The sequence below is a fragment of the Dryas octopetala genome, chromosome 2 (assembly GCF_963921425.1).
Source record: "Dryas octopetala chromosome 2, drDryOcto1.1, whole genome shotgun sequence".
In the NCBI taxonomy this organism is placed as follows: Eukaryota; Viridiplantae; Streptophyta; class Magnoliopsida; order Rosales; family Rosaceae; genus Dryas; species Dryas octopetala.
The window spans coordinates 27,338,294-27,469,648 of NC_141367.1; the positions used below are offsets into that span (position 1 = coordinate 27,338,294).

General features: G+C 36.2%; 21 protein-coding genes and 2 pseudogenes across 34 annotated transcripts in view; 13 read left to right on the plus strand and 10 right to left on the minus strand.

Moving 5' to 3' along the window:
* TPS9 (trehalose-phosphatase/synthase 9) overlaps positions 1-3,654 on the plus strand; it is a 4,879-nt gene extending 1,225 nt beyond the window's left edge. The window contains exons 3-5 of the mRNA XM_086230387.1: positions 373-2,450; positions 2,546-2,819; positions 2,921-3,654. Of these exons, the coding sequence (XP_086086513.1) occupies positions 463-2,450; positions 2,546-2,819; positions 2,921-3,244 (2,586 nt within the window). The 5' untranslated portion in view covers positions 373-462 and the 3' untranslated portion in view covers positions 3,245-3,654. The remainder of the gene's footprint in view (positions 1-372; positions 2,451-2,545; positions 2,820-2,920) is intronic.
* A 1,202-nt stretch (positions 3,655-4,856) lies between these two features.
* On the plus strand, positions 4,857-8,975 carry LOC147295008 (uncharacterized). The gene is made up of 7 exons (XM_086230388.1): positions 4,857-5,318; positions 5,442-5,522; positions 5,632-5,808; positions 6,704-6,874; positions 7,212-7,424; positions 7,504-7,592; positions 8,020-8,975. Exons 1-7 carry the CDS (start codon positions 5,234-5,236, stop codon positions 8,680-8,682), a joined length of 1,479 nt encoding a protein of 492 aa, XP_086086514.1. The 5' UTR covers positions 4,857-5,233; the 3' UTR covers positions 8,683-8,975.
* Positions 8,976-9,483: 508 nt separating this feature from the next.
* LOC147295009 (NHL domain-containing protein) lies at positions 9,484-11,373 on the minus strand. The gene is made up of 6 exons (XM_086233102.1): positions 11,244-11,373; positions 10,969-11,145; positions 10,716-10,880; positions 10,417-10,614; positions 10,230-10,333; positions 9,484-10,138 (listed from the first exon to the last, which is right to left on the minus strand). Exons 1-6 carry the CDS (start codon positions 11,305-11,307, stop codon positions 9,587-9,589), a joined length of 1,260 nt encoding a protein of 419 aa, XP_086089228.1. The 5' UTR covers positions 11,308-11,373; the 3' UTR covers positions 9,484-9,586.
* Positions 11,374-14,948: 3,575 nt separating this feature from the next.
* Positions 14,949-26,770, plus strand: LOC147295010 (AP-1 complex subunit gamma-2-like). Its single transcript, XM_086232767.1, has 18 exons — positions 14,949-15,261; positions 16,512-16,814; positions 16,982-17,123; positions 18,191-18,364; positions 18,971-19,150; positions 20,000-20,154; positions 20,991-21,081; positions 21,292-21,455; positions 22,003-22,057; positions 22,305-22,427; positions 22,538-22,633; positions 23,113-23,240; positions 23,388-23,492; positions 23,663-23,925; positions 24,491-24,739; positions 24,821-24,996; positions 25,365-25,469; positions 26,205-26,770. Exons 1-18 carry the CDS (start codon positions 15,230-15,232, stop codon positions 26,298-26,300), a joined length of 2,637 nt encoding a protein of 878 aa, XP_086088893.1. The 5' UTR covers positions 14,949-15,229; the 3' UTR covers positions 26,301-26,770.
* Positions 26,771-28,541: 1,771 nt separating this feature from the next.
* LOC147295011 (RING-H2 finger protein ATL46 pseudogene) lies at positions 28,542-30,413 on the minus strand (annotated as a pseudogene).
* Positions 30,414-34,161: 3,748 nt separating this feature from the next.
* On the minus strand, positions 34,162-34,902 carry LOC147295012 (uncharacterized). Its single transcript, XM_086233978.1, has one exon. The coding sequence runs from the start codon at positions 34,570-34,572 to the stop codon at positions 34,294-34,296; it is 279 nt and encodes a 92-aa protein (XP_086090104.1). The 5' UTR covers positions 34,573-34,902; the 3' UTR covers positions 34,162-34,293.
* A 5,352-nt stretch (positions 34,903-40,254) lies between these two features.
* LOC147295013 (Threonyl-tRNA synthetase) lies at positions 40,255-48,483 on the plus strand. The gene is made up of 20 exons (XM_086231355.1): positions 40,255-40,543; positions 40,643-40,880; positions 40,958-41,017; positions 41,206-41,295; positions 41,440-41,514; positions 41,636-41,764; positions 41,857-41,946; positions 42,736-42,824; positions 42,913-43,009; positions 43,090-43,176; positions 43,670-43,754; positions 44,296-44,390; positions 44,766-44,798; positions 44,892-44,978; positions 45,766-45,858; positions 46,240-46,332; positions 46,430-46,654; positions 47,195-47,266; positions 47,980-48,051; positions 48,206-48,483. Exons 1-20 carry the CDS (start codon positions 40,281-40,283, stop codon positions 48,299-48,301), a joined length of 2,169 nt encoding a protein of 722 aa, XP_086087481.1. The 5' UTR covers positions 40,255-40,280; the 3' UTR covers positions 48,302-48,483.
* A 1,166-nt stretch (positions 48,484-49,649) lies between these two features.
* On the minus strand, positions 49,650-51,936 carry LOC147295014 (uncharacterized). 2 transcript variants are annotated; one of them, XM_086233266.1, is made up of 7 exons: positions 51,672-51,936; positions 51,457-51,507; positions 51,140-51,382; positions 50,890-50,998; positions 50,660-50,698; positions 50,491-50,547; positions 49,650-50,373 (listed from the first exon to the last, which is right to left on the minus strand). In XM_086233266.1, the coding sequence occupies exons 1-7, from the start codon at positions 51,809-51,811 to the stop codon at positions 49,813-49,815; spliced, it is 1,200 nt and encodes a 399-aa protein (XP_086089392.1). In that variant the 5' UTR covers positions 51,812-51,936; the 3' UTR covers positions 49,650-49,812. The 2 variants fall into 2 exon arrangements, with proteins under 2 accessions (XP_086089392.1, XP_086089391.1); XM_086233265.1 differs by having other exon boundaries at positions 50,660-50,701.
* Positions 51,937-60,125: 8,189 nt separating this feature from the next.
* LOC147295015 (WAT1-related protein At3g28050-like) lies at positions 60,126-61,909 on the plus strand. 2 transcript variants are annotated; one of them, XM_086234604.1, is made up of 6 exons: positions 60,126-60,363; positions 60,449-60,511; positions 60,615-60,728; positions 60,827-61,061; positions 61,180-61,338; positions 61,423-61,909. In XM_086234604.1, exons 1-6 carry the CDS (start codon positions 60,188-60,190, stop codon positions 61,717-61,719), a joined length of 1,044 nt encoding a protein of 347 aa, XP_086090730.1. In that variant the 5' UTR covers positions 60,126-60,187; the 3' UTR covers positions 61,720-61,909. The 2 variants fall into 2 exon arrangements, with proteins under 2 accessions (XP_086090730.1, XP_086090731.1); XM_086234605.1 differs by having other exon boundaries at positions 61,180-61,331; positions 61,423-61,570.
* An 861-nt stretch (positions 61,910-62,770) lies between these two features.
* On the plus strand, positions 62,771-65,487 carry LOC147295016 (WAT1-related protein At3g28050-like). Of its 3 annotated transcripts, none has more exons than XM_086234601.1 (7): positions 62,771-63,146; positions 63,268-63,333; positions 63,474-63,587; positions 64,060-64,300; positions 64,405-64,563; positions 64,704-64,855; positions 65,274-65,448. In XM_086234601.1, the coding sequence occupies exons 1-7, from the start codon at positions 62,968-62,970 to the stop codon at positions 65,311-65,313; spliced, it is 951 nt and encodes a 316-aa protein (XP_086090727.1). In that variant the 5' UTR covers positions 62,771-62,967; the 3' UTR covers positions 65,314-65,448. The 3 variants fall into 3 exon arrangements, with proteins under 3 accessions (XP_086090727.1, XP_086090725.1, XP_086090726.1); XM_086234599.1 differs by having other exon boundaries at positions 62,778-63,146; positions 65,287-65,487; XM_086234600.1 differs by lacking the exon at positions 63,474-63,587 and having other exon boundaries at positions 62,788-63,146; positions 65,287-65,487.
* A 283-nt stretch (positions 65,488-65,770) lies between these two features.
* Positions 65,771-67,144, plus strand: LOC147295017 (WAT1-related protein At3g28050-like). Its single transcript, XM_086234606.1, has 4 exons — positions 65,771-66,027; positions 66,183-66,341; positions 66,486-66,637; positions 66,866-67,144. The coding sequence occupies exons 1-4, from the start codon at positions 65,806-65,808 to the stop codon at positions 67,023-67,025; spliced, it is 693 nt and encodes a 230-aa protein (XP_086090732.1). The 5' UTR covers positions 65,771-65,805; the 3' UTR covers positions 67,026-67,144.
* A 190-nt stretch (positions 67,145-67,334) lies between these two features.
* On the plus strand, positions 67,335-70,598 carry LOC147295018 (WAT1-related protein At3g28050-like). Of its 2 annotated transcripts, none has more exons than XM_086234602.1 (8): positions 67,335-67,666; positions 67,770-67,832; positions 67,946-68,059; positions 68,442-68,676; positions 68,767-68,925; positions 69,014-69,165; positions 69,315-69,519; positions 70,198-70,598. In XM_086234602.1, the coding sequence occupies exons 1-7, from the start codon at positions 67,479-67,481 to the stop codon at positions 69,466-69,468; spliced, it is 1,065 nt and encodes a 354-aa protein (XP_086090728.1). In that variant the 5' UTR covers positions 67,335-67,478; the 3' UTR covers positions 69,469-69,519; positions 70,198-70,598. The 2 variants fall into 2 exon arrangements, with proteins under 2 accessions (XP_086090728.1, XP_086090729.1); XM_086234603.1 differs by having other exon boundaries at positions 67,775-67,832; positions 67,959-68,059.
* Positions 70,599-70,958: 360 nt separating this feature from the next.
* Positions 70,959-74,093, plus strand: UMAMIT36 (nodulin MtN21 /EamA-like transporter family protein). 4 transcript variants are annotated; one of them, XM_086234595.1, is made up of 8 exons: positions 70,959-71,675; positions 71,867-71,932; positions 72,424-72,540; positions 72,671-72,920; positions 73,073-73,237; positions 73,350-73,501; positions 73,646-73,893; positions 74,023-74,093. In XM_086234595.1, the coding sequence occupies exons 1-7, from the start codon at positions 71,443-71,445 to the stop codon at positions 73,812-73,814; spliced, it is 1,152 nt and encodes a 383-aa protein (XP_086090721.1). In that variant the 5' UTR covers positions 70,959-71,442; the 3' UTR covers positions 73,815-73,893; positions 74,023-74,093. The 4 variants fall into 4 exon arrangements, with proteins under 4 accessions (XP_086090721.1, XP_086090720.1, XP_086090724.1 ...); XM_086234594.1 differs by having other exon boundaries at positions 74,049-74,092; XM_086234598.1 differs by lacking the exon at positions 73,073-73,237 and having other exon boundaries at positions 74,049-74,092.
* Positions 74,094-75,872: 1,779 nt separating this feature from the next.
* Positions 75,873-76,795, minus strand: MLP423 (MLP-like protein 423). Its single transcript, XM_086233387.1, has 2 exons — positions 76,518-76,795; positions 75,873-76,343 (listed from the first exon to the last, which is right to left on the minus strand). Exons 1-2 carry the CDS (start codon positions 76,702-76,704, stop codon positions 76,069-76,071), a joined length of 462 nt encoding a protein of 153 aa, XP_086089513.1. The 5' UTR covers positions 76,705-76,795; the 3' UTR covers positions 75,873-76,068.
* Positions 76,796-78,968: 2,173 nt separating this feature from the next.
* On the minus strand, positions 78,969-80,822 carry LOC147295021 (uncharacterized; annotated as a pseudogene).
* Positions 80,823-83,274: 2,452 nt separating this feature from the next.
* Positions 83,275-86,066, plus strand: LOC147295022 (Protein kinase superfamily protein). Of its 2 annotated transcripts, XM_086233619.1 has the most exons (8): positions 83,275-83,339; positions 83,447-83,563; positions 83,689-83,879; positions 83,963-84,161; positions 84,257-84,420; positions 84,547-84,651; positions 85,051-85,173; positions 85,256-86,066. In XM_086233619.1, the coding sequence occupies exons 2-8, from the start codon at positions 83,494-83,496 to the stop codon at positions 85,493-85,495; spliced, it is 1,092 nt and encodes a 363-aa protein (XP_086089745.1). In that variant the 5' UTR covers positions 83,275-83,339; positions 83,447-83,493; the 3' UTR covers positions 85,496-86,066. The 2 variants fall into 2 exon arrangements, with proteins under 2 accessions (XP_086089745.1, XP_086089744.1); XM_086233618.1 differs by having other exon boundaries at positions 83,290-83,563.
* Positions 86,067-86,431: 365 nt separating this feature from the next.
* LOC147295023 (Acyl-CoA N-acyltransferases (NAT) superfamily protein) lies at positions 86,432-87,992 on the minus strand. Its single transcript, XM_086233620.1, is given in 3 exon segments — positions 86,432-86,601; positions 87,135-87,150; positions 87,152-87,992. Coding segments are annotated over 3 exon segments (777 nt in total). The 5' UTR covers positions 87,887-87,992; the 3' UTR covers positions 86,432-86,575.
* A 1,094-nt stretch (positions 87,993-89,086) lies between these two features.
* On the minus strand, positions 89,087-91,263 carry TBL27 (TRICHOME BIREFRINGENCE-LIKE 27). Its single transcript, XM_086232285.1, has 2 exons — positions 90,671-91,263; positions 89,087-90,537 (listed from the first exon to the last, which is right to left on the minus strand). The coding sequence occupies exons 1-2, from the start codon at positions 90,930-90,932 to the stop codon at positions 89,435-89,437; spliced, it is 1,365 nt and encodes a 454-aa protein (XP_086088411.1). The 5' UTR covers positions 90,933-91,263; the 3' UTR covers positions 89,087-89,434.
* Positions 91,264-95,382: 4,119 nt separating this feature from the next.
* On the plus strand, positions 95,383-97,071 carry LOC147295025 (uncharacterized). Its single transcript, XM_086233370.1, has 5 exons — positions 95,383-95,533; positions 95,653-95,813; positions 95,892-95,972; positions 96,429-96,552; positions 96,645-97,071. Exons 1-5 carry the CDS (start codon positions 95,405-95,407, stop codon positions 96,690-96,692), a joined length of 543 nt encoding a protein of 180 aa, XP_086089496.1. The 5' UTR covers positions 95,383-95,404; the 3' UTR covers positions 96,693-97,071.
* Positions 97,072-99,908: 2,837 nt separating this feature from the next.
* Positions 99,909-105,540, plus strand: LOC147295026 (nucleobase-ascorbate transporter 6-like). 4 transcript variants are annotated; one of them, XM_086234569.1, is made up of 16 exons: positions 99,909-100,344; positions 100,891-100,945; positions 101,224-101,377; positions 101,791-101,888; positions 102,011-102,187; positions 102,282-102,382; positions 102,730-102,805; positions 102,929-102,988; positions 103,125-103,309; positions 103,626-103,722; positions 104,043-104,129; positions 104,410-104,468; positions 104,576-104,667; positions 104,740-104,817; positions 104,912-105,072; positions 105,160-105,540. In XM_086234569.1, exons 3-16 carry the CDS (start codon positions 101,266-101,268, stop codon positions 105,376-105,378), a joined length of 1,602 nt encoding a protein of 533 aa, XP_086090695.1. In that variant the 5' UTR covers positions 99,909-100,344; positions 100,891-100,945; positions 101,224-101,265; the 3' UTR covers positions 105,379-105,540. The 4 variants fall into 4 exon arrangements, with proteins under 4 accessions (XP_086090695.1, XP_086090694.1, XP_086090696.1 ...); XM_086234568.1 differs by having other exon boundaries at positions 101,234-101,377; XM_086234570.1 differs by lacking the exon at positions 100,891-100,945 and having other exon boundaries at positions 101,234-101,377.
* Positions 105,541-110,510: 4,970 nt separating this feature from the next.
* LOC147295027 (uncharacterized) lies at positions 110,511-111,570 on the plus strand. Of its 2 annotated transcripts, none has more exons than XM_086231808.1 (3): positions 110,511-110,995; positions 111,088-111,246; positions 111,429-111,548. In XM_086231808.1, the coding sequence occupies exons 1-3, from the start codon at positions 110,710-110,712 to the stop codon at positions 111,440-111,442; spliced, it is 459 nt and encodes a 152-aa protein (XP_086087934.1). In that variant the 5' UTR covers positions 110,511-110,709; the 3' UTR covers positions 111,443-111,548. The 2 variants fall into 2 exon arrangements, with proteins under 2 accessions (XP_086087934.1, XP_086087933.1); XM_086231807.1 differs by having other exon boundaries at positions 110,512-110,995; positions 111,088-111,236; positions 111,429-111,570.
* Positions 111,571-111,913: 343 nt separating this feature from the next.
* LOC147295028 (protein PLASTID REDOX INSENSITIVE 2, chloroplastic-like) lies at positions 111,914-114,397 on the minus strand. The gene is made up of 3 exons (XM_086231809.1): positions 114,162-114,397; positions 113,949-114,047; positions 111,914-112,119 (listed from the first exon to the last, which is right to left on the minus strand). The coding sequence occupies exons 1-3, from the start codon at positions 114,363-114,365 to the stop codon at positions 111,925-111,927; spliced, it is 498 nt and encodes a 165-aa protein (XP_086087935.1). The 5' UTR covers positions 114,366-114,397; the 3' UTR covers positions 111,914-111,924.
* A 7,624-nt stretch (positions 114,398-122,021) lies between these two features.
* CYCD1;1 (CYCLIN D1;1) lies at positions 122,022-125,485 on the minus strand. The gene is made up of 6 exons (XM_086231666.1): positions 125,010-125,485; positions 124,569-124,655; positions 123,962-124,060; positions 123,646-123,847; positions 123,396-123,526; positions 122,022-123,293 (listed from the first exon to the last, which is right to left on the minus strand). Exons 1-6 carry the CDS (start codon positions 125,256-125,258, stop codon positions 123,045-123,047), a joined length of 1,017 nt encoding a protein of 338 aa, XP_086087792.1. The 5' UTR covers positions 125,259-125,485; the 3' UTR covers positions 122,022-123,044.
* Positions 125,486-131,355: the final 5,870 nt, after the last annotated feature.

Genomic DNA, 131,355 nt, shown 5'->3' on the forward strand with positions numbered 1-131,355 from the left:
ATACTTTTTTCTTTTTTTTAATTTAATTTTTTTGAAGGGAAAAGAATTAAAAATGTTGTATACAAAAGCTTTTTAAAGTCACGGATGAGAGGTATTTCCTAACTTGGAATTGTAGTTGCCAAGCTTATACATGCATATTCAATATGCTTTACCTTGAATGTGGTCATGCTTCTGTTGCAACATAAAACTTGAGATTTAGTAGGTGCAAAGCATCTATGGAGTGTCTTAATTTTGATACTATGACCAAGCAGTCAGAATTGGACTGAGTTTTTTAATGATATGATCATTCTTTTATTTTCTCTCAGCTGTGGAAAATGGATTTATGCAGTGGCAGCAATTTATTGATATGATCATTCTTTTATTTTTGTGTAGGTCTGTGGACTTCTCTGTTTGTACTCCAAAATATTTTCTGGTAGTGCATTGCTCTGTATGATTTAAGTAGAAAGAGTCCTTTTACTAGTCATGGCGTCAAGATCTTGCACCAACCTTTTAGACTTGGCATCTGGAGGCCTTTTGGATTTTCCTTGTACTCCGAGAACCCTTCCACGGGTGATGACTGTTCCTGGTATTATCTCTGACGTGGATGGTTATAGCAATGATGATGGGGATTCAGATGCCACTTCATCTGGTTGTCGTGATCGGAAAATAGTCGTCGCAAATATGTTACCAGTACATGCCAAAAGAGATCCAGAAACCGGCAAGTGGTGCTTCAGTTTGGATGAGGATTCAATTCTGTTACAATTAAAGGATGGGTTTTCATCTGAAACTGAGGTTGTTTATGTGGGGTCTCTCAAGGTTGAAATAGATACCAGCGAACAAGAAGAAGTTGCACAAAAACTGCTGGAGGAATTCAATTGTGTGCCAACGTTTCTGCCCAGTGATCTCCAGAAGAAGTTTTATTTGGGGTTCTGTAAGCAGCAACTTTGGCCCCTTTTTCATTACATGCTGCCCATGTGCCCGGACCATGGTGACCGCTTTGACCGCTCACTGTGGCAGGCCTATGTATCTGCAAACAAAATATATTCAGACAAGGTGATGGAAGTTATTAATCCTGAGGATGATTCTGTTTGGATTCATGATTATCACCTTATGGTTCTCCCTACATTTTTGAGGAAGCAATACTATCGAGTAAAGCTTGGATTCTTCCTTCACAGCCCATTTCCATCATCAGAAATTTATCGAACCTTGCCAGTTCGAGATGAAATTTTGAGGGGTTTGCTGAATTGCGATCTAATTGGTTTTCATACATTTGATTATGCACGTCACTTCCTCTCATGCTGCAGTAGAATGCTGGGCCTGGACTATGAATCAAAGCGAGGATATATCGGGCTAGATTATTTTGGCCGCACTGTGTACATTAAAATTCTGCCTGTAGGTGTGCATATGGGTCGGCTTGAATCTGTGCTGAATCTTCCCTCCACTACTGCCAAAATTAAAGAGATTCAAGAACAGTTTAAGGGAAAAAAGTTGATTCTTGGCATTGATGACATGGATATATTTAAAGGCATCAGCCTGAAACTTCTAGCTGTAGAACAACTCTTACAGCAGAATCAAGAGTTGCAGGGTAAAATAGTCCTGGTTCAAATTGTGAATCCTGCAAGGGGCTCAGGGAAAGATGTTCAAGAGGCTAAGAGTGAGACATACATAACTGCCAAGAGGATCAATGAGGCTTATGGTTCACCTAATTATGAGCCAGTGATTCTGATTGATCGTCCTGTCCCTCAATACGAAAAGACAGCCTATTATGCTGTAGCAGAATGTTGTATAGTGAATGCTGTGAGGGATGGAATGAACTTGGTTCCTTACAAGTATATTGTTTGCAGGCAGGGAACTCCACACATGAATGAAGCTTTAGGCATAACAGCAGATTCTCCTCGGACAGGCATGCTTGTTGTGTCTGAATTTATTGGTTGCTCACCTTCTTTAAGTGGAGCAATCAGGGTTAACCCTTGGGATGTTGATGCTGTAGCTGATGCCTTGATCTTGGCTCTCACCATGTCTAAATCCGAGAAGCAGCTACGTCACGAGAAGCACTATCGCTATGTTAGTTCTCATGATGTGGCTTATTGGGCACGGAGCTTTGCACAGGATTTGGATAGAGCATGCCGAGATCATTATAGTAAACGGTGCTGGGGGATTGGTTTGGGCTTGAGGTTCAGAGTTGTTTCCCTGTCTCCGAATTTCAGGAAGTTGTCTTTAGACCATATTGTCTCAGCATATAAAAGAACAAGTAGAAGGGCAATATTCCTGGACTATGATGGAACTGTGATTTCCCAAACTTCCATTAATAAGTCCCCCAGCCCAGAAGTTCTCTCTATGCTGAATTCTCTCTGCAAAGATCCAAAGAACACTGTTTTCATTGTTAGTGGGAGGGGCAGGACTTCTTTGAGCGATTGGTTTGCCTCATGTGAGACACTGGGAATTGCTGCTGAACATGGGTACTTCTTAAGGTATGTTGGTAATATTTTATTGTTTTGAATGTTCAGCTAGCCATTTGATATGATTTCAATCTGAACTGTGGTATTTTGCTCTCTTCATGGTTTAGGTGGAATAGAACTTCTGAGTGGGAAACCAGTCTCCTTGGTGCCGACCTTGATTGGAAAGAAATTGTGGAGCCTGTGATGAGATTGTATACAGAGGCAACGGATGGCTCCAACATAGAAACTAAAGATAGTGCTTTGGTATGGCATCATCAAGATGCAGACCCTGACTTTGGATCCTGTCAAGCGAAGGAATTGTTGGATCATCTGGAAAATGTTCTTGCTAATGAACCAGCAGTTGTTAAGAGGGGTCAGCATATTGTTGAAGTTAAGCCACAGGTAAGGCTGCCTCCACACAGACTCTCTCCCTGTTTGCATACATACACATGCAAACACTATACTGATGTGATTTTTTCACATTAATGCCTTGTTACATACAGGGGGTAAGCAAAGGATTGGTTGCTGAGAAGGTTCTTTTGACAATGGTCAATGATGGGAAGCCACCAGATTTTGTGATGTGCATTGGGGATGATAGATCTGATGAAGACATGTTTGAAAGCATATTAAGCACCGTCTCTAGTCCATCGTTGCCTTCACCTCCTGAGATATTTGCCTGCACTGTTGGAAGAAAGCCAAGCAAGGCTAAGTACTATCTTGATGATACTAGTGACGTTGTGAAATTACTCCAAGGCCTTGCTAGTGCTTCAAGCCCGAAGCCTAGGCATCTTCCTCATATCCAGGTTTCATTTGAGAGTGCCTTTTGATCTGAACAAAGTTGCTGTCACTGTTTACATGACAGGAATCATTTGTTTTGGTTAGATCGATACTGTTGTGTGATATCCAAGATGAAACTTGGGATATTGCTGGTGCGACTTGGGTTCTTCTTAACCTCTGAACTGGTTTGCTGCACATGGAGAGAAAGCAATTTTTGTGTATTTGTCGGGATCATGGAGGACTTGACCATTCTTGTATTGTACATGGTGACATCAATATGTATTTATGGGTGCCCAGTACGAGTAAGCAGATCTACAGATGTCCATAATGGCTGTTTCTATGGTTTGGGGGCACCATTAACGTGTATAGATACAATGTTTTTGTCACAATAGATAATATGTCAGTTCGATCCATAATGATGAAACGATATATCTTCAATGCTAACCTGTTAATTTGATCATGTTCAGTATCTCTTGTTGCCTTGTTGGACCAGTTGGTTTCTGTGACCCCATCAACTTTTTCCTTTCAAGTAACGTAACGAGTATTGATACTGCTAACCAATGCATTAAGAAATTCTTGAGACATTTTTAGAGGATAAATTTGTAATGCTAATATTGACAAGCTCTCAAGACAGGAATAAGATTGCACAGCCTGTATCCTAATGGTATCTGAATCACCAACCCAATCTTCACAGCGATTAATGGTGATCAGGTGGTCCGGACCAGATAGCTATAAATTCTCAGCCACAGAAACCTGTTTATTCACTACAAATTTACAATGTAAAACTAATGTTATATATATATATATATGGGAAATTGGGAAGACATACACTGACTGAAATTGGGTGTCGCTCGCTGCTTGGTTCCTACTGCTCCCTAGGAATAGGATTATAGGAGACATGCACAAAGCTCTGTTTTATCACGTGGTATTATAGGATTGCCATTTGCCAACTTGCTCTGGGCCTGGGGTAAAGGTTGTCATTTGCGATTCTGACATGGTTGGGCCATAAAACTACAGCTCAAGCCAAGACGATTTAGGAAAGTAGAGGGTCTAAATGCACCCAGGAATTTAATCAGTACACACTGGATTTAAGAAATTTTCAGTTTTATCCTAATTTTCTTTATAATTTATAAGCATGCTTATGATCCGCATGCTTATAAGAGAAAAACTGAGGGTTAGTGTTGTAGTTGCTCTAATTAGCGGTTTTTTTATTTTTGACCAATTTGCTCTAATTAGCGGTTTCACCTTAGAAAAGTTGGTGATATGAACCCGTCAATATGCTTAGTACGGTCCAATTGTTGAAACAAATTAAATCTGATGTGGACTGACTGTCTGATAAAATACTATCCTATTGGACAAAAAAGCAGCCCATCATTAAGAATAATAGCAATTACAAATCTTCCCCCGGTGAAAAACTTAGAATATTACGTCAAGTACAAATTATAACAATAGACAAACAGCAATGATAACAAGTAACAAGAAACAACGATATTATGATAATGATAATAGCATGCTGAATTAAGCCAAAAATAAAAAACAAATAAAAAAAAGTAAGAAGGAACAGGGCGAGAATTTAGATGGAGAATAAATGTGGCATTGTTGGTTGTTGTACTAAAAACAAGTAATGTAATTTGATGACACAAATCACAGCATATGATTCCTACTCACTCTCTCACCCTCTCACCGTCTCACACTTCTCTCACTCTAACTCAGTCCCCACTGAGCCACTGAACGAGTGTTCCAGTGACCCCCTTCTTCTGCTAGTCTGCTTTTTATTTCTCTTTCCCCTGCCTTTTGCTCTCTCTTTTCATCTGTCTCTTTCGTCTTTTCACAGTCTCTTCACACTTAGACACACTACACTGGTTTTGCTCAAAACCCCCATAACCCCATAGTCATACCCATTTGAGGAGGAGCATCTCCCACCTCATATCACGCTCATTCTTGCAAAACCCAGATAGGACGTAGGGTTTCTCATAATGCTGATAGCTTGAGTCTCTCATTTCTGAGCTGTTTTGGGGGTCATTGTGAGAAAAGAGGTAATGGGTCGGAGTGTCTTGGTACTGGGACTCACCCTTTTGGTTCTTTTTGGAGGCGTCTCATCAGCTTCCACTAATGCCCCAGCAAGTGAGTGAGTCTTGAATATATATTACTATGACTATGAGCTTAGCTTCTGTATGATGATCTGATTTTGCTTTTGGAACTTCGCTGTGTTTTCATTCCAAACTGGTTTCCTTTTTGCGTTTTCAGAGATTGTCAGTGGGGTTTTCTCAAATGCTGCGTCTGTTTTCATGAAATGGCTATGGTCACTCAGAGCAACAACCAAAACAGGTCTAGATCTCTGATGCTTCCCTCATTTTATTTATTTTTTATTTTATTTTTTGAGGGTTTATGCTGTTGTCATCTTAAACGCCGGGGTTTGTGGAATTAATGTCTGCAGCGATTTCCGGCCGTCCGGTGATGAAGTTTGAGAGTGGGTTTACTGTAGAGACAGTGTTTGATGGAAGCAAGCTTGGCATTGAGCCTTACTCTGTTGAGGTGTTGCCCAGTGGGGAGCTTCTGATTTTGGACTCTGCTAATAATAACCTTTATAGAATCTCTGCCTCTCTGTCTCTATGTAAGTGGGTAATGGGTTTTATGTAAGGGTTGGTTTTGGTTGAATTTGCATTTCTTTTAATTATAAATTCTTGTTTTGAATTTGTTTTCTGTTTTAGTGTTATTCCTCTATTAACCAGTTAGGTCCAAGAAGCTTAATGGGCTTGATTTGTTCATACAAATCTACAACTTAAGCTTCCTCTTACCAGATTTGGAATATTGATTAATTATATCATCTATGCAACTGGTTGCACTTAGTTCCATCATAAAGCTATTCTCATCTTATATTGCATCAATCAACTTATATGTAATTAAAATTGGTTGCAGACGATGTATAAAACATGGGGTTCAAATTGCTTTCTTGAAAGTAGAATATTCCATTATGAAGTATGATTTGCACAATGTGCTATTGATCAAGTTAGTACAGGATTTCATTCTGATTTTTTGAGTTTTTTTTTAATTTTTATTTCAATATATCTTTGAAGTGAATTGTATTGATAGGCAAACATTTACACATAGTTCAAATGCAATTTTTCTTTTATTTTTCTGGATTTTGGAATATGGGATCCACAAAATGATTCTAGAATAGACATTACTTCTGTTGTAAGGCTTTAATATTCATGGTTGTACTTCCAGGTGCAATAGTACTAGTAAAATGTGCTGTGAATCCAAAAATATGCCACATCCAGCCATTATATCAGCTTCCATAAACTAAAAAGAGCTTGATATTTATTGGATGCGTGCTATATTTTGTTGATATCTTTAGTCTACTCCATGCTACAAGCTCTACTGAAATTCAAGCGTATTTGAAGAGTCCCCCTCATGAAAATCGACTCTTATGTTATTGATATGTATACGTTGAACTCTTCAAGTGCATCTCTCTAATATTTTCGCTCTATTTCACGGGAACACTGCAGACAGCAGACCAAAGTTGGTTGCAGGATCCCCTGAAGGATTATCTGGACATGTTGATGGAAAGCTCAGAGAGGCAAGAATGAACCACCCAAAGGGGCTTACAGTTGATGACAGTGGAAACATTTATATTGCAGACACAATGAATATGGCAATCAGGAAGATAAGTGTTACTGGTAATTGCTATATTTGTTTTTATTGTCTTCACTCTTCAGCATATCATTACACAGTGGATTTGTTTCCTTCTTCACTGTTGTTTCTTTCTGAACCTTTCCTCACATACTACTTACTAGTCTGTATAGGAACCCCCAGTATCTGTGTGTATACATACATATACATACAGTATATAAATATATTTACATATATATTAGTTTTCCCGAGAATTGTATAGCAGTTTGTTATAGCAGTACCCGTTGCCACCACCATCACCATCACCATCACCATCATCATCAACATTATATAAGTTGGAAGCAAGATATTTAATTTTGAAGCCATTTAAATTTCTACTGTTAGGGGTTACAACAATTGCAGGAGGGAAAATGGGCCGTGGGGGAGGCCATGTGGACGGACCAAGTGAAGATGCAAAATTTTCTGATGACTTTGATGTGGTTTACATTGGAAGCAGCTGCTCCTTACTTGTCATAGACAGAGGAAATCGAGCTATCAGGGAGATCCAACTCCATTTTGATGACTGTGCCTATCAATATGGAAGTGGTTTTCCCCTAGGTAAATTATTTTACCCAAATCTTTTCTTTTGGTTTGTGAATATTGCAAAATACATAGGTTCTGATTTTCATCATTGCAGGGATTGCGATGCTTGTGGGGGCTGGCTTCTTTGGTTACATGTTGGCATTGCTGCAACGTAGAGTTGGTACAATTGTCTCTTCCCAAAATGTGAGTACTCAGTTTTGCCTTCTTTTTACTTGTAATTCTTGGCATCTACACTTTGTGGGATAGATGCAGGCTTTGCATGTGGTTTGTGCTTATTATTCTTGTAGGAACTCTTTGAATTTGCTTTCACCTTTTGTTGTGTTTGGAAATATGAAAAGATCCCAGAAATGTCTGCAAAATTCCGCTTTTATAATTGTAGTAAAATAATATTGATACTTGAAAGCAAATTCGTTCTGCAAGAGGGTAGATGATTTGTTTGTTTCTGTTGGACTCACTTCTGGTTCTACAGTTGCCTTGATTGAACATTATGCACCACCGTTGTGACAAATAACAACTTCAATATGACAGTAGTTGAGAATCATAGATCAAGATTTCTGGTATCTTCTATGACAGCATGAAACATCCTTTATCTTGTCTTGTGCTTTTGAAGGATCAAGGCCCAACGAAGACAAGCATGCCACCGAGTCCATACCAGAAGCCTATGAAATCAGTCAGGCCACCTTTGATTCCAACTGAAGATGAGCAGGAGAAGCAAGAAGAAGGCTTCTTTGGATCGCTTGCCAAGCTTTTAGTCAACACCGGGGCATCTGTTATGGAAATTCTGGGAGCAATATTTCCTGGTTTCAGGAAAAAACATCTGAACTATCAATACCAAAGCCAGCAGCAGCAGCAACCACAGAAGCATTCAAATTCTTGGCCTGTGCAAGATAGTTATGTGATACCAGATGGGGATGAGCCCCCTTCCATTGAAACCCGAACCCCCACCCCACGCAAAACCTACCCGTTTATGGCCAAGGATGCTGAAACGATGCATCAGCTTCGGCAAAGTCGGGCTTTCTATAATGGATGGGATGATCTTCAGCAGCAGCAAAAACAACAGCAGCATTATCATCGCCACCGTTCATCCACCCCACAGACTTTCTATGAGCAGAGTCACGATAAAACCACTGAGATTGTGTTTGGGGCAGTCCAGGAGCAGGATGGGAAGGGTGAAGCTGTGGTCATAAAGCCGGTTGATTATGGAGATCCCATGTTTCATCATCACAGTATCAGCACCCGATTCAATTATATGGGTTATCCCCATGGCTATTGATCATATACCTAAAAGAGATGCATAGTTTTGACCTTATTTGATATTTCATATAAATCCTTCAAATTTTAGGTTATAGGTTAGTATGAACAAACGATTCCTTCTAAGTGGAGGGTTCCGCCTTTCAGTGGATCAGCTATGGTGCCATGTGAGGTCTCTCTTTCTGGTCAAAATATTAAAGGCCTTTCTTTCAGAATATTGGCCCTATGATATAGTTGCTTTGATAATTCAAAGATGTGGTCTTCTTTAATGCTTTATTGATATACAAATTTTATATCAGTTTCCGTGTTCCTGCAATCAAAATGAGATAATGAAATTGTGTATACCCAAAAAAAATGTGCCTCAAAGTCATCAAGTCATTTGACTCCATCACTGAATTGTTTTTAACCTTTTAACTGAGTTCAAGAATACCCTAGTCCTGGTGCCTCTTTGGCAAATTGTTTGCACTTTCTAATTCATCATTATGATAGTAAATTGGGAGGCTTTATAAATTAATCTTGCTTCCTTGCTAGTTGTGACCGATAAAAAATAAATTTTTTTTAAAAAAAGAATGGGAATATTTCCATTGACATTGTCACATTGGTAAAAGCCTTTAAGAAAATCATAACCCTGTTCATGATTCATGAATTATGAAGGACCCAATTCCCCAATCACTCGATAAAATCTGATCATTGAAATCAAACGGGGGGGTTTCTCCAACAATGGAGAAAATTTCAAGATAGAAACAAGAAACTCAAATGGTGACACAGAATATATCCACGTAATCACTAATATGCCATTAGCCATCAAAGAGTAATAAACTAATAACAGACAAACAGATTTAAATATTCACAAGCCTCCCTACTGCTGAAGTTAAGTTATAGATACAATAAAACATGAGAACTGTCATTCTTCAACTGGTTTCATTTCACCTCCTCTTGACTAAACCTGTATTAACTCTCAAAGCCCCCTCCACTAGAGTTATTTCTTTATCCCCCTCCACTAGAGTTGTTTCTTTAGCTCCCTCAACAAATCCCATAATATTACTCTCTAACATACCCTCTATTCTTCCATGGCGACCAGATAGCACATCACTGCTCCTTTCTTCACCATGTTCTTGCTTCAGCATTCGGCTATTCTCGCCAAACAACTCCATGCTTCCATCTAAACCCACCAAATCCTTCAACTGATCCATATACTTGGACGACTTTGTTATCTCAGAACTACTACCGTTATCAAAATAAAAATCAACCAAAGGTACAGATTCCTTGGGCGAAACTCGGGACTCCACACAGTTAATTCCAAAAGTAAGAGAAAGCTGAGAGAGGCACAACATAAACAGCCGCTTCAACAGCGACAGAGCAGGGGCGGAGCTAGCAACTGCGCTTCTGATGGCGAAGCAAAGAGTCTGTAGTTGCTTCTCCGGATTGATTTGGCAGCGCTTCCATGTCATGCTGAAGCCGAGCTGGCTGCAGCCCTCCTGTCTACCAAGTCCAGTTAGACACATTGCGTTAAAGTTTTGATCTTGGCATTCAAACCATCACAGATGCTAAATGAACCCAAATACTTACATTACGGATAATATAAGGCCGAATTACAATTCCAACAACAATTCCGAAAAAGCATGAAAATCCGAGACCCAGAATCCAAACCCAAACCGAAACTGCTCCAAGTTCTGCAAATGATAATAATGCAGTTTAAATTATACATCAGAACCACATTCCACAAATGAATTAATGTAATTTCAGGAAAGCTCACCGGACGGAGAACTCCGGGCACAGTCCTCCGGTTTGAGATTAATCAGGCGGACCAGCCTATTCCCGTGATCCGAGACGAGAAGCGCGCACATATCGGGAGCAAAAGCCAGCTCAAAATCGGGCGAAAACGTTGCGTTTTGGGCAGGGCCGTCCTCACGACCAGGCTTGTGTGAGTACCCTCCGGCAATCGTGCTCACACCTATGCAGCATAACAAAGAGTTCAGAGTTGGGTATTTACGATTATGCCACGCTCTTTAAAATTACCCTATAAGGAAACTCGAGAATGGGATTGAGACCGACCTGAGGCGCTTATTTTTCGTATGACGTTGTTGCCCTTATCGGCAACAAAGACGTTTCCTTTCTGATCCACGGCGAAGCTCCGGGGCTTCTTGAACCGGGCCGAACCCGATTCCCCGTCCGAATACCCGTCGACGCCGTTTCCGGAGAACCGTTCGATCACACTCTCTGCCATTTCAACTTAACTATTTTAGTATCTACGACTCGTCGTTAAAACTATAATGCGGTTCGAAAGTAGATGATTAGTGTTAGGTACCTTTGGATTCGGATGTGGGGAGCGATACTGTGTAGAAGGCACTACCGGAAGAATCGAGGACGAGAAGATCGGACGATCCAGGACAAGGGAGCACCGAGTAGGGGTTTATGTCGAGTTTGTTGCCGTCGATCACTGTGGTGACGGTGTACCCGTCTTCCAGAACCACATCGGCAAGGACTGGAAATTGGAGGACGAGGGAGTGAAATGTAAATAAAATATTCATGTAATTTCAGGAAAAGGAAAAAAAATGGAGGGAAAATTTACAGTAGTTTTACCTTGAAGTGAAGGCAGATTCAGGAGGAAGAAGAAGAGAACAGCAGCGGAGGAGTGTGAGGCCATGATCGCACAGGCAGTGGAAGCAAACTTTACTAAAACTGGTGGAATGAGATTATGAGAGAGTGTTAGTCACTTTTGTATAGCTTGGGCTAGCAGGCTACTCATCTGGACCGTCAGATAGTGGTCGCGAATTTTGGACGTCGGATGATCTTTATTTGTTTTGTTATATTTGACGATAGAATAACGATGACGACTTTTATACTTTTATTTTGTATATTCTCTACACAAAAACAAAAAAAAAACTCCACAATTTATGTTTTAAGATAATTAAACAAATAAAATTAGATTCCCAGCAAAAAAAAAAAAAAAACAAACAAACAAACAAAATGAGATTGAAAATATAATAATATCAGAACTTTTCTTTTAGAAATTATAATCAATTATAAAATACATATATTAATTATAGTGTCAATTTTAATTTGGTACATAAGTTTCAAAACTTGACAATTAGGTACACAATTTTTGCTATGTTAATAATTATAAACCCCCTAGTTAGAGATAAAATCTCTCATAACCTCCACCCAAAATCTAACTCTCTTATAACCCCCAATCTTACACTTAATATTTTCCTAAACCCCCTAGTCAACTAATACCCAGTCAACTTTGACTCCCCATATTTTAATTTTCCAGTTTTACCCCTTTTGTTTTATTTTCATTTTCAGCCAACTAATACTCTCTCTCTCTCTCTCGGTCTCTCCTATCTGTTGCCTCTCTCCCTTCTGCGTCTCTCTCTCTCCCCACTGCTGTCGCCGGCGCGTGCGCCGCCGTCTGGCGACGGTTGCCGGTGAGACCGGTCCCATCACACTCGCCTCTCCTTCCTCTTCCTGCCTATGCCCTCCACGTGCCGTGAAACTAAACGTCGACGCCAGATCTGCTCAAGTCCGATCGTCATCTCCGGCGGTGACTTCGCGATTCCGGCGACGTCGCAGCTGCTCTCCACTTCCAGAAGCTTCCTCTCGACGTGGTGAGTGTGATGGTGGTCTCCGATTCTCCAACTGACCACCGTGGATGGCGAATCGACTCCGAGAAGGTCCGAGACTTACCGCTGCCATTGCCGGCGATTCCGACGGCGGATTGAAGTGGTTCCGGTCCCATTCTTCTCCCCTCGACATTCTCTCTCTACTGGTATACAAATTTGTGTTCAATTGCCTCGAATTTCAAAAGCCCTAATTTGAAAACCCCAACCTCCGCTGCTGCCACTCTCGGAATTCGGCGGCTCCGACCACCCATGGTTAAGATTTTGGTATGAAAATGCTCATCTCTCTGAGTTCTTTATGTTTGTTAAATCAATTCTTTGATTTAGATAATGAGATTGAAATTCTTGTGAATCTGATTTATAAGTATATTTGTGAATTGATTTGTAAGTATGTTTGTAAACTATTTGTGAAATGTTGTGAAATCTGATTGTGAAATTGATTCACAAACATTTTTGAAATGTACAGTTTGCGAAATTGATTTTGTGAATCAATTTGTGAAATTCTTGAAATTAAACAGTTTCAGTTCGTGAAACTGTTTCACGAACTGAAACTGTTTAATCAATAAATTAAGTAAATTTGTATATACTTATAAATCAATTTGTGAAATTCAGTTCTAGCTTAATTATGTTAATCGGATAGAAATGTGGGTTTTTTAATTGATTTATAAGTATATACAAATTTACTTAATTTATTGATTAAACAGTTTCAGTTCGTGAAACAGTTTCAGTTCTTGAAACAGTTTCACTTCGTGAAACATGAGTTTTAAATGAACTTTGAATGAAATTATGGTTCTGAAATATGATGAATCAAATTTGCAGGTAGAAACAGATCGAGGCAGTGGCGACTGTCGTGTACTCGTCGCGCGTGAGGTGATCGGACGACGTTGTATTGTTGGCTACTCCTCTCATCTCAATGACTTGTTGTATTGTTGGTTTTTTTTTATAAGGTTGCTGTGTTCTTTTTAGTGAAACGGAATTCAGTAAAGGTGTAACTGTTTTAGTGAAGTGTAATTGTTTTAGTAAAGGTGTAATTATTTTTTAATTAAGGTGTAATTGCATTTTAGTCGAGGTGTAATTGTTTTATCACTTAATTCAGTTTCAGTAAGTGAATTCATAACTGAATTCTTCAATTTAGTGTAACTGAATTTCTGAAATTCAGTTTCAGTGTAATTGAATTCTTGAAATTCAGTTTTAGTGTAACTGAATTTTTGAAATTCAGTTTCAGTGTAACTGAATTTTTGAAATTCAGTTTTAGTGTAATGAAATTCAATTTCAGTGTTTGATTTTAGTTTTAGTGAAATATTCAGTTTTAGCAAAAACTTCAATTCAAAAAAAAAAAAAAACAGTTTCACAAAAATACAGTTACAGTGACGTCAGCATGCGTCAGCGCGCGTCAGCATGCATCAGAATGATAATTTAGGATTATAAGTTTTAGGGGGTTTTGAAAGAGTTTATAGATGGGTGGGGGTTTAGACAAATTTTTTTGGTGAGTAGGGTGTTTAAAATTAGGCACTAATTTTTGCTTCGCTTGACAATTAAATTCTTTTTGTCACCTCTCCCATTAGATTAGCCGTTTTATGCTTATGTGTCCACGTTAAATACGTGGTACTAGTGAGACTCATCTTTTCGATACTTTGGATTCAAGCTCACTCTTTCATGTCTATTAAATGGGTATTTCAGCTCACTCTTATATCTAAAATACTCATCTGATGGGCGGAAAAGAATAAATTGGAAATAAAAATGTCGAAAAGATATGTTCCACTAATGCCATATGACATTCAACATAGACATGTAAGCAGAAAACAACGAATTTAACAAAAGAAGCGACGAAAAATATGTAATTATCAAATGAAGTAAAAGTTATATACCTAATTGTCAAATTTTAAAAATCATATATCAAATTAAAAGTGACATTATAGTTAATGTTCAAGACAACATTAACCGAATTGAAAGAGTGAGGCCCATGTTCATAGTTAAGGCAAAAGTAAAGAGTAATTGGTGATAAAAAGCCTTTTATAAAACAAATAAAACAATGTGCATCAAACACGAGGTTTATATGGATAATTAAGTCTATTCACGGGAAAACAAGATTAGAATATAAGATATCAAAAATGAAAAAAAACCCATATATTGTACCCTATAAAGCCAAAAATGTTTCTCTTCCTATGGTTAATAGAAACGATCATGATTAACAATAATGAGGAAAACACTATTTGTAATTTACAGTTATGGCCCCAAAAAACAATTTTTATTTTATACGTTTAAATAACAATTTTTTTAATTAACAATTGAAGTTCATGAGATTTACACTTAAAGACTTATTCCTAAAAAATGGGAGAGAGACTGAGTGAGTCTACTATACCAAATGCTAATTGACAGCCTAAATAACAGTTTAATAACATAATTGTTTTTTTCTTGAAAATTTAATAACGTAATTGAATTCCAGCAAAAACGAAAAAAAGAAAAATAACATCTTACCCTCCTCACCTCACGGTCGCACACACAATTCACACCTTCAAGTCCAGCTAGACCCAAGGCTAAGGGTGACCCATACAAGTGACAACAGCGGGTAACGCAATCAATACTCGCAGAGAATTTACGTGTCCGAGTTTATATTTTTATTATTTTTGGACTATTTTTATTATTCTTCCATTTACAAAGACAAAAAGAAGGAAGGAGCATTCATCTTAAGTGGAAGAAGGAAAAGACCCTGAAACAGAAAAGAAAACTCAACAACACTCTCAGATCCGAAATCTCTCTCTCTCTCTCCCTCTATCTCTTTCCCAGATCTCTTAGATAACACATTCGGATCTCGGATTTCGAATTCGGACTATCCAATTCGCCTCCCGAATCACGGGATATCTATCCGGTGATTGATCGCCTACTGCTAGGTTTGCTTCCCATTCGGATCGGATTGAGCTTTCCCGGAGCTTCACCACGGACCCAATCATGAATCCCTTCTCCTCCGGAACGCGCCTGAGGTAATCCACGGAACCCTTGCCATTTTCATCTTATCAGATCAGTCTTTCAAATTCAAATACGAATCAATACGTACTTCAATTATATCAAATTTGGTTCATTTCATTGCTTTTCTTTCAAAGATTCCGGAAGAGTCATCGTCGTAGCGTATTTTGGGGTCCATGTAGTTGAAATTAGTGGTTTATGATTTGATTGTATCAATTTTAGTTAGTCTGGTCCATTTAGTTGGAGCTGCTTGCCTTCCAGCTTTTTTTTGGTGCCTTGCCTTATGGTGAGATGTGCGTAGGGCTTCGCTTCTCAAATAGGGTGTGGTTAGTTGCAATTAGCCAAGTAAATGGTGAAATGTGTGAACTTGCGATTTACTCGAAGTAGCTATTTGCATTGTTCTCTTGTAAAAAGAGTGACCTCCATTTGCACATTGTAAATAACACATTGTTAGAGAAATATGGTTTCTCTTAACACGGTTAGAGACTCATGATGTAGCTTGGTAGAGGGATTTCCTGGTACTCTGAGGGTTCAATTTAGTGTCACCAAATTGGGGTTGCAGTTTTGAAGGTATGCCAAGAGGTTCTACAGGGTGATCATGTGCCACTAGGGAACTGTTTGCTATTCTGAATTATTGGTTGCGATCCTAAAGCAATGTTGATAGTGTTAGCTATGCAACTGGGTGCGTGATAGATTCCAACTGATTTTCTGGAAGGGTATATGAATTGGGATTTTAGAGTTCAAACTTATTTCAGCTTCCACCTTATCTCCATTTACAAAATAGTAAATAGTAGCCCTTATTGATCCTCCTTTCATACTAGTTCATTTTTAGAAAGCTTGCAAGAAATGGAATTGACACATGAACACAACAGGCAGCTGAAGTTAATGACCTTTAGTCCATGATGGTTTAATGTTCAGGGATTTGATTTACGCTATCAAAAACTGCTCATACATTTTAGAAATTGGGATTGTCTGGTTGTATTTACCTGAGTTGAGATCAAATATTCAAATCCTGTAGAAGGAATTTTTTTTAGTATCTCACAAGCTATATAGTTGCCAAATCATAAGATTTTTTTTTTGTTTCACTTTTCGGAACCATGAATTTTGTGCAAGGAACTTCGTATGGTTTATGACTGATATACCTTTCTCGATGATAAGTTATCATAATGTTAGTATATTTTCTTTCACAGGATATGGTTGATAGACAAATAATTAAATCGATCATGTATATTATGTTATGTGGTATGTACTTACTGTTTCAATTCAGGGACATGATTCGGGCTATACGTGCTTGCAAAACTGCGGCAGAGGAACGTGCTGTTGTAAGAAAAGAGTGTGCTGCTATTCGTGCTGCCATAAATGAAAATGACCAAGACTACAGGCATCGTAACCTGGCTAAGCTCATGTTCATCCACATGCTGGGTTATCCCACACATTTTGGTCAAATGGAGTGCTTGAAGTTGATTGCATCTGCTGGTTTTCCTGAGAAGAGAATAGGGTATCTTGGCCTCATGCTGCTTCTTGATGAAAGACAAGAAGTTCTTATGTTGGTTACAAACTCGTTGAAACAGTATCCAATTCTTAGATGACTATTCACTTGAATAAGCATTGCTTTTTTCCTGTCACTTTCTTTTACCCTCTGTCTACTTTAAATAAACAATTTTGTCAATGATATAATAATCTCACAACACGAGTTTAGATCTATGTTTCCTTGTAGCAACCTTAACTTATGTGTAGAGATCTAAATCACACAAACCAGTATATTGTGGGACTTGCTCTTTGTGCTTTGGGAAATATTTGTTCAGCAGAAATGGCCCGTGATCTTGCACCAGAAGTGGAAAGATTGCTGCAATTTCGAGATCCAAATATCCGGAAGAAAGTGAGTTTTCACTAATATTTTTGTCATGGATCTTTGGCCCAATATTTGTTGCTTTCGATGAATGCATTATATCTAAGTCTCATGATACACGAAAAGATGGAATGGGGGGAGAAAGAGGACTATTCTAAGCCTTGAGGATAATTTTACCATTAAGGAAGGCAATGACAATGTTAATCTTCGATCTCTCAGTTTCTCAAACCCCCCTTTAGAAAAATGAATAATCTATGGGTACTGGCCCAAAAATAATTGCATGTGTGCCTTATTTTTTCATGACACTATCAAATCATGTCACTACTAGGTTTAAGAATCTATTGTAAAGTTCCATTTCTGTAGTGCATTCCTTGATTGAACTCAAGGCTTTAGGCCTTTTATTGTACTTGAAATGATTTTCATACATATTCTTTTGTTCACATAGCCAACAAAGAATAACAAAGAAAATTGAAATAGTACAACCCTTGCATTTAAAATCACTCCAGGCAGGTTATTTCTGTTTGAATGAGAAAACTCTATTAAGCATCAATGTTCTACGAACCTTTCTTCTTATGCAGGAAAGAAGCAAAAGTGTTTCGTGTTAGGTTATGAACTATGTTTTTTTGTTAATATGTTTATATTAGTTCTTATGGTCTACAAACACTTGAATTATCTGTTCATTATGTTTCTGCTGCAGACCAACTTTTTTGCTGCAATAGTCTGCTTTTGGAAGTAGTTTTGGCAATTTTTTTTATCCTTCTCATCGCTAATAAAATGCTTTTGTTGGAAGTTTTACTGAAATATTTATCTTCAAATTTGAATTTCTTCTTCAGAAGTAGGTTGATTCTTAATTAGTCAATTCGAGATTTGTTCTCTGCTTATCATCTTTGCTGGTGGTTTTCCTTTCATTGTTAAGAACAGAAACCAATATAAATGTTTCAATTTGACATTTGGAGTTTGTTGGGTGGATATTACCGTTGGACATCTTTTCCAAATTGTGTTCGATGATGTGGCATATATCTTTTATTTGGATACATAATTTGTCATTAATGAATCTTTCATTGTTGTAAGTTGACTGTATTCACTGTTGAATATAGGCAGCATTGTGCTCAATAAGGATTATAAAGAAAGTCCCTGAGCTGGCGGAAAATTTTATTAGTCCTGCTGCTGCCTTACTTAAAGAAAAGCATCATGGCGTTTTGATAACAGGAGTTCAACTTTGTACAGATCTTTGTAAAGTCAGTGAAGAAGCCCTTGAACATTTTAGAAAGGTAACTTGACTACAGCCTATTTTAGATCATGTCTATAGTTTTAAAAAGATACAATGGTTCTGTGCAGAAAATGGAGTTTATAGGCATTATAATTGTTGTCATTGTGCTTTAAGCTTTTCTAAACTATCAAATAGGCTATTGATGTGTTTGTGCTAACTGGATTGTGCATACTAGCATGCATACCTTGGAAAATGCACAAAATGTCCATATTGTAGACTATAGATACCGGAATACAAGGTTTCTCCACATGTTGATTCCTTGAGTAAGATAGTAAGCCGTGCTTCTGAAAGTGTGGTGTATACTGTATACATGGTTAAAATTTATAATCCATCCTTAAGCTTTACCAATGATCAGTTATCATCTTACAGAATTGAATCTACATCAATGATTTTGGTAGCAGATCTAAATTTTGTATGGTGAATTCTCGTTAAATTTAAAAATGTGCACGCTTTTAGCTGTTGTATGTAATGAACGCTCCTATATACAGTTGTTCAATATTTGAGTGTATTGTTTTAAGACATTTACGGAAAAATTAACTGATATACTATTCAATCTTTGATTGTGGTCAGTTTATGTTGTAACAATTGATCTTACTTGTTAATGCAGAAGTGCACAGAGGGTTTGGTCAAAACTCTAAAGGATGTAGTGAACAGTCCATATGCCCCTGAGTATGACATTGCTGGGATAACGGATCCTTTCCTCCATATTAGACTGCTAAAGCTTTTGCGTGTGTTGGGTCAAGGAGATGCAGATGCTAGTGATTGTATGAATGACATACTTGCCCAGGTAAGTTGCTACATAGTTTATCTTATGTCTTCTTCGCTCATATAAATAAAAAAATCTTATTTATACTTGCTATTAGTCAGTGCATACTTATATAATTTTTAGTGATTACTGCTTTAAAAATATTAAGCTTCAACCTCACCTGTAAACAATTTTCAAGCTCGCTAATTATAAGTTGCATAGACTCAGAAGTCATGATTGCTTTCAAAGTACTACTTTTGCAATAAATTTCATATTGCATTCCCGCTGTGAGAACTGTGAAAAACTATCACATGCATTTACTCCATGCTTTTGCAGTATCTTTTGCCATTAAATAAGATTATAAGATTTATTATATACCGTTTGTTTTTTATTTGTTAACTAAATAATTATTCCCACGACTCTTAACTTAATTACCTTTTTGTGTGTATTGTGTAAGTATTGATACTGGTGTCACATATTCCATGGTTGTCTAGGCAAGTGCATCACAAAGAGATGGGTAAAAAATAGCTTCGTAATCTTCTAAGTTACCTCCCTCAGGCCCCTTGTTTCATATAGTCTAACTGACCATGACTTCAAGATGATGGCTCTTTTGAGTACATTGTGTCTTTTCAAACCCCTTAAAAATTAAAGTTGTGCCTGCCTCACACATAAGTTCTCAACATGCATATAGTTTTAGTTACCTTTTTTTCACATTATTAATATTTATTCAAATTAGTTTTTCAAGTACTTCTTGTTTCTTCTATATGCACTTTGTTTATGATTATTTCTGATTATTATTCTTTGAGGCTATTTTTCAGAGGCATTTATTTTGTAATTTGACAAGTTGCTTTCTCATTTCTTTCTAAAATTGACTGTTATTTCTTTTCCTAGGTGGCGACGAAAACCGAGTCAAACAAAAATGCAGGGAATGCAATTCTATATGAATGTGTAGGAACTATCATGAGCATTGAAGATAATGGTGGCTTACGTGTGCTTGCCATCAATATCTTAGGAAGATTCTTATCGAATCGTGACAACAATATCAGGTTTGTTTATAATAATTTAACCTGGGCATGCCTTTATTGTCTGTTGAGAGATTATTTGTAAAACGGCTCCATTGAGTCCTGTATCTATTATAGAACTACCTCTTTCTACTTCTGGGATTAAGTTGAAACGTTTTACAATTTATGATGGTGTCTTGCTTAAGAGGCCATGTTGATGGGTGCTATTTTTGCTAACTCATTGCTATATTTTTATGTAAACATCTGTTTCTTTTAAGCATAGCTGTTGACTCGATTGTGTCATAGTGCATGGCCTTGGGAAATGCGAGCTAGTATATACGATAACCTTGTTATGCATATCTAGTATTGGCATTATATGCTATGCATCTGTCCTACTGTTGGATCTTGAATCCGATGAGAGGGAAATAAAAAAAAAGTCTTAGGCCTTGAATGCCTCAACCTGATAATTGCATACTAGTACTACCTGCTTAAGTGTAATTTGGCTGCAGGAATGCACTGATACGCTATCATTTTTTCATAATGCAATAAGGATAGGAGGATATTTGCATGACTAATATGATTATTTCATAATGCAAAAGTTTTCCACCATGTCAGTGGTTTTCCAACTGTGGTAATTGCTTGTATATTAACCTTTGGTGCATAGGGATTCTCAACTTGGCTTATCTAATAACCCAAAAGCCTTACTGTTTGTGGTGAAAGCAAACTGCTGACATGCAGCACAGAATTCTTTTTTTTTTGGAGAAAAATTGATAAATCAATATTGAAGCTTTGTCATCATTTTGGCCTTATTATGTTCTTAATCAGCTCTTTGCCAGTTTCCGTTAATTCATAATAATACCTCAGTCTTTTACCCCTTCCAGATATGTTGCATTAAACATGCTGATGAGGGCAATTACAGTTGATGCTCAAGCTGTGCAGAGGCATCGGGCAACTATCTTGGAATGTGTAAAGGTATATTGTTTTATCGTGTTTAATTTGATTCAGGAGTGTAAAAAAGGTCGCTGAGTTGTTCTTGCCCGATGAGAATTAAAGAAGTCCTCTTTTCCCAATAAGCTTTTATTGCAATGCCTTATTATTCGACTTTGCTTTTTGATAAGTGCAAGAACTGAGTGTACTAGTGCACAACTTGAAAATCTTATGACTTTACTTTTCTCCTTTCAGGATTCAGATGCTTCAATTCGGAAAAGGGCCCTTGAACTTGTTTATGTTCTTGTGAATGAGAGCAATGTGAAACCTCTAACAAAAGAGCTCATTGACTATTTGGAAGTAAGTGATCAAGACTTCAAGGGTGATCTTACTGCGAAAATTTGCTCCATTGTCGCTAAGTAAGTTATGCAGTTCAAGAATTTAAATTGGATTGCTTTTTTGTTTTGTTTTGTTTCTTTAAGGAATCTGAGAATCTCTACTGGATTTCCTCATATATTCTATAATTAGTAATCGAAATAAGTAATAGTGGTGATGCTAGTGTGTGCACAATAATTGATGCTGCATGGATAACTTGTCTAACCGCCAGAGATTGCAGTTGACTAACCTACAGTGGTTGTTGCCATCATAAATTATTTCTGTACTTTGGGGGCTTCAGCAGTTGCTTCTTCTTCTGAGCAAGGCAGTTTTGCATGTGGGGATGGGATCCATCTATATGTTGCGCTTACCATATATGTAACCCTTGTGTTTTGGTTGCAGTCTTCTTCTTGCCATAGATGTTTACTTGTTCTCTGACATTTAGCACAGGACCTTTATTTTATTTGGGAGGGGTGGGGTTGTGATGCTGTTCAATATGTAGGATTATTTAGCAATGAAAAATCTCAAGATTTGGTTATAATTTGTTTTAGCAACTGTTAGTTGATGAACATTTGCTCTCTGGCGCTTTAGGTTTTCCCCCGAGAAGATTTGGTACATTGATCAGATGCTCAAGGTTCTCTCTGAGGTATAAATCTAAATGAAATACTAATCAGTCTTAATTAAGTTGTATCTCTGGTGGTTTTCCATCTTGCACATTTATTTTTTGGCATGTTATATAAATCTTCCACTTGTTGAAATTTTCATTTACTTTATGGATATTTCTGCAATCCTTGACCTGGAATTTTGTGGTTATTCATTTGAGCTATCTTTCAGCCTATTAAATGGTTCAATTTATTTCAAAGAAGTACTGATCTTTATGCTGTGCTTAGTAGGCTGGAAATTTTGTAAAAGATGAAGTATGGCATGCAGTTATTGTTGTGATAAGCAATGCTTCTGATCTCCATGGTTATACAGTCAGGGCATTGTACAGAACATTCCAAACATCAATTGAACAGGTGATCATCATTATCCTTCGATAGAATTAATTCTCAATTCAAAATCCCCATCATTTTGAGTATCTAGGCTGCATGTCATTGATGTTTTTAGAGTATAATTTTCTGTCCAGGAAAGTCTTGTTCGAGTAGCAGTTTGGTGTATTGGAGAATATGGTGACATGTTGGTAAACAATGTTGGCATGCTCGATATAGAGGATCCAATAACAGTGAGTGCTCCTTTCCATGTGTTTCATTCATCTGACCTTTCTGCAGTCTCTTTCATTTATATGAAATTCCTGTGGCCATCTGCCATTTCTATTTATTGAAAAAGCTTAACACCCTGTGGTATGCATGATATATGAGCTTTTTGTGGTTTTCTTTCTTTGCATTATTCCTGTGGTCATTTTTCACTGCATTATTTCAATGGTCAAAAAAATCTGTGCATGTTGTGCAGTATTATAATTAGTTGAAATAGTGGTTCAATATCTGAAGCTATTATAAAATGAAGAACTTTTCAGCAAAGTGTTTTCTTAAAATTTTCAAGAATAGGAGATTTAAACATGTAAAGTAAAATAAGTCATTTTCTGATGTGAAGTGATGACATAGTGAAACATTTCATTCAAAAGTTTGTGTTTTGGACCTAATAGATTGTATCCTTTTATGTTATCTTTGAAAGTTTCCTGACAAATTGTTTTTCTTTTACTAGGTAACAGAGTCTGATGCTGTGGATGTTATAGAGATCGCAATTAAGCACCATACCTCAGATCTCACTACCAAAGCAATGGCTATGATTGCTCTGCTAAAGCTATCTTCACGTTTCCCGTCTTGTTCAGAGTATGCTATTTTTGTAAAAAAATTGTATTGAAGTTTATTGCATTTTTCTGCAATAAATGTCAACTTCTGTTATAAATATAAATCTTGTTATCCTCTTAGCTCTTCTTATGACACAAAGCATGATTGTCCTTTGAATGGCATATGTAGGAGGATCAAAGATATAGTTGTTCAATACAAAGGAAGCCTTGTGCTTGAATTGCAGCAAAGATCCATCGAATTGAACTCTATTATTGCGAAGCATCAGAATATTAGGTATGCAGGTTTAAGAAGTTAAAACTAATTTTGAAAAACTTGAGTTTCCCATATTCTATTCGCTCTCCCTTTTCTCCCCATGCTGTGAGAAGATTTTCATATATAAAATATATATATATATATATATATATATATATGTATCTGAATGCTGACGGATGAGTTTTGTGCAGATCTGCACTGGTTGAAAGAATGCCAGTTTTGGATGAGGCAACTTTCATGGCAAGGAGGGATGGTTCTATACCAGCTACTACTGTTTCTAGTCCTTCTGGTGCTTCAATCAATCTACCAAATGGAATTGCCAAACCTTCTGCAGCTCCTCTAGTGGATTTACTTGACCTAAGTTCAGATGATGTGCCAGCACCTAGCTCCTCTGGTGGTGATTTTCTTCAGGATCTTCTTGGTGTTGATTTGTCACCAGCTTCTAAACAACCAGGTTAGTTTTGGGAAACATTATGTCATACTTTTGTCATAAACAAGGCCAAAAAAGTTGAAATTGAAATTTTCTATTCTGTGCATGCCGTGCAGGAGCATATGTAAGCCCACTTAGATCTAACTTTCTATCTAATTTTCTAAAGTTGGGTTAGGTGTTCCCAACTTCCTATCTAGTTTGAAAATGACATAATATCCATAACTAGTCACTTTTTCCTGTTTTTTTTTTTTTTTTCTTAATACTCTTGAGTGCATTGAATGGAGAAGACTTGATTCTACCAACCTCAATGCTTCATGCTAGTCTTTAAAAGTTGATTTAGTCCTATTAATGCTCTAAGAGCAAGTTTTGTGGAATCTAGTTAAATAGTAATGCTTCAGCAACCCATCATTGAATGTAATATATAAAATTGCTTCTGTTTCTTCATGTGGTGATATCAGGAAGAATTTATATATGGATTTGAATTGTTTTTGTGTTCCATTATAGATAATTTTGCTATAGACAAGGGAAAGAAAGTACTTGCATGATTTCTCGTCTCAACCCACATATATTGTTTGTGATGTTCTTTTAGGTGTAAATCATTCTCCAACAAATGGCACCAATGCTCTACTGGATCTCTTGTCTATTGGTACACCTACACAAAGCAGCCCATCTTTGCCTGATATGTTATCCTCCACTCAAGATAACAAAACACCTGTTTCACCATTAGAGGGACTATCATCTCCATCTGTTTCAAATTCTACACAAGCCACTTCTTCAGCAGGAGCTGCTCCTGTGATTGATTTATTGGACGGCCTTGCTGCCAACCCACTAAGACTTGGTAAAATTTTAGTTACACTGAGAAGTTAATTTTGCAGATATGATTGGTTAATGTAGTGATAGCTTTCTTTTCTGTAAACAGATAACAATGGCCCAGCTTATCCATCTGTCGTGGCATTTGAGAGCAGCAACTTGAAGATAGTTTTCAACTTCTCGAAGCTGCCTGGAAATCCACAAACAACATCGATAGAGGCTACATTCACTAACTTGTCAACTAATGTCTATACAGATTTTATTTTTCAGGCAGCCGTTCCAAAGGTAACATTAATCACTATAATTTCTGTATCGTTCTTTCTTTTAAGTTTGTCTGTTCTCAGGTGGTTTAGGTGCAAGTTGAATGTCTCTTCTCAAATTTAGAGAACTTAATAACTTGAACCTTGCCTCAGTAGACGTGTTCATGCATGATAAGTGTTTGAGGACCTGAGTTGTCCTGTATAGATTCCCACACTCCTACCCACAAAATTCTTTAGTGCTGTGCCTGTGCTATTGTATTCCTCTAATGATTAGTGACTATTTAAAGTTTTCCCGGTTTTTAGTTTAAATCTTAGAGGTTCTCATGTACTAAGTTTATTGGTCGTTAACTTCAACTTGCAGTTCTCATTTTTCTCTGTGCTTGCAATTTACAGTTTCTTCAACTGCACTTAGATCCAGCTAGCAGCAATACTCTTCCCGCAAGTGGTAATGGGTCCATCACACAAACTTTGAGAGTTACCAATAGCCAACATGGGAAGGTATCTGAATGTCTATATATGTGCCTAGTTTAGGGTCTGAACTTGACTGCATGGCATAAGAAAGCAATTCATTTCCGCTAAATTTGTTTTAATCAATTTCACCTATTGAGAGTTACCTGCCAACAATTTTTCTTTCTAGTTTAGTTATGCTTTTTTCTTCTTATCTACCCCCACCCGCCCAAAAAAAAAAGTGTTATCTTGTGAGCATTTACCATTTCAATGATTTCATGGTACTTTTTGTGGCCATGCCATAGTCATGTCGGTATGTGCATTTCTCTTCTAAAGAGGATGTCTCAAGTATGAATCCTTTTTCCAAATGCTACACCTCATGGAAAAAAAAAAATTATAATGATTCTCGGTGTAGATTATTAATCCATTTAAGGCTTTTAAGTGATTTGCTAAAATAAAACATAGCTACCTCTCACTAGGGTTTGGTCTAGTTTAGATTTACTATCCAGTCTATTTTTCTTACTTCAGTGAGGATAGTTCGTATCGATGCATAAAGAATGTGTAGGAGTGATATAAATCTAATAATATATAATATTGTTAGTGTTATATTTATGTCTATCTCCTTTTTATAACCTCAACCCAACAAAAGTTTAGCCCAATGACAGATCCATTAAGAGCTGATTGTTTATTTATTTTGGCTGAACTATATCTTTGGCCGTCTTTTCTTTTTTCCCCCTCATATTTTGGTGGATGTAGTGGATGGTTACAAAATTTACATCTTTTCAGAAATCTCTTGTGATGCGCATAAGGATAGCTTACAAGATGAACAACAAAGATATGTTGGAGGAAGGACAAATCAACAATTTTCCTCAGGGTTTATGAGGTTGAGTAGTTTTCATAGATGGTAAAGATGGTGATTCACTCACAAGTCACTGTTTTTCTTCTCACTGTCCATGATGTCAGTGCAGTCATTTATTTTTATTGTTCAATTTGGGGGACTGATTTTGCTTAGAGTATGGGATTTTATCCAAGGGCTCCTCACCTCCCCTTCCCGCATTTTTCTTCCCCTTGTAGGTGGTTTTATGTACATTATTACAAATTATTCCTGTACGAAATTGTGGGAATTAAATTTTGCTTTCGATGCACAAAGAGGAGGGAGCTCGTGTCATGTTGAGATCTTGAGGCTGTTCCTACTTTTTTCAGTTTCGATTTGCTCGCTAGCCTTTGTTTGAGATTATAGTTGTTGTTGGAATCTAATTGAATGCAAATCAGATATATGGTATATCCAATTCGCTTTGATGTAACAATTTTCTTCAATGTCATTAATGTAAGCTTATTTTGTTTGTTGTTTCTTTTTCCATGTACATCCATTTGTTAAGGTAATCTTGTTATTTCATTTCCTCACAGAAGTTGTCATGAGATATAATTATTCGAAAGCCATTCTAGCTGTGTTTCTGTCTCGGTCACCTCCCAACTTTATTTTCTCTCATCTTTTTCGTTAATTAAAAAAATAGAAAATAAAATTATTACAGACCAGTAGTCCAATTGTTCATAGCACCATCTCTCTCTCTCTCTCTCTCACCATCTTTTTCGTTGTTGAGCCTTATCTTCACCAACTTATTCAGTCAAAGATATTTGGTATAGCGATTTTAATCAAAGATATTTGGTATGGCAATTTTAATAATATACTGATTTATATGGTTATTACTTTTTTATTCGTAGCCACATGCAATGGCCTTGGATTCTCCCCCCCAAATTGCCATAAATATTAAATGCATGATCTGTTCCCTGTTAAACACTTAAAACTCTCTCTCTCCCTGTATATATATATATATATATATATATATATATATTTGCTTCAGAAGATGGTATTATCTGTTATGTTTTGACTTTTTGGGTCAGCCTTGCTTGCATCTTGTGGAGTTAGTATTATTGTGATCATAAACGTACCGACTACCGATGCATCACTTGGCTTTTTGTGCTTATTTGATGGCGTTTTGCTCCTGATAGTGATTGTATATCTAATTTGCAACATCATATTATATAACCTTATACAAATAACAAATAATGATGTGGGCTACAAAATAATCACCACTAACCCCAACTTCGCATCCGATGGTCCCTCTGACATCAAGTTGTTCTAATATCGTGCATTCTATTGTAGTAATCACCAACTCAACCCATCTGATTCCTAGGTACGTTTCCAAATGTTAATTCATTTTCCATGAAAAACTTGGAATTGTACACCACTGCCCCAGAACATAATAATTTGATCTTCCATTGTCAATGGTCTTTTAGGTATTAAAAAGTTATAGAGGCTTCTAATGAGAGATGCCACATTATTAGAATCACAGATTGGAGCACACTCCTGTCTGCTTCCTCTATTTTATGACCCCACAATCCACTGGCTCTCTCCTTGTCAACGTTTCAATTCTACCACGCACCTCTCAAATCCTCTCATCACAAGAGTCCCTCAAATCCCTTTTCACGATCCCACCACCATGTCCATCCCAAAAAAAGGGATTCCATAACCAGATCAAAAGAAGAGCAAAGAAGAGAATTTTAGCAAAAAAGCAAAATTCTAGAGAAACCCAAAGCAGCCAAAAAGTAACATTTTGATATGACTTCACTGTATTCATACAACTATGCATGTTAAAAGCACCTGTTTTTCTTTTTCTCTTTTTTTTCTTTTTCTTTTTCTTTTTCTTTTTCTTTTTCTTTTTCTTTTTCTTTTTCTTTCTCCTTCGGTGTAAATGAAGAAATAAATAACATGGTTTGGTGGGATACCATACTAAAAAAAAAAACAGAATGTTTCAAATTCTTTGGGAGGTTGGGGTTACTAGTTTATTATCAACCCAACATGTGAATTGTACAGGCGAACGAAGCTGTGCATCTAATATTTAGGAACTGTGGCAAAAGCTGAGCTGGGTAGCATTAACACCCTAAGTATAAGGCTAAAGTTTGAGGTAAAGTAAAAGCATTTGCCAAAGTCACATAAGCATGGAGTTTTACTGAAAAGATAAAGCACATTGCCACTTGCCATCAAGTAATAGAACACGAGCTGCATCATGCATGCAGTAAAGGAATAATATTCTAGTAGAAAGCAAAGGCCGAAAAATCCTCTGTGGAAAAAATTAAATAGTTTCATTGATATAATGAAGAAAGTACATGTACAGTAAATAACTTCATGTACCATGAGATCTATCACTCCATGGCAAACCTACTGTAACAGAGGAAGTGGCCGTGTGGGTTTCTGAGGAACTTGAAAATTTGCCCTTCTTAGGCCATAGCCAAATTTTGGAAACAGAAAAGCTTTCACCTTTACTTCCAATGTTAATTTTCTTCCCCTCAGCATCACCATCAATGTTGGAATTCCCAATTTGCCCAACTCTCCCTTTCACAAGCCTCACACTATCACCAGATCCACCGCCACCTGCTCTTTTGGGTCTCAAAGCCACCTGCAACTCTAAATCAGCAACCACATATTGGTATGATCCCATTGAGTAACATCTCCTTGCATCCAAATTACTACTACTGGTCTCTCCCTCTGCTCTTTCTACTACTCCTCCTCCTCCTCCTCCTCCACCTCCCCCATCATTTGTATTTCTAAATTTGCCAAGTCTCACTGAAAATACCTTCTTCTCTCCAACAATCTCATGCTCTGCAGACTTTTGACCAGAAAGAACCCCACTTCCTCCATTGCCTGAAGAGCCATCTTCTTCCCTTGGATCATCAAAATCAAAGACTGGGTTTTCAATGGCAATCCCTGGAGTGTATAGGGTCCCTCTACAAAGAGGGCAAGTTGAATTAGACAGTAACCATGTGTCTATGCAATCAATGTGAAAAGCATGGCTACATATGGGGAGCAATCTCAACTGGTCCTTTTCAGAAAATTCACACAGACAAACTGGACAATCAAATGGTTCTTTCAGACCCCTTATCTCTTTATAAAGGAACACAGGGAGAGCATCTATAAAAGCTTGATCTAACCCAGAATCATGAAGATGGAAGAGTTGTTGCAATTGTCTCTGGAAAACTTCAGACCCGGACATTTCTGGGTATCTATTGGACTCAGAAACTGATGAAGATCTATGCTTTATGAGATATCTAACAAGCAAGTGAAGGATACCGGATACAAAAAATATAACAGCTAGAATAATTATGATGAAAAGAATTGCTGGGCTTATTTTATTGCCAGAGGATGATGGTGATGGGTTTGAATGTTTTTGGTAGTCACTATATGGCAGTGAAGGAGAAGAGGAAGGAGGAGAAGAAGAGGAAAGTGATCGAGATTGAAGATGGCTACTAAGAAAACCATTTCTTTGCCTGGTTTGAGCTTGATTCCAAGACATTTTAGAATAGTGGCACAATAAATTCACCATCACTTATACGACTTTCTTAAACCCAAACACACACTTTCACCTTTTTGTAAGCTCGAGAAATAAGCTTCCTTGCTTGCATTTAGATCAAACCCAACTCATAGTCTCATACTTTGAAGCAAAACAAGCAATAGGCACATTTATTCTTGCATTCTCAAGAAACCCAATTTAGTTTTAGTCAACAATGTGACAAATAAAAAGGAAATATCTTTGACCCAGATTTCCAATTTAGACAATAGCTTTCTTTATAGAAGGCTAACATTGGTACCAGAAACACCACCTCTCTATGTTTTCTTGCTTTGACATGAAACCAAGATATACTGGTGTGCAGTGCACGAATGTAAACAAAGAACTCATTTTAGAGTTTGTCCAGTTCGCAGTGTACCTACCTCAAGTTCTGGGAAATCTGCCATTAATGGAGCCCCTTTGTCATGTGCTTGACGACTGACGAGTCTTGTCTTGTTAAACAGTGTTGCAGTGAGAGAGAAAAAAAAAAGAACCCTAACAAATTATACGGGCAGTACTCATTGAGAGGGGTTTTAATTTCTTTATATTGGGTGTGGCCGAAGAAATTTTAGTACTAGGCTCGTAGGTTCCAAGGAGCAGAACCGAGGGTAAAAATGTCCATTTATGGCATGATGGCAGAGCCTAGTTTTGGGTAGTGCCAATTTTCTTGTACACAATCTTGAATTTGCCAATTTATTGTGCAAGTTTGGGCTTTGTTTGGGACCTTTGGGTTTGGTAACTTGGGTTGGTTAGCCTACCCAGATGGCTCCAATTTTGTGTCCAAAAGTAGTTGGCCCATGAACCTTTGGTTGTCTGATTTCAAGATCTTGAAATGGGCTCAAAAGCCCATTAAGCACATGCACACTTCATGTGCGGATGTTCTTGAGAGTTTTTAAATGTTGCTAAGATTTTAGAGTGAAATATCAGGCATATGCTATTGACATGGTGGCTCATTCCATCATTTTCCTTCTATCTCCAAAGTATAAGGAAGGGATAAGAACAAGCTAGCAGTTGGAGGAAAAATTATAGGGTATAACCGATATACTGTCATGTGGTATAACCAATCTAATGTGTAAGAGTATTATTTGACTATGTGTTTATATTAGTAGGGTATAATATTAATAACATCCACCCATATTATATGATTATGAGAGACACTATCCACTTAGGGTTTTCTTGTATTTTGGAGAGTTTCCAATTTTCATGGATGAAATGATCATGATGTTAATAATTATAAACCCCCTAGTTAGAGATAAAATCTCTCATAACCTCCACCCAAAATCTAACTCTCTTATAACCCCCAATCTTACACTTAATATTTTCCTAAACCCCCTAGTCAACTAATACCCAGTCAACTTTGACTCCCCATATTTTAATTTTCCAGTTTTACCCCTTTTGTTTTATTTTCATTTTCAGCCAACTAATACTCTCTCTCTCTCTCTCCTATCTGTTGCCTCTCTCCCCTCTGCGTCTCTCTCTCTCTCCCCGCTGCTGTCGCCTGCGCGTGCGCCGCCGTCTGGCGACGGTTGCCGGCGAGACCGGTCCCATCAGACTCGCATCTCCTTCCTCTTCCTCCCTATGCCCTCCACGTGCCGTTAAACTAAACGTCGACGCCAGATCGCCACGACTACGATCGGTGGTGCTCGCCGGCGATCTGCCTTTTTCGACGGAGTTGGAATGCCGGACTACCCAAGTCTTCTTCCTCTCGACGTCCTGAGCACGATGGTATGCTCGGATTCTCCATCCGATCAGCCACGGCGGCAGATCGATGCCACAAAGGCCGCGGCTTCTCCGCCGGCGATCTGCCTTTTTCGGCGGAGTTGGAATGCCAAACCACCCAAGCCTTCTTCCTCTCGACGTCCTGAGCACGATGGTGTGCTCGGATTTTCCATCTGATCAGCCACGGCGGCAGATCGAAGCCACAAAGGCCGCGGCTTCTCCGCCGGCGATCTGGCTTTTCCGGCAGCCATTTCCGTCGAGTCAGGTACTAATATTCTTCTCCTCATTGTACTCTTCAATGCTATGTGTTTGGATTGGACCAATTGCTGATGAATCAAAAAACCCCAAATCGAACCTCATTGTGTGTTGTTGTAACTGTGTATAGGGAACTTTAAGCCTACATTTATTGATTAAACAGTTTCAGTTCGTGAAACAGTTTCAGCTCGTGAAACAGTTTCAGCTCGTGAAACAGTTTCAGCTCATGAAACAGTTTCAGCTCGTGAAACATGAGTTTTAAATGAATTTTGAATGAAATTATGGTTCTGAAATATGATAAATCAAATTTGCATGTAGAAACAGATCGAGGCAGTGGCGACTGTCGTGTACTCGTCGCGCGTGAGATGATCGGACGACGTTGTATTGTTGGCTACTCCTCTCATCTCAATGGCTTATTGTATTGTTATTATTTTTTTTTTATAAGGTTGCTGTGTTCTTTTTAGTGAAACGGAATTCAGTAAAGGTGTAACTGTTTTAGTGAAGTGTAATTGTTTTAGTAAAGGTGTAATTGTTTTTTAATTAAGGTGTAATTGCATTTTAGTCGAGGTGTAATTGTTTCATCACTTAATTCAGTTTCAGTAAGTGAATTCATAACTGAATTCTTCAATTTAGTGTAACTGAATTTCTGAAATTCAGTTTCAGTGTAATTGAATTCTTGAAATTCAGTTTCAGTGTAACTGAATTTTTGAAATTCAGTTTTAGTGTAATGGAATTCAATTTCAGTGTTTGATTTTAGTTTTAGTGAAATATTGAGTTTTAGCAAAAACTTCAATTTCAAAAAAAAAAAAAAAAACAGTTTCACCAAAATACAGTTACAGTGACGTCAGCATGTGTCAGCATGCGTCAGCGCGCGTCAGAAGGGTAATTTAGGATTATAAGTTTTAGGGGGTTTTGAAAGAGTTTCTAGATGGGTGGGGGTTTAGACAAATTTTTTTGGTGAGTAGGGTGTTTAAAATTAGGCACTAATGATCATGTAGACCTCAGCCAATTGATTTTCACTTTTAACATTTTGAATTATATATATATATATATGTAGATATTAGCCCTCCCTGATCTTTGATTTCTAACTGAAACCTTTTGAAAATGAAATGATCGATCAATACATGCATATATGGCTGGAAATGAAGGTTGTGTGGTGGTAGCCGGTAGGCCATGGAATACATGTTGTTTGGTCTGACAAGTGCATATATTAGTATGATTTTTGCCAAACACTTCTTAACTGGTACATGTATACTACATACCATGAGATGGTGGCTTAAATATTGTAGAGCTTCTCCTCCTTTAAATTAAGTGACAAACATGGACTGGTTGTCCTTTGTGTACAGATGTCTCAGATCTGAATTAATGTTTGTTCATGGACAGTTTGTTTTCACTTTACATATACAAGTCACTCTTCTTTAATTTGGACGCAGTTAGATGCAAGAATCACGTACATCACATGCGCTGGAAACAAAGCAATTTTATTGCAAGCAACATTTAGGAATAATGTTCCATTGAACTTTTAACTATAAAATGTGAACAAAAAAAAAAAAAAAAAACAAAGAAGAAAGGAATTGCGAACAACTCAATTGGCCCATTTATCAGCACCTAATTAACACACTTTAAAATTTGCTTCGGTGGTATTAGAAACACTGATAGTTATCCTAATTTTATAAATCTCAACATGAAGGAATTCTGGTGGATATTTCAACCTACAGATGGGAGTCGACCCCAACTTGCCAACTACTTTAGAAGGTTCTTAATTTCATTACATATTCCATAAATATAGTATAAATGTATAAATGGATTTGTTTACTTAATTTCTCAGTGACTTGTTGACTGGGGAACAAAATTAGTCTCATAACTCATAAGTCAGAATCTCTATCTCTCTCTTTCATAAGTATATATACATAAACTATTCTCAATAGCTAGCACTACATTTTTACACATACCCAAGCATCCATTCATTCCGATTAACAACCAAAAGTGAATTATAGAAACTTCACATACAATAGCAATATTATTATTATATATATGGATTTGAGAGATTATATATCTTTTTTTTTTGTTTTTTTTCAAATGAGAGATTATATATCCAAGCCAAAAGCTCCAATTCCAAAATATTCATATATACGTGTACTTAGTGCATTATTATGCCTCAAATATTTCACATATATGCATGTGAGGTATTCATTAAAAAAGTTTGGAAGAGATTTTTCTTGCAACATTGCTCTCAAATTTTGGAAAATTCACACTTAAAAAATGTGAAGCAAAATCAATTTAATTAATACTTCACATGAATTACTGAAAACATTATTTCCTTGAATTCTAACACCCCCTTGATATATAAATATTAAAAGACCCTACTCAAAGAACCATCATAATTAACCATCATTAGAAGAAAGAAACATACATTTTAGTATATTTTTACGAGGACATAATAATATTGAAGATCGAAATGCATGCATCGATACAATTAGCTAGCTAGCTAGGCAAAGGTAGGCTAGACAATTAATTCATAGTTTGTAAATCTTGGAAAGCGCTTGCAAAACATTAACTTGCAACCTCAAATGCAATATGTAATCCGCCGTCTGAAGAAAAAGCCGGTCTGCCTCCAACCCTCTCCCTCCCGGAATCAGCATTTGCAGCTTCTTCACTTTCACTTGGACCGACGTACTCGACCTCCCACGACCACTCACCGCCCTCTGCCTCCTCCGCCGCCACTTCATCCTCATCTTCATCTTAGAAGAAGAAGACGACGACCCTTTAGGTTTCAACCCATCCAGAGATTTCATTGTAGTCCAACTCCAAAGAAATATGTAATGTATATATGGTTAATATATGTAACACAAAGCTAGCTAGCTAGGCAATACCCAAATGGCCAAAAAGCATAGGAAACTGGGTAGTCTTTGTGAATGATATTGATGAATTGGAAAATATAGAAATATAGAATGGTGTTCTAAGTTCTTAAGAGATCTAAGTTGTAGCAAGCAAACCAAAGCAAATGAGAAATGAATGGTGAAGGGATGAGAGGGCTATAAATGATGGGAAGCTAGCTAGCTGAGCTCTACTAGCTAGGGAAGGTTGTGACTTGTGAAGGAGTGTTAATGGCTAGGACGGACGGGCCAATGGGCCATGTGAGCCGAGCCATTAATGTTTTTTTTGTGCTACCTCTTTGGCATTTTGGCTTTTACACCAATCAATGAATGAAAATATTAAAAATTAAAAAATAATAATAAGTTCATAAGCTAGTCCTTTCTTCAATTTTCTCTCACTAGCACAATTTTGTTGTCGTTTTGCCATATCAGGCCATCAGGTGTGGGCCCCCGGCCCAATTTGCTTACCTTTCAAAGACCCACACACGTGTCTGACAGCTTTCTCGCACGCTCACGCCGGCCACTACTAACTCTACTGCTTAAACTTCTCGTTACCATATCCGTCCTCGTAACCCGAATCCCGACAGTTGCCCTCTCCGCACGTGCCGGGATCGGATCCTCTACGTCATCGTCACCCTTTTATTCATGAACCGGCATCCGACGACTGAAACTCCATCATGGGTTTTGATTTCACCTGGGCCCCACCACAGGAATTATAAGGTTACACGTGCGAGTGTTTAGTGTTTTCCAACTGGGTTCCACGAGAGCCTGTGACGTGATCAAAATCAAATCTTGGAGGGATGGCCCACTCGCTAATAACAACTTGGGAACGAGGTTTTAACCGTTGGATTTAGACTTTTAGTGATATGATTTATTATTCTTCATCGTACAATATTTGCTAAGTGAAAAATAAATAGCTTTTATTGTCTTGTAATGAATAATGATAATGTGTTGGCTGGCAAGAGTGGAATGGATTGGAATTGAAATTTAACAAATTTGAATGGATAATGATATCAAGTGGGGGGTTTAACTGTAACGTGGTTGGACCCAATAAGGCATATATGCTTCCTCCTCATCGATCTTCTTAATTTATTTTCCAAATTTACTATATATGCATGGTAGATGAGGAAACATAATGTTATGTGAGAAACGATATTTTTCTTCTTTAGGTGATGATGATTGAAAGTTGAATCAACCATGAATGAGAGCATAATGGTATGGGCACGATTTTGCCAACTGGTCCTATATATGTTGCTAATAATGAGACTGCAATAATTTTGCATAACATGCATATTAATAATTTTTGGAAAAAGTTTGGATCATACTATTGCAATTGGGAATTTGGAAATCTATTTTTTATTTGGTTTAATTATCGATTTACCATCCAAAATTGTAACTCATTCCCACTTTACCACCTGAAAGTTTTTTTGTCCCAGATTACCACCTGTAACTTACATCCGTGTCCCATTTTACCTTGTTCCGTCAACAATTCCGTTAATGCTGACGATCTGGCCGTTAATGCTGACGTGGCGCGCTAGATGTGCGCCACGTGTCACATCTTTTTTTTTTTTTCGCATTTTTTTATTTTTTTTTATAAACTTTGAAAATTAATTAAAAATAGCTCCGAGCTCAGAAAAATACACGAAAAATTCCTACGGACTTGTCTTGACTAGCACTAATTTACTATAAGGTTAAATTACCAATTTGCCCTCTAAAATTTTTCAAAAAAATTAGAAAGTCCAAATTTATTTCTAAAAAATTAAAATAAATTTTCCTCTATTAAATAAATTCTAGAAAAAATTCTAGAATTTTCGTAAACTCTTGGACAAATTCTCAAAAATATTTTGAAAAATTACCAAAAGCTTGTTTTAGAGAATTATTTCGAGACTTTACAGAAATTTTAGAATTTTTCTAGAATTTATTTTATAGGGAATTTTATTTTTCTCTAAGACCGAGAGGTCTTTTGGGTAGCAAGTGTTTACGAGAAAGGTATTGTTAGTTTTTAGAAGACTAACGGTGCAGACCTCATATTTTTTGGAGTTCGGGAGATTATTTTATGAATTTTTAAAGAGTCTAGAGTATTTTAATTTTCTAGAAATAAATTTGGACTTTCCAAATTTTTTGAAAATTTTTAGAGGGAAAATTGGCATTTTGACCCCATAGTAAATTAGTACTAGTTAAGACAAGTCGGTAGGAATTTTCCGTGTATTTTTCTAAGTTCGGAGCTATTTTTAATTAATTTTCAAAGTTTATAAAAATAGAAAAATCAAAAAAATCAAAAAATACAAAAAACTTGTGACACGTGGCGCACATCCAGCGCGCCACGTCAGCATTAACGGAATTGTTGACGAAACAAGGTAAAATGGGACACGGATGTAAGTTATAGGTGGTAATCTGGGACAAAAAAACTTTCAGGTGGTAAAGTGGGAATGAGTTACAATTTTGGGTGGTAAATCGATAATTAAGCCTTTTTATTTTATATGTAAAGAGTAATATTTTTTATTAGATAATTGACATGTTATGTTTAATAATGGAATTAATCAAGCTGTAATTTAAAGTGAGGGGGCCAAATTTTATAATTCAATTATATCTGAAAATCAATAAATTAATGAGGAGAAATTGAAGTACAAATGCAACCAATACAAAGAAGGATACAAATTAAGAAAATATAAATTTTAACCTGCTTGGAATTTATTATATCTTGGAAGATAAATTAATAAGAAGAACAATAATTAAGTTTCATGGTTTGTATTCCGAGAGAGCTACTGGGAACCAGAAAGCAAGGTATGTACTATTACTTATTGTTGGATAAGTCAAACCAAACCCTTCTCAACTTTTTGGAAAATGTCTAACATTATAATTACAAATTGTCTAATTGTTGGTATAGGTGATCGAAGAGGCCGGCCAATTAATTAACTTAATCTCAAACCAAACATAGATTAGAGTATATGATCTAAATTAATCTATTTGAACTTCAATCTCTTTTGTATGTCTGCTAGCTATCAATCATATATTTTACCAACAAACCTCTTATATATTCTGGCTTCACTTTGTAATGTTACAATAATTTTTTTAAAAACTAAAGTGGGTAAGGAAATAAGATAGGGGTGAGAATATAAGCACTCAAAGAAAAATTAAAAAAATTATTGTGTATTATGTAACAAGATATTGATTTAAGTGTGAATGGATAGTACCAAAGCTAAACCCTACCTAGCTAATTAACCCTATAGAAATTAAGTTGGCAATTTTAGGGTGAATCCCCATGGAATATGGATTGCATAAAAAGAAACATAGATGAAAAGACGAATTGGCAGAGAAGCTACTTACTTTAGGTATGAGCTAAAGGTTAGAGGTCCCCTACATGCGGCCTGGGAAATTTCCAGTGTTTCAAGAGGACATTGAACCCACGCCATGTGAGCTATATGATGATGACATTGCCAGATGTATCTTAATATTACATGGTGTGCATAACAGACACATACACGTACCTTCATATGCATTAATGCGCGCTGTTCATCATTCAAATTAATTTTAAAGCTAGCTTGGCATTTTGTGATCATCTATATGTATGCCCGTACATGTAGATTTTTTTTGATATGTATATATCAATTGGCTCGTGGGGTGAGTTAATGCACACAATGTGGGGTGAAGCAAATGATGGGAAGAAATCATATGTATTGTCGATCGCATAAGCTAATAATTAATTAAACATATATGCATGCTTGCTGGCAATGGGGTCTTAAAATGCAACAAAACTAACAGTTGGAAATAGATCTTTTAATTTGTTTATTTTGATATATTACTTTACTTTTAATCTAAACTGATGATAATAATGTATAATTGGTAGGCATGTTCTTTATACTTGAAATAACCATTTGATGCTGGCTCGTTTGCTCAATCGAGATGCTACAAATAAAAGTTTTGTTTAACAAGATTTTAATAACCAACGACATATGCAGGCGTGTTGTCGCCAACGCCTAATTAAGGTGAAGCATGATTAATCAACTGAAAAGCTGTTCAAGATTAAAAAGTCACAAAAAGGTAGGGGAAAAGCTGGCTTTGACTTGCTTTTGTGGAGGTTGCATGCATGGGTAGTAAAGGGCCAAGATCGGTCCGTCCAATCAACTCACCCTACATTAATCCATATGCATCTTGACCATAGCTACGTAAATATAAGCTAGGATGGAGTTAGCTGAGAGAGCACAATATATAATCCCCCTAAATCAGTACATATCAAGTAGTCTAAATTTTTGGTTCAATACTTCAAGGTGAGAAGTGTCTTAATTAATTTGAAGCATTTCATCACATAGGTTTGCCCCACCTTTTAAGTAAAAAATCAATATAGTTAAGACTAATAACCCAAATTTGACAGGGAAATCAATGAGAATTAACAACTAGATCAAACTAATTGATCAAGATTTTATTACTAAATAAAAGTGTGAATATATATGCACATAGTTCGATTAAATTGATAGTCTGACAACATGAAATTTACGTAACAAAAAATATAAATAATAGACACTGACATGTTCACCTCAAATTAGGTTACAGATCAAAATTGGAAGTGGACATATGCATACAGAGTCACATGCACAGACGCACTGAGATGGGGACTTGATCGATCCTATTCTCATATTTATAAGATAGGAGTCTTTAGCAACCATATGATGATGATTCATGAGCGGGGTGGGGTAAGAGTATAGTAGAGCTGGGCATAGCTAGTGGCTTAGAGTGGTACGTGGAGGGTTTGAAAAGAGTTAAGTTTGTCTATCTATCTCTAGCAAGCTCTAGGAAGCTATAGCTAGCTGGTGCGTGTGAGATGGTTGAAAGTTAGCCAAAAGTGTTAAAATATAACTGTAACATCATATAGTATATCAAATTATAATAAGTGTACTATTTTTTAAGAGTATCTTTTATAATTCAGAATTTTAAATATAATAATTATACTTATATTATAATTTAAATAAATAAATAATACCATATTAACATGTTACATTGGTGGGTTCTTAATTAGCTGGACCTGACGAATTGTGGTGGGAACGGAACGCACATGGTTGCACATGTCGATGATCGACTACTCCGTTGTTTGTTGTGAATGAACCCCTGAGACCCCGCCAAGTTGGTTTGCGATTTTGTTACCCCAACGGGCAATCCCCAAAGGGAGTGGGAGGTGTCCACTTCAAATTCCTGTGCACTTGTTTGTCTTCATTCCGCAACTCCTTTCCACTTTTTACTTTTTTAGTCCTCTTCATTGCACATGTCTACTTTTTCCAATTTTGTTTATACAAATTTTTCTTAGCCCTCTTCATTGCTTGGTCGTCTTATTGGACCCCCAAATTTAGACGGTGATGATATGTGGACTCTTAGTTTTGCTATTTGTTTCAAGACTGGGCTCATTAGTCAAGCCCCTTTATGGCCCATTCTTCATAGTTTTTGATCTGCATGTAGAACACTGGACTGAACTGGGCTGGGTTCAAAACCCCAGAAGAGAAAAAGGAAAACAATTTAATTGATAATTCTAACGGTTAAAAAAGGTCAAAACGCGGTCATTGGTCCATTGCTTGATGTCCACGCAGGCCTCTTTCATATAACAAAGAAAGGCCTAACCCTTGGTGGAGATAGTTTATATGCAATGCTCTAAAACCTGGACAGCTGCTCTCTCATTCTGTCTCCGCCGTAACTGCTACTATTCCTCACCTCAGCTAAACAGAAAAGCCTATCTCCGCCTCTTCTCGTCCGTACAACCACCACCACCAGCAACCGCCATGGTCGCCCATCCAAAAGACGAGGCCTACCTCCAGACCGTTATTCCGAAGCGCATCCAGCTCTTCCAGTCCATCCAGGCCCAACAACAGGCCCACCGCCAGTCCCTCCCCTCCGATGCCATAAAGTAAACCCTAAACCCTCTCAATTCGAACCTCGTCTTCTGTTTGTTGTATATGTGTGTATACATTTCTTGGAATTTGATTCTCTTCGGGGGTTTTTGTAGGATTACATTGCCGGACGGGAAGGTGAAGGAGGGGAAGAAGTGGGTGACTTCGCCATTTGACATTGCCAAGGAGATTTCAAAGAGTTTGGCTTCGAACGCTCTGATTTCTGAGGTCAATGGGGTTCTGTGGGACATGACCAGGCCTTTGGAGGGCGACTCTGAGCTTAAGCTCTTCACTTTTGAAGACGACCTTGGCCGTGATACATTTTGGCATTCGAGCGCTCACATTCTTGGACAGGTGGGTACCTGGGAGTTATTGAAATGTTTAAGGTTTTTGGTTTCGGTTGGATTGATTTAAGTTTTGATACGGTGCAGGCACTTGAGGTGGAGTATGGATGCAAGCTCTGCATTGGTCCTTGCACCACTAGAGGAGAGGTTCGATTGTTTATGTTGATTCTTGGCTATATTAACATGCTCATTTACTTTGAGTCTTTGAGTAATTTGACTGCTTTGTTTTTGCCGAGTATTGTTTGAAATGATTCCGTGATTGTTTGCATTCGATGCTATCAGTTTCCGTGATTACTCATATAGTTCCCTTATGAAACGATTGAATTCAATAACAGGGTTTCTATTATGATGCATTTTATGGCGATTTGGGCTTGAATGAAGAGCATTTCAAGCAAATTGAATCAGGGGCAGAGAAGGCAGTTAAGGTATTGGTTTTTCTCTTGTGAAAATGTCTGTTTGTTGTATGGAGGAAATTGCTCCCTGACTGATTGCAAACCCATAAGATGTTTCAACATTTTGCTCTTTCTTGTTGAGAATCCTTGACTGGTTAGTTGTTTCTTTTTTCCCAGGAGAAACAGCCTTTTGAGCGCATTGAAGTATCAAAGGAACAGGCACTTGAGATTTTTTCTGATAATAAATTCAAGGTAAGTGAAGCTGCTTAGTTTTGTGTCTTATAAGTAATTGACTGTTAACTACTTTTGTATATGCATTCATACTTTCAAAATCAATTTCAGATATGTTTCTATTTTGCACTATTTTAATCAGGTTGAAATCATCAATGATCTTCCGGCAGACAAAACTATCACCGTATATAGATGTGGCCCCTTGGTTGACTTGTGTCGTGGACCCCATATACCAAATACATCCTTTGTCAAAGCATTTGCATGTTTGAAGGTATGTGTTTCCATGGCCTTTTAAATCTGTAATTTGTAATTTTCATCTTGTTAGCATGTGTTGTGTGTGGATATTTAACATTGTAATTCCAGGCTTCTGCAGCCTACTGGAGGGGAAATAAAGATCGTGAAAGTTTACAGAGAGTTTATGGAATATCTTATCCCGATAAAAAACGTTTGCAGGTGATATTCTTTCTGTTTTGACCTTTTTGTACTTTGGTTTTTCTTATCTGCTTTCTTATTTGTATCAGCTGCTTCAGCTAAGTTTCCTAGCATTAAAATCTAGAGTTCCTTCATGCACATTGTTGCACTAATTCCTCATATTTATACCGAAGAAAAAGTATGGATAAGAATTTCATTGCTAACTGATAAAATTGAATTTCACTATAAGAACTGAATATAGCTCAGAGAGTGCACTTCAATGAAATGAAAAAGGTTTCACATGTGTAAAGAAAATAAGATGTTGCCTACTGGTTAATCAAACACCCTAGTATAGTGGTACCTGAAATACTTTGATTCTTAAACTTAAATCTGGTGGCTCTAGTACCTCATATTGAAGTACAAATATCATAATCAAAACATGTGGCGGGTCTCTCATGATATTTTATAAATTGAGAAGTTACCTTTGTAATAACTAGTCAGTAGCTCATTGGGTGTGCTTTTGAGCCATGTAAACTGAAATTAATGAAGCTTTATGAAGTTCAATGTTTTTAAGCAACACGCTTGGTATAATATTATGTGAAGCAATATTTGTCAGAGACATGAATTTCAGACCCTCTTTAACTTAAGCTTGTAAATCATAGTGCAATCTAAGCTACAATTAGTGCTACAGGTAGCTATTGGGTGAGGAATTAATATGTAGAGATCAAGTTGTGAATTTTGATAGAAAAGCAATAAAAGCTAGCCAATGCCATATCTGGACATTGGTCTTGAATTATTTCATTTTCTTACCAACATCAACTTTTTCTGCAGGCATATATCCAGCACCTGGAAGAAGCAAAAAAATATGACCACAGATTGTTGGGTACAACCCAGGAGCTTTTCTTTTGTCACCCACTTAGGTATGTATTGAGTTAATGTTTTTTCATTGCTTAAGTGATCTAGATTGTCCATGATTTCCATTTGATTATTTCTTCTTGTCAAGTTCAGCCCAGGAAGTTGGTTCTTCCTCCCTAATGGGACTCGGATTTATAACAAATTAATGGAGTTCATACGAAATCAATATAGAGAGAGAGGATACCTTGAGGTTGACAGTCAATGTTCAGTTTTCACTTCATTTATTAATAATCTTAAATAATTTGCACCTAATTTATTTTTATTTGGTAGGTTATATCACCAAACATGTACAATATGCAACTTTGGGAAACATCTGGTCATGCTGAACATTACAAGGATAATATGTTTTGTTTTGAGGTGAGTTTTGATATAACTTGATACCATTGTGTTTACTTATGTCGAAACCTTCATGCTTAAAAGTAATCTGACTGTGGGGGATCAAGGAAATGGAAAACAAATTAATGGGCAGATATAAAAATAAGGTCAATACACAGATTTGACAGGTCAATACACAGATTTGACAATGTATATTTTGTTTATTTTTTTGTGTGATATGAATGAATATCAGATATTGGCTATATACATATTGTTGTATAACAGGCTGACAGCCTATCTGGTGCCAACTAAACTTGTCTTACTATTTCTCGGGAATTTTATATAGCTGAGTCATGAAGGAAAAGTCTGTTGCTTGACCAAAACATAATATGGAAATTATGGTATGGAATTCAATGCAGATGATTGAGATCATCGTTAATTAGTTATGCTATGTAAACGAACACTTGAACAGGACTATGTTTAACTTACTGGATTTTGTATCTTTGTATCTGATGATGTCAAGTTCCCATTGCAGATTGAGAAACAGGAGTTTGGATTGAAGCCAATGAATTGCCCAGGCCACTGTTTAATGTTTCAGCATAGGGTTCGTTCATATAGAGGTATTTTTTTTTTTTTGACAAGTTTATTTTCACGTTTTATTCACTTGAATTGCTTGATAGGAAATTCATTCAGCATATAAGTTTTTATTGAGCATGATTTGGTCAAAGTTGACATTAGATCCTGATGTACAAGTGGCATTAAAACACTTTCCTTTTTGATTAGTCAAAATCTACATGATTGAGTTTGTTGTACAATTGACATTTTTTTTGGGGCTTGAGTTTCCTGTTATTGATCGACATGGTTTTGATGCATAAGCTGGTGGATGTTTCATTAATCGACATGGTTTTGATGCATAAGCTGTTGGATTTTTCATTAATCAACATGGTTTTGATGCTTAAGCTGGGACATTAGTTTGCTTATTTTTGTATTTCTAGAATCCCTCTTTTTTTTTTCAAAAATAATTTAGCTTTCAGCAAAAATCTTTGGACGGACCATACTTTGCTGCTAAGGATTTGAAATTGTTACTAATTTGTGTGTGAGCCTTTGCACCATACTTATTCTCATTGTTTTCTTTTTCCTTTTAAAACCTTGATCACAAAGAACTTCCTCTTCGACTGGCTGATTTTGGGGTATTGCATCGGAATGAGGCCAGTGGTGCACTCACTGGATTAACTCGTGTTAGGAGATTCCAGCAGGTATACTTTTAGATGTTAATGTTGCAGGTTTGAATAATTGTATTATTGGGAGCTTGCTGGTTCTATATGTGTGTGTGTGTGTGTAGATTTTTCTGGGGGGTTTTTTAATACCTTTGTTTTAGCATAACCCTAGCTGTTAATTTAGGTGTCTCATATTCATCATCAATGTACTTTACAAACATTTAGGATTATTCTGGTTTGAAATGCTATTAACTCATAAAGAGCTTATACGACTTAGCCAGTGCCCCTTGGTGCTTTCTAATGAATATTACTTTATTTATCCAAATTATATGTTTTAAGTCATTCCTTACTTTTATTCACTGGCTGGTAAACGTACAACTCTTCTGACAAATTTTAGTCCAAAATATACTACAGGATGATGCACACATCTTTTGCAGGGAGTCCCAAGTGAGTTGGACTTAATTGACATTCTGTATAACTTACTTTTTAAGGTTTTGTTTTGTTTTTAAGACTTTTATATGTATGTGCTTCATTTTTCAGGTAAAAGATGAAGTGAAGGGTGTCTTAGAATTCATCAAGTATATCTATAATATATTTGGCTTCACTTTTGATCTGAAGCTATCAACAGTAAGATTCTTTATCTATATACTTAATGAACCTCTTGACTCCTTTGCTTATGGTTGAAATGAATTAGCATCATTGCCATTTATTATTGTGTGATTAATTTGCTTTATGGCCTACAAAACCCGAGCTTGGGTTATGTAATAGTGCTTTTTTTTTTTTCCTCAAATTATTATCATCTTTTTTTACACTAGGATCTCAATATAAGATGCTTGAACCCACACTACTCACTGAGATTACTAAGCTTATTTTACTTATAATGATTTTCCCCACAGTTTTGGACTTTTTATTTTTTCTTTCTTTATGTTACAACGGATATTTGTAAACTATTATAAATTCAGAACTCTAGTGGTTCAAAATATTTAGTGAGTGGAGTTTATTTGTAATGTAGCAACCATAGTATTGCTTAACCCACATTACTCACTGAGATTACTAAGCTTATTTTACTAATAATGATTTTCCCCCCAGTTTTGGACTTTTTTTTTTCTTTCTCTATGTTACAATGGATATTTGTAAACGATTATAAATTCAGAACTCTAGTGGTTCAAAATATTTAGCGAGTGGAGTTTATTTGTAATGGTAGCAACCATAGTATTGCTTGTGGAAAAGTGACAATGCTCTTCATCACATGTTATATATGCTGCCTAGGCTGGAAGTTTGAATTTGAGTACTTTATATGAGTTAAGTCTCTGTATTTGCCTGTATCTATTTACATCTATGCATGCGTGTTTGAAGGATGATGAATTCATATTTATCGTGTTATAAAATATTTGTATTTTTGTTTGTGCTGTAGAGGCCAGAAAAATACAGTGGAGACATAGCAACATGGGATAAAGCTGAGGCTGCTCTTGCAGAAGCATTAAATGAGAATGGCAAGCCCTGGCAGGTAATTTACCCTTTATGCTGTAATTTCCCTTAGCATCTAGCTTACTCTTCTTTTGGTACCTAATGCTGTATGATCATAAAAGTTTATGTATAAATTTATACAAATTCCATTGTGCTTGAGGCAGGGTAGCTCTATTTATTATTGAACTCATCCCAAACTGGGTTCAAAACTTGATAAAACTCAGTCACCCTACTTTAAAATGGTTTAGCTTTCTACTCCACCCATTTACCATGAAATTAGATTAGAATGGCAAAATTTGTGATTGGCAGAGTGTCATTTTGGTCCATTATCTGTTTTTTTTTTTTTTAAAGCAGTACTATAGGTGCCCCTGTATTTCTTCTTTGTGTCTGGATGCTTACATTGTTAAGTCATGTTATACAGATAAATGAAGGGGATGGTGCATTTTATGGACCGAAGATTGATATCAGCTTATCTGATGCATTGAACAGAAAATTTCAGTGTGCAACATTACAGGTTAGAGGGAGTTGGGGAAAAAAAAACTTTCTTAGACCTCTTTCTGTTTTTTTTTTTTGTTGTGTAACCATATTGGAAAAAAATACTGTGGGTGCAGCTTGATTTTCAGCTTCCTGCTCGTTTCGAGCTGTATTACTCAGCAGAGGGTGAAGAAGGCAAGAGGGAGACACCTGTTATGATACACAGAGCTGTTTTAGGTTCTGTTGAGCGTATGTTTGCTGTACTGTTGGAACACTACAAAGGGAAATGGCCCTTCTGGCTTAGTCCACGTCAGGCAATTGTTTGCCCTGTCTCGGACAAATCCCTGCCTTATGCTCTACAGGTAATTTGATAGTAGGCTTTTGTGGCCTTTGTTGGCTGAGCTCTATAAATATCTATTTGCTTTTTGCTGTTCCCCTTCAGGAATTTTACATTTGATGCATATGAGTGCCATTAATAACTGATCAAGGTTGGTTTTAGTGCTTCCAAATTTCAATAAAAAAGGGTTGGTTTGGTGCTTGGTTTCATTAAAATTTTGTCAATATCGACTAATGTTCATCACTAGTATGAGTTTTTTGTTACTGTTTTTGGATATCATGAAATAATGAAGCCGGTATTATTCTTTTCTTTGTGTTTCCATGTGATTCCAATGATTTAGTGTCATTAATAAAGTACAAGACATTCACACATCACACATCACAAGGAGTGGTATTTCAGAAGTACTTGCTGGTTTGGTAGTTTAAGAAATTTGAAGTATATTGCTCATTTGAAAAATTAATGTGTTTTGTTAGTAGTTGTACAAGATGCTTAAATGTGATTCACTAATGGATAAAATATTTGAATATGAAGTCATGGGTTAAAAGCTATTGTTGCTTTTTTGTAGGTTCGGGATCAGATCCATCAGGCTGGTTATTATGTTGATGTTGACACAAGTGATAGAACCATAAATAAAAAGGTATGCATTCATAACTTTGTCCTCAGCATTAAATTTTCCATTTTTCGGGTTGACCTAGATAAACTCGTATAAATTGTTTTTCTCATGTTAGAAATTCTGATATCAGCTTAAGTTGTAGTTTAATGATGTCCAATAAGTCTACTGTCACAGGGGAGGAATTAATTTTAACAAGATAATTAACGCTCTGCAGTCAATATTGTTGCATAAATCAAATACAATATAATTACATTGGGCTGAAGAGTTTAGATATGTAATTAAGATGTAATGTAATAGGTATCTGTAATCTTACACATGTGAAATATTGACCGTTGAAGATAAGCTAATTAAGGAAACTACCACATCATTCTTATAATACTACTGCTGTGATACCATGTGGTTTTTAATAATTTGTTTTATTTATTTATTACATTGGAGGTTCGATACCTAACTTAATCTTAACTCATTACCCCATCCACTCTCACACCACTTAGGCTAACCCCAAGGGCTTAGTTTTTAATAATTTGTTGATAGAAGCCAGTGTAGGTTAGTGCCATAATATTTTAATTCATATACTAATTTTAGCGCACACCATTATACAGCTCAATACTGATACAGATTCAATCTGTTTGCAATATAGTGAGCGCAACCCAATCATTTATGCATCTAGCTTCAGCAGTGTCAATTTCTTTGCTGAACTGAAATCTTTTTTGTTTAATGACTGTTTGTTCCTGCAGGTACGAGAAGCTCAGGTGGCACAGTACAACTACATTCTAGTTGTTGGTGAGGAGGAAGTCAAAACTGGACAGGTTCTCTTCGTTTCTAATACTCTACTTTGTTTATGCTGTATTTCACCCTAGTTGCAGTTGTCTGACCACGAACATTATGTCCCTTACTTGTGTTATTTGTCATGAACTTTTGCCATTCGAGTGAGAAGTTAATCCTTGATCCTTATCGTTTCAGGTGAGCTTACGGGTCAGAGATAAGAAAGATGTCACAGTAATGGGCATCGAAAGCCTACTCAACCACTTTAAGGACGAAGTAGAAGCTTTCCATTAGGATTTTCTTTTTGAAGAATGCTCAAAGTAATCTTAGACTTCCTCCCACGCATGGGGGGATTTTGTGATCTCACTGAAAAATTAGCTGTTAATCCCTGTTTAATATTCTAGTACTACAATGTCTTGGTACTGTAATTTCCTTTTTGCAGATTCAGATTTGTTTATATGATAGCTTTCGTTTTTTTCTTTAATTGTATCATGCATGTGTGCAGTAAACCCTTCTATTTGCATTTCATGGTGACATTAATATTTGAATATTCAAGAGGATACGTATATACATATTGCAAACATATCATACTCAAGAATGTTAAGTATCCTCGTGAATGTTAGTACTTGAATATTCAAGAGGATACATATCAAACATATCATACTCTAAGTTTGGTTTTCAAGAAGATACATATCATACAAGTTGCATAAAAAATATCGTACTTGAATATTCAAGAGGATACATATCATACTCAAAAGTTGGATTTTCATCCAATGATTCAATTTAAAAAGATTAGAGTATATAAGCAAATATTATCTTTAATAATTGATTGTTTGATTTTAATTGAAGCACTAAACACCAAGGTGCTTTAATAACCGTTTGAGTGTTTAAGTAAATAATGTGTTTATAATTACACTGTTTTTTTGTAACCATAACCATCGGATTTTCTCGACACTAATATATGCACATTCTTACACATTAAAATACTTGGTGAAGTGCTTAAACACTACTCTGCGTGGTCCTCAAATAAGGTTCTTGAATGTTGTATCTTACCGATCGCGTATCTCATTTATCTATATATTAATCTAACAGCGACTCAATCTCAACATTGCACCGAACTGGATTGGTTGGCTTCTTTATAACCCAAATATTTCCATGAAATAAATGACCATCTACATAAACAACAATAAAAATTTGGTATCATCTCATCTCACTTAAGATAAGAATGGAAGGTTGTGGGCTTATAATTCTAGCGGTAAAAAGGATTAGTTATCCTTACAACGAGTTCGACTCTCACATTCCACATTATAGACAAAAATATATATAAAATAATGAGGGTGAGTTGAGGGATTAAATAACCTAGGGATGCGTTTGCTGTTTTGGTATTGTTTATTGAGACAGTTATCTCAACAATATTGTCCAGGAGAGATTTTTAATTTTTTGCCCACCTCTCTCTTTATGATGACATAAATACATATATGCATCCTCTTGCAGTTGTCGTACGTATTTTCAGCAAGCCTTTCATTGTCAAGATATGGTCATATCTAACGAAGTAATCAAACATGTCATTCATATATATAAGAGGAGGTAGCAAGAAGATCCTTGACATGCCATCCACAAGAAGCAAAGCTAATTAGCTAGCTAGGGAATATATATGGAAGGCCAACTTAAACAATATGTTAGAAATGGATCCCCATAATTGATTTCAATATATATATATATTTAATATTTAAACTAATAATTAAGAGAATATATAAAAGCTACTATGATCTAATAAGTAACCAATATGAATATATATTAATTGCTTAGTGGTGATGGAAATGGTGTTGTTGAGTACGGCCATAAGGAGGCATAGAAGTGCTGCTCTCACCAGGCACGTTGTTCTTTTGTGGCATATTATCATATTGATCTACACGGTCGTGATATTCAGTCTCCTCCTTGGCCACTTTGTGATCCATAAATTGCAGATGATGAATAAGAGGAGGTGGAGGAGGAGGGTGCTGTGGGTGCAGCTGATCAGGTGAGGGCACCACTGAGGGTAGCTTTGAGAGGAGGGCTTCAAGGCTGCTCATGGAGGGTGTTATGTTTTTCAATATCGGATTATTATTATTATTATTATTCATATTGAAATTATGGTCATGGTGATGATACATCATCAATTCATTTCCACCTTGGAAACTATGCCATGCATCATGATGATGAAGATGATCAGGTGGGGTACCATAGCAGCTGCCATGAACATGGTGATCGAGCTTGAAGGGGAAGGGTGGAGTTGATGATGGGTGTGGCAGAAGCACCCCTGGAATGCTTTCAATGTAGCTTAGCTTCTTTCGTAGCAGCACAACATAGCTCAAATCTTCAATCACCTGTACACGTACGTATATCAATCATATTATCATGTGCAACTGCAACAATTAATTAATTAAAACACCAGCTACGAATATTAATCACCAAATTCAAAAAGACAGAGAGAGAGAGAGAACCTTGTGAACAGCTCCTAACTGAACAACACCTTCTCTAACTGCTATCAGGGCTATGGTCTGCAACAGATCAATATCATATATATTTCATTAATGATTAATCCGTCAAATCAAAGAAATATTCTGTCTTTAATTAGTTTGAAATTAATATGAAGCTAGCTATTATATATACCTTTATGCCAGACTGGAACTGGGCTTCCCATGTCCTAGGCTGCTGAAGATAACCAAAAAAAAAAAAAAAAGATAAAAAATTAGAAACCTAGTTAGGAAGAAGACAGACAGATATTTTGAAACATATATCCACATATATAATATGACATTATAAAACTAGTGCAAGTATATATGTGTAGCAGGAAATTAATCACAAATTAACTTATTTTTGGCCCGGAATAGTATATATACCGAGTCTGCAGAGCTGTGCCAGGTTGATAAGAAGTTGATTTCTTGATCATCATTTGGTTCTTTGTATATCCACTTGTGAGTATGATCCGCGGCCACTTTCCCTATCAACCTGCAATTGCATCCCCACCCCCCAGAAATAGAAAAATGAATCAACTAATTAATTGCCTTAATAAATGTTTTATTGTTTGCAAATGAATTAAGTAGTTGATAATGATAATGATGAGCCGGTAAGCTTAATTAGCTAGGTTACCCTTCTCCATAGTTGTAGATCTCATGGGACATCTTGAAGAAAAGCTCTGGTTGCAGGCCATGGCCGCCATGGTACTGCTGAAATTGATCACATGATGATGAGTTGGCATACACCGAAGGCCCTGCAGCTGCTCCACAATCACTACTGCCCATCGAGTTGTTCATCGGATCATCACCTCTAGTACTTGACGACGACGCAGCAGCAGCATTGAAGTTGCAGAAACCATCTTCCCAAACCAATATCCTGCACCACCCGTGAGTTATATATATACCACAATTACGTACACTAATTAATAACAAAATCGAGATATTAGTCACCAGTTCCTTCTGTTCCCTCTGGACCTGTCATAAGCTCCATGACCTTCCCATCTGTTACATTATTATATACCAAAATGATGTTAAAAACCAAAATAAATTTCATTGGAAGAAAAACAAGTAACGAAATTAAGAACCCATTTTTGTTTTGGAAAGTAAAGTAGTTTAATTTCATGATTTTTGGTTGATTCATTAATTTGTGATGAGAAATTCCTTACTTGGGTGGTGGGTAGTTCCTAGGGAGGATTCTCCAAAAGACTGCATAAATCCACTGAGAATTGTCATGAATGCACAAGCTTCTGAGGGTGTGTTGAAGCAGATGACTCACAGCTATTGGGCTCAGCTGCTCTTCTTCCATCACACTGTTACTCACTCACACTAGCGAGCTACTTTCTTACTTACTACTAATAAATGTTTAGCCAATTAAGCTTCCTGATCTCAATCTTTAATTTCTCTCCTGATGGATCTTCCAATCTCTATATATATCTCTACTTAGCCTAGCTAGCTAGCTAGCTTCCTACCTTTTAAGAGAAGGGAAAACCCCAACATCCCTATACCTCCTTTATATAATAAGCCCACCCCAACATATATGACTCATCTCTCTCTTCTCAAGTCAATTAATAAACCATTGTTTAATTAATTGTTTTACCAAAATGATTTCGTGAGGCCCCCACCTAGTTTGCCTTCCCGGTTCCCAACGGTCTTTCTTTCAATTAATTCTTGCTAGCTTTCATTTAAAAGTTAAAACTATGCTATATACCACTGTACCGCCTTTTTTTTTTTGTGTGAATGTGGTTAAGTATTCAAACCTCCTCATCCCAATAATTATGAATTATCATGGAAACGACCAAATTAACCTTATTATATATATATATATATCTGCTCAGACTATATATATATATGTATGCATCATGATCTTTCGTGATCCACCCATATCTTTCTCTCCAGCCCCAATGTTTGTCTTACCATTCTGATCGATCATCCTAACACACTATAACTAACCATGAAATTAAACATTCTTACCCTCGATCTCCTATAACTAATCACTGTGAACAATAAAGTACTGCACCCCCCATCAATTTTAGCTTAAGCATGTTAATTAATTAAATTTGTCCAAAAATATTCTACTTAATCAACTTCGATCAATTTTTCCCGTGGAGCTGAACAAGCCTTAGAGTGAAACTGTGCTATGATTAAAGAACATTTTTGCGTAAGTAAGTTTGGCCAACATATATCAATATATATGTGATTTTGTTGTTCTGTTAAGGCATGCTAGCTAGTGTACGTATATATATATATATATATATATGTTACCGCTGGAGTAGGGTCATGTTACCATGTACGTTCAGTCAAAACTATGGGTACTGCAAAGAGGTTCGAGAAACTTTGGCACATAATGCGTACAGGGAATTAATGCAGTTTGTAGTTGATCATACTAATTCTGCCACTTCATAATGTCACTAATTTTCCAATTATAAGCCCTAAGAGCATGTGCAATGATTGAGGTTAATAGGCAATTTAATACAAGCCTATTGACCTTCTTTTTCAATTATTGACTTGACTCAAGTTTGTTTTGTTGCAATGGTTTAAGTCAATAGCTATATATTTTTTAATATTTTTCGTATATTTTCTTACATATTAAAATTTATACTATTGAAATGATCTCAATGAGATCTTTAAAATGAGCCTAACATTTAATATGTTTTAATAATTTAAATTAATACTTAAATATAAATTTCTCTATTTTAGATTATAAACTATAGAATAACCCTATTAATAAAAAACCATAATTCATATAATAAAACATTGATACATTAATTCATATAATAAAACCATAATTTATGGCAAAAAATAAAAACATTGATACACCAAGTCACATCACACAATCTCTCTCCTCCTTTCACTTTTTCCCACAGTGGATCCCTCAACTTTTTTGGTGCAATACTAAATCAATTGGCAATTGGCAAGTTAAATTTTTGAACTATCAATTACCATTTCAATTCATCTATTGCCAATTAACACCCCATTACAAACAATTTTTGTTTCAAATTGTCAATAAATGCCAATTGATCACTATTGCACATGCTCTAAGGCCCAACCTAGCTACCATTATTAATTCACAATGCACATCACAAGCAAGAAAAAGTTACTTGCTGCCAACTGATCGAGACCATGCATCCATGTCATTTATATAAAATGCTTGCTGAAATATTAATTGCATTATTATATCTATAAATTCACTGCATACTGGAACAGTACTTGTACACACAGAGACACATACATAACATAAGCTAGTGTGTACAGTGTACTTTCCTTATAGATCTCACTATCTCAGCAGTCTCAGTTACAAATTTCAGAATATATACAGATTAAAAGAAAAAAGTGTAATACTGCAACTTAAGCTTTGATCTCTCTCTCTCTCTCTCTCTCTCTCTCTCTTCTGTAATCTGTATACAACATGATGACCAAAAGGAGCTTTCAGTGTGTTCATTTCCCCACCCTGACACCAAGGAAATTTGACAGACCATTATACTGTCCCTTTGACCGTCCTTTTTTACAAGAACACATACACAATGTAGTAAATGTGTGATTTACAGGCCGGATAACCAACATTTGTCACCTTCATTGCTAGCCTTGATAGTGACACACACATTGCTACCTCCATAATTTTCTCTTTGGATTCTTAGTCCCAAGCCAACCCCATCTATGTCTCTATATGTGATGAGAGAGAGAGAGAGAGAGAGAGAGAGAGAGGGTTATAAATGGGTTCTGTTAATATTTTTGAAGTTTTGGGGTCTTATAATGCATGAATTTACTATCCCTTACACAGAGAGCTAGTGAATTAAATATATTAAATTTGGGGACAAGGTCTGATGGCAGTGATGTAAGCAAAAGGAGTGTGTTTTGGGGCAACAATTAATTGAATGAGCCTTGGATTTTATTGGTGGTGGTGATGCTTCAGCTGGTGTATGTACATATTATATATTTGGCGTTTACTTATTTTTAAATAAGTCTTCCAAGAATTGATATGAAGGGTGGAAATGAAGAAGTTGGGTATGGAAGGAAAGAAGGGCACAAGATAGTAGTGTTGGTCAAGATTGCTGGTGTTGAAAAATGTCCCATCCCTTTCTCCCATTAAGAATAGGAAGGTTATCTCTCTGCTCTTCCCATCCTTCTCAGCCTCCCCCATTTTTTATATTTAAATCCTTCAAATATGATGGTGAACCAAAAAGAATTAATTAAGAAATTTGTGGGTATAAGTATAATGTGCCTTTGTTGATATGTATAGCAATAATCAGACAATAAGAGACAGTATCTAGTAATGCACACTCCAAAGCAGGCAGGCATATATATGACCTCTCGGAGTCGATCTCTCCCTCTCCACCACACAATTTTAGCCTATTATTCTATGAGAAAGGTTGGTATAGGATCAAAGAATGATCGACATGGGAAATGGAATCAAAGTAATTTGATATTGTTTGGAATATTTGATATTGTATTATATTAGTGTTTATATATATGATGGGTAGGGCGGTAGATTGCCATTTTTGTCTTACAGAAACAGAAACACTAACTAGCCCTCAGCTGTTTTGGTTTTGTTAGAAGGGGTTGTTATTAGGTATCTGTGATGTCCAAAACTCTAAATTTCAGTGTTTCTTGGAGTGATAAAATGTCTTATCCACTTAACAAAATGATTTGTTTTCACATTGATATTATATAAAATATTGGAATCCACACTTCCTAACATGCATGTGTCACAATAAGGTGGGTTTAATTTATTTCTTTTTGTTTTCTGCAGAACCAATTAATACATGATAACTATTTGTTTCATTTAGTTAAATGCATTAATTTAGGAAAATTATATGATTAGAAAGGAGTTGTATGTATGAAACCATTGAAGCCAAGTGCGTATAAAGCAGAGAGAGGCATAAAATCCAGAGGAGAAAAAAGTCCAAGTAGGGTTGTGCATATGAGGGAAGTTGGTCAAATGCATAAAAATATATACTGCGAATTCTTTCTCCTAACATAGAAAAACGCCAAGGCATCACGTGAAGGCATTGCTAGTCACAATTTTGGCCTAGCAAAAGCTTGTGTACAGCGTACTCATCCATAACCAAAAGGAAATTAAAAGAAGAGATTAAAGAAAGATATCCCTTTCTGGGTACCTTTTGTAACCTTTCAATTGCTGTAAAATTGGGGTTGTCTTTCTTTTTTTTGGCCATGAGTCTGTTTTTCAAAGACTCAAAATATTCTTGGCTCCCACCCACACCAACTTTTACATATCATCAATGTAGCAAAAAGCCCCCCATACATAGTACCTAAATGTGGCTGTAACTCAAACCTGCAACGAAAAATGGGAAGATGCCCTTTCAATCTTGGCCGTCCATCAGACCAAAAAAACCTTGTATACAGTCGTGGTATGCAATCCCTCTCTCATATGTCAATCGTGTAACCAGTTTGGTAAGAATGAAGTTGTATACAACGATTGTATATAAGACGGACCAAAATTCAGTTGATATATATAATCTAAGGAATATATAGATATTAAGCATGCATGTACACGCACTGATAAGAAAAATGGTAGAAGAGCTTGCACATGGTAGTTTTTATGTTCAATATCCCTGTTCTTAAAGCCATGGAAAGATAACCATTTTTTGCTCAGGTACTTGGAAACAATGGAAAATGATTTTTATCATACACTCTCAAGCTTAGTCAATCTAGTGGACGACCCACATGAGAATCCACTTAATGCCCTTATTGTGAATGCAGATGTTCAACACGTACATAATTCAATCTTTGAGGCTAGTAAAGATTTTGCCAGACGCTCCCTCTTCATCAACAATATCCCTTTCACTATCATCAATATATCCATCATCATCATAAATAAAGTGGACTTGGACAACCAAGTCACAACTAGTATCATATCATATGTATATACTACTGGTCCACTTATAAGCTGTAATCAATGATATGATGTGCTCTAAGGGTTAATAATTAATTGCTTATATCATTTGTTTCATTATCCACTTTAAACATATCTATGCCATCCCATCAATTATTAATAGGTAACTAGCTCTTTGTCAATATCATGTGGGACAGGTCCCAAAAATGGGGTTGAGTTTGGAGACCAAAACACTATCTTAGAGCTTAAGTTGGAGATTAGCTGACATATATAATATGGTTTGGTTGGTGGCCGGAAACATCAAACATATGCGTGCAGAATGTTCTTTATATATATATATACTTTGTAATATGGAATTAGATATTGGCAATTAGATTATGTTAATGATTAGATGTGCATTAATTATTAGTTCTTTTACATAGAAGCTAGTAAGGTGACAGATCATGAGATACATGGCATGATTGCCCCCAGTTGAGTGGGGTTAAAGGGAGGCTTGGATGATGTTAGCTTCTTTGGCTAACAGAAGATTGAAAGGGACTAACAATCATAGAGAGATGGAATAGGCATCTAAAGCTCTGTAGTTGACGACAACATGACTAAGATATGTGGGGTTACAAGGAGATAGGGACTTGATCTAATCACACAGAAAGTGCCTCCCCATCCCCTTTTTCTTCTGAATCACCATCAAAAGTTCTCTCTCTCTCTCTCTCTCTCTCTCTCTCTCTCTCTCTCTCTCTCTCTGTAGATCTGCGCGCAGAGAGACAATTAACAAATCAAAGATAACCTTCCTAGCTATGCTACATGTGTCACATTTATTAAAAAATTATATATGTTGAGAGTAAGAATCTCGCATTGCGAAATTGAGGCTTTGCACTCATTATCAATTGATTTTAGATTATACTTAATTACATAAAAAAAAAGTACATAGGTTGAGAAATTAATGTGGTCAATGATGTGTTACAAATACAGTGTTGTTCTTTTTATTTTCTCACTTGAGATCGGTTTTACCAAGTGATTACATGTCAAAAAGCTGTTCTACTACCTTGGTCTTTTGATTGATATTGTTATTATTGACTTGGAAACTCTCTTTACAGTTGGCATGACAGATGAGGGCATGGCCATGGTGTAAGTGAGATGCTCCTTGTTCTCTACTTCAAAAAGAAGTAAGATATAATTGTTGGGGTACATTATACAGTAACAGAGGCATGGATTTTTTAGGGTAAGTAGTGTTCATACTTGGTCGGTTCGAAATGGTTAGATGTTAACAAAAGTACTTAGTCCGATTCGAAATATATTAGTCTGTAGATTTCATAATCCAAAACAGTTTCAGTTAGGATTACAATCCAATTCAATGTGGATTGAATTGAAATTTACCAAACAAAGAAGCATCATACTATACTTGCATGAGATATATACCAAGAAAAAGAAAAACATGATAAATGTTTACAATAGTTATAGTAGCTTGAGTTGAGTTGGAGTAGGTGCCTGAACTCTGAAGAGTGAAGATGCTTATCCTATTAGGCCGCTAAGTTTGTGGGCCATGGACCAAAGCAAATATGACCCCACATCCTCCCAAGTCCCAACAATCCCCATTCTAGATTGTCCAGGTTCATGGCCCCATTCTCTGGACTATAATGCTAAATGCTGGGTAGGTAACAGCCAAGCACTTGCAATTTTCTGAGACTTGAGTAAAAATTTTGAATCCCAAAATCTGTCCAACAATTATGAAGAGTTTTACAAAATTTCATTGCAAATGCATTAAACTACGATCATTCTTGTTTCACAGCAAGATAGATACTTTTTATTTTTGTTGCTACTGCATGTCTGAGCAAACAAAAAAAAAAACACAAAGTTTTCGCACTGGCTTTCATGAGAACACAAGATTTAATAAGAAAAATGGGAAGCCAGTGATATGCCACTATCAAGTATCAAAGTCTTAGTCTCTTAGAGAGAGGGAGAGAGGGACCCACCACATATTCTCTCCCTTTGAAGCTTTTCTCTTCTTTCTTTGCATGAGTCAGTGAAGGAAAAGAGGGAGGGAAGGTACAATTGGTACTAGCAGCCAATGGGTTGCACTGAGTTGTCCTTCTCCGTCCCTCTGCAAGTGCTTGCGGGTGGTAGATCAACGTGTCCTTTGCCTTTTCAAAGGACACTACCTATTACTGATAATGCAGCGCCTAGCCGGTACACCAAAGATAAGAATACCACAACTAAATCAAACAATTTAAACACTTTATTCATTCTCCTAATTCACCATCATCAACAATCTAAACATTTTATCGTCTTCTTCATTGCACAGCATGTGACTTCCACGTGTTTAGACGGATCTTTGACTTGTGGAACACTGTTATTAAAGTTGGAAAATCATTGGACCTATAATTAATAAGTTTATAGTTAGGCATAGCGAATGGATTGAATATATCGTGCATCTTATTCCTCATCTTCTTTGCCTCACAGAGAAGTTTTTTTTGGATAAAAAAGATGTCTATCTTTTACCAACTTTGCCTATATTTAAACACCTAGCCTTATGTCCTTGTCTCATTTTTATGCTAGCTGTCTATTTTCTTTTCCATTTTCTGGGTAGACAGGGACTATGTCAAGGAATTACAGATCTTAATTTTGGCAATCTTATATCAGACTAATATCAATGACAGCTGCATAAATCAGCTCCATAACAACTTTTGTGTGTGTGTGGAAGTTAATTGTACGCATGCATTAGAGTCAAATGGAGGGCCGGAGGCATAATTCATGTAGCTTTTTCTCTCCACAGGTATATGCTTCCTCCAATTGTTTTATGTGAACATTGACATCCCCATATCATCATTGATTCAATATAGTGCAAGTTATGAGCACCACCTGAAATCCAAGCATGAAAAGTGTGTAATTTAATGCCTATATATGTTATTAGCATTTGTTTGTTATGAGTTCATCTCATTCGATGTAACAAAAAATTAGACCATGATATTTATTAAGATTATAACCTTAATTAAGAAGAGCTAGAGAAGCAGTAATGAAGTGTGGTGGTTTTTCCCCGATAACCCATTAGAGAGCAGGAGTAGCAGAAATGCCCGATCGATGGAATGTCAGTCAAAGCCTCAAAGGAGTCCAGGACCACCTTCAAACAGATGGAGCTAACAACTATATGTGTATTGGTCCATTGCCGGCCTAATTAAGCTCGACTGATATGCATGCACATGGCTAGGTTCAAATTTCAATACATAAAGGACTGCCTAAGCTGCATTCCTAGCGTGATTCATATTCATATAGATCCTCGCTTGCTGCTTGTCTTTTACTGCAGTTGCGTCTGGGATGTGAAGGAATTTGGGACTACTGTATATGTGGACATATGATTGTAGCTTAATAGGAGTGCATGGGCTTGTCTCATGGGCCACTCTTGGTTTTTGGGTTTTTTGAGGGGTCTTATGGGTCGCTCTAGGCCCGATATCTCAGTTAAACTAAGGCCTTTTGGGTTTTATGCTGTGATATAGACAAGACCAAGAAATGGAAATTGGCGAAGTTATAATGTCTTTTGGGTTACATTGGGCCAGAGGAAGAGAACATGGCCCCATAAAACACTTCATATAACATCATTGAATTGATAAAAATCTGCGACATACTGTGTCACATCTCAAAGCCTTTATTGTACTATTTTCACTAGCCAATGAAAGTAACCAGTCAATGTCATTAATTAGAATCATTATTCTCAACCTCATATATTATCCTACCAAGAAAGTCAATGTCACAGTTGTCTCCACAGTGATGAAGAATAGAATTTAGCTGTTTGGGCAGGGTGATCGACAAGCATGATGAATAGAGTACACAAAAAAGAGAATGTGGGGTTCAGGATCAGTAACAGCGATCATGGTGGTGGTGGAGTGTTTGGATGTGGGCGTGAACATCTTGAGCAAAGCAGCAATGAGGAGTGGGATGAGTGACTTTGTCTTTGTGGTCTACGCAAATGCCCTCGGCTTCTTCTTCTTGCTTCCTTCTTCCTTCATCTTCTACAGGTTCACTTACTCTCATCCAATTACCCGTATACTGTTTTTTTTTTCTTTCTAATTAATAAACTTATTCAATATTTCATTTCTGCAGAAGGACTCTTCCTCCACTCAAATTCCCCATCATCTGTAAATTGTTGGTTATTAGCTTACTGAGGTTCCAAGTTTAATTATTCAGCTGTGCTTAATTCTCTACATGCATATGTTTGATTTTGCCTAATCATATGTAAATTAATTGTTTGTTGTTGGGTTGGTTCAAGTTGTGTTTGTCAGCTGCTAAAGTTTATTGGGATAGACTATGGCTCTCCAACTTTGGCCTCTGCAATGGTTGATCTCATGCCGGCTTTTACCTTCATTCTTGCTGTCATCACCAGGTGCATATCCTTTCCTCTATGCTATATAGTATATATGCATTAAATTATTTTTATTGTCCCAACATTTTTGTAATTCGTATATATGTTTGTTTAATTAGGATGGAAATTCTTGATTTGAGAATTGCCAGTAGTCAGGCCAAGTGTATAGGCACCGTGGTATCAATCTCAGGGGCACTAATTGTGACCTTATATAAAGGCATACCACTCATAAGACCCGATCCATCGCCAAAGAATAATCTGCAGCTTTTTGTATCCTCCCAAACAAACTGGCTCATTGGAGGCATTGTGCTTGCATGTCAGAGCTTTCTTCTAGCACTTATGCATATTGTAGAGGTGAAAACAAAAAACTTTATAAATCTTGTTCTGATATAAAAAAATTACCACCTCTTCATGCCCAACTTGCATCATTAATTAACTTCATGTTTGTTTTGGTTTGTTAATTTATCTCCAGACTTGGGTTATTAGGGACTACCCTGAAGTTCTGATGGTCACATTCCTTCGTAGCATCTTTATCACCATGCTATCTGCTGCAATTTCTCTGATTGCGGAGAAAGGACCGAATGCTTGGCGACTAAAGCCTGACATAGAGTTAATAGCTATTGGGTATTATGTGAGCATATATTACAGATCATTAGCTTAGTTAGCTTTGATTGATGATGAACTACTTGATGTGCTGCTTGATTTGTAAATGTAGGCAGCTTTTGAAGTAATAATAAGGAGTGGTATTCATATATGGGCACTGAGAAAGGAGGGACCTGTTTATGTTGCCATGTTTAAGCCACTTGGGATAGTCATCGCACTTGTCATTGGGGTCACATTTCTTGGGGATACTCTCTACCTCGGAAGGTTGTTGGGAGCTGGTATAATAGCAGTTGGGTTCTATACTGTGATTTGGGGACAAGCACAAGAAGATAAGAAAGCTCAAAATCATCAAATGGGAAGCTTGGGGTCATGTTCTGATTGTTCTCAAACAAAGCCTCTTTTGAATTAGCCACAACCTTTCATTTGGAAGTAGGAGACATGTCACTGTCAGTCCGTCATTCACAGTACACTAATTTGGATGGTTGTCAAAGTCTTGTAAGATGCTAGTCATTGTAACGTAGTCTTACCAAAAACTTGGTTTACACGTATATGGAATATGGATAAGGAGTTTGAACTTGTGATAAAGTTGGTTGAACTCATTCATGGTACTCTTTTCATTTACTTGGGAGTGTCCTACTTTGAATTTTAATGGATTTTAAAAATCTAACGAAATCTAGATATCTTCAATTATGATTTTTCAATTAAGATTTTAATGAATTTTCAAAGAAATTAAAGTGTCCCTAATTCAAATTTTAATGAATTCTAATTAAATTTAAATGTCTTAAAAAATTTATAAATTTTATTAAGTGATAAATTTTAATAGATTTGAATAAATTTTTTACATATAACAAATTCTACGAGAATTCTAACCAATTACTTTAAATTTTGATGAATTCTATGAATTTCAAAATTCATTAAAATCTAAGTTGAGGACACTCTATGTTTTATTGTTATTAAAAAAAAGGAAAAAAATGACTCTGAATGGTTCAATTATCTACCCCAATCGAAATTGAACCATAACTTCATTTTGAGGGAGATATGTCACCTTCCAAAAAATATGTAGGTCATGAAGAATAAATTCATCATTTGACATCTTCCAGTGGTTAAACTTTTTTCTTTGTTTTTTGTGTGTTGCTTTTAGGTTTATTCTCTTAGCGAAAAACAAAATTCTCAGTGATCAATTTAAACTTACAGAGGTGGATCCTCTCTCATTTTTCTGTCTTTCTCCTCTTCTCTCGTGTCAACATAATATTACATGCAATTGTTATTTTTTATTTAAAAAATTATTTAAAACAAGAAAGTTTTTTAATCATATTTCAACTCTGAATTAACTTGAATAATAAAAATAAGAAAAAAAAAAACAAAAACCTTGTCCCTTTGGCCTTTGCTCAGTTTTGGATTAGGATTTATGTATGTTTAATTGAGAATCCAGGACCTATACTTTTTTTATTTTTGGCCATGGATCAGGATTCAGGACCTAAACTTAAATGGAACATGATATGATGTATCCAAGGTACTTTTCTAGCGTAGCATGTTATCTATAAAAAAGTATGACCAAGACCAGTGGGGCAAATTTGACTTTATTATAAAAATCTTCTGAGCCCAGGACACATACACATGCACAAAAGTGTTTGCGCGTGAGAGAGAGAGAGAGAGAATGGAGAATTTAGTGGCGTTTGGTGGGATGGTGCTGGCGATTCTGATTCAAGCAGGAAGTATGATAGTAAACAAAGCAGCGATGACGAAAGGGAGCAACAAATACATAATGGTTGTCTATGCTAATGCTCTCTCCTCCCTCATTCTTCTCCCTTCTGCCTTCATCTTCATCTTCAACAGGTAACTCAGGCCTGCATCTTAATTAATTCCTTAACTAATTACGTACTTTCTTAATTAATCTCCCTCATATATACATGCAACCAATTAATATATGGTCTTCATATGAATTCATTGGCTGCAGATCCTCATACCGCCCTCCGCTTACATTCTCCATACTCTGCAGATTCTTCTTGCTTGCCCTCTTTGGGTTGGTAATTAATCACTAATTACCATACATACACCATACATGCAGTTCTCTACATATACACGTACACATACACTTACTTCTCAATTTCTAAAAAAAAAAAAAAAAATTAACAACTCAATTTATATACTTCATATGCACAGATGTTCAGCGCAGATATTTTCATATGTTGGTATAGACTACAGCTCTCCCACGCTCGGCACCGCCATGCTTAACCTCATCCCAGCCTTTACTTTCATACTTGCAGTCATTTTCAGGTTCTAATTATTAATTTCTCTGCTTTGAATTATATATGTAGGACCCCCACCCAGTAAGCTAGCCAATATATATGCCAATAGCAAGTGCCTAATTCTTAATTAATAATTCACGTCATTATCGTACGTACCTAACCTAATAGTCCACAACCATCCAGATGAAACAATTATTTTTCTTTAAGTTCATTTCTTATTTATAATTATAACCAGTTAGACTGGGTTTTATATAATTGTACATGAGTCGCTGAGGAGGACCATGAAGTTCAAGAAGCATGCGGGTCCCTAATCCCTACATTAGTCACGCTAAAAGCCTCTTGACGAGGTCAAGCTTTCATTACATGTATACTGAAAAACAAGTTTTGGAAAAGGACTTGCTTCAATTCAGCTTTTATCTAATTACAATTACATGCATATATTCTTCAAATGGATCGATTAAATTAATGGGTGGTTAATTTATAACTTATATATTAATTAGGATGGAAACTGTTTGCTGGAGAAGCTCAAGCAGCCAAGCCAAAGTTGTAGGAACCATAGTATCAATTACTGGGGCATTTGTTGTCACATTCTACAAAGGTCCACTATTAATCAATATCATATTAAGTACTCCTAATTCACTCAATAATCAACTTCTTTCCTCATCACAATCCAACTGGATTCTTGGAGGCTTTTTTCTTGCAGCTGACTCTTTATCCAGTTCTCTTTGGTACATTGTACAGGTAATTACTAATTAGGCCTATTTTTCAATTACCCTTTCTAGCTAGCTGCCTAGAGCTCATGAAAGTACTTAATTTAATTAATTCCAAATTAATAACCTTTGCAGGCATCTCCCCATCATAACAAGTACCCAGTTCTCTTCACAGTCTTTTTTCAATCCTTATTCTCAACCATTCAGTCTGCAGTATTTACTTTAATTGCAATTAAAGATGCAACTGCTTGGGAGCTAAGACTGGATTCTGGGCTCATTGCTATTTTATACACAGTACGTAATGTTGTTCCCTTGAAATTAATGTTCATTTTGAACTTCTAAGACAAATTTTTCATAATTAAGTAGCACTATACTGGTAGCTAGCTAGGTGCAATTAAATAAATTGATTTCTATGATGGATGATATATGTATAGGGAATTGTTGCAACCGTGCTACGTTACAGTTTATTGACTTGGTGCGTGTGGAAGGCTGGAGCTCTTTATTGTTCTATGTTCAAACCTCTAGCAATCATTTTTGGTGTCATCATGAGTCTCATCTTTTTGGGAGATCCAATCCATCTTGGAAGGTATAATTTATATTCCTTCCTCCATATTAATTTGTTTCAACTTTTTAATGCGTACTATTCATGTATTTGTTATAATAAGGTTTTTTCTTGTGGGGAATTCAAATGTTTTGAAAAAACGTTCGAACGCTCACACACATCTCACATTAATCTTGCATTTTGCATCTCGCATCAAAGAAATTTTTTGTCATAATTAACTTGTCACTGTCATTAATTTCTATGTGGAGGGTACCTCTCTCTCTGTCTCTATTAATATGATTATGCCAAAAAAGTGATTATTTAAACCTTGTGGTTAAGAGATCATCTTCATTGGTTGAATCATTGAAAGTAGTGAGAGGTACAGGTGGTTGCATGAATAAGTGTTTTGGCTTGTTATAAATTAAGAAAGAATTGTTATTAAGCAAATTAATGATAATTTTAGAAGAATTTTGCAGCTTGGTTGGTGCAGCTGTAATTGTTAGTGGATTTTATGGGGTGATGTGGGGAAAGGCCAAAGAAGAGAAGCTGGTAGAAGATGGTGAAGCTAAGACAGGGCATTGGGAATCGTTAGATCAAAATAAGGTGCCTCTGCTGCTGCAAAACAAGGGACAAGAGAAGCACAACTGCTCTAGTATCCTATGTAGATAACACCGTAGAATCGTAGACCCTGTCCTGTGTTGTTTTTGTACACAAAGCCGATGCAAATGGCCTAGTGCTTCTTAATTAATTAATAATTAAATGGCCTAGCTACAAACATGCACCATGCAAGAAACAGTTACTTTGAGATATATTAGTTATAAATTAACTCTCTTAAATTAAGTTGATTTCTTATAACAAGTAGTTTTGGAAAGTTGACTTGTTCGTACAGCAGCTAGCTAGCTTGTATTAATTACACTCAAAACATATATACATATATAGATTATTTCATCAAATGGGTGCACACATGGCTTATAAGTTAAATATAAATTATTAGGATGGAAAATGTGCACTGGAAAACCCCAAGCAGCCAAGCCAAAGTTATGGGAACCATAGTATCAAGCACAGGAGCATTGGTTGTAACATTTTACAAAGGTCAACCAATCATACTAATGTCACCCAATAATCGACTTTTTTCCTCATCACAATCAAACTGGATTCTTGGAGGCCTTTTTGTTGCAGCCGAATCTTTCTCTACTTCCCTATGGTACATTATGCAGGTAATATATACATACGTATTTATCTAGGGCCATTATTATTATTCAATTATCCTTAACTTCTAGCTAGCTAGAGCTCATGAAACTAATTAAACAACAAATAATTAAGCAAATCGATCCTATACATTAATGAATTCCAAATTAATGAACCTTTGCAGGCGTCGACCCATAAGAAGAAGTATCCAATTCTGTTCACAGTGTTTTTTCAATGCTTATTCGCGACAATTATGTCTGCAGTCTTTGCTTTAATTGCAATTAAAGATGCGACAGTTTGGAAGCTAAAACTGGATGCGGGGCTCATTGCTATTTTATACACTGTATGTAATGATAATTTTTAACTTCATTGAGCATGGAATCAATATTTTAAAGTTCTTAATTAAGATTAATTTTTCATGTATAATTTATTATTGATTTTGTATGATATTATATATATATATATATATATTTATATATATATATAGGGAATTGTTGCAATCGTGGTCCGCTACAGTTTAGTGACCTGGTGCGTGTGGAAGGCCGGAGCTCTTTATTGTTCTATGTTCGAGCCTCTCGCAATCATTTTTGGTGTGGTCATGGGTGTCATCTTTTTGGGGGATCCAGTCTATCTTGGAAGGTATATTCCTTCATATTAGTTAATTTCTTTCAGGTTTTTAGGTCATTATTAATTAACATATATGTACCAGAAATGTTATTAAACCTAGCTTAGGTGGTTTAGAGAATAAAATAATTAGTAGCAAAGTCAGTGAAAGGTACAGGGGGTGGACAAGGTGTTTTGGCTTGTTATAAAGAAAGAATGATTAATTGGGAAATTAATGATAAATTAAGAAGAATATTTTTGCAGCTTGGTTGGTGCAGTTGAAATTGTTGGTGGATTTTATGGGGTGATGTGGGGAAAGGCCAAAGAAGAGAAGGTGGTCGAAGATGGTGAGGCGATTGAGGCAGAAAATAAGGTCCCTCTGATACAAGACAAGTCACACTTGCAAAAGTACAATCCTATGTAGATGACAGTGTAGATCGTCGATTCGATCCTGTCCTAGTGTCCTGTGTTGTTTTAATTTTGTAAGACTGTTTATGGCTAATGGAAATGATCCAAGTCCTCTGTTTCTACTTTGATGAATTTTATCAATTCATATAGACCACAATTATCGACCTTATGCTTGACAAATATGGCGTGTATAGTGCGACTCGAGTATTGCATGATTAAAATGAATTATTTGTGAAGATTCCCAATTTATTATAAAACAAGTGGCGGCTGTCAGCCTGCCACGGCAATTGAGATACCAAGGGTGGCCCAATTGGAGTCTACAATCTGTATTCACTTGGAATATGGACCTTGTTCAGTTGTTTGTCTTCACTCTTCCCATTATAGAACGACTTAATTACGAGTTTGAGAGAGTGGGTGTGTGAATTCTAGTTCTAGCCTCTAGGATTGAACCAAAAAAAAAAAAAAAAGTATGGGGACAACGAAGGTTGCAGCACTACCAATAGTGGGGATGATGTTGGCTGAGTGTGCCCAAGCTGGGCTAATGATAGTAAGCAAAGCAGCCATGTCTACTGGTATGAGCAACCTCATCTTTGTCTGTTACTCCAACGCTCTTGCCTCCCTTATCCTCCTCCCTACTTCTTTAGCCTTCCACCGCAGGTAAATCACTAAATCTCTCTCTTTCTGAAATACCCATAAACAGAGGTTTACTTTCCATTATATATAAATTGAATGCCCCCCCATGATCTTATATTCTTGCTAGATCAGAGCGGCCTCCTCTCACTTTCTCTATCCTATGTTGGTTCTTCTTGCTTGGTCTACTTGGGTAAGTTACGATTTTTATCTACCCAATATAAGAAATTAAAGATTGCATTTTTTGGGGGGTTTTCTGGTTTTGTTTATGTAAATTTAGTGGGTTTGATAGATATGATTTTGCAGATGCGTTGCGCAGTTTATTGGGTATGCTGGGATTAATTATAGCTCTCCTACTCTTGGCACGGCTATGCTCAACCTCGTTCCAGCTTTTACCTTTGTACTTGCAGTTATCTTCAGGTCATGCCTTCCTCTTATTACTCACACCCTCTACGGTTACCTATTTCACTTTTGTCTTGGTGGAAACTATTTTAGCCTGTATTTCCATTATACTAAGTAAATTGATCCCCAGAGATAATCATAAAAAAAAAAACCTCAAGATATTAGGATGAGTTTTAGTATGTGAATCAGTGAATGTAATGTTCTTAGAGGTTTCTGGAGAAGAATCATTGTAAAGAGTGCAATTATCTAGTTTTCCTGTTTCCAACTAGAATTTCACTGATGATCTTTGTCCCATTCCAGATAAGAGCTATACAATGCAATTTTGAGACAATGGTAGACCATAGACTGGTAATGTTACACTGTCACTCGTTTCTAAATTCATTCAATTGGGTCATTTCAGAATGGAAAGAATTGATTGGAGAAGCTTCAGTAGTCTAGCTAAATCCTTGGGAACAATAGTTTCAATTTCAGGGGCTTTCATTGTGACTCTTTACAAGGGAACCCCACTTCTCATGGCATCCTCTACTGATATATTGTCTCATGAGCAACTTTTCTTGCAACAGTCAAACTGGGTCATTGGAGGTATGCTCCTTGGGGTTTATTGTGTGTTGGCCTCAGCATGGATTATTGTACAGGTGAAAACTGTCAAACTTAAAAACCCTCATGAAACTGTAGAATTTGGTTAAAAAATTAATACTAGTTACTATTCTTTTTCTGTGTTTCAGGCATCAGTCCTAAAGAAATACCCGGCAGAGCTAATTATGGTATTTTATTATTGCTTCTTTGTGGCTATTCAATCTGCAGTAGTCTCTTTGATTGTAGAAAGAGACCTAAGTGCTTGGGGCTTAGAACCTAAAATAAGGCTGATTGCTGTTCTATACTCGGTAATCAGATAACCTAACCCAATTGAATTGATATATCTGCTTAAACATGGACCTAAGTTGCTCAAGCTTCAAATTATATTTGTTGCAGGGAGTCTTTGGCTCAGCATTCCAGGTTGGTGTATCTACATGGTGCCTTAAGAGGACAGGGCCTGTTTTTGTAGCTATGTTCAAGCCTTTGGGGATTGTCGTTGCAGTTGCCATTGGTGTTACCTTCTTAGGAGATACTTTATACCTAGGAAGGTAGGGTTTCTATGTATCATTTTTCATATTTTCTATAACTGCCATATCTAAATGCTGTTGATTGAGGGACAGCAGTTTTGTTCCTGTTGAGAAATCCAAAAAGGACATAATTCATCATTATATTTATTTACACTTGCTGAATGATGCAGTTTGATAGGAGCAATTGTAATTGTCATTGGATTTTATTCTGTGATGTGGGGTAAAGTCAAGGAAGAGAAGATCGACGATGATGCAGGGGCTAAGAGGTTAGCATCAAACAGACAACAGGTCCCTCTATTGCAAAACAGTATTGAAGAGATCTAGAAGCTTTTTACAGTACATCGCACATAAGGTGTCTCTTGCGAAACAAAATGGGTACTCCCTGCTGCTTTTCTCTTAGATGATTCTTTTAGAATGCTACCCTTTCCATCATTCTCAAAATTTGGGATAGGTTGTTGTGGGAATTGTTTTGCTCAGGCCATGCCCATTGAGAATAAGTCACCCTAAGTAATGCAGGGAACTTGGGCCTAAAGAACCATTTGTTATAGTCTAACTCAGGTTAATCATTTGGAACTAAGGTTTCTATATTATCTTCTTTTTTCTTGGAAGACTGTAATCCTACATACATGCAAAGGCAGTTTGTTGGTGTAACTGAGCATAGTTGCAAATTTACTGCAAAGGTGCATCACCATGAGGCATGTTGTTCCCATTGATACTACTACTAACAAAATATATGATTTCTCTGTTTCATTTTAAATAATGTCCAAGACAGAGTACTCATGTCAAAAGACATTGCAAGTTGTATGTAGCCTTACACTAACTGCGTCTCATTGCATGAGGGGACATCTTTATTGCCTGCCATCAATTAACCTTTTGAGCTAGCAAAGCGTTTAAAATATGATTTGTAGGGTTCCTCTGTGTTCTCTATTGTCAATGTTTAGTTTGATAATTTTCTTTTCCAATGAGTTGCGTATAGGCATATGGACATTTTTGTTTGACATTTTTCTGCATAATATGCCTAGAAATAACAAGTTTATTTTCTATACAATGTAGGGTCGTGAAGTGAACATGGGGAGCATGATCATAGATTGATTGAGTTTGCAGGGTCAAACTCAACTCAAAGTCACCTTAAGAGCAACAGTTATGTGAAAGGCAGCACCTTGTTTGGAAGTGAAATCTGTTCTCTCTTTGGGTTCAGATCTATGATCGAACTCCTTCTTCCATAGTTGTAGCAATTAAGGTAATATGCTATTTAAGCTTTGGGGGAGGGAAATGCTGGCAAGGGACAAATTAAGTCCTTGGAAGGACATATATTCGATCCACTGTTTCATTGAAACGTTTGTTGACATCTTATGTTTAATCAAATAAAAAAAAATAGAAGATATAATCACACTTCACTATGAATATGAGTTTTTCATGAATTCAATATACTGGGTGAGTTCAATTTTGTGCAAGTGAAATATTATGCAGGCTCATTTGGATGATGAACATATTAACCTTAATACTATCAAGAAATAAAGCACCACCACTCCCCTAGATCAATCCAATTCTTAGGACTAGTGATCCTTGCTAGCTATGAACTTATAACTGCGTAATTGGGTGGACTTTTGTATAAAATAATAATTTGTTGGTTATTGGAAATGTTGAAAGGGAAATCCCAAAAGAGGATTTTCGGCTGGTGTGTGGTTGTAAATTATTCAAGAAGTCATAAACCTAGGCTAGGCATAAAGCCGCATAATATATATGACATAGTAAATAAGTAATCTATATATAGGTAGGCAGCACAAAATAAAACAATTAATTAATTAAAGGGAGTGAGGGACAAATGAATGAATGATTGAATGGTGAACATGTTCCCAAGTACTTGGGGTGAATGATGATTGAAAGAAATATATATATGTATGTGTTGTGTCACTTGTGTGTATAAGAAATTAATTAAGCTTAATATATTTGTCCCAGGTCAGCCTCCCAAGCTACCAATAATATTAATTTTCATAAGCAAATAATGATGAAAACTGAAAAGTAGTATTATAAGACTGAGTAGCTACATCTCCTTTTCAAGTAGCTTCACCGTTTCATGAAGGGTTACACTTCCTAGTTCCTCCCTCCCTCCATAAATAGTAGTTGATCCACGTTGTTAGCTAGCTTCTTGTTAATTTGTGTCCTAGATCTTATTACAAGCAGCTATAGCTAGCTTGCAAGGTTAACACATAGCATAATATTCATGCATGCAAGCTAGCTATCTATATATAATCAAGATAAAGAAAACTAGCTAGGGATATACCGATCGATCGAGTAATGATCAATCAGAACTTAGTGATGGGGATGACTAGTGTTAAAGTGTGGGAATTAGTGGTGCCATTTACAGTGATGGTGATGATGGAAGGTTGTACCATTGCACTAACCATCTGGGCCAAAACTGCTATAACAAATGGCATCAGTCCTTTTGTATTTGTTATCTACACCCACGCCCTTTCCTCTCTCATCCTCCTCCTCTATTCCTTCGTCTTTCACTCCCCCTGCGCTCACAGGTTAATTAACTCTCTCTCTCTCTCTCTCTCTCTCTCTCTCTCTCTCTCTCTCTCTCTCTCTCTCTCTCTCTCTCTCTCTCTCTCTCCATATCACACACACGTACCCTTAATTTGAAGTTAATTCCAATTGCTTTTTCATCTCACTACGTACGTATTATGTCTTCTTCTTCTTCTTCATGTTAAAAACGCAGAAGACAAGGAACACAGCTCTTCAGCTTGACTCTCTTGGTGCGATTCTTCCTCTTGGGTTTAACAGGGTTTGTATACTTGGTCTTTTCTCTCATACCTACGTACGCATAACACACATGCACTTGAACACCGCTCGATCGCAAAGGGCGAAGTAAAGGTACCATGATGTACCCACCAAATTTTGCCTCATACTCCATACCATCCATCCATGGATTCTCTAGTTGATCGACCACCACAAGCCTTTGAATATTCTGGTATAATGAATAGTGGGCCTAGTCTTTTGATTTTTTCACTTTTGTAGTTTTGTGAGTTCAAGGGCAATCTTGTAAATTAACCCAAGCCCAAGCGTCAATGCATTGGACAAATTAACTAACAACCAGACTTTGTTTCATCAGTGCTTTCTTTTTTATTAAAATCAGACTAAAAACTTGGGCACTCTGTATATATAATATGAAAAATATTTATAACGACAAAAATGCTTATCCTATTATTCATGTCATTGTATTTGTAGCATTATTACTTCCTTTTAATTCAATATTCTTTGGTTTGGGTTTGGTAGGATAACAATATCTCAGAACCTTGGATTCCTGGGCCTAAGTTTCAGCTCTCCGATTGTTGTGTGTGCCATGGGCCTTATGATCCCAGCTTTTTCCTTCTTCCTCTCTGTCATGCTCAGGTAGTTCATTTATTTTTCCATCAACTCTACATATCTTCTTTTTCTTTAATTAAATGTTTTAACTTTCATCAATAAAATAAACCTTAATTAGTAAACTAATCATAAGTCATAACAATTGGCTGCATTACAGGAGCACAAAGGTAGATTGGAGAAGCTCAAGCTTCCAAGCCAAAGTAAGTGGCACAATAATATCAGTAATGGGGGCAATAATGGTGGAACTCTACAAGGGCCCATATATACGAAAATCTTCAGTTTCTTCTTTTTCTTTACTGTTGGAGAAACTACATTTGGTCTTCTCCTCAGCACCAGAACATTGGGTTCTGGGTGGCATTTTACTTGCAGCAGCTTCTTTTTCTGTCACACTATGGAACATCATTCAGGTACGTAGTTAATCAAATTAATCTTTTTCACATGAATTGATTTCACATATTTGGTTTTTCTCATATTACTCAATCTCCTTTTTCCCTTTAATTCTTCTGTTTCATTGACTATATATGAATTGAAGTAGTTGTTCTGTTTTTATTTGGTTTAGCTGGGCACTATGAAACTATATCCGGAACTGGAAGTAATGGAAGTGGCATCTTTTTATAGCATACTTGGGACAATCCAATGTGCAATACTATCCTCATTCATAGAAAGAAACCCAAGTGCTTGGAGATTAAAACTCAACATGGACCTCCTTCTCATCATTTTAACTGTAATAATTTGATGAATTTGGCTTGCTAGCACTGTATATTATGTGTATATGATGGGACTTGACAGACTAGCTAATTATGTACATGTATTTGTGCTGTGTTGTGTTATTGTAGGCAGCTTTTGGGGGTCTAGTTCGAAGTCGGATTCACAATTGGTGCATGAAGATGAAGGGCCCATATTATGTGCCACTGTTCAAGCCATTTGGCATTGTTTTTGCCACCGTTTTTGGTGTCAGCTTATCTGCAAATAGTCTTCATTGTGGAAGGTAAAAATTAAAATATATATACATAATTCTATAGATGTTGCTTAACTTACTGTCTCCATTATTTTGCTTGAAGTTTTCTTTAGTAATTGATAGAAGTTTTTGTTTTCAATCATAATTAATAGTGGGAGTAACTAATGGTTGCAGTGTGGTAGGAGCAGTGGTAATTGGAATGGGGTATTTCATTATAATGTGGGGACAAATGAGAGAAGATGAAATACATGAAGATCCACAATGTGTTGATCAGATTCAGAGCCGGCAGGAATCTAATTCTGACTCCAAGGTCCCTCTCTTGCAAGATGAAATGAGTGTATAGGTTAATATTCTCACACATGCCACAAATTAAGCTTGAGAAGAGATTAAGAAGGCTCCAACATATATTAGCATTCTCACTAGTAAGTCTCATATCTCTAATTATTTCATATTGGATAACATGCATCGTATTGACATGATAACATTATATATTATGCATTTGTCATTTTGTCATATATTATTAACTATTTGTGTATTTTGAATATATTTAGTGTAGTTATATATACATGATGTGCAGAGCTTGGAGATGAAGTCATCAAGCTTCATGATGATCTGGGTGTAGAGGAAATTACAGATTTAGTCCAGTTATTTTATATCTAGTTCAATTTTGGTCCACAATCTTTTTTAAGTTATGTTTTGGTCCACTAATTGTTCCATTTGTTCAATAAAGGTCCAGATTTGTTTTCTCAAATTTGGCCTGCCTTTTACCCTATCAAATCTCACCCAAATTCAGCAAACATATACTTGTTTTAAAGCTATGCATTTCTTCTTTACAACCATATAAAGATCATTCAAATTGAAGTTCTAAAACTCAAGATAATTGACCCCAAAGTAGGGTACCCGAAACTGCCAATTTTTCAAACTTCACCAAATCTCAATTCTCTTAGATTCTAGTACTCCAAATTTGTTTTTATGATTAAGAAATAATGAAATATAACTTATACTTCAATTATAATTGAAGAAAACACAACCCAAAGGATTTAAAGTCACAAATCTGGACCTTTATTGAACAAATGAAACAATTAGTGGACCAAAACAGAACTTAAAAAAGATCGTGGACCAAAATTGAACTAGGTATAAAATAAGTAGACCAAATCTGTAATTTCCTCTCTGGGTGTATATATATGGAGAGAATTAAAGAGACGATTAGGTGATTTCAAATTAAGGGTGTTTGAAACGTGTATCTATGCTTTTTTTCAGATTGCATTGTTCTTTAGTTCTATTTTGTTTATCTGAAGGAGAATTCAAATTTGAAATCTCTTTCTAAATAAAGTGGGTGCATTAAGTGTGTGCGATGGTGTCTACGAATTTGTCACATGTATCGAATATGTGGTGATTGTCTAGACTGTCTAGTCTTGATAAAATGAATTTAACGCTGATGGGCTAATGAGTAATTCCCAGCCCAACAACACATGGCCCACATATATCGGATCTCATATGATCTGGACATCTTAAATGTGGATGGTATCAAACCCAATCACCAAGGTCCCACCACAACTACCCTGGCCCAACGTACAGAACATTGAAACAAGTTCCTGACATGGCCATTGACGATACTTTACCCCTATTTTTTATTTTTTGTTTGTTCTATTTATTTACCGGTTGCCAATAAATGTGATCCAACCTGGTAGCTAAGAGTGTGAGAGGGAATTAATTATTAGGTCAAATGAGGTAACTTCTGGGGGAATTGGGAAGATCTGTCATTGCTGTGCTAATTTTGAAACCTACTCATTACAAATTACCTCCAAAAACAAAACAAAATTGTAGTGTTCGAATGATTATTTTAAAATCACACTATTCATTCTTAGTCCTTTAAATTATTCAGAGAAAGCCATGAAACCTTTTATACAAATATCGTTTATCTGATTATTTCACTCATAAGGTAATAAGAAAAATAAACACATAACACCTTTTATAAATTATACAAAGAAAAACCCTAATTGTGTAACATAGCATTGCTTCCCTAATGCATGAAGTCCATGCTAAATTTATTGATTCCTTGCTTGTATCAAATACTTCTAGCTAGATAGTCTGGTAGCTGCTGAAACTATTACTCCTATGTATGGGACAAATCAGAGTAATTAAGGGATATATAGGGTAATATTTCACATATTTCCAGATTATGGATCCAATACCATACATTCAAATAAGAGTTTTACCTAATCAATTAGTCTTCAGGGTAAACCGGCTAGATGTATCACATTTTGTGTTAACTATGTTAGACTGTCTGGCTAGATATATAGCGTGCATGTTCAATTTGGTATCACACTTTCACACCCCATACAAAATTAATACTAATGTTTGCGATTAAGGACAATTAATTATATATGGACCAGAGTACTGTGAGAAACTGATCATATGATCATATTATATAGACTACTGCATAGCAGCTTAGAAAGATACATAAAACCATCTTAATTAATGGTGCATTGCATACGACTTGATTCATCTTATTTAATTATTTGGCCATATATAACTAGCTCATACTTAATTAAGGAAAACTCCAATTAATTTAAAGCTAGATTGGGCATGAGCTTCTAATTGGCCTTGAGAACGTAGTCATCGAGCTCTTGAAAGTTCTTGACAGCAAAATCCTTGATGATGCTTGGTTCTGGAACCTCATCGTGTGCCTTCTCAAACACACTGGACCATTTCACCAGGCTCCCCTCTCCCTTGGGAGTTACAGTTAGAATGCACTTGAAGCTCTTGTAGTACTTGAGAAGATCTCCATCAATCACTTGATAAGCAACTGACTTGTTTGCTTCATCCACCAAATCGATCTTCTCTTTCGATACTTTAACAATTGGAGAACCTGCACACATATATATAGATTGATCATACACCAGTTACTAGCACTTAATTTTTTTTTTTTTTTAACAGACAGTCTAATATGTTATATTGTTTAGTTGTGAAAATTACTTTATTTAAATATGTATCCCAAATTCACAATCAGATGTTTGATAAAAGAACTTTACCATGTATGTACCTTCAGAGTATGTTACAAGGCGAATCGAACCAACAGCTTTTCCATCGCCTTCGAGGACATCAATGCTTTTGTAATCATGAGGAAAGGCCTTGGGGAAGACGGTGGTGGAGTCCCTGAGGCTTTCCCAGAACTTTTGGGCAGGTGCCTTCACCTCAACTTCTACATCAAGCTTTCCAGTTGAAGCCATTGTAGCTATCTAGCTAGAATATTACGTAGGTACTATAATCGAAGGAAGATTGAGCAATTGATTAGTAGAGAATTGCTTAAGATGGAGCTAGCTAGTTTGAGATGTCTAAGAAGTAGATTGGACATGCATATATAGTAGTTTCAGTGCTGTGGTGGTCTTAAATTTAGTAGGAATAAGTTCAACTGCCACTTTTATTAGCCTCCATGAGCAGCACGCCGAAAAATATTGATACCATCGGTCCGTCACAACTATGCATGGATTACATGCATGCACATGATGCACCGCCTAGCATGGGATACGGGCCCAATCACTTTATTATTTAGTGCTTTTGTCGTTTGGTCGTGTTAAAAAAAGATGTTAAAGTGTTAAACCAAGCTACAAAAATTCATTTTCGCTGGATTTTACAAGGTTTTACTATATATGATATATTACCTATAGGCTATAATATAACTCTTCACCTATTACTAATTAATTTTTAATTAAATACTCTAATTTCATTTCTTCAAAACAAGTAGGATTAATAGTTTGGGGACCAGGAAATTAAAACTAATCCTACTTTTTTTTTACTTGATCTTGCTAAAAAAAAAAAACCTTTGTTAAATCTTAAAGGTAGTCCCACGGTTTATATGGTTTTATGTAATTTAAGATATAATCTGCATTTTTGTCGGATTTAAATTTTGGACTAAGATTTTATCTGATGCAATTAAGATCGGATTTGGATCATGACCCAATCAATATAATGAAAAATCCCTGCTATTGGTACGTACCAGCACTAAATAGCAACCAGTCGCACCATCCATTTCGTACAGACAGAACACAGAACTAATTATTATTTATTTCGTCTGAATCAAGGTTTTTTCGTTTTTAAATATATATACATTGTTTTGTTTTTATCTGGTCGAGTCTGAATCAAGTTATTAATTTATTGCTATTTACCCCCAAAAAAAATGATATGTTGGCAGTAAACCAGTAAGCGCTTGTGATTTCAGAGAGCCTTTTTAGCACCGGATATGTGATGCTTTTTGGTAACTTGGAAATGAAATATTGGAATCTTATAACATACAAATTTTGGCATGTTCTATTGATACAATTTCGCACATGCAAATGTGATTTTATTAAATCACAGTTTCCCTGAAAAAATAAAAAAAATTGATTACATTGGAAATTTAGATTGACATTTTAACGAGGTAACCTGTCAATGTAGCAAAAAAAAAAAAAACTATGCATATTTATATGGAATCTTTCTCTTATTGAATTATTTATATTATTAGATTGTCAATCTAAGCGTCCGTTTGGCACTATTTTTAGAATTGCTAAAGCGATGTCAGATTAGTAGAAAATCTTTTGGTAGTATTTGAAAAAAATAAATAAAAGTACTTTTGGTTTATAAAAGAGGGCTGCTATTTGCACACTTTTTTTTTTTTCTTTTTACACACCCTTTTGTAAAAAAAATAAAAAAATCAAAGGAAAAGACACATCTCTTCTTCTCACACCAAAAAACCAACTTCATTCTCTCTTTTGCACACCCCATCAACAGACCAAAAAAAAAAAAAAACACACACACACACACACACCCAGCCCCTTCCTCTCCCTCACTGACCCATACAGCCCTTCCCACATCAGCCCTTTCCTCACCTTTTTTTTTTGTCTGAGAATGAGGGGTGTGTTGGGTGAGGGGTGAGGGGTGAGTGTGTCTTTTTTTTTTTTTTTTTTAAGTTATGTAAATAGTAGCCCTCTTATAAAATCGCTTTTAAGAAAATTTTTGAGGTGAGATGCTTCCTCATGAAAAATTTTCAAGTGCTTTTACATGAACCACTTAGGGTGTGTTTGGTAATGCTGTGAAAATAATTAGCTGTGAATTAAAGCTGCTGTGAAGTATAACTAACTGTGAAATAAAGTAGTTTAGTGTTTGGTAAATTGTGTTTTCAAAAGTGCTGTGAAATAAAAGTAGCTGTGAAGCAAAGCAATACTGTTTGGTAAATTTTCATGTAAAAGTGCTTTGGATGTTTATAATGACTAAAATTGACATGTTATAGTTGAAAATGTTTTTTACTCATTTGTTTGGCAAAAAAAAAGTGTTTTTTGCTTGTTTTTCAATTTTTTTTTTACAAATTAATAGTTTTTCATTTTACATATTAATATGTATGAGGTCTACACTGACACATGTCTCTCATTTGTTTGATATTTGAAAACATAACTATATAATATTATCTAACAAAAAACTATAACTAACATTCGACATCTTGTTCAACGTAAAATAAGAATTAAAAATATTGGAAATAATAACAAATACATATTAAAACGTCTAAATGGGCACGAATTAAACTTGTAGCAATGTTATTTTTTAGTTGCTCCATCTCTTGTGCTCCCGAACCCTGGGTAATATGATAATCCTCAATCTGATTTGCCTCCTCACTTACGATGTCATTTGGGTCATCCTCACTTTCATTAAAATGTATATCACGGTTGACATACCTTCGTATGTAGTTATGAAGTGTCATAGTTGCAATGACAATTTTAACTTGCTTCGTGAACGAGTAATTGGGCATGTCCCTTAAAATCTTCCACCTTCTTTTCCATACTCCAAAAGTACGCTCAATGACACTCCTAAGGGAAGAGTGCGCGTGGTTAAATATCTCTCTAGAACCTCTTGGTTGGCTACCCCTGCGGAAATCTGGAAGATGATATCGTTCACCCTTATATGGTCCCAAATACCCAATCATTTGTGGATACCCAGCATCCACAAGATAATATTTACCTGTCAAATACATTATATGTTTAATTATACTATAATTTTAAACTATAAAATTGAAAGTTCAACATTATAATATTGAAAGTATAATATTACCATTTGGAGGTTTAGGAAAGTTTAAAGCATCATTTTTGTAAAACCGACATGAATACTCTTATATCATGTGCAGTGCCTTCCCAATCTGCACATGCAAATATGAATTGCATGTCAAAATTACATGCAGCCATTATGTTTTGAGTCGGTATCCCTTTCCTGCCAATGTATGGTACTTGATCTTGAGGAGGTATCGAGGCATGTACATGTACACCATCAATAGCACCAATACAATCCTACAAATGATGCAAAGATAAACTTCTCAATACATGTAACTTAATTAACAATAATTAATTAACAAGAAAAATCATAAATAATTAACTAACAAGAAAAATCATAAATAATTAATTAACAAGAAAAATCATAAATTACTAGATCAAATTATTACCTTAAAATGAGGCATATATCTAAGATCTCTCAATATTTCTTTAGGGGTACCGTTAAACTCAATACTGCACTTGATGTAAAGTCTAGAATTATAACTTATATTTTCTTCGCTTGAATCAATGACCAGTATGGCAATTGGCAACTAATTACTGTAACTTGATGTAAAAACTATTTGTCATCAGCATGCTTATCAATGAATTATTGTATCATAGAAGTTAATAATGAAAATGTTCTTAAAACAGTAAACAAGTTACACAAGCAAATGAAAATCCTTGAACCATAGATGAGCCCTTGCTGAAAACATCATCAAGCATTCAAGCATTATGATTCAACACTGGGTCAGAAAGCACACTTTCTCAGTCAGAAGAATATGCATACCAATTAGCATAAGTTCCCCATCCGCAAAGAAGTCATGATTAAACATTTTATTGAGTCTAAATGCATCATTATAAGTAATAGTAATCAATCCCAAATCAAAGAAAGCAGTGGTATGTACTGAAGTCAATTGACAAATTCATGATTATATAGCAAAAAGATAATAAATGAAAAATTTACACACCTGAATTTTACTCTGCCACCAATCGTTAGAAGCATCAACAGTACCAAGTTTGGGATTCCACCCCAAACCAGTTTCCTTCCCTTTTAATTCTTTCCAATATTTCCATTGTTCTTTAAGTACATCCCACTTATTTTTCAATTGCGATTTAGATAATTCTTGTCCTGTCTCTTTAGCAAAATTGATCCTCAAACTTTCCCATCCTTCCTTTTCAAGGTGAGTAGTAGGACGGCATCCTGCCTCGACCTCCTTGATACAAAGGTCACAAAATATAGGTATATTATGCTCATTCCATACAGCCTTAACTCCTGAGTCATTCTTCTTTCCCATTTGTATATAAGTACTTGGTTTGAATAATACACTCAAATTCTATGTAGGAAAGCTCACAGATCAGACAACAAACAGAATTAACATTCTCCTCTGATGACCAATTCATATCTGCACCTTATGCCTGCTTAATATATAGTACTCTTTTCTAGCCAAGTTTATCTAATCCAAGGGTATAATTAACTTTTGCAGAGCCTCAACATAATATATGTAGATGCACCAGTTGGCACTGGATTCTCTTACTCTACAACCCAAGAAGGTTACTACATAGACGAAGAAAAGGTCGTGGCACAGAACGTTCAGTTTCTCAGGAGGGTATGCAGAATGAGTCTAGAAAAAATTTAACAGAACCCAATATGCCATTTGAAATTCAAAATTAGCTTTGGCAATGATGAATACATTATGAATTCTTAGGTGCCAAAGACGATGGTCTAAGTACAAGTACAGTGATTTGTTTTCTGCTTTTTAATCCATAATATTTGATCCTAAGACCTACTCCATTATCCACCATCTACTCGTCTGCAACTAAAAGACAGTTTATTTGAGAAGGCTTGTTCTGCTTTCATTTTCTTAGAAAAATGATCTATAAACTCTTTTGCATATGCATTTGCTAGTTGAAATGATAAAAGCAGATCACCTTTCTAAGGAATGAAAACAAAGAATGGCAAACCAAAAATGCCTTTATATTTTTTTATATATGGAATACTGATGAATGATGATGTTAAGGTTTGTTTATTGACTAAATTGCTATGCAGTGGTTGTTGAATCACCCTCATTATCTGAACAATATACTCTACATTGATGGAGATTCTTATTCGGGCATTCCTCTTCCTATGTTAGTACAAGAAATGTTTGATGGTGAGTTACATTCAACAATAGCAAATAGATGACATAACAGATAATTTTATTCATCAATCATGTATTGCCAAGATAAACATTCAATCCAATTATCCAAAACCCATATGAATTGCAACACAATGAATCAGTCCTGCATATCTAACATCACTCCCTAGCAACAACTCACCATGTTTATAATCAGAAAAGTAAAGCAATCATGGGAAACACTCAATGCACGCATCTTTTTGTACAACAACAAAGCTGAATCAAGAAGACCTGAGTCAAAACAACATGATATTTGGTTCTTTTACATTAATAATAACTAACCCAAAAATTCAATAGAAACCCAGTTGATATCAGCAAGCACTAATTAACTAAGATGAAATTCCCAAAGAGAAATCAAAATTCAAACAGCAAGCCCGGCCTCACTCACAGATATAAAAAATTTAGGAACCCTAAATAAAAAATTTAGGAAATTTTGACAAAGAGACAGAGAGAGAGAAACATAGAGCACTCACCTAGCTATTGGAGACGACGACAACAAACAAATGGAGACGACGACAACAGACAAATGGAGACAACGAGAAGAAAATGGCGATTGAAGGCTTTCAAGTTGCAGAGTCTGTGAGAGAGAATGGAGGAGAATACAACGTACATCGTGAAAATGTGAGGTATAACATGTAATTTTTCTAAAATGATCGAGGGTATAATAGGAAATGTAAATATTTCATTAAAAGGATCGGTTTTTTGTAACTCATAGCTGCTTTTAAAAGCAGGGGAGGACCTGCTTTGCATAGTTACGATCACTCATCTCCAATTTTCATAAAAAGCAACTTGATTAATATTTACCAAACACCAATTAGCTGCTTTAATTGTGTGTCACCTCACAATTGTGATAAAAAGCTGTTTTTCCATGTTTACCAAATGCACCCTTAGATTTTTATAAAAATATATTTGTACTTCTTAGTAAAAACACTTTCAGTAAAAGCGCTACTAAGTAAAAGCATTTTCATGAAGCAGTACCAAACAGAAATCACTAATCATACAAATAGATTATTATTTGAATATATAGTTTAAAATTAATCGCACAGCCATATAAAACAAGTTAGATATATGGTAAACACACATTATCACATATAAATGCATAAAATTGGGTCCTACATCGATGTGTGCTTGAAGTTATAATTAATGGACAATCACCTTTTCGAAATTTCAATTATAATGAAATATATCGCTCTACATTACGGAAAGAAAAGAAAATAAAATAGAATTAAAAAATAGTAGAGGATGGTAGACAAACAGATGAAAACGCCCTCTCAACGACAACCTTTTGAATTTTTGATTCTCCTAAAGAAGAAATTGTGAGAATGTGAATAAAAGAGAGAGAAAGGAGACGTTGCAGTAGCAGCTTGTATTTCCTTGTCAAACAAAACTGAACGCACCCCACCACCACTTGCCATCCAATGTTAAGCAAGCAAGCAAGGCAATACCAACTTTTCCTTTATAATCTTTCTTTTTCTTTTTCTTCAAGTACTTGTAATGTTTTGTGACAAGTACAGGTTGCTGTTCGAATAGATGATTTGTTGAGTACTCTCTCCTCGATCTCTAAGCCCTACTCATCTAACTTCTTCACTTGCTCTGTACGTACTCTTCTTGTCTCATATCATCCAATCTCAATTTCAGGTTGATATCTCCTCTACTATTCTGTCATGCATTCTATGAACATTCTCCATACAATCCAATTATGTCCATTTCACATACCCTAATCAGTCATTTCAATTCTAAAACAGAGGATTAGAGATCAAATTTAAGGAGTTAGGAAGAACCATTTACCATTATGCCTTTCGGTTTAGTCTCAGCATGGAACAAGCGCAGGAGGTCCAAGTCCCATGACCACTCAGACCCTTGTATGTTCTTTCTTCTTCTTCTTCTTCTTCTTCATCTCTTTCTCTGCAACCTTTGTTTTGCAGGGTGGTCAGGTCACCAACTTTTCATTGTCATCTACATTACATACTGATCACATTAATTTCAGGGATTTATAAACCGGTGGAGTGCTGGCAACTTGAAGATCAAACGCCCCAACCCACAAAAAGACACCATCATGGGTCATCAGTTTTCACACTCAGAGAAATGGAAGAGGCAACATGTTCATTCAGTGACCAGAACTTACTCGGGAAAGGAGGATTTGGTCGCGTATACAGAGGAACTTTGCGGTCAGGAGAGGTATATATCAATCAATTAAGGATTCGGATCCTCTGCTGGGTTTTTCAAAGCTAGTACTGATGTACTCTTTGGGGAATTTACAGGTTGTAGCAATCAAAAAAATGGAGCTGCCACCTTTTAAAGCAGCTGAGGGAGAAAGAGAATTTCGTGTAGAAGTAGATATCTTGAGCAGACTTGACCACCCAAATCTGGTTTCTTTGATAGGCTATTGTGCTGATGGGAAGCACAGGTTTCTGGTGTATGAGCATATGAAGAATGGGAACCTGCAAGATCACTTAAATGGTTGGCTTTTTCAACTCCAAATGTTATCTCAATCTCCCATGTAAAATAATCAGTTTGCTAATCCTGAAAATAATCAATTCTTAATGGTATTATAGGGATTGGGGAAACAAAAATGGATTGGTCTCTAAGGCTCAAAGTGGCAATTGGAGCAGCAAGGGGCCTGGCATATCTCCACTCGAGTTCTTCTGTTGGGATTCCTATTGTTCACAGAGATTTCAAATCCACCAACATTCTCTTGAATGCCAACTTCCAAGCAAAGGTAAACCAAGTTTACTTTAACTCAAACTTTGCTTGATGCTGCTCTTTTCTTTTCTTTTAACTTTAATTTGAAGTGTGATCAATACGAATATATTTGTAGCTAAAATTGAATCACTGTTTGGTACAGATATCTGATTTTGGGCTTGCCAAGTTGATGCCAGAGGGCCAGGAAATGTATGTGACTGCTAGAGTGCTTGGTACATTCGGCTATTTTGATCCTGAGTATACATCGGTATGTATGCTTCTATATATGAACATCAATATTTTCTGTACATTATGCTCTACCAATTCAATCAATGTACACCTTACATGGCATATATGCAGTAAAAGAAAGGTCCAATAAAGCTAGTTATATAATGTAACCTCTGCAATGTAATTTGCCAACAAAAATTACCAAACTTTTCTGGGTTTTACATTCAGCTCACAAGTTTTAGTAATCCAAATCAAACATTACTAGTAATAATGTCTACTGCAATGTTTTTATACCTATTTTAATACACTTCTCATCATATGTCTTGTGAGAGAGGGGAAGGAAGACTTATAGGATCCCAGCTCACAACAACCCATCTCATTAATACTATTAAAATATCAAATCTTACACTTGTATAACAAGAGGCCTATTTGACAATAGACAGGAAAACTCACTTTACAAAGTGATGTTTATGCATTTGGAGTGGTTCTTCTTGAACTTCTGACCGGGCGTCAAGCCGTGGACCTAAACTTGGGACCAAATGATCAAAACCTTGTACTACAGGTAGGATAAACTTTTTCTCATTCCTAATTATACAAATTAAGTACAGTAGTCAGTACATATGAAAGAAGTTCATATGTTTCAGGTAAGACACATATTGAATGATAGGAAGAAGCTGCGCAAGGTGATAGATCCCGAGCTGGGTCGAAGTTCATACAGCATGGAATCTATAGCTATGTTTGCAAACCTGGCATCACGATGTGTGCGTGCTGAGAGCAGCGGGAGACCCTCCATGGCAGAATGTGTAAAAGAACTCCAGCTGATTATCTATACAAATGCCAAAGGTTTGGGAGTGGCCATGACGCCTAATAAACAGATGTTCTAATTGCAGGGTGAAGACTATGTACAACATGATAGAGATCCTTTACTTCTTCTAATAAAAGAGTTCTTGAATCTTCAAATCTTGTGGACCTATGATCTTTAAAACAAGACCCAAAAGAGCATTTGATAAGAATTCAGATAAAGAGGGTGCAACTGAGTGAATATATCAGACAGAAAAATCATCCCAAATAAGATTACTTTTTGAGTTGGTTTTCTCGTACAGGATCAAGAGAACCTGGGATGTAAATTAATAATGAATTCAAATGTACAATAAGAGGGGAGTCATTTTCTGGTCTCGTTTCTGTTTTGGAATGTTTAACTTTGTGACATTGTTTTTGTAAATTATACACTGTTAAGTCAGAGAATATGTAATTTGTAGTTCATATAGGTTTTCCTGTTGAGTTTGAATAGCCCAAGGCAGAAAGGATTATCGCTACTTCATACATATCTGCAGTTCCGTAATCTATTTACTAAATTCTTCAAGAAACTGGAGTGGAAGTGGGAAGTGGTTGCGCTCTTTAACCAAAAGTTGACCCAGCTGGACAATCTTCACAACCTCAAAGGTGTCTAACCATCTATCCTGGACAAAAAAACAAAGGATTAAGGAACACTGCAACTGAATGATATTTGAATGCGTAATGATTTATGAGTACAACTTAAAGAGAATCTCTTCAGTAAATACAATTGAGAGATCAACTGGAGGGGGAGAGAGAGAGAGAGAGAGAGAGTTACAAAAGAGGATGAGACAACTGGAAGTACCTCAGAAACACACACTAAGATTTTCACATATACATTCATGATGTTCATTCCTCTTCAGAACACACTGTATGTGATTCTGAACAGCTGGTCAAGACTTCTTCAGAACACAATGTATCTGATTCTGAAAAGCTGGTTAAGACTGGAAGTTTCTTGCACATTAAGTGCTTGCGCCTCTGCAACATCAACAGAACCAAAATGCTATCTGTCTTTACAATGTCGTAACCTGCTTTTGTATACATGTTGAATGGAGCTGCATCAATCATTCTGCAATGCAAGTACACCTCTCTTGAAGAACTCATCTGAGAAATTATTTCCTCACTTGCCTTCAAAAGATGCCAGCCAATGCCCCTCCTGAAAATTACAAAATCAAAATCTGAAATCCAGTCTCATTCACGACATTGTGAAGAAATGCTTTGTCTTTTGAATCTAGTGTATATGCTGATAAGTTCTTGTGTATAAATCAGACTGAGTTCAAGGCTCCCTGACTTAACTTCACCCACTACTGAGCTCAAGTGTCCTACCACTTTAGTGTAAGTTGCAAGTTACCAGAACAATCCGGATTCATAACTACTTATTAGTTCAGGGCCTAGCACTAGTATTCTGTTCATAATGTCTATATGGCACAAAAAGATGACCCACAGTTATATTAGTCTTATGCTCACAATCGTTACAACAATATTAGGAAACCAAGAAAACCTCAAATAAGGGGGTGATATATACATAATATGCCAAATAAGACAAGCACACAAATATATAACATGCCCAAGAAATATAGTAATCATTTAACAGACAATTAGAAAAGGAAAACAAGCAGTTGATAAAGAAATAAAAGTATTGGTAGTTTTAGTAAAAAAAAAAGCCTTATCTGGAGAAGGACAACGAACCTCCGAAGCGACTTTTTCACAGCCATGTTACTAATATAAGGTGAATTCTTGGGAGGAGTGGGTGTAGGAGTAGAAGCATTGGCACCCTGTTTGTCAAAGCAAACTTCCACAGTCCCCGCCAATAGCTCAACTTGTTCTTCTTCTTCTTTGTCTTCTTCTTCTTGACCCTCTTCTTTTTTCCTTGTGTAAAACCCAATAAGCGTGGCAGTGTGTGGCATTAGATCCCTTCTCTCAATCAAGTATTGCTTGACCAAGAACCCCAGCAGAGCCACATACCCAGAAGGCAAAAGCATGGACTCCGCGAACGACTCAGCGAGCAACCCAACAGTGATGTCCATCTCTTCCGGCCTCATCACCCTGACCCACATGGACCCAGATTCCAATTCCTGATAATATCGGAAATTCTCAAGTAAGTTGAGCTTCTCGAGCTCTTCATTGCTCAGAAACCGACCTGTTCGAATTGGGTCAGCGAGAAATGACGAGCTAGTAGTAGCAGTAGTTGTTGTTGTTTCTGTAGTTGTAGTAGAAGTTGATGTTGGAGAATGAGACGGAGAGGAGGAGGATTTGAAAGAGTAACGATTTGATTTATGAAAAGTAGCAAGTTGGTGTTTAGGGATAAGAGTTGAGATTGCAGGAGTGAAGAGAAGGGTTTGGTGAGGGTTAAAGTGGGTGTTGGAGAAGAGGTGGTAGTGATGGTGGGGAAGCTGACGCTGTGGATCTAAGGAGAAAGAGAGTGAAACTGTTGCAGCCATGGAACACAAAACGTGATGCCTGTGGATGTGGAGCAGATGAGAACACTTACAATTACTACGTTTACTTGCTTCTATTTTCAGGAGTTCACGTCTTCTAATCTTTTTTTTTTTTCAATAATGCTAGTTGTCCCACATTTTTTTTTTCACATTTGTATTTCACCTGATGTGTCATTACTTTACTGGAAGGGTATTTCCTTTTTCTTTTTTAGGTTTTATTTTTTAATTTTTAATGTCCAATGTATGAATACCATGTAAGATGGTATGAAATTGTGGTATAAAAATGTGGTAAGTGTAGCATTACTGTTTTTTTTTTCTATTTTCTCTACACCCTCTCCCACAGTTTGACACTTGTACTGAGTCCCATATTAATCCCGCAAAAATCAATTTTAATTCTTTTCCATCAAATTATTGTAATTAACAATGAAAATTATGATTGAAATTAGCGTCAAATTAAGATTTCGGTAACTAATTTGAGGAAAGAAAAATACTTGGTTCCATTCTCGCCAAGCATTTTCCTTGTTGAAATGTTCACGTAAGACTGACTTCTTATGTCATATTATTGATTTAGTAGTATCATTCTCATCTTTATTGGAATAGGTCTTAAATTTGAATCTTACTACCCAAAAGAAAAAAATACATATAAATTTCAATATCTTCTTTTTTTTTTCTTTTTTGAGTAAATATCTTGTTGTTTCAATAATGTTATTGGAATGGTAGCTACTCGGCCCACATTTTGTGCAAAGCCCAATGAACCAAACTCTCCATGATTTTCGGGCTTTTCGCCATCATGAGCAAGGGCAACGACATCGACTTATCTTCATGATCCAAGGACCACAGCAACGACATTAATTCAGCGTTGCAGAGCAAAGGTTTGCCCTTCTTTTATCGTAAAATTTATTTACCATCTCTTGTTGAGTTAAGAAATTTCCATGGCTGGCTAGTAATCACAGATTAGAAATTTTCATCTCACTCAAATTTATCCTCAAAGAGGAAGCAAGAACTAATAGTTAGTTAGGATATATAAAAGTTGTAGCAATATGCAAGATATAAAGAACAAACAATTTACACCCACAAAAATTCCAAAAGAGGACATTTTTTGAAGGCTGGAAAATTGTAATGTTGGGAACGTGGCAAGCTCTACATTATGGATTCTCAAACAAACCACAGGAATTGACTGCCATATGCGGTATGCCAGTGATCTATAAAAACATTCTATACCACTTGCTTCCAATTTATTTCATTTGTACACTTTTAACATAAAACCAAAATCGAACTACCTTCCAAATTATATAGATTATAATCGGTGGCACCCTTAAATCTCTTCTCAAAATCTGTCCACCAAATCAGATATTCCCTTTTCTTTCATTACAGGAGAGCCCAAACATAACCAACCTAATTATGTTTGTCCTCCTGTTCTTTTCTTTAATCAGAGACCAATAAGCCAATAACCACCACCCAAATTGAGAACAACATTAAAAGAAACAAAACCCAACAACCTGAACCTCTGATACTGTAAATTGTAATAACTCATTTTGCTCTCTCCTTAATTCATTGACCCTGCTGATTCCATTTCTTCATAATCTCTAGGAGTATGGCATTCCATGTGTCTACAGGCCCTGGCAAGCACCAATGCACACAATCATTTTGTACCCTCTCTGGAAACCCATTAGCAAATGGAAATGCATTCATATAAGGCCCCGGGTGACCATCTGGCCTCAACAATGATAATTTGGTCACATCCAATTCCTCTACTCTAAAACCTTTAGAAAATTGTTTAGCATTCACCTTAGCAGCTTCTACTTCTTCCACTTCAACTTGCCTCATCTCAGCATCCATTCCTTCAAGCTGCTTCTCTTCCTCCTTGTAAGGCTTGGTCTTTGGACAAGCCCCTGCCTTGTCCCACTCACCTTCAAAATGTGCTGGTGAAAATGTAGTCACAATTACATCAATGCCATTGCCATTACCACTATTAGCCCCTCTCCTTTCAATTATGGTCTTAAGGGTAGTCTTTATTGCTTTTCTCAGCACATCATAGAAGCCTATCTCTGTGTGATTGAGACCAGGGCAGTAATGGCAGCCAAGAGCTGAATCACCCTCATAATACACAGCCGGATGTAAAAACCAATGCCCAACTGACAACACAATCATGTCCATCTGACCCATATCCGCTGCCCACCTCTCATTGACTTTATCCAAATACAATTTGTTGTAAGGAACTGAATTTGATTTCTCAACACCATTGACAAGAAACGGTGACCAGTAGACTGAAACATTGGCATTGTGAGAAGGAAAATGCCATCTACGAAACTTGTTCTCCTCCCCATCTGTGTAAACAAGGTTAGGGGGAGAGGCAGTGGCTAGCATGCAAAGAAGGGACTCCAATTGGTTCCTGGCCATGGAGTCACCGACAAAAGCTAGATGCTTGTTGCTGATGAGTTGGAGGAAAGTGTTGGGTTCAAACCTTGGTAGGGGGCATTGCTTGGGTTTCCACCTCCAAAAGAGATAACCCAAATCAGCTCTTCCATGGGTGATGCAATTCTGTCCCTCCTTGATTGTACCACAGGTTGTGCCATTGTACAAAGGGCCCAGCTTGTCATGGACCCATTTCCCTCTGGTGTAGTCACATGGAGTTTCTTCAACTCTTTCCTTTTCTGCATAAAAGAACAACATGAAAAACCTTGTTAGCTGTAACAAATTACCAAGTTGAGTGGTCAACATACCAAAAACAAAGTAACAACCAAACCCAAGTGACCCAAAGAGAAAATGCTTTGGCAGAGGATGTACCCTGAGGAGAAGAGGAGGAGGAGGAGGATGAAGAAAAAGGGGGGAGTGAAGAAGATGATGTGGGTGAGGTGGAGATGGAAATGGAGGTCGAATGAGGGAGCTGATCTGTGGAAGTTTGAGGGAGGGAGGGAGAGTAGAAGTATAGGCGAATTATAGCTATGGGGAGGAGGACATAGACGGCATAGGGTATGAGTTTCTTGGTGAGAGAGTACGAGGAGTGAGAGTGCGAGTGGTCTTTAAAGGGGCTTGTGATTGTACCCATTTCATACCCTTCTTCTTTAATTTTCTCCTCCACTCTGTCTATATTTTTGGGTATGTATGCTCTGCAGCTGAGAAAGCTGAGAGAGGAAGAAAAAGTTGTTTTCTTCTGGTTCTCAGAAAAAGTTGTTTTCTTGATCAGTAGGCTTAAGCTACTGTATGTGTGTGTGTGAGAGAGAGAGAGAGAGAGAGAGAGAGAGAGAGAGAGAGAAAAAAAAAAAGAGATGGGTTGATTCAGTCAAAGGCACATCGAGAATCCCATTATCTCTCTGGTTGGCCAACCAATTCGAAACCATTGGCGTTGTGATTGTTGTTGTCTTCACGCCTGTTGCAACATGTGCTACTCTCTGTTTGTGCTTTTTCTCTCTCCTTTTTAATTACATTTTATTTTTGAGTTGTTTTTTTATATGGATACAGAGGAATATAATTATTAATTGGCTCCTTTTCCTTTTGTCTGGACCTTGACAATTGAATTGACATGGCCACGTAGCTGCATTTTTTAATTTTTTATTATATATCATCTGTATTAGGAATTTAGGATTTAGGACATTGAAAACCTGAAACTACCCTTCTAATATTGACATATTCCTTGTTTATAAATTATAACCAAGAAAGTTCTTGTACTACTACCATAACCTCACATTGTTAATTAATGGTTCTTCTTTTGTGTCCATGGAACCCAACTAACTCATGGTCTTCCCGTATTGCCTATGCTACCTTTTTTTTGCCTATGCTACCTTTATAGTTATGGTAATTGATACCAATCTGCTTTCATAAAGGTGTTGTTCCAAAATGATGCTTAATTAATTAGTGCTTAGATGCATAATCGATCAAGTGCATGGGCCGATTATGATCAGCTTTCAGTACTGTCTATATTAGGACCTAACTAGCAAGCATAAATAGCATTTTGGCCCGACTGATCTACCACAACTTTGCATTTGGTTTGGTTATATTATGCACAGCTAGATAGAGCGACCTTCGATGATATGATTTTGAAATCTCCATTAATTGCTTCACGACTTCATTTTCAGTACAGTGGCGTGAGGCAGGAGCAATCAATTCAGTTGAGAAAAATCAGAAAGGATTAATCTTTTGATGCATTCTTTTCCACTAAATTACAACGCCCCCTACCTATAAAAGGCAAATTGCATCTGATAAAATAAAAAAAAAAACCCACTCATAATAAATTCATAATCATCATGTGAAACAGCAAAAAGCGAGAGATAATTTATAAACTTTAATTTAATTGTGAGCATTGTCTTTCCTATGCATACAGTGCATACAAACTTCACCGAGTAAGGGGCATCATTTTTTGTGATATACAAACGGACTGCTATATATTGTATGTAGACTCTTGTAGTTTGATGTGATTTTGACTTTTTTATTGTATAATTGTCTCCCCCCTCCACTGTACAGTCTGTACTCAAAAAAACTTACCATCATCACATCACATCACATCATATAATTGACAGATATATGTGTAGGTTTATTATATGAAGCCGTTGGAGTGGGTGGGAGTTGTTTAAATTACAATGCCCTACAATGTGTATATATATATGTGGAGTGTGTTAGTGTGATACAGATCTTTCAGCAATAATGTGCTATTTGTATCTTGTTAATTATCTAGAAGTCTAGAACCACATGGCACCTCTTATCATTATATTATTTAATTTGTTTTCAGAGTGAAACAGAACAGTGCAGTGTATATTAGCTAGCTAGCCATTTGAATTAGTGTACTTAACTTCAATTTGAAGCTTTCAATCAAGTCCCAAACCCAAAATAAAACTCTCTTAAAACTCTCACATGCAGTAAAAAGAACAGATATATATAAAAAATGAATGTTTAATAAAAAGTGTGATCACTTTTCAATAGTCCAAGTCTTCTGCAACATTTGAAGCACATAAATTTGCATAGCATATATACAATGATTTGAGTGTGAATGAGATCTTGAGAGTTGAGATCCACTCGCCATTTTCAAAATGAGTATTAGTTAAGAGCAGGTCTAGCATCGAAATCATCTCAATATAATACATAAACATACATAGTAATCATCTTTAAAAAAAAATTTAGGAGGTAGCATGTGTGTGGCCAGCGGTACATAGATATATATATACAATAATGCTATAAAATTAATTAGTTAGTAAGTTAATATAAAACTAACCACCCTGTTGGGCCCACTGCACAATGTAATTTCAAAATCCAAACCGTTTATTTTTTAGGTCATGCTTCAAAGATCATTCATGTAAAAAATCTTTAAAATCGGAAGTCATTTAGCCATTTGATTATAATAACAACTATTTCTATGTTTTTATCGAAAATACTGATCGTCTATTTATTTGATCTCAAATTAGATGACTACATGATTTTTGATTTAGTTGATTTTTTGCAATGATGATCTTTGAAGTACGTATAACCTAAATAATTGATGATTCGGATTATGAGATATGAGATTAGTGATGTGGTAAGCTCAAAAGCATAGTTAACTTTATATTAACTTGCTAACTGATTAACTTTAGAGCATTCTACTATATATACATATAATTAAAGTATTAATTGTTATGATCTTATAGACGGACATATTTTTATGAACCCACAATATATAATATTTACATGCACTCAATACACATACACCGACACACGTTTGTGATGCCACGTACGCGGACCCGGAATGAAGACAAAGCATTGTTTAATATATCCGCACGATGAAAATATCAAGACAGTAATGATTTAGTTTAGGTACATTACAAATTAAAGAACCTGTAAAATATATTCGTATGACTAAATTGAATATGAACAATGAACATGATGATTCCCAGATGGAGTGGTGCCCAGCTCAGCTCCCACCAATTCCATGAAAATGATATGGACTGCCTTCTGCATGTTCTGGGCCCACATTAGGTAAAATTAAAAAGGGAGAAGTGTTAAAAATTCGCATGTGATGGTGACGCATTTTAAACCTCTAAATCTGATGAGTTTACATTTTCATTTTTGGGGTATTGTTTTTGAATCATTAAATTCAGATGCATACAGTGTGATCAACAAGCGGGGTTGCTGGTTGAGAAAAATTGATTTATCCCAGTATATACATTTATGTAGGTGTTTATATTTTTCAATACGTTGTTATTATTATTGATCGTGTATGATAAAAGAGATTGAGACAATAAAGATGCACACTTGTTAAATAAAAGTTTTACTAGCAACCGATCTCATTAAAGGAAAAGAAAAGAATGGCTTGGCCCAACTTGTTTCTAAGGAGGAGTGCCAGAACTCACGGTCACAGGACAAGACATCTATACGTATCTTGCTTGGCAATTTGGCATCTTGCTCGGCTTTCACCGTGAAAGCAGCCAAACTCATTCAAGAGTAAAGATGGACACCTCGTTTTTAGTTGCAGAAAATCCAATTCCACGAGGAGCACAGATTCGGGAAATTAATTGCATCTTTAATTTATTGATATACATATACCCCACGTCTTCACATTTCAGGCCTAACCTACGCACTTCATGCTTCTACCATTTTGTTTGTGGAAGCAAACAATTCTAGTGTGTTGTTGGATTCCTCGATTTCGGATTAAGATCATTTTATTATTTAAATTCCTATTTTTTAAAACTACTTTGTAAGCATTTTTTTTTAATGGGGGCGTCTTTCAGGAAGAGTAATAAATGAATAAAATGCAGAGCTCCTTTTTAGCTATATAATTTCTTTAAAAAAAAAAAACACCTATACAATTTTGAAGTGGACTTTAATTGACTGGTACTAACAAACAATGGTGATATGAGTGTGAACAATTTACCAAAAAGAAATGATAGGAGTGCAAATATATGAGAGTAAACATGAGAAAGTTTCATGGAGCCTCAAGTAGATCCGTCCCTATTTGAAGATGGGATTTTAAAGTTCAAATTTAACCTAAATATGTATTATTTTTATATCTCATGACAATGGAACTTGGTATGGTATCGAAATTCAAATCACAAACCTACACTTTAAGTATGAGTTTGACATAGAACTCCAAACTCGAATCCTAAACTTCAAATCTTAAACATAAATTTTAAATATTCGGAAAATTCTAGACCGGATGTTAGTTCAATCTTTAACCTCAAAACAGACCAGCCTTATAAATTATGATTTAAATCTCATTATACTTAATTGGTTGATTATACAAGTAAACTTATTAGACTAAACTTTGAATTTGGATACTTGTCTCGATTATCCTTTGACTAAAAGAAAAAAGTGCACTGAACTATTACATGTTTACAAATCCTTTCATGTAAGTTATTGAGCTAAAAAGATTTTGGTTCACAATCTATGGGCCTACGATATTGGCCCAACAAGAAATTGAATAAAAATTTTGGCAGTAGTTGGATCATTAAGATTTGGACCAAGAGTCCAACAAAGCCCTTTAACAATTTTTAGGAACGGTAAAATGACTAGGGCTTTGAATCGCAGAGCAGAACTCCAATTACTGGAAAATAAGGCATGGCCATGGATGGCAGCAACGGGGAGGAGTTGGCCATTGGGTGTTTCGTCTCCATCAAGACCACGTTGAGCGACGAGTTCCAAGGCCAGGTCATCACCTTCGACCGCCCCTCCAACATCGTCGTCCTTCATATCCTTCACTAATCGCCCTATTATCACTTTAATTAATGATTTGGTTTGGTTTATGGTTTTTGCTAACCCTAGAAAAAAAAGGGATCTTTGCAATTTCTCTTTAACTTTTGGGATTACAAGAGGGTTCGAAAGGAGGGCCTCGGCGGAACATAAGGCTGCTGAAGGCAAACTATATAAAGGAGTTGTCGTATCTGGGTCAAGCCGAAGACCCGCTCGATTTTAAAAAGTGTTATCTTGATCTTAATAGTCTCCGAGCCAGAGAGGAATTAGCGATTAGGTAATTCATTCGCCGTTACCCAGTTGGGGATTTTGTTGAATAATTGTGAATTGAAGTGTTGGGTGTGTTTAATTGCAGACAAGCAGAGGCAGAGTGCGAGAGGATTGGCGTGGGAGTCACCAGCCAGGCTCAGAGAATTTTCGACGCATTGTCTAAGACGTGAGTTCTTTGCTCATTTTTCCTAATTTAGCTCGTAGCTAAAGATATGGTGTTAACTCTGAGTATAACTGCATCTGCATTATGGTGATTCAGTAAAAGCAACCCACTTCTCTGCAAAATGCAAATGTCGTTTCTATGGAGCATATGTTCTTGAACTTAGTAATGAAAAGTTTTAAAATTTTTCTAAAACAGCTCAAAGATTTGAATTTATGAGATTCTAGGATGTATCTGCGTGTGTAAGTGTGAGCAGCAACGTTTTTGTGACATTTTCATTGTTTGGACTTTGGTGAACTTTTGAAACACTGATGATCGTTGCTTGAGCAGTTAGCACAGATGCAAAATATAGAATTTCAAGACTTTAGTTACAGTATAGATTAGTCTTTGGTTGTGACTTATAAAATTGTATAGTTTGCAAAAGTTATGTTTCCTGTACTGAGTGTTATTGATGATGATCAGGCTTCCAGTGCGCTGGGACAAGACTGTCATAGTTGTGATGAATGAGGTGCGTGTAAGCAGTCCATATCTTCCTGAGTCTGTCAGTGGAGGAACTCCTGCTGCCAATGATCGGGTGAAGAAAGTGGTAAGATACTTGAAGGATGACACTACTTATTTTAGGCTGATTTTTATTAGGGAAATGTAGAACTCTTAACATATTCCATTTTTTGTTTCTAGCTTGAGTTTGAGAGGAAGAGGTTGCAAACTCGTACTGGTGGTCAGTAATAGTTACACATTTGCACCTGATTGCCTGATAGGAAAAGACTTTTCCCTCGAGGGATGAAATCATGATGGGTATGTTCGTAACTCAGCCTTCTCTGAGGAGAGCATATTATCTATTCTCTTGAGGCATGTGAACGCCTAAAACAAAGAATCAATCTGCTTACATATCATTTGGTCTGTAGCTATTCTTTGGTCTTGCCTGCAATTGGCTCTTCTGCTGTGTTTGCTTGTGCTGTTCATTTGAGACAGTTTGTCGTGCTCTGTTAAGAGATTGAGTTTTATCAAGTTTCTATTTAATCGTGCATGTCTCACAATTCTCACAATAGGAGCAAGTAATCTGATTGGACATGGAAAACTATAATGAAGTTTAATTTGTTTGGCATTTATGTTCTGTAAAAATAAAGATAATTGTATGCTGCAGTATATATCAGAATATCTTTTAACCTCAGTCCAAAAAAATAGAATCTTTCAACCTTGAATTACGTACTTATCCCGCATAACTTCAAGATTAGCATGATGCAGTATCCTTTTTGCAATAATATTTATTTTGGAGTTGGAAAAAAGTAAATTTGATTGGTTGAATAGGAGAAAGGGATGTCAATTTTTCTTTTACATAGAGATCGGGTTGTGAATTAGTTGATGGAAAATTGCATTTTAACAACACTACTCGTTAGGTATGGTTTTCTCTGGTGTTGAACCGACAACATATGAAGGTGCCAAAATGTTTGTGTTATGCCCTTTTCATTTTACCCCCTCTATTTTTTTCTGGTGGGGACTTGCTCATTTTATTGTCCTCTTGCCCTCAAATTGTCTTCTTTCTGATAGAAATGGAAATAGGTACTGTGAGCTCTCGGGTTCTAGATGAGGTTTAAGAGGGGCATGATGAGTGCTTGTATTGGACAATTGGATTCTGGTGGTTTACCCTTTTCAATTCATCATCTATAATTTTTTTTTTTTCTTTTTGTTGTGGGTCGTTTCTTTGTATCTTGTGTGGTTTAGACCTAGGTTGAGCTGGGGAGGAGGTGTAAGAAAATTCTATGGTGTGCGAGAATTCCAGTTTAATGAGCCTTCTTTGCTCCGTGCGCTTTGCCCCCATAGGAATTGTATAAGATTTCCTCCGTAAATCTGAGTGTGGTAGTGCCGGGGTGCATTAGTGTCCTAAGTTCTTGGTTGGGATAAACAAGAGATGTCAAGTTAGCTGAGGGATCTGTTCAATTGAGTCTAAAGTAAAATAAAGTTGCTACTTTCGAGGAGGAAATTCTAGATACTACGACGAAGAAACCAAGAAAAACAAATGTCAATGCATCATTATTTCTGGGGATTGCTATTTTATATCTAAAATAAAATAAAAAATGGATCCAAATCGATGGGATAGAGGAGTTCGAGTTCCAAGTAGTAAAGAAGGATTTGAAATCAATGTATTACAGTAGTTGATTGATCTGGATTATGGAATGCAACTACAAGTTCATGAAATTAAATTAAGGCCAATGACTTAAAATTTAATCCGACACAAACCTATCTGCTTCTCTCTCAGTTTGCTGATTTGGTTGGGGCCAGTTAATTTGTGAGGGTATGAGTCTGAGTTGGGCAATTTGAAATGGGCCACAATAATTAGGCCTTGGAACTGATCTGGGCTTTAGAATTGTGCTCATTCCATTTGAATTTCGAAATATTTTGACCAATGAAAAGGAAGGAAAAGGAAAACATAGGTTACTTTTTTGGGTACTCCGAGTTTTAAAGCATAGGTTACTTGGAACCAAAAAGAAACAGCAAAAATGGTAATGGGTCTTCGTAAAACGACATGTACCAGCTGGGTAGGCAAAGGAAATTGAAAAAGTAAAAAAAGAAAAGGGCATGATACGAAAAGGCAGTCAAATATGAGTGGATTTTACTCCATCATATGTTGCAACTGGTTAATAGCCCCCACCTGGTAGATTTTCTGATTACTTATATTAAACGGAAGCATTAATAATATTCTTTTGCACGTACGAGGTTTAATTAAAATCATTCATGAAGTGGACCTCAACATTACTATTTTAAGTAATTAATAACAATAATAAAAATCTCATCTAATCTGGTCTGATGGATTGCTTTGGTGGATTTGATCTCAGATGGGTGTACAAACTACAAAGTAAGATTACTATTGAAATGCAATTTTGTATAGATAGTGGCCATCAGTGTGAAAGGAGAAGAACCATTTTCAAATTACACGTAGAAATGTAGAAATGTAGACAGCCGAAAGAGACCTTTACTTAAAGTGCCTTAGCAAAAGACTGAAGAAGTGTATGGCAGTAGTATGCTCATCTCTGTGTTTCTATCTGTTACCCAACAGGCTGCAGCTTTCGATGGCAAAGGACTAATGGAGGTTTCATTCATTCTATTACTTCATAGCCCGAGGACTCTAGGGTTATAATGGGAATTTAACGAACCAGCCTAAGCAATCAAATATTCAAATCTACTTCTTATACAGTCGATTCTTTTTTTTTTTTTTTGGCCATGTGTATACAGTCAATTCAATTAGAACTTTTTAGAGTTATAAGGACACTCAGTTACATGATGAGATCGAAATGGGTTCCCTCCCATTTTGTATGGCTGAGTATGAACTTTTTAGTTTCTTGCTATTTCTTTTTCTTTTTCTTTTTTCTTTTATAAAGTTGATTCATTAATTAATCTATTGATCAATATGTTTTGGGGTTTAGGGAAAAGAAGGTAAGGTGGGGGGGCCTTTTGTGGGGGCGGGGAATAAAAACTTTTGATGTTTACTTCATAACTTGGAAGGAAGGTCAGAATCATGGAAAGTTGTAGTTAAGTACTAGTACTCATCAAATAATGGAGTGACACCCCACAACCGGACACTTCAAACTCAATAAAGACAATTTCATTCTTTTATCAAATTAGAAATAAACTGAAGTTTCACATCAAGAAATTAATAATTTAGATATGTGCAACTGTTAATGAATTGAAAGCAATGGTTTGGAATTTTGGATATATCCCCATGCAAACTCCACTCCAGGAACAAATTAAAGTTCATGATTAACTAGGACATCTAGTTATCTAGGTGACCAAGTGGAGCATTTTCTTTGGCATCGTGTTCTTAAAAACTTGGTCAGTGTTCAACCAAAATTACCAGCACCCCTGACCCACTTGGTCCCAAAGTTGATACATTAACAACAGTTTCACAGTGCAAAAGGACTCTTACCATTTCTTGAGAGAAGTGGTATTCCCAACCTGAGAGAAGAAGGGTTGAAACATTGAGTTATGAGTATTGTATTTTTCTTACAAATTTCACTCACAGAAGTGGTTTCATTGCACATGCAGGTTTTGAATTTCTTTACTACACGCCAAAGTCGTGATTAATTTGCTCTCAGAGATTCAGAGTTTGTTTTATAGGATATGAAATGGGTAATATTATGAAGTAAAAAGTCATATTTGTTTTGGGTTTATTATATCTGATGTGAGAGAGAACTGTGGTGGCAACTGGCAAGCTTTGTTTAGGACGTGTCCCTGACAGATAGCTCAGTACCCAATCGTCATGCAAAGCCTTGAAGCAAAAAGACTCTGGGACAAAACGAAGGAGAAATATTGTGGGTATGTTTGACAATACTTGAAAAGAAAGGGGCTGAACACCTATCAGTTTTAGCAGCTCTGCAACAAGGTATGAATGAATTAATGAAATGACCACCCTTGAATTTAATGCAGTACTCTGTACTCTGTGCAAAAACGAGAGTTGTTTTATTTTCAAAGAGAGCTTTAAAGTTTTAACCATTTGTTTTCTTTACAATTAATAAAACTATAATTAGTAGTAAGATATATTAAAGGTGACGGTGGAGCTGCTTTTATACAAAACTTGTTCCTTACGTGATTGAGGAAAAGAAGGAAGACCCACATTACAAAATTAAAGACATGCATTAGAAAATAGAAAATGATAAAGACACAAGGAGTAAGGAGATTCCTTTGGGGTCAGAGAGGTGTTTTGGTTTCTTTTCTCCCTTTAGGAGGGGAAGGCTCTCAATTTCTCTCCTCCTTTTGCTTTTCTCCACATCTTCACACTCGCTTTATGTTTCTTGGTCTCCAAGTGGGTTTTGGGTTGTAAATCTATCTCACTATGTTGTCATAGTTTCACTACAATGTACACGCAGCCCTGACTCCTGAGTTTATCATTGTTCCTTCTTTAGCTTGAGCAAACTTTTTGACTTAACAGGAGAGTTTTCACTGCAACGCTTGCCTTCTGAATTTGCTATTTTGCTTCTTCAAAAGTAAGGTTCTTTTTCCCTCCCTCGTAATTCTTGTTATTTTCCTTTCTTTTTTTGTTTGTATCAGTTTTCAGTCTTGCTAAGTGTGAGCTTAAGTGGGATTTATCGTTTAAGTTGGTCTTTGGGTGTTTGTTTGTTTGGGGTTGCGGAAAAGTTGCTTGTTGGGGATTGAGACGTCTTGGTTTTAGTAAACACGTTTTTCATTTCGTTTGGGTGTTTTGAGAATATGGGTATTGTCAGGAAATTCGGTTAATGTGCTGAGTAATAGCAAATAACTCTGGTGTCTTATAGAGAGAAGGAGAAGAAGAAAACAGGAAAAGAACATGGCAGGAGGTGGAGCTGCGCCACCGCCAAAACAGGAGGAGCTACAGCCTCATCCAGTTAAAGATCAGCTACCAAACATATCCTACTGCATTACCAGTCCTCCTCCTTGGCGTGAGTGCATAAGTTTCTTTCCTCATTGTTGACATTTTCTCTGTTATAAAGATTTACACTGCAATTTGAAGTTGTTTTGATTCTGCCTTCTATTACCCATTTCACCACCTTTATAAATTTTTGTTTTGTTGGTACGGTATTAAGCCAATAGTGATGTTAGTCCTTATTTCCATTAGTCCCTCTTTGAGTTTTATGAACCCCAGTTGGTTACTATTCCTTTCTATAATCTATGGAAACTTTAAATTTGTGCTTTTTGTAGTTGTGTATATTTATGTTGTGTTTGTTGGGACTCATTTGGATGAATGAAATTATTCCAACTTTCTCTGTATTTGTCTATTTATTTTTACTGTAGCCAGCATTTTTTTCTTAATGTGATTGGTTGTGTGTAATTGTGGACTTGTTTCTCTATGTAGATGAGGCTATCCTACTTGGTTTCCAACATTACTTGGTGATGCTTGGCACAACAGTTCTCATCCCCACCTTTCTTGTTCCTCAGATGGGAGGAGGACATGTAAGGCTTTACAAGGATGGTAGCAATTGATCATTCTTGATAATTCTTCTCTCTGATATGCTGATCTATTCTCAAATTTTATGACCCTTCTGTATCTAACTAAGTTTATCACTTTCTTTTAGGAGGAGAAAGCAAAAATGATTCAGACTATACTGTTTGTTGCTGGACTGAACACATTGCTTCAAACATTTTTTGGAACTCGCTTACCTGCAGTTATCGGCGCATCTTATACCTATGTGCCAATGACCATTTCAATTATCTTGGCTGGTCGATATAGTGATGTTTTGAATCCCCAGGAGGTTGTTTCATTGGAATCTCATTTGTATTTTTCAATTACTGTTATCTCTTACGTCAACATACCAGTGTCTGACATGTCCTTCAATGGGTATGCAGAAATTCGAGAAGATAATGCGTGGAACCCAGGGTGCACTTATTGTTGCCTCAACTCTGCAGATTGTTGTTGGCTTCAGTGGCCTTTGGCGTAATGTGGCGAGGTTTGTTAAGGCTCTGCCATATGATTGGACTTCTCAACTTCTTTTCAATTGCATTGTGTTATTTTGGCTTGGCTAAACTTTTCTTCATGGTTTTCTCATAAATGCTTTAATGAACACCTGACATTGATTGAGTCTCTTTGAAGTTTTTCTTGTTCACTGCAAATACCAATCTACTTCAAGTACAATTAAATTTTGTTCCAGAAACATTCAAAATCATATGGATTTGGATTTAAATGGTTTCAAACTGAAAGTTCATATTGAGTTGGAACTTTCATTCGTGTTGTATTATACTAAGCCTCTTAAACCTGTGTTGTTGGTTAATTTTATTTTTCTTACTACTTGTCCAGGTTCCTAAGTCCACTTTCTGCTGCTCCTTTGGTCGCTTTGTCAGGCTTTGGGCTATATGAGTTTGGTTTTCCTGTGGTATGTGTCTACATGTTCCTTTGTGGATGACAAAAATCATCAATAAAAATGTTTCTCTTCCCCACCCGTCTCTAATTCTACCTTTATTTTACCCGGTTATTAACTTTGGCTTTGGATGTCTAGTTTGCAAAATGTGTGGAGATTGGGCTACCACAACTCATCCTTCTACTGATATTTTCACAGGTAATCTTCAATGATTTGAAATTCTGTTCCTTCTTCCTTGGTAGTGCACTCACAACAGTATTAAACAATATCAACAGTTGATCACTCAAATTGAAACATTTGTATGGAAGTGTATTAATCTAATGAATTTCTCCAGTACATACCTCATTTGATACGCAGTGAGACGCACATCTTTGATCGCTTTGCTGTTATATTTTCGGTGGCGATTGTGTGGGTTTATGCTCATTTACTCACTGTGGGTGGGGCCTATAAGAACACAGGACCCAGAACTCAATTAAGCTGTCGAACTGATCGTGCTGGTATTATAGGTGCTGCTCCATGGTAATTCTCTTCTGGTGCTTCCCTCTAACTTACATTTAGGGTTTTGATTCTTTATATGTAACAGTCATTTATTCATTTTAGTATACTCAGTAACAGCTGCGTGCTCTAGAACTAGAAGGAATGTTTTATTGAGGTCTTAACAATAGTTGTTAGTCTCAATTGTTTTCTATTCAAATAAGGATGATAAGACACAGAGCTGAGTCAGTTTGGTTCATACTGCGTCTCATTGTTTAACACTTGCACAGGTTAAAAGTTCCATATCCCTTTCACTGGGAAAGTTCCCACTTTTGATGCTGATTGTTTTACACTTGCACAGGATAAGAGTTCCATATCCCTTTCAATGGGGAGCTCCCACTTTTGATGCTGGAGAAGCTTTTGCTATGATGGCTGCTTCGTTTGTTGCTCTTGTAGAGGTTTGCATTCTTCTACTCTTGTTCTTATGCATTTTGTATTATCAAATATTTGAATCAGTCTTTGAGATTCTCAATTAATTATTCTAGAACATAAGCTCTTCCTAGTTCATATTTTCATTTCTACGTCCGTCCCTGTGTTGTCGGAAGCTCATAGTATTAAGTTTCATATGCTAAAAACTCAAAACTTTGTTTTATAATTTATTTTTTAACTTCATGGAGTGTTTAGTGTGGATAATTATGCCATTAATATCTGGTAGATCATTTTGATGTATGATTTCTAGAGATTTGCTTATTGTAACATAAGTTTTATGATTGAACAGTCTACTGGCGCCTTTATTGCTGTGTCAAGGTATGCAAGTGCAACTCCGCTGCCACCTGCTATTTTAAGCCGCGGTGTTGGTTGGCAGGTAATTACATATGATTGCATGTTTTATACTTTTACCCTATGTGGACCAATCGCACCTCCCTACAATCCTGCACAGACAAAAAGGAAGAGGAATAAGAATAACTATAGTTCTGAATTTAAATGCAATAGTTGGCCTCTGGAATTTCAGTGATTCTTGAATGCCAAAGTGATATAACCTCTGTGACTGAAGCAATGATTGTCAGGTTGATTCCACTATGTTGTAAATAGTTTATTGCTTTCTATTTTTATTCTTTATAATTTTTTTAATATTTGGATTTCAGGGAGTAGGAATTCTTTTCTGTGGTATATTTGGCACTGGGAATGGATCATCAGTATCTGTGTAAGATTCTTTGCAACTGCACATATCTAGAAATAGCATTTCAAGTTATTATATAACTAGCTATTTTCTCCAATTGGCATTAAAACAATTCTTGAATTTTTCTCCAGTGAAAATGCTGGTTTGTTAGCATTGACACGGGTTGGTAGCCGAAGAGTAGTCCAGATTTCAGCTGGCTTCATGATCTTCTTTTCCATACTTGGTAAGTGCTTCATGACAAATTCCCACAATCTTCCTCCTTATATGTCAGTAAAACAAAACATGGGTTTTGCAGGAAAATTTGGAGCCGTCTTTGCCTCAATTCCGGCACCCATCATTGCAGCATTGTATTGCTTTTTCTTCGCTTATGTTGGTATGTGTTGTCAACTGATGAATCAGCTTGCTTTTGTAAATAAATCTCAGTGGAAGGCCAATTAATGTATTTCTCCATAATTGTGCATGAGCAGGTTCAGCAGGTCTTAGCTTGCTTCAATTTTGCAATCTCAACAGTTTTAGGACGAAATTTATCCTAGGCTTCTCTATTTTCATGGGCTTGTCAGTACCACAATACTTCAATGAGTACACCCTTATTAAAGGCTATGGTCCGGTGCACACCGGATCAAGATGGGTACGAAACCATTCCTATCTTTCCTTGTTTGAGTCCCATTTGTCATGCAACAGATTAGTCATTCCTTTTTTCCTTATGTTTTTGCAGTTCAATGATATGATCAACGTTCCTTTCTCATCGGAACCTTTTGTTGCCGGTTTATTGGCACTATTCCTAGACGTCACACTACACCGCAAGGACAATGCGACGAGGAAAGATAGGGGCATGCATTGGTGGGAACGATTCCGATCATTTAAGACAGATACAAGAAGTGAGGAATTCTATTCACTGCCTTTCAACCTCAACAAGTTTTTCCCATCAGTGTGATTTTCAAACTGGGGTGCTTCAGTGACTCAGTCAAATGCTCCCACAGTGTCTCATTGTGTGTATCACACACACTCAAACATTAACCTTCTTTTCCCTCCTCTTTCATAACTCTATGCAAGGACACAACTAGTATTATAAATGAAAATCTTTGCTTCTTTGATACCCTTTTTTTGTTCTAGCAGTCCCTGCACGTACCATATTGTAAAAATAGTACCAGTACCGAACCAATTAACTTGCAGTGTAGCTTGCTTGCTTTTGCTTGTGAGTGGATTGTGTATGAGAAACTTTCTTTTTCTTTGGTTATCTTCAGTGATCCCAAATTCCCAATGCTTTTGTGCTGTAGGCATTCGAATTAAAATTTTAAAGATAAAGTCAGATTCTCTCAGAAAGAGAGACGTAGACATAGCTTTTAGCAAAACCATTCAAATAACTCTAATCATGTGGATACCAATCTGTAAAATAAGATTCGATCACAAGGTGAAATTATATGGGCTTTTATTGGGCTTAATTTTTTGAAAGGGAATGGGCAATGCATAAATCTCAGGCCCAATTTTCATACGAATTGAATTAGACCCAGATTCGTTAGAAGAAAAGTAATGTGGGAGCCGGATTGGCAATTTGGCATCCCTACCCTAACCACATGGCTCCTACCACCAACAAAAAGAACCTAATAGAAACTTTAATAAATTAGCAACAACTTGTAGAATTTATAAAAAGGACAAGGCGTCCTAGATTGGTTCCATTCCACCTTTATTTTCGGAGGGTTAGACAGCAAATAAGGGACAGGGACACCACCACAGACTCAGGATGGGGCCTCCAGCATTGGGCATATCAAACTTCTCTTCTTATAACTTCTTTCATTACTTTATATTTCTAAGAGCTCTCTCATAGGTCTCACGGTGAGTGTGGGCTTTAAACGGGTAATGTTTTCTTACTAAATATCTGTCATATTATATTGTCGGACTGTTGGAATATACATTCAAATAAGAATCTACTTAATTCAAATTAGATTAATAATCTGACAACATAATATCTCAAATTATACGACAAAATACTTCCAAGTTCCAATATCTTATTCTTGTCACATTATTGAAACAAGAGTAAGAACAAAGAAGGCCAGCTGTATCTTGGGCTCTGAGTTTACACTAGTCTCTACAGAGCTTAGTATAGAGGCCCGTTTTGCAAAACAAATGAAATGGGTTTCGGCCTCTTCATACTCTATTTACTTCAAAAACTTACCTATAAGAAAAATAAGAAAAGTCTCTTATTAGGTATAACAGATTAAAAAATAGCTTCTGTTTAGGCAAGGAATCATCTCCTTATGTGCTTAATTTGTCTCCAAAAACGAAGGCAGTCCCAATTTTGATGTGATTTAACTAAGAATCATATGGGTGACAAGGTGACCACCACCACAAATGGTTGTGTCAACTTCTAATCTCATGGCACCATGCATGGTATCTTTCTGCCTAATCAATAATTCAACTGAAAAGTCCCATTTGTTCTATCTGATGTGCAGTTTATCCAAAGGAACCATTGCAATCATATATCATAAAAGTTAAAAACTTAAAGAGGAAATCACTTTCATCGTGCATGAATTTGCCAGTAAACATCAACATAAGATATATACAGCAAGACTGTTTCGGATAAGTCAGAAAACATAAAACTCTTTAAACCCAAATTAGAAGAAAAAAAAAAGTAACAAAATGTCATAGTTTCTTTCTGCAACGCAATCATCACAGTCCAATCTTCATAAAAAAATTTCTCGAGCTGATCAACCATTATATGTTGACCCATTATGAATTTAGAAAGGTTTCAAAATGATAATACAAGATATGGTACTATGAATCATACCCTGATCTGATTGTAATATATCAAAAGAAAAGCTTAATCTCTCAAGAAAAGGGATTTCCTTTTACTTAAAATATTACTGAAGACTGAAGAGCCTAGTGCTTAATTAACATTATTTATCTTTAATGGGGTTTTGGTGTGTATGACCACCTTTATAACAAAAATCTCATCCTCGTTGCTAAAGATTGATGATATTTTCCAAGTTAGAAGTCCTTTCCACTATATTGGCCAAAAAAAGAAGTCTTTTCCACTATGAAATTAAAAATTAAAAAAAAAAAAAAAAAAAAGGTTCTTCCACTAGCTGGAGTGTAATGGGGATGCTGCACTATCTAGTTAAGAACTATTAGATGCTGCATTAGAGATTAGGGAATATACCATGATTGATTACCATATCATGCATTCATGCTTTGAATAAAGTGTTCTTGAAGAGTCCTAGGAGAACAATGACACAGAAGCACATAAGTATGAAGGAAAAAAAATTAGTATAAAAAGAAGCATCTTCAAAGGTTTCGTATATACATTTTGGCCCCCTCAAAACAGATGAATTACAGTTACCACCCATAATCCAAACTGTGTTGTGAACAATTATAAACAGGATATGATACTTTGCCATAATGATTAAACATCAATCTCATTAACCCATTTTGAGGCAAACCAAGTGTGTAATTACATAAAAATCTTGTAATTTAGTCTAAATGTAAGTGTGACCAGCCCTCGTTTTTGACCTCTAAATTGAAGGGCTCCAAACAAGAAAAGACCTTTCCCTTGGTCCTAAATCTGGATTGTCCTTATATAGCATTCACATGTTCCACATGTGATTCTTAATAAACAGTGTTTTCCACTGCTGCCGTAAAATACTAATGGAAAATGAACAGAGGCAAATGGCATTATTGCATCATTTCATTTTGATCCGACAGGTCTGAGAAACTGAAAGAGATGCCTCAAAATCTTATTATAATCCAACATGTCCTAAAACACACTTCTGGTTGCTCTGTAACACTTGTTTGTACTGAACCTACATTCTAAGACTTCGAGACCAATACATGAACATTGAACATCACTAATGGCAGGTGACATCAGTTTACTTCCTATATACTTTCCTTTATAGTTTTTCCTCAACTGTCCTTGGGATCTGGGACACTTCTGATTCATTACATTTTTTAAAGAAAACTAAACTCTCAAAGTGGATAGTTTGTGTTTTGTATTATGGGGGGGAAGAATGTGGAGATATAGAAAGACAATTAAAAAAACCATGTCCATAACAAGAAGAAAAGAACAAATATATAAGAACCCCACTAAGACCCTTTCAGAGTCCAATTAGTTGGTATAACAAAAGGGTTTAATTAGATTTCAAGAATGTTTAAAGGGCAAGGAACAGACATTCAAGACCTAATCTAATTGCCTTGCCCTGCCGCCCCCACAAGGCTGCAATTTATGAACATTATGATTTTTGAATGCCATCCACTTCTATATTTAAAGCGGTCCAAACATTATAAAAATGAAAGGCTTAGGAACCAATAATTAAATATTAATGACTATCACAACCATGGCCATAACAGGTTAAGGCCGTTTTGTATATAAAATTGTTGAGTGTACTCCCCTACACAAGTCATGTTTGAACAAGAAATAGTCCACTCCTCATTAAATATGTGAGCCAAAGATCTCCAACACCTCACATGGCTTACATTACATACACTGACATTAACTAGGGATGTTTACACATGAACCATATTCACATATATATATAGAGAGAGAGATAGAGAAGGAGATTTTAAAATCAAATATATGGTTTGAGTTAAACCAGATTTACAGGATTCAAAGATCGATCTTCAGAAAGATTACCACCTTGTCTCATTCTCTCTTAAGTCTTAACTTAGTCAGGATTTTGCTCATTGTCCAATGAAAAATATTTTAAAAGAAGATGGAAAAGAAAAAATTATGATTTTCATTCTTCATTTGGTCAAATTTGTTGTTCACCTTGTCTAACATGATCTGGGGTAGGAAATCAACTCTCTGACTAGATGTTAAGTCTTGTGTCAGGGTTTGCTCCCAAAAAATTATACAGGATTGATTTTGGCAGTCCAAGTCCACTGAATGATATTCTCATCTTGGTCCTTAATTAGGTTTAACGAATAATTATTATAAGTCAGTTAAACGATTATGTTCAAATATAATTTAATTATTGGTTCATACTCTAAATTTACAACTTGAGTTTCGGCACTGGAATAAACCTAATGCCAAAATGCCTGCAAAATTGAGATTGTTAGTATGTTGCTCGTATTCCATACAAAATTGGAGTTTAGGAGTATGGAGTATTTTTGGGATTATTGGAGGTGTTGAGAATGTAATCTTTTTTGAAAAGAAAAATCAAGTAAAAGCACCCAAATCTCAATTAAATACTTTGAGATATTAACTTTGATCCTACTCAAATTGCATTGGACTACGGAAGCTTGTACAAAAAGTTGTGCATAATGTAATTAATATTCCACACTTTAATAGTGGCCGTGCTTTGTATGCCTAGCCCCCTATGTCCAATGAGTACTACTACACATAATTACATAAATAATTCAAAAAACAGAGTATGTACTTGGCTAATGGAGCTTGATCATTAGTGGACGCAATGTGTATAAAACCTCAGAACTGGTTCCAAGCTGGAGTTACCCACAAATGTACCATACATTTGGAACCTGTCTTTTCTCACATGCAGTAGTTTACCACTCTCTCAGTAACCAAACAGAAAAATTTTGAGCCTAGCAAATATGAACAACCAAAGTGTTTGATAAGGAGGTACGTGGGATGTCGTTGTCCAATTTGTCAAGTGTCCCAAGCAAAAGAATCTTAGCACACGTACGCACGCAGGCTCTGCCGCTTTGGTTAGGACTTGGGACTTAGGAGTTGGCCACATAATGATAAATTACTTTAGTGATTAACAAAAACAAAAACATTGTTAAGATTTAAGAGCTTCGGTTCTTCCCAAGTCCAAAACCTTGACCCCGTCGACAATGCCGGGCATGTCCTTCCAAATCCATACCGTCTGACATCTCTCCACGTGGCACCAAACCCGCTTCAGGATTTCCGTGCCGGTGGCCCTTTCTTTGTCAATTTGTCAATGTCACTTTTTTTATATTGTATATTAATCTGCCTCCTAATCTTGCTTAAGCTCACGGTTATTTATTAGTATTAAAAATGGGGGATTGTATTTTGTCATGCTGTTTTAATGTGGAATTTGATTTAAAGTGACGCACGTAGCATGAGGTAGTTGGGAAGGCCTGCTTTGGGTGAGTGAGTAAGAGAGTTTAGATTTAAACACACCCATTTGGTCGATTGCCTATTTTTCAGTATATTTTTGCTTGTGGGGTTTGGGAGCTGTACAGAAAGTGACTGCTGCTTCCTTCTTTCTTCTTCTTCTTCCTTATCTACCTTCTGCTTCATCTTCATCTTCATCTTCTTCCTCTTTCATTGGGTTTCTAGAGAGAGAGAGAGATGGGGAACTGTCAGGCCATTGATGCTGCAGCGCTGGTGATACAGCACCCAACTGGGAAGATAGAGAGGTTTTATTGGCCCATGAGTGCCAGTGAGGTGATGAGGACAAACCCTGGTCACTATGTGTCTTTAATCATTCCATTGCCAGGGTCTGATCATGATCATCAGGAACAACAACAACAACAAAATCAGGAGCACAAGACCGTACGCTTCACTCGTGTCAAGCTTCTCAGACCCAATGAAACTCTTGCTCTTGGTCACGCATATCGCCTCGTCACCACTCAAGGTTTGTTTTGAAACAGAATGAGACTACTGTTGGTTTTGGAAGAGTCTGTGTAAAAGTGTTAATTAATGTTTGTTTCTTTTGTGTGGGTGTAGAGGTTATGAAGGTGTTGAGGGCAAAGAAGTATGCGAAAACGAAGAAACAGCAGCTGGAGTCAGTTGACAGGTCACAAGCAGGGCAAGAGAAGCAGAGTTCAAGTTGTGAGGCAGAAGAAGGGAGCTCTGACAAGGAGAACATCAACCATGTATGTCTCAGTAAGCAAATTATCATCTTAGTTTCATTATTTTCTGTGCCTTCTTTTTGGTCAAGTAGTTTTCTGCAACACAAAATTCTCATACCTTTTCTCTGTTCAATGGTTTTATCCACAACAGAAAGAAACTGTCCAAGAACAACCACCCAAAACAACCCTTTTAATATCTTTGATTTTGAACTTCAGGCAAAAAAACATGAAAGACACCGACCAAGGACAGCATCGAATGCTGCTGCTGCTTCTGCTGCAATGAGGTCAAAATCTTGGCGCCCCTCGCTACAGAGCATCTCTGAGGCTGGAAGCTGAGCAGTGGTTCCGAACTCCAACAGCAAAATGCAGAGTAGACAATAGAGTGTGATGCACTGGCTCTTCATATCCAGGTGCACCTCCTGGAGCATGGAAAAAATAGATTCACCCAAAACTCATGGATTTGGGTACCCAGTTTTCTAATCCCATGTCAACCACAGCCCCAATTCAACCCATGTTCAAAGCAATAAGAAATCTGTATAGCCACACAACAAACCACTGAATCTGACATTGTATTAGAAGTGAAATTCTTATGATACACATGATGGGTCTTCGCCATTTTTTGTGAGTTTGCCAAAAAAACAAAAAACAAAAACCAGATAAATACAACACCAAATTAAATTGAGACTTGTGAGTGTGGAATATGAATGAAATATCATTTTGGTGATTTTGAGTTCCAAACTTCCCAGTCTCGATCCACATAGTTTTGAGCCCATAACAGGGATGTCCTTGCAGCCAAAGGTGCTCCAGGTAACTCCCTCTCATTGAGAGCAACGAACATATCAGTAAAAGGCTCCACCAATAATGTCCCAGGTCCTCCATACTCCTTGACCAAAAAATCACTGAAAATCTGGTTTGCAACAACAGGTTAAATTATTTAAATGTGTATAATTCAAACAGTTACGCCAATCTAACCTTAGCTTGATGCACCACATAACATATAGGTGGTAAGTCAAAACTTTGTCAGGGAGAGGCTAAACATGCACAAAAAGTTAGAACTATTTGATGGAAGCTGTCTGGAAAACAGTAGTGGCTTTGTAGTCAGGTCAGATATTTGTCTTGGGACTCAATTATTGTACTGCTTTCAGGTCAAGCGAAACTCACGCCTCACAATAGAAAATAAAGGAAACAAAATGTTTGCTGATTCACAGGAGGGGTGGCTCGCACAAAACAAGTTGCAATGCCCCAATTATGCATTATTTGTTATAACTTCTATGAACTCAATTTTAACCCTTCTCATATAATTAGAAAAACATTAGGAAAAGAAATCCTTCATCACCTTTCCCCCCTTCACCTCGCCACCCACTTTCCCCTCTGGCCGGCCATGGGCGTTCAAGCCATGGCCAGTCTTTTTTTTTTTTTTCCGTAAACATTTTAAGCTTGAAAATTAGAAACCACCCTTCCAAAAGAATGATACCTTGAAAATTAGAGGCTTGATGTTTACAGATGTGTCCTATTTCAATGACAAGGATCAGGGAGCTAAGTTCAAGGCAGATCATTCTCATACCATATATGCTCATTTCATAGTTGTTATCAATTCCTAGAATCAAGGATCAATGTCAGATTTGATTTCCTTGTTCTCTCATTCATACTTGTATATGAATACACATTTTACTTGATGAACCAGTTTTTCCAATCTTCATAATAGTAAAGTGCAGTCATTACCCAATTAGCAAGTCATTAAGCCTTTGTTTCCCAGGAGTGCCAGGACACATGGTAACAAGTCAGAGAACTTAATTATCCCCTTCTCTCTATCCCCCACTTTCAGGGGTCATCAGTATATTATTCTCGAGCATCAAGAACTTCTTTGTATATGTTGATGAAAATAACTGCTTAAAAGAGACTATATGCAACCAGTGGGGGTGGTTGCATTACTAGACTTTGCACTAATAAGTGACTACACCCTAAGTGATTCAGAAATCAAATTCAACACACAGAAATCAGACCCCATGTATAAAAAAATACCCAAACATGTCCAACTGAAAAAGATATCATGAATCCTAGGACCACATGTCACATAGGTAGTCAATTCCCAGTCACCAGAATAATAAATGTAAACCAAACATGGTGAACCCACTTGCACTCAGGTCTTTATGGAACCCTTTTAATGCAGAATTTGAATGTTCTCATTGCCATTACCACGAATGTTAGCTTAGAAGTTTCTGGGGCCTAGCACAAAGTCATCAATGGCACATATTTCTCATTTTAACCTATCTCCTTTGTCAGTTGCATTCTATAAACCATTGGAGCAAGAAGCAGTGTCGTTAAGTAGAAAACGACATTGAATATTGACCTCGTTAGGAAGTTAAAACTGAAATGGACAAGTCTGGGCCGGGTTCAAAAGTTTAGGCCCATTATCTTTTTGCCCTAGATAGTTTTAAGTGAACCACAAGTTCGCAACTAAGGCCCTCTTACATGGACTAGCTATTGTTCACAGTTTTTGCACCCCTTTGCCCATTATCCATTGGCCTTGTAACTCTGATTTTGGAAAAAGACAGAGCATGCATTCTTTTAATTATCCCTCATATGGCACACCAATGTCAATGCAGCCAAGTAAAAACACTTCTCCACAATAGTTGTTATCATCATAATTTATCAATTAATTGTACCCCAAAGGAAAAAATAAAAAGACCAATTAAAAATATAAAACTGAATTTGGTTATGGGAACAGAAACATACCTGTGTGCACACATCTATGACACTAGCAATGTCATCCCCAAAAGTCTCTTTGTCCTTCAATAGCTTCCTGGAAAGCACATCCCTGAACTTCTGGGTCTCCTGTGGTACCAACCCCACAACAAATATAAACCCAAAAGTCACAACAAACACCTAAAATTAATTGCACAAACACAAGCATGCATTCATACGCACAAAATACACAAACATACTCACAGCTTCTGCAAATTCGGGAATTGGGTCAGGGTACACGTACTTGTGGGGTTGTTGCCTCGCGGCCCTTAGTGGCTTTGTGGTGGTGTTTCTGAACTTGGGTTTTGAGGAATTTGGAATAAGAATGGTGGAGGTTGGTGTTGTGGCGGGAACGAGTGCTGGGCTCCAAATGAGAGGGCCACAGGTACTGTGGAGCGCCATTGGCATTGTGGCCTATAACGGAATGTGAGGGTCTAGGATAAGAGAACGTACGCTTGCGCTCTATGTCAAGGGGTACACGACGACATGTCGTCCAAGGGATCCCAACGAAATTGGGCCGGACTCTAGTTCAGATTTTCTCTGCAGCTTGTTATGGGCTTCAGTGGGCCAGAATCTAAATGCCATCTTTAGATCTTATAGGCCTTTGAAGCTGAATGGTCCAATGTACAACATGGGCACAGGTGAAAATTCAGCCAGAATCATACACATGATATTCCCAAAGATCATGTGTTTTTTTATAAAAAGAAAAAAAAAGGTCGTGTTTTTTACTTTTTGTTCTTTGTGTATATCATAATTCATAAATTAAAAGATTAGTTTACTCAAAACCAAAAAAAAAAAAAAGACAAGTTTACTAACCAGGGAATGGGACAGTGAACGGTCAATTGGAAAAGGCAGCTTACAGAACGAATTGAGGGAACTGCCTTTGCATTAATTTCTAAAGTTAAGTGAAAAAGTGTGTCTGCTAAATATGCTACTAATTAAACATTCCTCAAGCAATGTGAACTTTGTTTGCAACTTTGCATTAATAATACAAATGAGGCTTTTTCTCAAATAAAGCTTATCCGCCCCCTAATAAAGGAAAATGACCTACTGATAAATTCACTTATAATTCCAAATTCTATATATCTCCGATTCAATACAGTAGGCAGCTAGTGTGTGTGTGTGTTTTTTTTTCTTAATCTTGAAATATCAAACATTTGACTTATCATAATTTTAACTTGTTTCTTCATTCTTTCTCACTATTTGAACCAATCCCAATGACTTTTATGAAGCAATATTCTTTACTATATTAGTCGAACTTAAGCTAGTCTCATATTATTAAACCAATACCGATACAATATGAGCAACCAAAGAAATGCGCACTGCCAAACACTTCGTGCTATATATATTCTTGAGCTTCACTTTGATGTCTTCCCTATTGTGGGTTATTGATGTGGAATGCACTAGAATCAGTTTTTTTTTTTTTTTTTTTTTTTTTCATATGCATCTGTGCCCTTCTTCTTTTTTCTTTTGGCAACTTATCCCACATGCAAAGACTAGGGGAAGAATTGCTATACTACTTTACAGAGTAGACACGTTCATGCGACAAAGGAAATGAATTTCCCTTTATATGTATAGGAATTAAAGAAATGTATTCTCATTTTGTCATAAAGCATATATGTGTATGCTACATTATGGCCCTTCACAGTCAATACAAAAACCATATATGTAATGTATTGGGTAAGCAATTAAGGGGGTTTGTACCCAAACCCAAGATATAAGGGTCTATGCCTCACCCCAAATTCTCAACGACCAGGCCAACCTTTCACAATCAGTCTTATTTATATATCTAAACATTTTCAGTGCATTTTCTAATCCTCTTTTCTTTGTCCTGATTATTCTTTTGATGCAGTTTGAGTAAGAGATTTCGGCCAAACAACCAACCTTTTCAATATTCACTTAATTTTTCTAACTTTAATTATCTATAACATATATATAATTGTATTATTGATTGTCTTCTTTACAAATTATCTGACGTAAGACAATTGTATTTGATTCACAATTTTTAGCAAAGACACTTAACAGTTGTTTTTGACAAAATTGTGATGAAGAAAACAAGGTATTTATATGTATATATAAGATTGATATATGATGAAACGAGGAGAGGGTGGGTGAGTTGCATATATGATATGTAAATTGATGATTAAACAGACGACTAGCTCTTTTGTCTCCACTCTCGGGAATGGAGGTGCAGGTCCAGGCACTATCACAAAAGCAGCAACCAAGTGCTAATAAAGAAGATCACATCACGACGACATACGCTCCCTCGAGAATACCCACCGGCCCAGCCCTCACCCTCATCTTACTTCTCGCTTTCAGCTTCTTTTCATGGCATCCAAAGTCGACTCTAATTTCAGTTGTAAAACTAAAGCCAACACATGCACACATGACACATACTTGTCACATATCATCTGATCATCACCTTCAAGATTCAATTATTCATTATTGAAGAGACACAATATATATGAATTTATAGGCACAATCATGTGGTATGATATCAAATTTTCTTTAATTTCTTTGTGAAGGTTACGTTTATTGCTTTTCTTTTCTTGTAAACAAATTTAATTTTACAGGGGGATATGGGGACAATGAGTAGTTCGAGGACTTATAAGAGAGTGCATATATGGTGCTGTCTTGCATTCAGCATAAAATCTCACAACCCCATATCTGAAATATTCACCAATATCATTCTAGCTTTTGAACCCTTTGGTCCAAAGGGGCCTATGGATTACTTTTGCAGCAACCCCACGAGCATATGGTTAATTTTACAGCCCAAAATCATCTTTAAAAACTGAATATATTAGCGTCCTCCTCTATCCATCTTTGTCATTGGCCACAAAAAGTTCCGCAAGAAAAGGAGTAGGTAAAGAGCTAGATTCTGTTCCCTATTGCCCCAAACCTCCTACTTTTTGATCACTATGAGAGAAAAAGAAATTTTGGCTTTTGGCTTTATACTTAGGATACCTCAATTTAAAGCCCATTTTTGTGTATAGCAAAGAATGTGTGGCCAAGTTTTCATCAATGAAAACTGAAAAAACAGGGTAGATAAGAGGGTCGGGCCCTACCTCACTAGTGTTATTATATATACACTCACAGAATAATCTAACAACATAAGGTATTTATATTATCAAACTGTAAATCTGAATAATTAATTATATTTAATTGTTGTCTAAATTTATAGTTCAAATTCATTTATATTTTATATTAATTATATATTTAATAAAGATAGAACCAACGTATATAGATGAGTCGTTTTAAGTGATCGAATTTCATATGAAATGTGATTACAATACAATCAATAAACTAATTCGGTGCATGTAGTTTTATTGGTATGATTCATAGGATCTATCAAACACTAACAGTTGATGCATGATTATTGGTATATTTCCATTGAATTATCTTTCAACATGTGCTATATATATAATAAGGTGAATAATAGCAACATTTTAATCATCAAAAACCCAAACTCTCACACACTACTGTTTGGCCTTCAAGGATGGATGGGGGATACTGGTGAGAAGAAATTGCCTACAAAATCCAAATTCACATAGCTTCCCACCTTCCTATTTCTATTCAAAAAAAGAAAGCAATAGAAAACGTTCCACCTTTTTATATCCAATGAGAAGGTGATACGTCACCATCGTGCCCCATTTTGTGCGGGCTCAATAAACTGCCATGGAATTACCGAATTATACTCAAGGGACCTGACCCTGACCCTTTTCTCCTGTGACTTTGGCAATATAAAAAAAGAATAAAAATATAATATCAGCAATTTTTTTAAGAAGGAAGATTTGATCTTTCGAATTTAAAATCTCTCTAACATTATAAAGATAAATATCATAATTATCATTAAATAATTAATTAACGTATAATATCAGCATTTCATTGTACCTTTTTGGTGTAAACAGCATCTGCAAAGGCTGCCATGGATAGATATGGTTTTGAATAAAGACGATGGTATTTGTGGGGTTAAATTGTAGATGGTAATGTCATTGCGCTCCACGGCTTGTCCTATTTTGTGTCCCATATGTATTATATATATGTTTTGATTAAGCATAATTAAGCTGCTTTTGTCACATATCATCCATATGAGGGTGGGCTATATGGTGATTAAATTACAATTATCAGTTGTTGATCACCAAACCTGCGGACCTGCATTTTGTCTAATGGGTCACCTTTTTAGTAGGGGGTGGGAAGATGGTGGATACAATTGGTATTTAGTGATCGATGTGGTCCAAATTAATAACCCTCATCGCTCGATCCCACCTACCTAGCTGGCCTAATGAGGAGCTTCCATGTCGCATTTATTGATTAGCAAGCCGCGATGATCATAATTTTAAAATTTAATTATATTATTTTATTTTGTTAATTGAAATAGAAAGTGGATTCCGACAGCATGGATCGATCATGGGATCCACATTTGTTCAACACAAACTTAATTAAACACCTTCATAAAGCAGCAGCCACCAAGTAATTGGCCAACTAAGTTTAGAAATTTATGATTATGAGATTGTCAATCTAAATTATTAATAATTAGGTAAATTGTTATTCTTTAGAATATGTGTTGTATTAGATTAACCGTTTGTATTAGAAATTTATACGAGTAAAGAAAAATAAACCTCAAATTAATTAATAACAAGCTAGCTCATGGTGGTGGTTTTTGAAAATGTCTTTGATCGATGACATAATTTAATTATACTATAGTACATATGCTCTTAAAGTCTAAAAGGGCAACCATCCAAGAGAAATTGGAGAAAAGTGTACTTTGCAAGAATTGTCAGCATGCTGCTTGTTTTCTTCACGGTGGTCCATATATAATGTAGAGCATTGGCATATAATTTAAATGTGTGAGTAATTAAAAAATAAAAGTGATCTTGGAATTAGGATGTGTGATGAAGGATGGTTGATGGGTTTCTTTCTGTAATGCCACCTGTGAAATGAGAAGTTGATAAGATTGCTCATTGCGCTCATGACATATGCATGCAGATGCTTTAAAGTTTAAATGCATGGTTACCTTTTGGAAATCATATATACAAATAGAGAGGGCCATAGGCCCATAACCATGTCCAATCCATGAGTAGTGATATATAAATAAGCCACTAGCTACATGCAAAAAATAATATAAGCAAATTATAATTTAATACTTTAATTTTATATATTGTTTCAATTTAATATCTCAACTTTGAAAACTTGTAAAAAAGTACCTTAATTTTTATTTTGTGTCAAAATAGTACCTCCGTTAGTTTTTCTGTCAAATAAACCGTTAACTGTTGACGTGATAAGGGTATTTTTGTCTTTTTTCTCACATTTAAAAAATAATAATATTTTAAAAAACTTTTGAATAAAAAAATTTATTAAATAAATATTAAAATAAAACTTTTAAAAATTATATTAAAAAATATTAAAACTGTTTCCCTCTCCCCCTTCCCTCTTCTCCAGCCTTCCCCACGCAGCCCCTTCCCCTCCCAGCCCGCCCCTACCCAGCCAGCCCCTCCCCAGCCTGCCCATACCCAGCCACCCCCCAGTCAGCCCCTCTCCCTGCCCGACCCACCCTCTCCCCCCAACCCCAGCCTCAGCCCCCGTCCCCGTCGCACCCCCCACCCAGCACTAACCCCCTGCCTCTCTCCCCCCAACCCAACCCAGCCCCTCCCCGACCACCCCCCCTCCAACCCAGCCCCCTCACCCCCTTACCCAACCCCGACCCTCCATGCCCATATCCCCCCAAAATTTCTTTAAAATTTTTAAATGTTTTAATTTTTTTGTTCAAAATTTTTTTTAAATATTATTATTTTTTAAATGTGAGAAAAAAGACAAAAATACATCTGTCACATAAACAGTTAACGGTTTAGACAGAAAAATTAATGAAGGTACTATTTTAACACAAAATGAAAGTTGAGATACTTTTTTACAAGTTTTTAAAGTTGAGATACTAAGTTGAAACAACATATAAAATTTTTATATAAGGTAATAAATTATAAGGTTCATTGATTTTAACTACTAAATTTTAATAACTTTTTAATTTAGGTACCAAAATTAAATAACATTTTAGATTAGGTACTAGTTGAAAAGTCAAACAAATTAATAAAATAAAAAGTATTAGAATTTACAAATATTACATCACATGCCACTACAATAAAAAAAATTACATCACAAATATTACATTATTTTATACTATATTGTATTATAAAAAAAAAAAATCAATTAAGTCACAACTTAACTGTGACTGTCTTGGTAAATTGAAAGAGACAACTCACACCACTATACTATATATTATTTTGAGTAAAAATATTGTTTTGACATCTATTTATACTATATTGTAGTATAATTTCTCTAAAAAAAATTCAATTAAGTCACAACTTAACTGTGACTGTCTCACAACTTAGATGTGACTGTCATTTAGTCATAACTAAATTTGAAGTTGTAAGTGTCGTACAGTCACAACTAAATGTTAAGTTGAGATTACATTAACAAATTTTCAAGATAATATCAAAGCCTTAAGGGCAATTTTGTCAAAATCTTATAAATTTTAACTAACACTCATCATATGTGGGTCAAAGGATAAAAATGTCAAATGAAAAAGGCTCAAATCAAAGGGGCCAACATATTTGTGACCTAATCTAAAAAACTACATTTAAATTTAGTTGTTCAATTGAAATATTATATGGTCTTCATGCTATACTAAAAAATTATGAAAATTTAGTATTTAATCCTAATTTTCTATAAATTATAATTTGCTCAAATAATATATATACCCTCTGTCGGGGATCCGTGACTAAATGACAGGGTCATAGTTGGGCTTTTCCTATTTGTACTGTAGAAGCTGTAAGTACTGAACTAACGCAACTTTTCAAGAGCCTAGCTTGGCTTTTTCCCATAATATCTCACTCAATGTATCCACTATCCACTGTACCAGATCAGCTGCATGTTTAATATGTTATGTTAATTATTTACATGATATATCATATATATATATATATAAAGAAACTTTAGCTTTAAAACTAAAATCCCTTCTCATTTTAGATTCTGTACGTACAAACTACAATCAATAAAACAAGTTGAGGTGAAATATGAGGCAGAGTTTGTCTGATATCTGGGGCCTGGGGGGGTACGTTGTTAGAACAGCCATGGGTTGGTCACGAGAGGCGTTTAATTATATATTATAATTAATTAAAGAGTGGCACTATTGCCACAAGCCATTGCTATTTGTCCATCCATCTTATTTTCACTCTTACAAATTTTTGTAAAAAAATAAATTTATTCATCACACCCCCGTTATTCCCAAACTGTCCCTATCCCCTCCTCCTCCTCCTCCTCCTCCTTCTCCATCCCTTTCCCCTATTCTTTATAAACTGTGATTCACCTCTTATAAAGAATAGAAAAGATCTTCTTTTCAAAATAATTGTCCAATCAAATTGGATGAAACGTACAAGTAGTACTCGATTTCAATTACATTTCTAAATTATCCTAAATTAATGAAAAGATAAATATTCTTGCTGAAGTTAGTAAGCAATGGGTGTAGTGATTAAAAGTTTATATATCCATGAGCTCAATTAAATTCTTACAATTTTGTAAAAGAAAGTGTTGAAAGTGGTCAATTCATGTTTCTGTACTCTTAGCACTTGTGTTCTATCGGGCAGCCTTAGATTTTTTTTTTTTTTTTTCTGTTAATATGTCTTTTTTAGTAAATTTATTAAAGAGAAAAATTATAAAATTATATAAAAAAAATAGAAAAATAAGACAGATAGATGAAAATAACACTACTCTTAATTAAATTATAAGGAGAGTGAGTCATATATATTCACTGTCCATGAACCCTCTTAATTTATTGCTCGGGGGACCAGCTGAGAGTACGTACTGGCCTAATTGATCCATCACCTTGCTCAGCAGGACTTAAAAAGTTCTTTGTATACGCAGTAATAAAACAAAGCACCAAGCTACAAAGTGTCTGTTCTCAATCAGGTGCCATGCACAGAAAGAAAGAGAGAGAGAGAGAGAGAGAGAGAGAGAGAGAGAGAGAGAGAGAGAGAGAGAGAGAGAGAGAGAGAGAGAGAGTAATGAAAGAGATAAAGAAATCTTTATATTATTTTATTGATGATGAATCTCAAATACAACACGCATGAGAAGGGCCCCAAAGACCCTTAAGGCCAAACTTTAGGCCATGATGAAGATTCAAGAGGTTTCTCCCCTTAAATTTTTCTTTTTTCTTTAAATAAACAAATCAAATAAAAAATGAAAGTGTAAGCACGTGTGAGCATCCAGCACCACCCGTGCGAGTTCCAGTATATGGGTTAGGCCCCACCTGGTGGCCAATAAAAGAGGCAATTCCCGCCAAAAATGCACACATAAACATTAAACAGGTCATGTGGTGCCCCGCACGCACCGAGTGCGAGAACACACATGCCACTCACTCACAGTCACTCATCAAAGTCTTATATATGGAATTTGGATCGATCACTTCCAGCGGTAGTATGAGTTTGGTTAATTTTCCCATCAAAAGAGACCGACGCAGAAGTTGAGGCAATGATGCAGCCTAGATTATGAGAAGCTTGACTTGTAAAGATATATATATATCCCATGATCATCGAGTAGCTCAAACTTTAAGGTCCAATCGATCCCCAATTTTGCCAACCTTACTATTCACACTTGTTTTTATTGTTTTCATGCATGTCCCACCAACTACATTCAACAATCAATTTGGCCTTTGAATTCAATCCGCCACTCCTTTCACACTACTCCATGACTCCACTATTAAAAACATATTTATAGCTCTCTCTTTCCGTGGCTAGCTTTCTCATCATCTCACACCAAGATATTACCAAACCCCCCTCCCTTGGGAATCTGCAAAGCCATTATTAATCAATGAATAATGGCAATGCCTACCAAGCAAAATAATCTAATCTCCAAAGTCCAAACTCACCAAACTCTCTCATACATACATTATATACTATACTATAATAATCTACACAAAAGCTCTCTCAAGTCAATTTTAATCTCAAAACCCTCCAAAAAAAATATTGAGGTTTCTAGACAACTTGGACCACCCTCCATTTTTGTTTTCCTTTATTTATTCCCCCTCACTTCCCTAGCTTACTCGGAGTTTCCTTTGTCATCATCTACCCATAAGCAGTTATTTAATTTCCTCCTTTTATATGATGATGATGATGATAATGAGAATGAGAATGACGAGGATGAGTCAGTAGTGCTAGTACCAGACCTCATTCTGGCCCGACCCGTAACCCGAAGCTGTGGTACTAACACATTCATCTGCGACTTTTTATTCTGACTGTTTTCAACCACAAGTTCTTGCATTAATCGGTAGCATCCGATTATTTTCTCCTGCAAAAATATATACATCCATCAGATATATTTGGAAATTTCAAAATTACAATTTGTCATTGAATATTAGCCCAATTGAAATCAGAACAACTGCATGCTTACTTTGCTTAGTCCATCACACCATGATTCGGCATGTTCAGGATTTTCAAGAGACAAATTAGGGATTTCATTCGCTGCAGAAAGTATTGCTGCCGCAGCAATGCATGATGGCCAATATTCAAGAAAGCTGGCTTCTGTACATGCACGCACATTATTAACAACAAATAAGACCCGCTAATTAATTATAGACATGCACTGTAATTAGAGAACCCATTTGGCTTTTGTACGTAATTGTAAATTATCTACTACGTACCTTGGATATTGGATAGTATGATTTCAGTGGCCCGTGAAATCAGAAAGCCAAAGAAAGTTGCTGTTGGATCGAGCTTGCATGCAAAGAAATCGATGAAGCTGAAGGGTGTGATGGATCGTAGCCTCCAATCCAAAACACTTAGCACCAGAAGCTCCATCCTACGGATTGTTCTGGGTTCGAAGATAAATTTGGCACCTTCAACCTATATATTACACATTTATTAGTGACATATATATATATATATATTGCTAGCTAGCATCAATGTCCTAAAACTTTCAAGCGAATTATTAATGTAGGCTTATATATAGATATATACCTGCAGATCCAACAGCGAAGGAACCAGAGGTTCCTCCATCTTAGCAGCTAATGACAAGCAAGCAACACATAAAAGTTGCATCGGCCACCCATTTGCTTGCTGAAACAATAAACAAAGAAAAAAATACTATTAGTAAAATTTAACATTGCTATAACTATCTGCACGTGAAATGCACGTGTCAAGAAAAAATTAACAGATATAAGGAAAATGCTTATTGTATCAAATTGATAAAAGGCGTATACTTTTTATACTGTAGTTATTATAAAGTCAAGCACACAATTAACAAAATCAACATGTTGGCAGCTTAATTAGAGCTAGGATCATAATTGCGCCATCCCATCCCCATGACCTTTATAATAATAATAATAATAATAATAATAATAATAATAAAATAGTACGTACGTACACCGAATCACCTACAGTGCAGATTGTACAGTCGACTTCTAATCCCATACATAATATGAGCTACTTTTGGTCCATAAATTCACATACGTTTGAAAAGTCAAATACAATTACAACTTAGAATAGTCAAAAAGATAATAATTAGTTAAGAAAATTTTAATCATCCACATCGTTTGGTTTAAACGGTAACGGAGACTAGATTTACCGGCAATCGGCGGGAGTACAAGAACCGATCCAAGTAGTTGACGGACAGATACGCCGTCAGTGGTTGAAACCCATAGTAACTTTGGACCTGCAAAACCATAACACACACACACTTGATATTAATTGTAAGGAAACTAATTAATCTAATGTGCGCCGCCAGTATATATCTGAATCTCAAACTTTTCCTATAACTAGTCTAGATCCGGCGGCTGATATAGCACCCCCGGCGCTCGTTAGCATAGCAGAAGACGCTAAGATTAATAGATCTGACGCGCGCACGCGCGCATGTGTTTTGAGTTAGTTGAGTGACGATATATAAGCGCGCGAGTATATAATTAACAGACACGAAAAGGTTCAAAATGGCATTAAGGTAATAACCGTGAAGTTGGTGTCCGATTCTCGAAATCTGGAAGGGGCTAGAGAAAAGGCGTGGAATATTTACCTTAAGAATCCATGCAACAGAGTCGGCTCTGGCGGCGATGTCGAGCGAGTGATCGGACTGAAAGCGAGCCAAGTAATCGAAGCCAGGCACGAAGTTGCGCTCGTCCTCTATGAATCCGGCGATGGATTCCTCGCTGCACGCCGGAGATTCCATGTCCGACAAGCATTCCGGCGACTCTCCGGACAGGATTCCGGAGGAGTCCTCGCAGCAAAGTAGGTCGGAGAAGCAGTCCGAGCTCGAAACTGACATGATCGTCGTCGTCGTCTCCGATAGTACGCATTCATTCTCTTCCCATCGCTTTTCGTCGGAATATGACCGGAGAAGTCGCCGGAATGCGTCTCTGTGTAATATATTTATATATATATAGAGAGAGAGAGAGAGAGTCAGTGAGAGAGGGAAGATGAATAGCAGAATGGGTGATGAGTGGAGTGTGAGTGAGAGAGAGATGAGTAGACAGTCTAGACTTGAGATTTTGATTTGCGATTCTATCTGTTTCGTTGGATATAAATATGAGGTGCTGTATTTATTTATTTATTTGTTTGTTTGTTTGTTTGTGTTTTTAGGTTAAAGTTTCGAGGCTAGAAATGGAAAATAATTGGACTTTCATTTTCCCGTTTTTGGAGGAAATATTACGTTAAGACTTAAGAGTGCGTGATGGCCACTGGAGTTTCATCACCTCACACGCGGGATCCCTTTGTATAATTTTTTTTTTTTTTGGTACAAATGGGCCAAATCCCTTTGTATAATTTACATACAAACAGAGTGATGCCACGTGGCCCATTGCCAGATTTGTTGAAATTAATATATGTAATTTAATAATAAAATTTAGATATTTTCATATTTTAATTTTATATTACTTCTTGTTTCTTTGCTTTCATTTTCTGCTTACTTTAGAGTGAGGAAAAGAAATATACAAAACTTAAAGTGGGAAGATGATCGACTATCCAATTGATGTTTTTGCTTTATTTCTATTAATTGTCCTACGCTCTAAAACTTATTATTTTATAATTTTTGAATAATGTAAATAGGTCAAATTATTTATTTATATATAATTAGGTTGGATTTATCCTATCTAACTTAATTAAGTTCAATCACGGGTCAATTCGAGCTTGATGCAACCCCCATTCCCCAACTTATGACTTGTGGGCTCTGGTTCGGGTTTTGCCCCTCATGAAAGATGAGTTTACACTCCCTTTTAAGTATTAACATATATAAATTAAAATAAGGAAAATATATTAAGGATTTAACAAAGTTGCTAAATGAAGGGGGATACATAATAATATGACTAAATTATGGTTTTGATTTTGTAGTTTGAGATAGTTTATTGTCTTAATTTTGGTGTTTAACCGACTGTTTAATAACTTGTTGACTTATTGTATTAAAACTAATCGTTAAGTGTAATAAGTGCCATTAGTACTCAAAATTTGTCCATCAATAAACAAAACTTTTTTTTGTTATGTATGAAGGAATCACAAGTTGAAACTAACATAATCCTAATCCTAACCCTACTCTACTCTACCCATTCTAACCATTTAGACTAATTCCAATAACTTCAATAAAACAATACCCAAAAATTTATATTACATATATAGATTCCCACAATACATATTAAAAAAGATATGTGACCATACATATAAGTAGTTAAGTACCTACATCGGAATATAAAATAATTATTTAACAAAAGTTTATAGGTGTAGACCGTGTAGCTTCTCCTTCATATTTTATATATAGTTGTAATATTGTATTGATTTCATGACATAAAATTTCCTCCATTGTTGGCATTCAATAATGAAAGTTGTGGATCCATTGACTAGATACTATATATGGTCAAGGCGTACTTATGTTGATTTGAGTGTTCATGTCAGATGGTGAATTTCAAGAAGATACAATAATTACATGTATGACTCTGTATATATCTGCATGTGCATTAAGGAAATGTGTGACCATCTTCTATTTTATTACCATCACTTACTTGTATAATAATTTTAAAAGTTCATTGATTTTAATTATTAAATTTTAATAATTTTTTAATTTAATTATTAAAATTAAATAATATTTTAAATTAAGTACTAGTTAAAAAGTTAAACAAAATAATAAAATAAAAAGTATTAAAATTTACAAATATTACATCATATGCCACTACAATAAAAATAAAAATAAAAATAATAATGTTACATCACAAATATTACATTAATTTATACTATATCATATTAAAAAAAATCAATCCAGTCACAACTTAACTGTGACTGTCTTGATAAATTAAAAGAGACAACTCACACCACTATACTATATATTATTTTGAGTAAAAATATTGTTTTGACCTCTATTTATACTATATTGTAGTATAATTTCTCTAAAAAAAAAAAATCAATTAAGTCACAACTTAACTGTGACTGTTTCACAACTTAAATGTGACTGTCGTTCAGTCACAACTAAATTTGAAGTTGTGAGTGTCGTAAAGTCACAACTAAATGTGAAGTTCAGATTATATTAGTAAATTTTCAATATAATATAAAAGCCTCAAGGGCAATTTTGTCAAAACATTATAAATTTTAACTAACACTCATCATATGCGGGCCAACGGATAAAAATGTCAAATGAAAAAGACTCAAATCAAAGAGGCCAACATATTTGTGACCTAATCTAAAAAACTACATTTAAATTTGGTGTTCAATTGAAAATTATATAGTTTTCATGTTATACTAAAAAAATTATTAAAATTTGATATTTAATCTTAATTTTTTATAATTTCAAATTAGTATTTACAAAATTTAAATAAAGGGTTAATTACAATTTAGTACCTCAACTTTACCTCCTATTTCAAGTTAGTACCTCAAGTTTAAAAAGTTTCAATTTCATACATCAACTTCCATTTTGTCACAATTTCATACCTCCGTTACTACTACCGTTAGGAAGTCCGTTATCCGCCTACGTGGCGCTGACGTGGCGCACGCTGACCCAATCACTAAGTGTTGACTTGATTTTTAATAATTTCCATGTGGCAGAATAATAATAAAAAAAGAATAAAATATTTAAAAATTAATTAAAATATAAAAAATTGAATTAAAAAAAACACAACCCTCATCCCCTCCCCCAGCCCGACCCACCCCCTTCCCCCTCCCCCTCCCTGCAACCCATCCCCTCACCACAACCCAACCCTGCCGGTAACCTCTTCTCTCTCTCTCTCTCTCTCTCTCTCTCTCTCTCTCTCTCTCTCTCTCCTCATCCTCCTTGGCCGCGATGACGATATGTTGTCTCTCTCCCCCGATGCCACTACCATGTTCGAGATCTTCCTCCCGAACCATCGCCAGTCGTTCCCTTTGTTCGGCGGCAGCGTCACCTCGAGTCAGAGACGGCGGCGTAGTGGTCCACTGCCTCTGCGAAACTCTAGAGAAACACCAGGTGGTTGTGGTCGGCTTCTCGTTTCGCCACTGTGACGATCGTCCAGCATCATCCAGCAGAAATTGAGAAAAAAATAAAAAATAAAAAAAATACCCATCTCGCCCAGCAACCCAAAATAAAATGGAAAAACCCCATGATCTAGATCTTGAATAAAACGAAGAACACTGCATCGGTAACCAAGATCAACCCCAAAACCATTCTCTTATCATTTTTGCCCATTTATGTCTTTTTCTTCATTTTTTGAGGGGTTTCTTCAATTTAATGTAATTTTTTTATCTTTTATCAAAAATTGTTATTTTTGTTGGATGAATTTTGATGGGTTTGAATTGTTTGGGTGTACTGCCAATTTGGAAGCTTGGAAGCACAGAGGGGGAGGGGCTGGGTTGTGGGGAGGGGATGGGTTGCAGGGGAGGGGAGGGGAGGGGAGGGGAGGGGAGGGGATGGGTTGCAGGGAGGGGAGGGGAGGGGATGGGTTGCAGGGGAGGGGTTGGGTTGCGGGGAGGGGAGGGGAGGGGAGGGGATGGGTTGCAGGGAGGGGGAGGGGGAGGGGTGGGTCGGGCTGGGGGGAGGGGATGGGGGTTGTGTTTTTGACCAAAAAAAATGGGGGTTGTTTTTTAATTCAATTTTTTATATTTTAATTAATTTTTAAATATTTTATTCTTTTTTTATTATTATTCTGCCACATGGAAATTATTAAAAATCAAGTCAACACTTAGTGATTGGGTCAGCGTGCGCCACGTCAGCGCTACGTAGGCGGATAACGGACTTCCTAACGGTAGTAGTAACGGAGGTATGAAATTGTGACAAAATGGAAGTTGATGTATGAAATTGAAACTTTTTAAACTTGAGGTACTAACTTGAAATAGGAGGTAAAGTTGAGGTACTAAATTGTAATTAACCCTTAAATAAATCATCAATGTTCTTTAGCTTAAAGCTTTGTCTGATTAAGGGTACACAGTGATATATAATGGTATTCGAGTGGTGATTAAAAGGGATCGTGCATCGATCTCATCGCTCAAAGTTTTGTACATTTTGTGAGTTACCAAAACTTTGGTAACTTTTGGTGGAGCAGCAGCACGGCACGATTTAACATATTGAACTGATGAAAAGATTGTGGATTATTTTATATATTAAATAGAAGAAAATAAAGAGAAAAGCAAAAAGTAAATCGTTTCTCTCGTGATATGATTTAACAGTTTGAACTCTTAAAAGTTGCATGTAGAAAGAATGTGAAAAACTTTCCAATTAGAAGTGAAATTATTAAATTACCTTTTCATGTCTCTTTTTTTGGCCATGAAATTACCTTTTCATGTTGACGATGACAAAACCGTCCGATCCAAATTCCAAAACCATGTGTGTGGATAATTTTATGGGTTTAGTGAAATGGTAGTGCTTGAGAGATCATCTATTAGTAATAGAGGTGAGATTCACCAATATAAATGAGGCACACTTTTATTAAAGAGATGGTACACTAAATGGTACAAAGAAATAATATTTTTAACATTTTTCTTAATAACTGAAGGATGCTTTCAAAAGTAAGATAATGTTGAATACAGTATGTAGACTATGTAGTGACCTCTCACATTATTGATCACTCTTCAAATCGAAATTTACTTGCAAACAGCCAGGTAATCAAATTGGTGGGCTGGCCTAACCCGACCAATTAAAATTTAATTTAGTCCATTAAAGTCGAATTATGCGGGTTATGGATCAAATAGACAAATACATGATTTAATCATGATTCATGACCCTTGTTAATTGCGAGTACGATCTCTAACGAGTCGGGTTACAGGATCTGTGTTATGGCCCGCTGGTTATAAGTAATTGGCCAATAGATGTGAAACGTAGAAAGAAAATGTATGTGTGCCCTTGAACATAAGCTATTAAGGTCATTTGACATTTATAGTAGAGAAAACCTCCATTAAAGCTACAAATATTTGGTGCACTCACAGTGGATAATGACCATCCTAAAGACATAAACTGCATCAGGTGGTTGGAATATGTACTGTGTTCCTCAACTAGACATAAATGAAAATTTGACTCCTGCACATCCAACATATGGTGGGTAGTTTGGACATTAAATGATTCATATGACATATATCTAGTAGAGACTTGGGAGACATTGGCACCTAAAGCAGGTTTTTGATAGTACATGTTGTGAGGAGGGGATTCAGTAATGAGCTTAGGGTGCCTCAATTATTAGATTGTGATGAATCACTCTCAATCTTCTTCTTTTTTTTTTCTTGGTGAGAAATCTCTATCTTTCATTTATTAAATAGGAAACCAAAGGATGTTAAAGCCCCAAATTTAGAAAAATCAACAAAACTCATGAGATTGTGAATGTGTGCATTGCAATGACCATATATATTGCCCACTATCAATGTCGCTCTCAAAACCATATATGGTTCCATCATCATCATCATCACCATGTGGTACTGTTTCTATAATGACTGTCTAATTGCCATAATCTAATTGTACGTTCTTCATCCCGTTCGAATATTTACAGATTGATACATCGAGTTAATTACACTTACACCCTCTGAGATTTATCGTCTTTTCACATACACCATCTGGGGTTTCAATAATTACACATACACCCCCTGAGGTTTCAAAACTGTTGCATATAACCCCCTATAGTGAGACGAAAAATGATGATAAATTATGCAAAAAAGCATGCTAAGGGGTTAAATGGCCTAATAAGATTACTCAAGGTGTAAAATCCAACCTCAATACAAATATTTTCTTTTTTATTTATTTATTTATTTTTTCTTGTAGGGGGTTATATGCAATAGTTTTGAAACTTCAGAAAGTGTATGTGTAATTATTGAAACCCCAGGGAGCGTATGTGAAAAGACGATAAATTTAGTGTAAGTATAATTAACTCTTGATACATCTGATCGAACATTAAAACTAAAAGTTTTCCAAATTTACAAATTTTTGACTT

Excerpts from the sequence above, each read along its gene's own strand:
- UMAMIT36 (XM_086234595.1), top strand. The coding sequence starts at position 71,443 with ATGATCAATCAGAACTTAGTGATGGGGATGACTAGTGTTAAAGTGTGG. Across the intron at positions 71,933-72,423 it reads TTCCTCTTGGGTTTAACAGG|GATAACAATATCTCAGAACC; the intron begins GTTTGTATACTT and ends TGGGTTTGGTAG. Across the intron at positions 72,541-72,670 it reads TTCCTCTCTGTCATGCTCAG|GAGCACAAAGGTAGATTGGA; the intron begins GTAGTTCATTTA and ends GCTGCATTACAG.
- LOC147295022 (XM_086233619.1), top strand. The coding sequence starts at position 83,494 with ATGCCTTTCGGTTTAGTCTCAGCATGGAACAAGCGCAGGAGGTCCAAG. Across the intron at positions 83,880-83,962 it reads GAACTTTGCGGTCAGGAGAG|GTTGTAGCAATCAAAAAAAT; the intron begins GTATATATCAAT and ends GGGAATTTACAG. Across the intron at positions 84,652-85,050 it reads TTGATCCTGAGTATACATCG|ACAGGAAAACTCACTTTACA; the intron begins GTATGTATGCTT and ends ATTTGACAATAG.
- LOC147295009 (XM_086233102.1), bottom strand. The coding sequence starts at position 11,307 with ATGGCCTCACACTCCTCCGCTGCTGTTCTCTTCTTCTTCCTCCTGAAT. Across the intron at positions 11,146-11,243 it reads GAATCTGCCTTCACTTCAAG|TCCTTGCCGATGTGGTTCTG; the intron begins GTAAAACTACTG and ends TCCAATTTCCAG. Across the intron at positions 10,615-10,715 it reads ACGAAAAATAAGCGCCTCAG|GTGTGAGCACGATTGCCGGA; the intron begins GTCGGTCTCAAT and ends TATGCTGCATAG.
- LOC147295015 (XM_086234604.1), top strand. The coding sequence starts at position 60,188 with ATGTGGGGTTCAGGATCAGTAACAGCGATCATGGTGGTGGTGGAGTGT. Across the intron at positions 60,364-60,448 it reads TCTTCCTTCATCTTCTACAG|AAGGACTCTTCCTCCACTCA; the intron begins GTTCACTTACTC and ends TCATTTCTGCAG. Across the intron at positions 60,729-60,826 it reads ATTCTTGCTGTCATCACCAG|GATGGAAATTCTTGATTTGA; the intron begins GTGCATATCCTT and ends TTGTTTAATTAG.
- LOC147295012 (XM_086233978.1), bottom strand. The coding sequence starts at position 34,572 with ATGAAATCTCTGGATGGGTTGAAACCTAAAGGGTCGTCGTCTTCTTCT.
- LOC147295026 (XM_086234569.1), top strand. The coding sequence starts at position 101,266 with ATGGCAGGAGGTGGAGCTGCGCCACCGCCAAAACAGGAGGAGCTACAG. Across the intron at positions 102,806-102,928 it reads ATGAGTTTGGTTTTCCTGTG|TTTGCAAAATGTGTGGAGAT; the intron begins GTATGTGTCTAC and ends TTGGATGTCTAG. Across the intron at positions 102,989-103,124 it reads TTCTACTGATATTTTCACAG|TACATACCTCATTTGATACG; the intron begins GTAATCTTCAAT and ends GAATTTCTCCAG.
- LOC147295016 (XM_086234599.1), top strand. The coding sequence starts at position 62,968 with ATGGAGAATTTAGTGGCGTTTGGTGGGATGGTGCTGGCGATTCTGATT. Across the intron at positions 63,147-63,267 it reads TTCATCTTCATCTTCAACAG|ATCCTCATACCGCCCTCCGC; the intron begins GTAACTCAGGCC and ends CATTGGCTGCAG. Across the intron at positions 64,301-64,404 it reads CTCTTTGGTACATTGTACAG|GCATCTCCCCATCATAACAA; the intron begins GTAATTACTAAT and ends TAACCTTTGCAG.
- LOC147295028 (XM_086231809.1), bottom strand. The coding sequence starts at position 114,365 with ATGCCAATGGCGCTCCACAGTACCTGTGGCCCTCTCATTTGGAGCCCA. Across the intron at positions 114,048-114,161 it reads TTCCCGAATTTGCAGAAGCT|GAGACCCAGAAGTTCAGGGA; the intron begins GTGAGTATGTTT and ends TTGGTACCACAG. Across the intron at positions 112,120-113,948 it reads TCATAGATGTGTGCACACAG|ATTTTCAGTGATTTTTTGGT; the intron begins GTATGTTTCTGT and ends GTTGCAAACCAG.
- TBL27 (XM_086232285.1), bottom strand. The coding sequence starts at position 90,932 with ATGGGTACAATCACAAGCCCCTTTAAAGACCACTCGCACTCTCACTCC. Across the intron at positions 90,538-90,670 it reads CTCCTCCTCTTCTCCTCAGG|AAAAGGAAAGAGTTGAAGAA; the intron begins GTACATCCTCTG and ends TCTTTTATGCAG.
- MLP423 (XM_086233387.1), bottom strand. The coding sequence starts at position 76,704 with ATGGCTTCAACTGGAAAGCTTGATGTAGAAGTTGAGGTGAAGGCACCT. Across the intron at positions 76,344-76,517 it reads CCTTGTAACATACTCTGAAG|GTTCTCCAATTGTTAAAGTA; the intron begins GTACATACATGG and ends ATATGTGTGCAG.
- LOC147295018 (XM_086234602.1), top strand. The coding sequence starts at position 67,479 with ATGGGGACAACGAAGGTTGCAGCACTACCAATAGTGGGGATGATGTTG. Across the intron at positions 68,060-68,441 it reads GTACTTGCAGTTATCTTCAG|AATGGAAAGAATTGATTGGA; the intron begins GTCATGCCTTCC and ends GGGTCATTTCAG. Across the intron at positions 68,926-69,013 it reads TGATTGCTGTTCTATACTCG|GGAGTCTTTGGCTCAGCATT; the intron begins GTAATCAGATAA and ends TATTTGTTGCAG.
- LOC147295013 (XM_086231355.1), top strand. The coding sequence starts at position 40,281 with ATGCAATGCTCTAAAACCTGGACAGCTGCTCTCTCATTCTGTCTCCGC. Across the intron at positions 41,296-41,439 it reads GGGCAGAGAAGGCAGTTAAG|GAGAAACAGCCTTTTGAGCG; the intron begins GTATTGGTTTTT and ends CTTTTTTCCCAG. Across the intron at positions 47,267-47,979 it reads ATAGAACCATAAATAAAAAG|GTACGAGAAGCTCAGGTGGC; the intron begins GTATGCATTCAT and ends TTGTTCCTGCAG.
- LOC147295017 (XM_086234606.1), top strand. The coding sequence starts at position 65,806 with ATGGAAAATGTGCACTGGAAAACCCCAAGCAGCCAAGCCAAAGTTATG. Across the intron at positions 66,028-66,182 it reads CCCTATGGTACATTATGCAG|GCGTCGACCCATAAGAAGAA; the intron begins GTAATATATACA and ends GAACCTTTGCAG. Across the intron at positions 66,342-66,485 it reads TCATTGCTATTTTATACACT|GGAATTGTTGCAATCGTGGT; the intron begins GTATGTAATGAT and ends ATATATATATAG.
- LOC147295010 (XM_086232767.1), top strand. The coding sequence starts at position 15,230 with ATGAATCCCTTCTCCTCCGGAACGCGCCTGAG. Across the intron at positions 19,151-19,999 it reads TGAATGACATACTTGCCCAG|GTGGCGACGAAAACCGAGTC; the intron begins GTAAGTTGCTAC and ends TTCTTTTCCTAG. Across the intron at positions 21,456-22,002 it reads ATTTGCTCCATTGTCGCTAA|GTTTTCCCCCGAGAAGATTT; the intron begins GTAAGTTATGCA and ends CTGGCGCTTTAG.
- LOC147295025 (XM_086233370.1), top strand. The coding sequence starts at position 95,405 with ATGGCCATGGATGGCAGCAACGGGGAGGAGTTGGCCATTGGGTGTTTC. Across the intron at positions 95,534-95,652 it reads CCTCCAACATCGTCGTCCTT|CAAGAGGGTTCGAAAGGAGG; the intron begins CATATCCTTCAC and ends CTTTTGGGATTA. Across the intron at positions 95,814-95,891 it reads AGAGAGGAATTAGCGATTAG|ACAAGCAGAGGCAGAGTGCG; the intron begins GTAATTCATTCG and ends GTTTAATTGCAG.
- LOC147295014 (XM_086233265.1), bottom strand. The coding sequence starts at position 51,811 with ATGGAAGAAGAGCAGCTGAGCCCAATAGCTGTGAGTCATCTGCTTCAA. Across the intron at positions 51,383-51,456 it reads AGAGGGAACAGAAGGAACTG|GATATTGGTTTGGGAAGATG; the intron begins GTGACTAATATC and ends CGGGTGGTGCAG. Across the intron at positions 50,999-51,139 it reads ATCTACAACTATGGAGAAGG|GTTGATAGGGAAAGTGGCCG; the intron begins GTAACCTAGCTA and ends ATGCAATTGCAG.
- LOC147295008 (XM_086230388.1), top strand. The coding sequence starts at position 5,234 with ATGGGTCGGAGTGTCTTGGTACTGGGACTCACCCTTTTGGTTCTTTTT. Across the intron at positions 6,875-7,211 it reads CAGGAAGATAAGTGTTACTG|GGGTTACAACAATTGCAGGA; the intron begins GTAATTGCTATA and ends TTCTACTGTTAG. Across the intron at positions 7,425-7,503 it reads TGGAAGTGGTTTTCCCCTAG|GGATTGCGATGCTTGTGGGG; the intron begins GTAAATTATTTT and ends TCATCATTGCAG.
- LOC147295027 (XM_086231807.1), top strand. The coding sequence starts at position 110,710 with ATGGGGAACTGTCAGGCCATTGATGCTGCAGCGCTGGTGATACAGCAC. Across the intron at positions 110,996-111,087 it reads TCGCCTCGTCACCACTCAAG|AGGTTATGAAGGTGTTGAGG; the intron begins GTTTGTTTTGAA and ends GTGTGGGTGTAG. Across the intron at positions 111,237-111,428 it reads ACAAGGAGAACATCAACCAT|GCAAAAAAACATGAAAGACA; the intron begins GTATGTCTCAGT and ends TTTGAACTTCAG.